At 35.3% G+C, this 144,179-nt stretch overlaps 5 protein-coding genes, 2 long non-coding RNA genes and 3 pseudogenes across 8 annotated transcripts; 6 read left to right on the top strand and 4 right to left on the bottom strand.

Moving 5' to 3' along the window:
- The first annotated feature begins 192 nt into the window (after positions 1–192).
- Positions 193–3,642, top strand: LOC120136295 (annotated as a pseudogene).
- Positions 3,643–19,549: 15,907 nt separating this feature from the next.
- On the top strand, positions 19,550–20,189 carry LOC120136291. Its single transcript, XR_005517328.1, has 3 exons — positions 19,550–19,876; positions 19,964–20,024; positions 20,112–20,189. It is a non-coding gene; the product is annotated as an uncharacterized LOC120136291 (long non-coding RNA).
- Positions 20,190–20,766: 577 nt separating this feature from the next.
- LOC120136323 lies at positions 20,767–21,774 on the bottom strand. The gene is made up of 2 exons (XR_005517331.1): positions 21,546–21,774; positions 20,767–21,044 (listed from the first exon to the last, which is right to left on the bottom strand). It is a non-coding gene; the product is annotated as an uncharacterized LOC120136323 (long non-coding RNA).
- Positions 20,871–28,121, top strand: LOC120136322 (hydroquinone glucosyltransferase-like). The gene is made up of 2 exons (XM_039152384.1): positions 20,871–20,886; positions 26,522–28,121. The coding sequence occupies exon 2, from the start codon at positions 26,548–26,550 to the stop codon at positions 27,958–27,960; it is 1,413 nt and encodes a 470-aa protein (XP_039008315.1). The 5' UTR covers positions 20,871–20,886; positions 26,522–26,547; the 3' UTR covers positions 27,961–28,121.
- Positions 28,122–31,315: 3,194 nt separating this feature from the next.
- LOC120136311 lies at positions 31,316–35,281 on the top strand (annotated as a pseudogene).
- Positions 35,282–36,985: 1,704 nt separating this feature from the next.
- LOC120136288 (probable WRKY transcription factor 46) lies at positions 36,986–38,390 on the bottom strand. The gene is made up of 2 exons (XM_039152363.1): positions 37,851–38,390; positions 36,986–37,586 (listed from the first exon to the last, which is right to left on the bottom strand). Exons 1-2 carry the CDS (start codon positions 38,258–38,260, stop codon positions 37,046–37,048), a joined length of 951 nt encoding a protein of 316 aa, XP_039008294.1. The 5' UTR covers positions 38,261–38,390; the 3' UTR covers positions 36,986–37,045.
- Positions 38,391–48,054: 9,664 nt separating this feature from the next.
- On the bottom strand, positions 48,055–49,157 carry LOC120136297 (abscisic acid receptor PYL3-like). The gene is made up of 3 exons (XM_039152368.1): positions 48,995–49,157; positions 48,546–48,761; positions 48,055–48,444 (listed from the first exon to the last, which is right to left on the bottom strand). The coding sequence occupies exons 1-3, from the start codon at positions 49,118–49,120 to the stop codon at positions 48,226–48,228; spliced, it is 561 nt and encodes a 186-aa protein (XP_039008299.1). The 5' UTR covers positions 49,121–49,157; the 3' UTR covers positions 48,055–48,225.
- A 33,529-nt stretch (positions 49,158–82,686) lies between these two features.
- LOC120136325 (phospholipase A1 PLIP1, chloroplastic-like) lies at positions 82,687–118,827 on the top strand. Of its 2 annotated transcripts, XM_039152386.1 has the most exons (7): positions 82,687–83,540; positions 83,680–84,210; positions 84,329–84,388; positions 84,522–84,938; positions 85,028–85,436; positions 118,435–118,537; positions 118,651–118,827. In XM_039152386.1, the coding sequence occupies exons 1-5, from the start codon at positions 82,890–82,892 to the stop codon at positions 85,346–85,348; spliced, it is 1,980 nt and encodes a 659-aa protein (XP_039008317.1). In that variant the 5' UTR covers positions 82,687–82,889; the 3' UTR covers positions 85,349–85,436; positions 118,435–118,537; positions 118,651–118,827. The 2 variants fall into 2 exon arrangements, with proteins under 2 accessions (XP_039008317.1, XP_039008318.1); XM_039152387.1 differs by lacking the exons at positions 118,435–118,537; positions 118,651–118,827 and having other exon boundaries at positions 84,522–84,942; positions 85,028–85,207.
- Positions 118,828–122,668: 3,841 nt separating this feature from the next.
- LOC120136292 lies at positions 122,669–127,446 on the bottom strand (annotated as a pseudogene).
- A 3,604-nt stretch (positions 127,447–131,050) lies between these two features.
- On the top strand, positions 131,051–143,978 carry LOC120136333. Its single transcript, XM_039152395.1, has 3 exons — positions 131,051–131,387; positions 131,672–131,761; positions 143,799–143,978. The coding sequence occupies exons 1-3, from the start codon at positions 131,066–131,068 to the stop codon at positions 143,930–143,932; spliced, it is 546 nt and encodes a 181-aa protein (XP_039008326.1). The 5' UTR covers positions 131,051–131,065; the 3' UTR covers positions 143,933–143,978.
- The last annotated feature ends 201 nt before the right edge of the window (positions 143,979–144,179 follow it).

The following is a 144,179-nucleotide window of genomic DNA, read 5'->3' as shown; positions in this document are numbered from 1 at the left end:
CTGACATAAATCTAATTTGATTAAATCCCCGAAAAAGGCAATAAATCCAACTACTAAACCCAAAAAAACAAAGAAATTATATTAACAAGGGGAAAAATGGACGGTATTTTGATTATTACAATGTATTTGATTATTATTTGCAGGGAAAATACCAAAAATAGAAAAATTGTAACCAAACCTCTACCCCTTTCATTTTCTTTCCCTCCCTCCGAGCTTCTTCAGGTAGCTGTCTTCTTCTTTGTTCACTGAACTTCAAGCTTCAGTTAATCCAAATACCCCGTTTTCGATTCACTTTCAGTGAAAAAAATCTTCTTTTTGTTGTTGTTGACTTCTTTAAAGGGTAATTCTATCAGCTAAGTTGAATTTTGTATTGATTCACATTTTCAACTTCCTTAATTTCTTACTGGTTTGATTTGATAAGTTTATGAGTTATGAATTGAATCTTTGTTACTCTACTTTTTGTAGTGGAATATTTAAGTTTCCTGTAATGGAAACTGCTTGATGGTTGAGTGTTGACCGTTCTCGTCAGTGGAAATGAAAGTTTTTTTTTCGAAAAGTTTTATAATAAATTATCTATCTTTTTCGATTTTTCAGATTACTCGTGATCATACGAGTTTGTTTTAACGATCCATTGTTTTTGGTCAATTTTCCTTTTCCTTTTGACTTTCTTTTTTCCCCATGCTCAGTTTCTTCGATAACAGTTGAATACTGATCATTTACTTTATTTCTGTTCCTCTTATTAATTTTAGTTATGGTTTCAGCAACGATGTTGGAAGAGATGACAATTATGGACGTTGAAAAGGTAGTAAGAGATTTCGAAGCAATGACCAAAGATGCCGAGAATGTTCAAAGAGAGAGTTTAAAGCTGATTTTGGAAGAAAATGGATGCTCCGAGTATTTGCAGAATCTGGGACTCAATGGAAGAACTGACCCTGAAAGCACTCAATGGAAGAACTGACCCTGAAAGCTTCAAGGCTTGTGTTCCTCTCGTCACACAAGGACTTGGAGCCTTATATCCAAAGAGTTGCTGATGGTGCCTCTCCCACATTCTCTGGAAAACCAATAACAACCATTTCTCTCAGGTAATTTTATCTTCTTCATTTTGTTTGCTATCAATTGAATTTTCAAAAACTGAGAGCCTTTTTCATTGAGATTGCAGCTCTGGCACTACTCAAGGAAAACCCAAATTTGTACCCTTCAATGATGAATTAATGGAAAACTACTTTGCAGATATACCGTACTTCTTTTGCTTCAGAAACAGGTAATCATTGATTGTTTAATGCTCCATTGGATTTATCTTCTTGTCCACACCTTATTTTCAACTGAAATAAATGTATTGTTGATCTTGAAATACATGTGTTATGCCTACTACTAAGCAATTTTGTTTGAGCCGTTTCCTTGCTATTATAATCAGTTTGTATTATTGGTAAACAGGGAATTTCCTATTGAGAATGGGAAGGCTTTGCAGTTCATTTACAGTAGCAACCAGACTAAAACCAAAGGGGTTTGTTGCTGGAACTGCAACCACCAATGTCTTCCGCAATTCGCAGTTTAAAACGCGATGAAAGCAATGCAATCGCAGATTTGCAGCCCCGACGAAGTGATATTCGGTCCTGATTTCACCATCTTTGTACTGTCATCTTTTATGTGGGTTGCTTTTCGGTGAGGAATTCAGTTGGTTTCCTCTACCTTTTCACATAGCATTGTGCTTGCGTTTCGAACTTTTGAACAAGTTTGGGAGGAGCTTTGTGCTGATATAAGAGAAGGGGTCCTCTCGAGCCGTGTCACTTGTCCTTCTGTCCGATCTGCTATGGCCAAGTTGCTGAAACCAAATCCTGAATTGGCTGATTTGGTTGAGAAGAAATGTTCAGGATTAAGTAACTGTATGGACTGATACCAGAGCTTTTCCCTAATGTGAAATATATCTATGGATCATGACTGGGTCAATGGAGCATTATCTGAAAAAATTAAGGCATTATGCTGCGGATGTGCCTCTTGTAACAGCTGATTATGGTGCTCCGAGGGGTGGATTGCGGCAATATCAATCCGACTCTGCCACCTGAGTCGGCTACTTATGCTGTGCTTCCTAATATTGGATATTTTGAATTCATTCCTCTGAAAGAAAATATTGAGGAGCATATGCAAGACAAAGTTAATGGCTCTTTCCTCTCCGCGGAGCCGAAGCCAGTCGGCCTGACTGAAGTTAAGGTCGGCGAAGAATACGAGGTTATCATCACCAACTTTGCAGGTACACATATCCTTATGATCATGCAATCACTATTTTAAACAGTCTTAAACATAAATGATATTTCTGTTCATACGTAGGAACTAGTTGGGTTAAGACAAGGCACACACCATCCTTATGATCATGCAATCACTATTTAAACAGTCAAAGGCTCATATAATTGGCCTTCTGATATGGCCTTCTGTACATACACATGTTTCTTCATTGTCATTTGTATTTGCTCAAAACTAGGAAACAAAAGTTAGCAAGAAGACTCATGCGTACTCTGCGATATTTTCTCGATGATCCAAAGTCGGAACTTCTGCATTGAGAACTGGACTATACTTTTGTTTCCTTGATGCAGATACAAAATTCATATAAATAAAGGGAACATGTCTGATGCATCATATCTTCATACACTTATTTATTTTATATGATTGTTTTCGAAGTAATACAGTATCCGGCATCCTAATTAGTTTTTGCTGGGAAAAGTTTGCTGTGTATTTTTATATTTCACATTTTTCAATAGTTGAAAGTATTATGGCGGTGCTTTTTGGTTCTTTATATGCATAGTTTATTGTGTAGCGTTATAATAAAAGTTTAGCTTAACACGCTCATCACACACACAAATATAATACACATTTTCTTGTATTTTAGTCATCGGCAATCGAATCCTGATGAGCAAGTTATTGCATTGAAATATTCTAATCTGGATTTTGACCCTGCCTACTCTTTTTCAGCATGCATTCAACCTATTTATGGTGAGTTGTTAGTTTTTTAAAGTAATCCAGTTCCTTAATTATTGTTTCAAACTGTAAATCCCAGTTTGTATAGGTATGCTAGGGGATGTGGTCAAGGTTATGGGCTTCCGTAACTCGACCCCAGAGCTGAAATTTGTCTGCCGGAGGAATCTCATGCTGACCATTAACATCGACAAGAACACGAGAAAGATTTACAACTTGCCGTGGAAGAAGCCGCCAAGTTGATCGCCGAGGAAAGCTGGAAGTGGTTGATTTCTCTAGTCATGTGGATGTATCGACCGACCCCGGTCATTATGTGATCTTTTGGGAAATTAGTGGGGAATTGAGCGATGAGATCCTGCAAGAATGCTGCAATTGTTTGGACCGTTCGTTTGTTGATGCAGGCTATGTTAGTTCCCGCAAGGTCATACCATCGGTCCCCTCGAGCTCCGATTCGTGCGGAAGGGAACATTCGAGAAGATTCTGGGTCATTACTTGGGGTTAGGAGCTGCTCTTAGTCAGTTCAAAACACCGCGATGCGTAGGACCTATGAACAGCAAAGTGTTGCAAATCTTGTGTGACAATGCTAAGAACTACTTCAGTACTGCTTTCTAGAAAGTAAAATAATTTGCTAATGTTCACAATTTCTCATTATATAATAAATGAAGGTGTTTATTGCCTTAATCCATCTAGTTTCTGTTGAATGCAATTGGTCTCTGTGGGGTTTATCTCATAAGGCCCCATGCCATCCCCATAGTTGACTTTTCGTAGTTGATATGTGGTCTCTGTGGGGTTTATCTCATAAGGCACCAAGGCTTTGGTGTTGATATGCCCCTTTTATCCGTCACCATAACTAGCTTTCTTCCTTTGGGACAAATCTTATGCGACCAAAGATGTGACAAAACTCAATCCCGAATCCAACCATATAAAGGATTGTGTGTAGTAGGTGAGATCAGGAATGGGTTAAGGGATTGATCTCTTAAAAATTTTAAATTCTCATAATTAAGTATTTTTTTATTAATAATCAATTTTTTACACTTTTTTACAATTTATAAGTCTATTCTCCTAATATAAAATTCCCTGTCCGTCTCCGTAGCGAGACCTCAGCTCAAAAAACACTTGCTTTGACTCCCTATATTTGTTTAATGCATGAGAAGTGGCCAACAAGAGAGTGGCTGAGTTCGATTCCACAATCTTGTGTTTTCTGCATCTGCTTAGCAAAATGCGTAATTGGTTCTTCATGCTCATGTAATGATCTAAAATTGATTCAAGCTTATCGTATGTCATGTAATGGTTAAAGTAATGACTGTTGGAACGTCTTGGTGACCTTCATTTGTCAATTCAGATTAACTTTATAAAGGGTTTTTTTTTGAAAGTGTGATTGGCGATTGCGGTGGATTTGCAGCTGCTTCTTCAAATTGTAAATCATTATTAGAAATTTAAGAACGCTTTAATTCTTCCGGAGAACTTCACAGCAGGTCATCGTCAGCGGAGCCCCAAACAAACTCGTATTTTTGTACACAGATTTTAAATCAACTACAATATATAATCAGAACATCCAAAAAATAAAATCTTAACAGATAAAGTTAATAATCCTATACAAAAATCTAGCTGTCAAACCTAATAATTATAGTAACTCTATACTTGACACGAAAAACAAAACTACTATAAATCTCTTTCAATTATGGATGGAGGGTTGGACCCCTTAGGCCTCTTCTTTCTTTTCTCTTTCTCCTTCTTCATTGGTTCTTTAACGCCTATTATATTCCTTTAGACGTTAATTAATGATCATTTCTCATCAACTGTGATTCTCTACTCGAATTAGAAATGAATTCTCATCAGTGGACGAATCCAACTTATTCCCATATGTTTTGGGGGGGTTGGTTTCGGTTGATATAAGTTGTGGGTTTGGGTTCTAGAGGTCGGGTTTCAAAGGAGAGGTCGTTCGTGGGGGGATGGTTGATCGGTTTAGTGGCCAGATTAGCGGTGGCAGGAGGCTTGGTCGCCTCCCATGGCGGTGAGCCGAGGGAGAGTTTCTCTCCACGGGTTGGGTCTGCGGCTGAGGGGATGAGAGGGAGAGGAAATGATTTTAGGGTTTCATAATAACCCTTAAAGGGTATATCTCAGACGTCAAACGACGTCTTCTGAGACAGGGGAGGGTCGATGCTGGGTTAAAAGGGGATAATGACAGTATGGGTCCTCATAACTTCTTCCGTGTTTTGTTATTTTCTTAGGATAACTACATTTTAAATCCCTTTAGCTTTGTAATGGTTGTAATATGATCCTAAATGAAATTTCATCTTTCTATTTTGAGCTTTATTTATTTCTGTTCCGTTTAATCCTATATGATTAGTATTATAGTTCTAAGTGTTTAGATTTTTGGTTGCTTGTTTCGTATATGAGCGTTTTAGTCTTATTGCATGTGTAGTGTAATTTTAGCTGATTTCGAATTGGCCCTCAGATTTATCTTCTGTTTAGTCACTGTTTTGGCATTTGGTTTACATATTCGTTGATCCTTCATGTTTTTGGGTAATTTCAGTTTAGTTCTTTAACTTATGTTCTTCGATTTTAGCCCTTTAAATTTCTGTATTTGTATTTTGGTCCTTAAATTTCTTTTTTTTTTTGTCGTTATTCTAGCCCCTTAAGCTTGGTTAAACGTCATTGGTCCCTGAAATTATCATATGTGCTTATTTGGTTTGTATTTTGGTTTGTAGTGTTAACTTAGTTTTATTTTAGTTATTTATGTATGAATGTATTTTACATATTTTATGGTTTTGTATTATGTAAATAATGTTGTTTGTTTCATTTATGTAAGATTCTACTTTGCATATTTTATTTTATTTATTTCCATGTATTTCTCTATTGTATATTATTCGAATAATTTCAAGAACACATATTTATAGAACGGGCGTGGAAAGTATCACTGGATCGAGTGGTACAATCGATACGACGTTCAAACTGAATAAATAAAATGCAAATGTTTCCTTTACAAGCTTATAGAAATTATTTTATTGTTTTTATTTTTGATTAATTTATTTGATGGTCATATTGTTTAATATTTAAATTTTAATCTTATTATTATTTCTTCATTGAATCTTAATATGAGTGATGTATGTTTTGGAAAAGTATAATATGATGTATTTTATGTCAATTTCGTCGTTATCTTTTAATTTAAAGAGAAATATTCTTTACAAGTAAGAAATAGACGGTAGCTTTCCCGGCGGAGGATTGCAAATCTCGAGATTTCTTATCGAGAAAAGGATTTTTTATTTTAACTAATATTCAATAAATAAATCACAATTTATTTATTCTATTTTCATAATTTTCATTGTATCAATGGTGTTATGTTATATTAACGATAATAAATTAAGCATATCGTATTTTACCTCATGACGATATTATTTAGTGGTAATTCAAAGATAGATATACTTTATAGATAAGAATAGATGAGATAGCTTTCCCGTTGGAGGATTGCAAATCTTGAGATTTCTTACCAAGTGAAGTATTTCTATTATTTTAATTTAACAAATATTCAATAAATAGATCAATTTTTTACTTCATATTCAAATTGTAATTTCCACCATTTATGACGATGTGTAAGCTACACAGTACCAATTTGGGCGTTGTGGGGTGTTTACCCTTCCCCACACGTAACCGACTCCCGATCCTTTTTAAATGAATCTTTGGTAACGTAGATCAAATTTTTGTCTTATAAAATTATTTTTCTTAAAAATTGTTTTAAAAGACGTTTTAGGTATTTGACCTACCTAACCCAAAGGTCGATGGCGACTCTATTCAATTTAATCCAAATTAATCCAAAATCACCAATTTTTCCAAATAAAAGTCGTAATCGTTTTAAAATAATATTTAATTGTTTTACAAAAAAATGGATATGACACCAGGAACTTGGGAAAAACTTTTTGCGACTAACCTAGCCTTGTATCTATGCACAGTACCATCAAGGTTGCGTTTCACCTTGAATAGCCACTTACATCCCACTGGACTACGACCTTCAGGTAGAGAGACTAAAGTCCAGGTGTTATTTTTCTAAAGCGCATTAAGCTCATCTTCAACAGCTGCTTTACATTCTAGAGATTGGACATTGGAGTGCTTCATGAACAAATGCGGGAACATCATCTTCCTCTAGTTGACCCACATAAATCTTCGGTTTGAAAATACCACACCTACTCCGTGTCATCATAGGATGAACACGTGAACCTGATAAGCTAGAAGCAGACAGCAATAGGAGCAGTAGGCCCGGAAACAGTTGCAGCAGGCCCAGGAGCTGTTGGTGTATCAAGTAACTCATCAACAGGCAAAACATCATTATCACCAGCCTCCTCCATGTCAGGAACAATAATTTAATACTCATTCATGCCAGAATTTAACGTGTCATCAACATGCTGCTGCTGAGGACACTGATTAAAACCACCCATGTCAGGCCCCGTATTAATTGTATCTGCCTCCCACGTAGTAGCACACCGTTCTCTATTTTGCAATGTTCTCGGATCAGCAACAAGACGCAGAGCGGAGACAATTGACTAGGTCGATCAGCAGATGGAGCAGTCTCGCCAGAATCAACCCCTGCAAACGGAAAACTTCTTCATTAAACACAACGTGCCTAGAGATACACTCAACCGTTTGGAGCAAGCATTGAAATTCTTTGTGCCGTGGACTAACAACCAAGTAGCTGCATGGCTGCGATCTGAAATCCAATTTTGATTTTGGAACAACCTCAAGCGAGGAAAGCATTGACAGCCAAAACCCTCATCATACCATAGTCAGGCTTCTTTCCAAGAAGTTTCTCAAACGGTGATACGCCATGAAGCATCTTAGTTGGCAATCTATTTATCAGGTACACGGCTGAAACCACAGCATAAGACCAAAACCTAATTGTCAAAGAAGCTTGTGCCAACAGAACCAGCGCCACTCGACCACGTGACGATGCTTCCTTTCAACGAAACCGTTTCTGTTCAGAGGTATATGGACACGACCCTGTGAACAATGCCTCCTTAGCCAAAACCGTAGATAGGCTCTTGAACTCACTACCCCAGTCACTCTGCATGGACTTAATCGAGGCACCAAACTGATTATGCACCATTTTCTGAAACAGTTTAAATGCCAACAACGCTTGATCTTTACTCTTCAACAGATATAACCACGTATGCCGCGAAAACGCATCAACAAAAGACACATAAAATCGAAAACCATTCGAAGAAACGTGTGGAGGTCCCTACAAATCAGTATAAACAAGTTCAAAAGGATTCTCAAACGTAATATTAGATTGAACAAATGGTAGTTTGTGGCTCTTGTCCATATGACAAGTACTATAGGTTTTATTAACACTAGAATGAAGTTTACACCAAACTCATTGTCGTAACGTCCCTTTCATTTTAAAAGTTTTTACATTTTTAAAGAAATTCAATTGCCACTGATTTTTGAAAATATTTTTGATTATTTCGATTCCTTAAGTTACTTTGGAGTCGCCATCGACCTTTAAATTAAATAGGTCAAATATCTAAACAATGACTTTTAAACAATTTTAAGAAAAACCATTTTTAAGACAAAAATTAAATTGCGTTTACTAAAAAATCATTTTAACGAGTTTGTGAGTCGATTACGTATATGAAAGACAAATTACCACCACAATGCCCAAAAATTAGTACCTAGTCGCTTATATATTGTCGTGGTAGTATAAATTATGAATTCGAATATAAAATTAGAATATGATCCATTTATTGAACTTTAATTTATTTGTTTCGAATTATTTATTAGAGAAATTCTTTAATTTGAAGAAATCTCATGATGTACACATCCTTCAATGGGAGACTATCCTACCTATTTCTCGTGTATAAAAGAATTCTCTCCTCATAATATCAAAGATCATGAATCGAATAAAATTTAATATAAAAAACTGCATAAAATAACACTATTTAAAGAAACATTGCATTGCCATAATTTAAATTAAATAAAAAGAACAAATTAATTACTATCAATTTTTAAAGATAAGCTCGATTTGTTTTCAAGTTCACACTAATTTCTATCATTTTTTAAAGATAATCTCGATTTGTTATCAAGTTCACAATTTGTTCGAATGTCATGAATCGCACAACTTCTATAAGTTGTGATTTTCACTCCTATTCTACAACGTGTTCAAAAATGAATTCGAGTATAACATTAAAAAAGTATCAAATATAAAAGGGTATTTAATAGAATGAGATATTTATATAAAATATATTAATATCTAAATTTACAAAATGTGTTGAAATATCATTTAAAATATAAAGTGTATGCATATATTAAAGTGTAGGGATGAGAACGAATAAATAATCAATACAGGGCTCAATGGTAAAATAATAAATTTAAACTAAGGATTAAAATATATTAAATATATATGCGCATAAGATAATAATCATATAAAACCCTAACAAATGCTTAATATGATTTTTATACATAAAAAAATAGGTACATGGATTATTAAGGACTAAAATGCAAACATAAAAAAGCAAACCTAAGTAAAAAATAAAGCAACCAATCATGCTTAATAAAAGAGGGCTAAATAATAAAACAGTAAACTAAGGGACAAAAGTATAACATGACAAAAGTTAAAAGCTGAATGTAAATCTCATACAACCAGACAACGAAAACAAAATAAAAGCATCATACTGGACTAAAATGAGAATATATTAAATCAGGCATTAAATGTATAAAAAAGTCAAAAATATAAACAAATGGACAAAAGGACTAAAATGAAATAAACTACAAATTAGCAATCAAGATCAACAAACTAACGAAAATGCAGCAATAAGCAAATAAGGGTAAAATATAACAAAAACTAAATCAGAGACTCGAAATATAAAAAGCAAAATTACATTTAGTGACCCAAAATGAATACTATGTAAATTAAGAGCAAAGATCAGAATATGTACATGAATATAATAAAAAGAAAAAAATGGACTAAATGATATGGAACACAAATAACAGGCTAGAATAGAAAGAATCTTAAAATTTCATTAGTGACCAAAATAGAGTATCACAAAGTGAGAAGGTCTATTTATAAGAATATCCCAAGCGCTAAAACGCGAGCCTCCCTGCCCTTGAAATGACGCCGTTTGGCGTGTCGTATATATGTGAAAACCCCACGGTCAAAATGGCCCTAAACCCATTCATTTGCTAATTTTCATTTTTGGTCTGAAAGATAGTATTGCAAATCCCACAAAGAAAACCCCCCAAAAGATTACTATTGCAACATCCGAAGCAGAGGAGGCTTTACCTTCGGTGGGGAAGGCTTTCTCTACTCCGGTGGTGCGAAGGCGGCGACGATCGAATAAAAGGATAGGCTTTTAGGTTTTTTCCCTCTTTGTGGTTTATTTATTTATTTTCGTTTTGGTTATTTGTTGCTAAAAAAATGGTGGCTTTTGTGTGATGATGATGATGGGTTCCTGATCTTGCTGAGGAGTGTTTTTTTTGCTCGAAATGCTCTCTGGCCCTGTTGATTTATTTGGTTTGGTTGTGTTTTTTGCTGCTGTTTTTATGTTCTCCTTCAATCCTTTTCGTTTTGTTTTTTTGTTGCTGCATGTCAGAGGAGAGGCCAAAAAGGAGGGACCTTGGCATGAATTTGGTCATCGTGGCTTCATCCGAGGGCTAGGAGGTATTTTTAACAGCATTTGCTGTCCTTTTGCGCGCGGAGAGGCCTCTGCCACGATCATTGTTGTGGCAGAGGGGATACGGCCGGGGCGTCCACACGAGCGTCCGTAAAAGGGGACCAGCTGGTGAGCACGTGCATCTCAGACGCGGGCAAATGAACGGTCAAGGCTCGATGACGGCGGCTAGATTCACCTAGAGTTCTAAAAACCCTAAATACCATCTTTGATCTAGACCGTTGATGAGGTCCAGATCTCACGGTCGTGAGTTGTGCGGCACCTGGAGGAAGTGTGGAAGTCGAAAAATCTTACGAGCGACAGTCTTAATATACGGTTAAAGAAATATGCTATCGGTTATTTTTTTAATAAAACCGGTAAAAAAATTACCGGAAATATTATTATTTCTATTGGTTTTGTTATTATTGGACGTTTTACAGGTTTTGTTAACATATTCGGTGAAGTACTACCTAAAATATAATTTTTTATATCAGGTTTGTTATTGTTGGGTATTTTATTGAAAATGTTAAAAATATTAATGTTTTAGTAGAATAATATTATTTTATGTAACTTTTTTATCGATTTTATTAAAAAAATAATAATAAAATCAGTAACGTCTTTTCTTAATCGTATATTAAAGTTACCGCAAGAGAAGGAAGTTTTAACTCCACCTGGGTCGTAACGCATGGGCTAATTCTTTTGGGCCAATTGATTGGTCATTTGAGTTGTTACCTTGTTTTAACGCTAGGCTTGTATTTGGGTCTGTCTTGTAATTGGTGAGTTTGGATTTAATCTGCATAACTTGAAAAATAAAATGTAAATAATATTAATATATATTATATTATATATATATATATTGAATTAATCACTTGTGTCCGATCTATTGATCGATTAATCTAGATCGGATACTGCAGAGGTGATGATGACCCTCTCAACCCAGTTTGCTCCATTCGCAAACGCCAAAATTCGAACTTCTGACTTGCTTAAGGGACCTAGTGTCTCATCCTACTAGATCAATTGGTTGTTAGTTATATTAGTATATATTTGATATACATCTAATATCTAAATATAATAATAAAAGAAGCTTTTATATATATATGAAAATTGTAACTAAACCTCAATACTTTAATTAAATATAACAATACCCATAAATGATATTAATAAGTAATAAATAATGAAACTATCAAATAACTAAAAATAATATTTAATACTAGTATAATAATAATAATGATAATTCTAGCACCTTATTTAATAACCATAACTAATATAATTATTTATATAATAATAATAATAAATAATAATAATATAATATAATAATAATAATATAGAGATAAGACTAATTAGAATCTGGACGAAAATGAGTGTCTACACGCATTAGTTAACTTGACTAGAGTATCATTAGCTGGATGACCAAGCCACATGTGCCACAACTCTTCCGAAGAAACCGCCATGGAACTAGTAGCATCAGTAAGATTGGCTTCGAATAAACTTCCATGCATCACAAAAGAGTAAAGACTTCCATGCTCCTCTCCTTGAAGCAACACTTTCCCTGTAACTTCATCACGAACATAGCAACAGTTTGCATGGAACTTAAGAAACATATCATTGTCTCTAGCAAACTTAGAGACCGAAAACAAATTTTTTGTTAGTTGAGGAACAAACAATAAATCACCCAACAAAAGAGCTCTCGAGGAAGAAGGAATGTGAGAACTACCAATCGAACTTACATCAAGAGGCATACCATTTCCAACAATTAATTTACCTAGACCATGAAAATCACTTTGCTTCATCACCTTGGTAGAGTCAGAAGTGACATGATGTGTTGCACTTGAGTCCACCACCCAATGATCAGAAGCTGCTGTGACAACATTAACTTGAGGCTGCCCAACACCACCAGAGTTAAATATCCTCTTAGTGATGCTCTAGAAAATACTATAGCACAGTGTACGCATACATTATCGTATCAAAGTAATAAAGTTGAAATCCTTTGGGGATTTCGGATGTGAACCCATAGGGAGCAAAAAGTTACAATTGAGTTAAAGAAACAAGTATTGATTGAATTGGCATGAAAATAAGACAAATAACAAAAGAATAAATATAATGGAATAGAGGCAGGGTCATGCTACAACACTGAGAACAACATAAATTCAGAAATCAAATAGAGTGAGAAGATAAAAGGGAATCCTTGTTTAATTCATACAATTAATTAAACTACATTGTATTTAACATTAATTACTATTAACGAATTAAATATTCAACATCCACAAGTATATAAAAAAAACAACTATCTTAACTTCCATATCTCAGACAAAGTCTAAGTAGCTGAGTGATCTTGTTGACTACTGATACTACTCGGCAAAGATTGATCCCAGATGCTGCAACACTCCCCCAGATGAGCGACTTAGGCAACCATGGAAAGACGAGATTTTGTAAGGAAGATGATAGGATGAAGAATTGATGATTAAATGAGGGAGGTCCTATTTATAGGTGGAGGAGGTCAAAATTGTCCCCAATGAAGTTTCTCCACGTATCAGCAACGGTTGGAGAGGATACAACTATTCCAGCTAGTTGTCCCTGTTGTAGAAGGTTCTGCCCAACCTGGTGAGTCATCAGTTGTTGTAGCATTTGCTTCTTCCTTGCAGTATTTGCACCATTTTTAGCATGAAAATCCAGAAATTAGCCCAATTCAACCAAACTTTAAATAATGCAAAAATATATAAAAATAAGACTAAACTAATACTAAAATTCTATTAAACATACTTAATTTCAAGCCTAGGTATAAAGTGCTAAAATGATAACTCTTTTGGTGAGGTTATTACTTAGCACAACAATCACAAACCAGATTATCAGTCGAAGTGTACGAACTACTTGAACTTGATGAGTCACTCTTATATTGACCATGACCATCTGAGCTACACAATTGAAATCCTCGTCATACCAATGCCAGCATCGATCAACAAGGTGTTCGATCTTCCACATAACTGACATTGCACACAGATCGTCCACGACCTCTGCCCTTACCACTAGAAGAATAAGCAGAACGTTGAACTGAGCGTTTGGACGAACCTGCTGCTCCACACAACTTCCCTTGAGCAACGTTGGCACTCATTGGCAATGTCTCAAGTTGTTCCTCAAAACCGGTTAATTGTGTTTCAGCATCAAGCAACATGGTGCAGATATTATCTAAAGAGAGTTTTTTTCATGGTAGTTATAACAACCATGAAAGGCTGATACTCGCGAGGGAGACCCTTCAGTATACTAGCAATATGCTCAACATGAAGAATATCACTACCACATGAAGCAAGAGCATCACATACCTCCTTTACCTTTGTGAGATATGCACGTATACTATCACCGCCTTTCTTCAACGACTGGAGCTTGTAATGGAGGCTCATTATCACCATTGTAGATCGGTTAGCAAAAAACTACAAAATCGTATTCCAAACCGCCGCTGCTATTTCAGCTCCTATGAACTGAGGGAGAAGATGAACATTGTTCGTGGACAACAACCATGAGGCAAGCGCACTATCTTGTGCAACAAAATCTTCATACGCCTCATTAACCCGAACAACACTATCGTCACCAAGAACAGTCTCTGACAGAGGTTCAACAGCACCAGTCAACAACCGCTCCAAGCAATGACTACGAATGGTAAGCAAGATTTGCTACTTCCAAAGTAGAAAATTCATCTCATCTAAGACAAAATTAACCTTTTTTACGAGAAGAACTCTTCGAAGCACCAGAGGAAAGATCCATCAGATCCACCGGGCACGACGGAGAACCACTCAAGTAACGAACGCCATGTAAGAAACAAATGCATCCTGTTATTTAAAAAATGATTGAATTTAATGAAATGTATAAAGTAAAAAATAAAAATAAATTGCATATTCATTATTTTAAAAAATATTAAAATTTTGAAACCTCATTTCTACAATTTTATATTTCAAACTTTTGGATTCGTCATTGTGTGTTCCAGTCTCGTCTTCTCTTTATTTGAGTGTCTAATCTCTTTATTACGTTTTTTTAGTTGAAAACGTGTGAATGGCGATATTGGTAGATTTGCTTCTTCTTCTAATTGTCTAAATCATTATTAGAAAACTTAAGACAACCTTTAAAGATATTTTATAAAAAGAATCTAAGGAAACCAAAATAAGTTAAAATTTGCAAAATTATAATTGTGGAAACAATGTATATGAAATATCTAATATTGAAGCAGCTAACATACAAAGGGGTTGGTGGATTGAGCTGTTGCACCTTAACGTGGTTGGTGTCTCGAATCCATAGCGCAAGAAACAAGCATTTGGAATTTTCACAGCGTAAAAAGATTGACATTAAATTTGGACAGGCCAACTTAAAGTTTTGGATACAAAATATTCTACATAATATCTGATTACAAATATGCATTGCAAAACAATCTGACAACCCACATTTATTTCTTTTTCAAAAACTCAAATGAACAGCATTAAGACCACGGGAAAAAATGAAGACGCAGCAGCATTTGCTATATGGGATTGTGGCAGCTCTTTATATGACTCATACGAATTGGCATCACTCAGTCATATAATCGACCGCCATCTAATGACACTGCCTATTCGATACGATCCGAAGACGCCGACCCCCTGCATTTCTAGCCCGTCCGATGTCACCACAACTACAATTGCAGATCCCACTAGCAAATCCATAGCCAAGGAGTCTTCTCTGATGAGAAGCTTCGAACAACTTCAACGCATTAAGTTTTTGAAGAGAAGGTGGTTTGGAAAAAGGAGGGATGAGGCTATAAAGTTAAGGTCTGGAATCAGTTGCTTGTGCAACAAGTAGATATACAAAATAATAATTGGAGACTATGTTTCTTTCTTGTCCATGCCTGTTTTTCTTATTTCTTGTTCAAACATGAAGCTTTAGACCAATAATATTTTCAGATTTGATATACCAACGATAAGTTTGCTCCCATTTTCTATGTTAATAACACGCAGGAACAGTTCTTTGTGGAGAAGGCAATGATTTTTTTCTTCTGGTGTTGGAGATTCTAACAAGTTTAAGGCACAGATGTCCCTTAAATCATCGTTGTGTTCTGTCTAGGTAGAGAGTTGAGACACTGTATCTTCAATGTGAAAGGAACCCAGTTACATTTCAATATGGGTGTTTTAAGTCAACCACTTTAAAGCAGTAGAACCAAAAAGGCCACTGTTGATTAAGTATTTCTAATATAAATCTGCTTCCGATAACTTCATAAAGTTGGGGGACATCAGTGGAGCTTATTTTGGCACACAAGAAGTTTACAAAGTCAATCTATTTCATATAGGGGTGGTAAAATTCGATTTTAATTTTGAGTTATTTGAGTTAGTATAACTTTTTTTGTTTGAAATTTTATTTTGAGCCGAATTTGAATTTATAAAGTTCGAATTGTTTTGATCTTTAGCTAAGTACAATTTCTTATTTATATAATTCCCGATTTTCTTATTTTTTCAATTCCTCCTATAATTTAAGTTCAATTTTGATCAAATTTGAACCTCACGCTCCTCCAACCACGGTAAAATACTTATAATTTCAATATCTTTTTACAATAAACTTTATATTTTTCAATTTAATTTCCCAACTTTATTTTATTCAGTTTGATCATCCGACTACAACTCTTTGCAAATTCTTTCCTTCAATCAATTCTTTGAATCATTTATATATATCAATACTTTTTTCTCAAAATCTATTTTTAAAAAAATATTAAATATAATATATATTTTTAGATATTATTTAATTTATTAAATAATATTATAAATTTTACTTACGTGCATGTGAAACAAAATATAAATATATATATTGTATTTGTTTACAGAGAGAGTCATTAAAAAATCAATCAATATCATAATATTGTAAATAAGTGTATTTAAATTTGAACAGAAATTCAAATAAATATATTTGATTTAAATTAAAAAATAAAATGAGATTCGAATAATAAAATCAAATATACTTATATCCTAAACAATTCACTCGTAAATTGTGACCCGATTATATTTATATCCTAAACAATTCACTCATAAAATAGTACTAAAAATGAAAAGAAGATAATCGGGTCAGAGAAAGATTTTAAAGGCAGATTGTGAGCCAGCCGTGTTGTGTGCAAATGGGGCCTGTCGTTGCCTAAATGCTTCTGGTCATGGGCCATGCAATTCACTCGTAAATTGAATCCTAAACCATACCTGTTTCTAGTTTTTCTTTCACATAAAAGTTGTATTTATATTATTATTTGTCACATTTTACTCTAAAAGTATTCACCATCAATTATTTGTCTCGTTCTTATTATTTAATTTCATTTTCTTAATTAATATGAAGTGATTGTATATGTTTATAATTTAACCTTTAACCTTAAGATAAAATATCAATTTAACCTCTGAATTCAATCAAAGTTCTCGTTGTCGATCGCCGCTCATCACCGTTATCGATCACTGTCAATTGTCGTAACTGGTTACCACTGACCGTCATTGTCGATAACCATTAGACCCCAAAATTTCCAATTCTCTCATTTTTCTACCTCCAAATGAGAATCTAATGTTTATTTTATCAAAAATGTCTTGAACTTCACGACCCTAATCTAGAACACTTCAACTTCTTTTTAAAATAAATTAAAATAATAATTTAGCATTATCTTTATTTATAAATAAGGATGTCAAAAATCTAAATCTATATCATAATATGTTTATATTATAATGATAATAATTTAATTTATATAAATTTTTACCATTTTTACTAAAGTATAACATTATTAAGCTAATAAGAGTTAACGATTTAATGACCAAAATGTAATGATCTGATAACGTAAATAATCAAAATGATATTTTTCAAATTAGTGACTAAAATAAGATAAGCATAAAATAAAAGGGATCACGAGTGAAATTTATCCAAAATTAAATTACTATATAGGATAAAAAAGAAGAAAAGAAACAGTAACGAGTAAAGTGGGAGGGTAGCAGATTCCATAATGGAGGCCATGCCAGAGCCTCATTATTTTCGAATATCAGAACCTGCTATGGTCATCACAGAACTCTCTGGATTAGTTTTTGTTGAAATCAAAATAGTGAAACCACTCGAGGGTTTTGACTTCGGTTTATTGTTGTTTTATCAAAGTTTTAATAGTCTCAGACGACGTCGGAAGAAGACAAGCTTGGTAGAGTTTCTGACAAATCCCAAACTTCCTCGGAGAAGGGAATAGTAGACTTTAATGAATCTAAGGTTGCTGGTGATAAATGGTCTGTTGAAAATGCCAATGTTGTTAGCTGGAACAAGGATGAAATAGTGAATTCTATTGTAAGACAACAGCAGGTGGATTCCAATATTGGATATACTGGTAGATCACATAGACTAGGTCAGATGTCTGGTTGGCAAACTGGGAAGCAAGAAGAGATGGAGCAGTTTCAGAGAGTTCCGATACCTGTTGTTGAAGGTGTGCGATCTTCTACCTCAAAACTTCCAGATGAAGGTCCATCAAACCTTAATTTGGATTCTTATTATGGTTATAGTGAATTGTTGCAGAATCGAACTGACCTGGGTGGTTCTGGTAGAATTCACCTCGAACAAGATCCAGCTGAGCTTTTGAGGAAGCTAGATGAGCTAAAGGAGCAACTTAACCGGTCTTGTGATGTAATTGATAAACCAAAAGAGAAAATTCCGCTTGATGGGAGGGTTGTTCCTCCAGAGTGTGGTGCTGATAGCTGGTTTCCCAATGGTTCTTCAGGATCACGGAAGCCCTCAATGCCTTTCTTTGGACCTGATAAACGTCCTGCAGAAGCAGGGCCCTCTTATTTTAGCTATTTTCCGGAACCATATGCTTGTTCCGTTTAGCAGGATATGACTCGGCACGAGATGTATCCTCCAATGCACAATCCGAATCATATTCCTGCATTTGGAGATCCTTTTGGATCTAAAATGCTTGGAAGAGCTCCGCACCAGTTCCCTGGGAGACTACCAACGTCCACATTATCCATACTTTTCTGGGCAGTACAATGAAAGTAGTCATGACCCAATTATGCCATCTCCACGAAGCCCAGTGTTGCACCAGACTTCCTGTTCTTGCTTTCATTGTTATGAGAAACATCAGCGAGTTCCAGCACCTATTCCTCCTGGTTCATTTGGCAAGAAAAGGTTACATGATGTTCCTGGTAACCCATTGTACCATATTGACAACCCTGGGTCTTTTAGTTCACGTTCCCATAGTTCTAGGACTGCAATGCCCCCATTGATGGATGCATGGTACACAAGCCCATGGTAGATGGCCGAGTGATATTAACTGAGAAATTGATGGTTTTTTTCGTTGTCATCCCCAGAGGGTAGTGTTAGCCGGTGATGGGCGCCATGTTCATCCTATAGCTGGCGGTGCTCCGTTTATAATGTGTTATAATTGCTTTGAATTGCTACAAGTGCCCACGAAAGTGCATCTCATGATGAACAATGAACATAAATTGCGGTGTGGAAGCCTGTTCAACTGTGATAAACTTCACTGTCATCAACAAGAAGATTTTTCTTTGTAATCAGGCAGAAACAAAAGGAATTTTTTGTAGATGTTGATGATAATTCTAATGAAGGCCGTGTCAACCGAATTGCTACTAACTTCTCCTCTCCTCTGATGACTATGATCATTCAGGTTATGATGATTTTCAGCCAATGGACAGAGAACCTGTGGCAGTATCAAGCGGCCAGGCTTCGATTGCAGTCAAACCTCAGGAAAGGCAAAAGCTTACATTCTTCATCTCCAAGTACCTCTGAGGATGAAAACAATCCAGATGTTTTGATTCCTTCACGAGAGGGAGTAAGTCCTGTTCAGCAGCCAACCAAGTCCACATTGTCTCCGCCTGCAGGCTTACCTCTTCAAGAGCACTTTGATTACTCTTCTACCAATCATGTACCCAACCGATTCGGGAAAGGAAATCATAATAGCCGCTCTGAATGGGAGAAAGTTATGTCAAACAAGGTTACCACACGACAAAATTCTTTAAAGGAGGCATTACCTACTGAGATGGAGGTGTCATTCAATAAGTACTCTAATACTGGGATTTCTCAAGATTCAGGGGATGCAATTAGAGAAGTTGATCAACCAAAAATGGCAAAAGAAGGTGAATCGTTTTTTGCAAAAATTATCTAGAAGAGTTTTAAGGATCTCTCAAGATTTAATCAAACCGAGGAACGTTGGAAAAGTAATGTTTCGGTTAACGGCATCGTATCCCTGATGGTGTGGTCAAAAAAGCTGAAAAGATGGCTGGAACAATTCTTCTTGGAAAGCATAGGTAAGCATTCGTCGATATTCTTTCTGTAGTTTCTTGTGTATTTAATTTAAACATTTGACATTATTGTGTTACACATGACTAAATCAGGTATGATTTCCGAGCAGGATTCTGGGGTGTTCTCGGCGGGCATTATCTTGGCATAATTCCTGTAAGATTGAATAATTTTTTTACCCAAGATACTATTAGTTAATCATTTTGTTGTTTGGTTTTTGCCAAAACAGAATTTCTACTGCAGCGTTTTATCGAAGAACTTAATTATCCAATGCCAGAAAATTGTGCCGGTGGAACCACCATATTTATGAAACGGGAGAGAAATCCGTCAGAAAGATTTTGATTTGCTCATTAGTCGAGGGAATCCGACCAACAGGGACAGATCTTACATCATTGAGATATCAGGCAGGGTTCTGGACGAGGAGACCGGTGAAGAGCTAGAGAGCCTTGGCAAACTTGCCCCGACGTGAGTACATCATTCCAACATTCCTTTTCATTAAGAATGGTACATGATTGGAACATGATTTTGTCATTGATGTAGTCTACTTGTCATGAATATTAAGTGTTAGGAAAGCATATAGACATTGTGCAGTTCTGTAGACTGTTTGAAAGCTCTCCTCTTGCTTCATTGTGTGCCCATTATAACCGTGTACACGTATCTCCGTTCATAATAGATTCTTTGTATTTTGAACAGTGGAGAAAGCAAAGCGCGGTTTTGGCTTGAAAGTTCCAAGAGCAGCTGCATAATGAATTTGTTGTTATCTGGTGGATGATTCATTATAAATCAAACTTACCATTTAAACCTCCTTTACTTTTCGCATAATTGTTACTCTGTAAACAAAACTGACTAAGCGAAAATCGTACAACATTAAAGGCCCAAAAGAAGGGGAGAGGGCTGGTTTTGGCAAAGCACTGAAATATTATTTATCTTCGTAAATGAAGTATAGTTATGAAACTTATTCTACATACCATTAATATTGAGAATCAATGCAAGTGGTTTTAAGAAAGAAAAAAGAGAAGCAACCACAACAATCAGATTTGATATTATTGAACAAACAACTCATGTTCCCAACAGCCACCTTTTGCTGAAGAAAAACAAGTCCTAAATGCCATCGACTTCTTTCTACTTGCTTGGTGGTGGTGAATCATTCTTCTTCTTTGGATTAAGATACGGATCCTGTGAATATTCAATTGTTAAGGAACATGAATTTGGACAATTTTAACATAATTAGCATGGAAAAACATCATGTGCTCATTTAAACTCACCCTTTTCAATCTCCAATGGAGATTCCATGTTTTCATTCTCTCAAGTTTAATTTTTCATTAAAGTCACTGTAAACCAAAGTTCAAACACGCAAAAGAAACGTATACTTCAATATGACGAATCGACTTGGAATAGTGAATCTAGATTATCTATAACCTATACAAAGAAAACTAAAAAAAAAATCATCTAAATCTTCATGTTCATCAAATTACGATGTTTGGCAAGTTGATCCTCCTAATTTTATATGTTTTCTAGCATCATAATCAGCAATTATTCTGATAGATCAAAGTTTAGACTTTATGTTTGGCAAACCCAAATGAAATTCCTAAAAGCGAGAAGTAGTATTACTAATCAACGATTTTACATGTGCAACTAGGTTTAAAACTGGAAAAATATAAGGGCAAATGAAATTACGTCAACAAAGAGGAGGTGGGCGAGAACGGTGACTCCCACGACGCCGCCGATGATGAATACTGGGCCAGTTAGCAAACTCCATTTCCGGTGTATCATGTTTCCGCTCCGATTTTAAGTTACAGTCTCCGTGTTTCCTCAGATCCCAAATCCCAATATTTGAATACGATTACTTGACTCGGGTGTATTTAAAGAAAGAGAGCAAGCCAGTCGGGGGCAGACGGGCAGTCCTTGCTTGGTCCAATCTAAGGATTTCTTGAGCTTTCGCCTTTTGGGACTTATTGGGTTAACTTGGCCAAACTCTGGGCCACAATTCATTTGCCCTTCAACTGTCGTTTCAAATAAAATCAAGCAAACTTGAGTAAAACGTTTTAAAATTATAAATTTATTATTCGTTTTTATTTTCCATTTTTATTTTTATAAAGTTTAAATTTTCACACATGATATCATGCGATAATGTTAAGTTTAAATTGTATGCAAAGCTCATAAATCATTTGATGAAGGAAGATAAAGGTAAGGGATGTAAATGAGTATAGCGTTTGATGAACTGTTTGTGAATAATTCATATAACATTCGTTTATTAAGTAATATAAATGAGTATTAACGAAATTTATATGTTCATTTAATAAACGAATGAATATGAATAAATGTGTGTTTGTTTCGTTTATGTTCACGAACAAACCGATTGTTGATAATCTCGTTTATGGACTTGTTTATTCGATTCTCGCTTTCTTTTATTTTTTTACATTTAAAATATTGGTGAAGATGTGGACTAAACTGAACATAGTGTGTACTTTGAAGTTCAAATTGTGAGGCCTAAAGAGCTTTAGGACCAGTGGCGCAATTTTACCATTTCTAAACATATAAATAAACATGTTCACTAGCATTAAACAAACATGTTCGCAAATAATAAATAAATGAACATGAATACCTTCAAAAATAAACAATTGAATACAAACATAACTTTATACATTCAATTTCGACTTATTTACATTCCTATACGGGTGATATTCGTTAGAAAACAAGCTCAAGGACGAAGCTGCCAAGGCTTTGAGTGAAAGTGGGTTGTCAACGAGTGCACTGTCCCAGTTCGTGCTCAAATGGAAGGAATAGAAGAGCATACAAACGGAGTCAAAGTTCTTTTCGGATCCTTATTTTCATTTCAATGATTTGAATATTGTGTGGACTTACGCAGCTTGATTGAACAAAAATATAAGCGAATAACAAGGTACCAAGGCAACTGATCTACCACCCTCTTTCTTTCTTTCTCACCGAATATCTATATTTGTGATTCAACAATTTTAACCTCTGAAATCTCAACTTTTCAAGTCTCCGTTTTTGGTAAAAGTACACTATCTTCGTGTAATTCAATCGTCCCTTAAAAATTTTAAATTATCATATATTATAGTTATAATTTTATATTTTTTACTTCTCTTAAAATTTTAAAAATCCGTTCCTAACATAAAATTTTATTTCCGTCTATTATAAAGAAGTATTGGTGGCAATGTTATCGTGCACGTTTGATATACCTTGTGCGCCACTATCACTCTTGAAAAGAAAAATGCTTGATAATGATATAATAAAGATAGTAGCTGCATAATCCAGTCTGGTTAATGGGGTGTGTGTGCCCCAATGGACACTATAAATCCTGTGAGTTACCTATCCAATCTCGAACATATTATTACTGGAATAACCTGTGGTGGATATCATTTAATCAAATTTAACTTTAATATTAATATATTCAGAAATTTAAGAATAAAATCTAAAATTTTAATATTATTTTAAAAAAATAATAGGTATGTAATTTTTTTTAACATATTTAATTTAATTATTTTTAAAAAAATAATAGGGATGCACTCAATCTCTGTCCGCCATTTATATGTCATCAGGATGCGTAAGGCTTTGGTCATACATTACATGGCACCATTTTAATATTTATAAACCAAAAGTCAATAGAGAAATAGGGAAATTCATAATTAGAACAACGAAGGAAAAAAAGTATAAGCATTATAGATTCCATGATTCCTTTTTTTTTTTCTGATATGCTCAACTGTTGCTGGGAGCTGATAAGAACATGTTACATGCCGCTGCAACACTACCAAAACAGCTTCAATGTAGATTCAAGTATTTTCATGCAGCTAAATTTTAAATAGTGTTTCAATTATTAATACTTTATAATTTTTAATATTTGGGTGACCAAAAAAAAAAATATTAATAATCATATAATTTAAAATATATTCATTGAATTAAGAGGATTATACATTTCGTCTTTATTTTATTTTTCGTAGAATATATTTCATCTTTATATGCATATATAAATGGAAAAATAAATGCTGGATATTGACTACCGACCATTATTTATTGGTTCAATATTGATTTCCATCTCCACGATTGACATTAAAAAAATGAGAAAAATCAAAGATGATAGAGTGTCCTGATCACACGTGCGTCAGTCCTCAAATCAGAACAATTTCGACATCCAAGCGTCCAAAATTGTTTAATTCTTTAAGGGTCAACGACGATAATAAATGAAATGAATATCAGATAATCGATACGTACTCTGGTTTCTTTCTCTTTGGTCTCCCAAATAATTAGACTTTTCAGCTAACTTAATTTATTAGTTAATCTTGTACTAATTTAATTAGGGTTCGTTGAAATTAGCAACATTGCGGATTTGTCCCATGTTTATTGGCAATAATTAACTGGTGGGGCAGATAATATATTTTTTTGCATCATCTTTTCATCACCGTGCCGTCATGTAGGTTTGTATGGTACTGCATGGATTTAACATTATTTAATTTAAATCATGAAACAATAACTATCTCAACAGTCCATTAGAAAATTGTTATTGGCAAAAAATTTAGTTATTGTAATAAAAAAAATGTTGGAAGAGCTAAATATAAACCGATGGAAATAGGTGAGACAATCGTTCATTTGAAAATATGAAAATTTTTATATATTTTAAATATTCGTTTGATAATGTGTTTTTATCTTTTAAAATTTTAAAATTTATTTTTTTAACATATACTCTTACTTTAGTCCATATGAAAGAGTATTTATAATTTTAAATTGTTGGATTAATCTTATACAATATAAAGAGTTTTGCACTTGTATTTTGCGAATCCTTAATTAATATCTTCAATCTTTGCGCTTGTGCATTAATAGCAAGATATCCTACCATCTAAATTCACCATAGCTTTTAGGGTGAACTACAAGTTTAGTACACCAACTATCACTTTTATTTTGTTTGATCATTTAACTATTTATTTTTTTAAATCATACTTAACGTTTAGATTTGACTTCATTTTGATCACTTATTATTAAAAAATAACAGTAATGCTGATGTGTATCATAATTATGATAATGCCACATCATCATTAAAAAACAAAAGATGTCATGCCAACAATTTTGTTAATCTTTTAACGGTTGATGGCTAAAATGAAACTGAAATTAAAACTAAACAATGTATATGATTTAAAAAAATAAATTGTTAAATGACTAAAATAAAAATGATACTGAAAATAATAAACATATAGGTTGGTGGCTTGATTGAAAGAATATGTGTTGAAGGGTGCTAATTTTTGGCATGTGGAGTACAAGGCTCATTTGAGTTGAGTTTTAAGGAAATTGTTAAAATTGATAGGTGATGTTGCTGCCTTGTTCAATTCTGGTTTGAATTGGGCTAAAGGTTGATTGTAGGTGGATCTGGGAAAATACTAGAGTGGTGAAGGAAAAATGAAGTGGCATAAGCTTCTTTGGTTCCCTTCCCATGCGCCTAAGTATTCTATTATAGCTTGGATGGCCATCTTGGACAGGATGTCTACAAATGATAGATTGACTCGGTTTGGAATAGCCACTGATGACTTGTGTGGTCTTTCTGATGTTGCTATAGAGTATAGGTGCCACTTATTCACTGAGTGCTCCTTCTCAAGGGAGGTTTAGAGGGGAGTTTTGTGTACTTGCCGACTGCATTTCAAAGGATTGAGTTGGGATGATAAGCTTTTGTGGGCAATGAAAAACTTGAAAGGTAGTTCTCTTCTTGTTCGTATCCCAAAGTTGGCTTGGGTGGGGTTCTATCGATAGAAGTGATAGGGTTAATGTGATTTTGTGTGCTGATTGGGGCATTTTTTAAGACCAATTTGTCTAGTTGTATTGGTTTAACTGTGATTCTGTTGAATCAGTTTTGTGGTTTGATTTATGTTGGTTTTGTAGGCTATTGTGGCTGACTGGTTGTTTGTAGCAGCTAGGTTACTTTCTTTGATAATATACGATACACGACTTATAAAAAAAAATTTATGGCCCCATACTTTTAATGTTGGGTCCGAAGACTTTGAAATAATTGACAAATCGATAATTTTTTTTTGTCATTCATGTTCAAATTCTAATTTTATACAAAATTTAAACATAAAAGTAGCTGTTTTCTTTCATATTTTTGAATTTAATTAATAATAATATTATTATGAATATAATAAAAATACTTTTAAAAGTTATAACATTTTTGGTAAAATTTGAAAATTATAATACCATTTTAGACTCAAATGCTGAAACCGAGCAATAATGATTGGAGTAAAAAGCTTCACTTTTTCACCATAAGAGCTGGAGAAGGGAACCAGAAAGAAAAAACGAAAAACAGAGAAAAAGGGTTTAATTATATATATCATAAGACATACGTTGGAAATGACATCAGCAGGTCCACAGTCCAATAATATCCAAATTGTAAAAAAATAGCTGTAAATCCATTTCCTCTAGAAATCCCTTTCACCATCAGCAATTCCACCCACATTCTTTGAAGAATCACGTAAAAATGATTATAAGTACATATTCTTTATTAATCTACCGTGTATTGTTATACAAATTAAATTCTACCATAAAAAACAAACAAATAACTCAACAATCTGACTCGACCCTCTATATAAACCACATCTTTCTCTCCATTTTCCTTCATACCAAACACACACACCCACAAGAAAGAAAAATAGTATAATTGGTTTTTGTTTTCACTGCCATGGAGAAAATGGAAACACCCCACATAGCCATTCTGCCCAGTCCTGGGATGGGTCACCTGATTCCACTCGTTGAGTTCGCTAAGCGATTTGTTCAACAACACAACTTCACTGTCACCTTTGTTATCCCCACCGGCGTTTCTCCAACTAAAGCTCAAAGATCAGCTCTGGATTCCCTTCCGAGCTCTATAGATTATGTTTTTCTTCCTCCTGTTAACTTGTGTGACCTGCCTGAAGACGCGAAAATCGAAACGGTGATTTCTTTGACGGTGGCTCGGTCTCTGTCTTTCCTTCGGGATACTTTGAAGTTACTGGTTGTAAAGACGAAAATCGTCGGCTTGGTGGTTGATCTTTTCGGGACCGACGCATTTGATGTTGCCAGAGAATTCAACCTCTTGCCGTACATCTTTTTCCCGTCTACAGCCATGGCTCTGTCTTTGTTTCTTCACCTGCCGAAGCTTGACCCGATGGTTTCGTGCGAGTACAGGGACCTACCAGAAGTAAGAATTCCGGGGTGTATACCCATTAAAGGCAAAGAATTGTTGGACCCGGTTCAAGATAGGAAAAATGATGCTTACAAATGGGTTCTTCATCATGCAAAGAGGTATAGATTGGCCGAAGGAATTATGGTGAACAGTTTCGTGGACTTGGAAGGAGGAGCTTTAAAGGCTTTGCAAGAGAAAGAGCCCGGTAAGCCTCCGGTTTACCCGGTTGGTCCACTTGTTAACGTTGATCCAAGTAATAAAGCTGACGGGTGTGATTGTTTAAAGTGGCTAGATGATCAGCCACATGGGTCGGTTTTGTACGTCTCGTTCGGAAGCGGTGGAACCTTGTCATCGGTCCAGCTAAACGAGTTGGCCATGGGGTTGGAAATGAGCGAGCAACGATTTTTGTGGGTTGTAAGAAGCCCGAATGATATAGTCGCTAATGCCACATTTTTCAGCGTGGAAAGCCAGAATGACCCTTTCGATTTTCTACCAAAGGGGTTCCTGGAGAGGACTAAAGGCAGGGGTCTACTGGTGCCATCGTGGGCACCACAGAGTCAAGTGCTGAGCCACGGCTCGACTGGTGGGTTCTTGACCCATTGCGGATGGAATTCAATTCTGGAAAGCGTTGTTTACGGCGTGCCTTTAATCGCATGGCCACTCTACGCCGAACAAAAAATGAACGCCGTGATGCTAACCGAAGACATCCGAGTGGCGTTGAGACCTAAATCCGACGAAAACAGCTTAATTTCCCGAGACGAGATCGCGAAGACCGTCAAGGGTCTAATGGAAGGCGAAGAAGGGAAAGGCGTTAGAAATAGAATGAAGGACCTGAAGGAAGCTGCCCTAAAGGCACTCTCCCAAAATGGGTCTTCCACAAACGCACTCTCTGAGGTCGCTACAAAGTGGAGGAATCAAACTCCCCTCTAAACCCAATCTTATCCTTTCTTTTTCCCTTTTTTTAATTTCAGCCTTTAAGTTAGTGCAATCTTAGCTTTTGTATGTTCTATATGGATTATTTTCCCATTCTCTTTGTAAATGGTGCAGGCAATATATGTTTAAATGCCAGAATTTCTTGGGAGTTTTTGTGCTCTAATGTTCTTCTTTAACTTTCTCCTGTATATTTTATGTAGTAGGTAGGACTGGTGTGGCCAATGTCCACTGTGTGGTATTGAATTGAAGTGGACCCAACGACCAAAGAAAAACTCACAGCACATTTTAGTGATGGCCTCTCTTAGCAATAGCATTCATAGAGAGTAGGTAGATGGTAAGTTTAATATTACAGTTACAAAAAATAATTTTTCTCTTATTTAGACTCGAATTAAAGATTAATTTTTGAAAATAATATCGAAAATTATAATATGTTTTAAATGAGTAGGTGAGTGGTATTGACATGCAAATGAATCCAGTCCGCTAATATGTACGGCAATTTCTACATAACCAAAACAAAGTAAGAAACGAACAAGTTATTGCGAAACAAGCACGAAAGAGAAGGCATGTATCACATAATACAGATCAATTATAGAGTTGATTCAAGGAATTTTCATATTTTCCGACTGCAATAAACATTCCCTTTATTTAGCATACCTATGGATCAACAGTGCCTCTTTTTATTACAACGTGATCAAAGTAGATATTTTTCCATTTCATCCAATCCAATTATGTCCTCTGTTTCCCACAACAAATTAATCCGTCTCAAACCACATCAATTTCTTTTGTCGAATGGATATTGATCTAATTTATTTATTTTTATTAAAAATAATGTATTCAAATGAACTTTTGGTACATACTATTGTGAATTTAATTAGATTGAAATTTGGAATTAAATGTAGATTATTGAACATCAAACTAATAAATATATATAATTGTGGTATAAGTTGATGTATCAATTGATTTCTTTTTTGACCAAGACAAAGTGATTATAATGTAATATGTTCATGACAACGTACATACCTTACAGATACGATTGCTCGAACTCAATACCTCTAAAAAGAACAATATTCCTTTTTATTACTGAGACCACTTTGATACATTAGGTATAAAATGTTTTTTCAAATAAAAAAATCATTATTAAGTAAATAATTTATTTGTTAAAAGAATATAACAGTAACAAATTCTTGGGGGCATTTGCATCCTTGGATTGGATATTGTTTTGTCTTCGTTTGAAATTGCAATACATGAGTTACTATTGTATAGTGGCAGATCACCTACCCTGCCTTTCCTATTCTACTAACTCCAACCATTAATCTATAATCTCAGGATTTTCTTTCCAATGTCCATTGTATAGTCATCCACACATTTTTTCCCCTTCCATTCCAAAATTTACTCTATTTATATTGAAAAGGGAAAAGTGAGGTCAGGTTACAAGTGTATTCATTATTGGGTCTGGTTAGGGGTATAAATGAATTGAACTTGAATGAATAAGAACATGTTTGTATTAGTTTCTTTATTTTTAAAAGTATTCATATTTATATTCAGTTCGTGTTCGTTTAATTTTTAAATTTCATGTTCGTCTATTTATTTTTGATTGTGTTTTTTTCGTTTATTTAATGTTCGTGAACATGTTCATTTAGTGTTCGTGAATATATTCACTCAACGTTCATGAACATGTTTATTTAATATTTATTTTACGTTCGCGAACATATTCATCTAGTGTTATCGAACATATTCATTCAAAAATATTACCAAACAAACAAGAAAATTAAAAATTAAACAGAATCCTTAATATATATTTCCAGCAAACTCAAAGCTCAAACCCAACGGCATATCAAAACTCATTCAACTTTTTTATGAATAATTTTAAAATTGGATCCTCCACAATGTCATAAAATACCAATATAAAATTTCTTCAAAATCCTCAAAAGTTAAAAAAAAAAAAAACTCTATATCACCAAATAAAACAAATCAGAATTATATCACAAAGTAAAATTCAGAATTCAACATACAAAGTAATATAATAGATAATGAGTTAAGAATAAAAACCCATAAATTTACATATTAGGGTTGGCAACCGGAAATTTTACAAAGTATTAAAACTCATTTAGTTAGTACAATTTAATCATGATTTATCTTGTTTTCGGAGAAAGTAATACCAAAGCCTCTTGTAAAGGTGTTGAAGGTGTGTATAAAATTTCATCATATATTCAATTTAGTATTACCTTCATTAATATTTAAAATATAAAAATACATAAGCTTCTAAACGAGCTTGTTCATGAATATAAACGAACGAGATAATAAACGAATTTGTTTACGAACATAAATGATCCAAACACACATTTGTTCATGTTCGTTCTTCTATTAAGAGAACATAAATTTTTTTTCATAATCGTTTATTTAATTTAACAAACTAACGTTATACGAAATATTCACCAAATGCTTTCTTCATTTACACTTGTATAGGTTTGATTATCCCATATATATATACATAGTAGAGTAAATAAGTTAAAATAAACACTACTCATACCTTTCCGAGTTGTACTCAATTACTCATAAAGCTAAAAAAAAACTGGGAAATAAAAGTTGCTGCAATCATCATTGATAGATGCGTCAAAAGGGAAATGATTGGAGGGCCAAAACAAAACTCAAAATCTCATCATTTTCTTTAACTAATTCATCGCCATTTTATATTTTAGACTAATTTTTCTTCTTCTTCTTCTTCTCATTTGTTAGGTACTAGAAGTCTAACACAATTGAGGGTGGAAAATTACCTGTTTAATTAATTTTAAAAATTATTTTACATGTAAATTTGTTTTTATTAAAATAAATAAAATATATATTGACTGTTTATACTTTTATAAAATAAATAAAAAGTATTGTGAGTGGGTCGAATTTTAATTTTGATAAAACCAACTTAAATAGATTTTACTTAATGGATCTAAACTTGAGTGGGCTCCTTTTCTGTTGGTTAGGTTTTGAATTAACTTAGTCTTAGTTTATTATTCCATTTTCTTATAATGTTTTGGAGTTATCGATATTTTAAGGGCATAAATATATATCACATGAACGATATTAAGTAAATTTTCGTACAAAATTTTTAGGTTTAAAATCCTGAAAATAAAACAATATGAAATATTTTATGGTCTATATGATTTTATTTGGTTTACCGAATTTAATTCTATTTAAATTATTAAACGAATCGGTAGAAGATATCCTTGATTCATAAAATCATGATATCCAAAAATTTTACGGAGTTTGTGGTTTTTTATGAAATATATTTGTGTTTAGGAGGATAAAAAGGAATGAATTAGAAATATTGGGATCTAATGGTCCTTGGCGACGACGAGCGATGGCAGCTGAAAGTGATCAACCGCCGAAAGTGAGAGATTTTGATTAAATCTATGGATTAAATTAATATTTTATTTAAATTTAAGGGATCAAAATTAATTTTTATCTAAAATTTAGAGGTTAAATTTTAAAAAATAACATATTTTACTAAAGTATCATGTTATCAAACTAAAGATATTTTAACTAAAATATTATAAACCGATAGTAATAATGCTAAAAAAATATAATTAAACAATGTAAATGATCGAAACTTTATTTTTTAGATTTAATGAATGAAAATGAACACTATAAAACCAAAGGCATCATTTCAGTGATTTAAAAGATAACTCAATAATTTTTTTCTTAATTTTGGGCATAAAAATACGGTTTTAAAATCACTAAAATGTTAGATATCCGATTCCCCAATGATTCCTAACGAATATTAGCAACAAAAACTTCAACAGAACAATGATTCATACACTTGTCATTCTCCATTTTTATATTTGCCAAATGTTACAATTATATAAACTCAGATTTTTTTTAACAATTCCTATAGAAAGAGGAAAAGATATTCCGTTCTTAATGAGTATTGAATCTACAACTTAGAAAAAAGGAAATGCGTCAACTAAGAACTTTTAATCACTTGCTCTAAAATTTATTGATATAAACTTATATTTTTTTTGGAATAATTTCTACTTGAGGAAGGGGACAGTGAAATTTTACTTATACAGGATATTGAACCAATGACCTAAGGGAGTGGAAATATATCAACTGAAAACTTTTAACCAATTGCTCTAGAGATTGTTGACTTTAAACTTAGTTTTTTTTTTTTTTTTGAAAACAAGATGATGATATATTCATTAGTCAAAGAAAATATCATCCACAACGTCTTGTCATATACATACTAAATAAACACATTCATGATTATCAAAAATAAAATATGATGATGAGCGACAAGTGATAGTCTAATGAGCAAGAATATAAACAGTTGAGACAACGGCATACAAAAACGGATCGAGTACCAAACATAAAGGAGAAATATCTAAAGAATAGCCACAATGGACTAATGAAAAACCAATCCCTCTTAACTGCAATCCCATCCGACATAGATATTCAACAACCAACGGAATATCATATATTAGCTAAGGAAGAAATCAAACATTGAGAAAACAAGCAAGCAACCAAAAAACATGTAGAACACCATGAAGAAGATCAATGGAAAGTGCATGCACCAGAAGTTTAAAAACATCGGTAGTTATGATATCTTTTACGGAAAAAAATAAAGAAAAACTATTATTAAAAATAAATTAAAATACAACTGAAAATTAATAAAAAAACATACAACAAACAACCGAAAAATAAATGATAGGGAAGTGGTCGAAGAAAGCTACCACCACTACCATGACGCAAAGAAATTATAATAATCGCTCAATGTAAACTCAGGTCTTTAATTTAAAGTAGATGGACGACTAATATACGTACATTTCCAAGCCATAAAAACATGATACCGTAATACAATAAAAGAGAATATCATATTTTAAATAAAAAAAATATTGTCGTCTTTTGAGTACTTAAAATACCTTACTACATAATATTTTGTACAATCAGTTATGCTAACCATCAAGAACTACCATCTTATAATTTTATGACTATAATAAGAGGTTATGTGCACATGGAAAGAGATAAGTTTACCTTCTTTTTTTCTTCAAATGGTCCTCACAATATGACCATGTCAAACAACGTGAGATGTTGCAATAGTTGAAGAGTTGTTATGAGAGATATATGTTAAGAGAGTTTAAAATTAGGGTAAACTACGGTGTTTAGTATTTAAACTATTAGTTTAGATCTATTTTAGTACATAATTTTTTTTTCAAAATCATACCTAACATTTAATTTTTGTTTCATATCATTCCGTTAAAAAATTAACGGACGGGCTAACGTGACATAGCTCTGGTGGACGAACGACCAATCTGAACATGGGCCATGAAGATTGAAAGATTAAGAAATCGAAGAGTTCATCGTCGATTTGGAGGAGATTGAGGCTTTACCGATGAAACAAAGGTCGAAATCGTGTTTAGGGGGTCGAAAAAGTATGAGCTAGAAAGTTTGGACTTCATAGACCGACAGATGCAACAACCGGCGACTGTAGACATTACGACCGATGAACCCGTCCGTTAAGTTTTTAACGGTTAGTATTAAAATAAAACAAAAACTAAATGTTAAGTATTAAAAGATCAATAATTAAAATAGAATCCGTCCATGACTAGACGGTGATGGTGTAGTTTACCAATGTTTCCCTTTAACCGAAAAAAAAATAGAATAAGATGATGAAGATTAGAATGAAATGGTTTTTGGTTTATCTCCATAGGAGGATAAAGGGAGCGTGAAGTTGGCCTTTGACAATGACAGCGGCTGCCTCCTGCTGGGTGTTGGGCATTCCCCTATTCAGAAGAAGGCTGAGACTTGCCGAAGCATTGTTCATTCGATGGAAATCAAGGTGTGCGTAACAGGTGCAGCAGGCGACCTAGGTTCTTCGCTTGTCAAAAGACTCCTGGAAATCGGATACATTGTTCATGCAACAACAAGGAATTTGGTTACTCTTTCCCCTTTCTCTTCTATCTCTTTCCTGTCAAATCGAATCTATCTGTTAGCATTGTAAAAATCTGATCTAAAAACTGAATAATCCGGATTAATCTGTTTTAAGTTGTATTTAAATGTTGTAGGAGATTCTGACAAGGTAGGGCATCTTAAAAGCCTCCCACATGCAGAAACCAGGCTAAGGTTGTTTGAAGCTGATATATATGATCCGTGTGAGTTCAAACCAGAAATTGAAGGTTGCCAGTTTGTAATTCATATGGCTACCCCATTGCAACACCAACCCCAAAATTCTCAGGTATCATTACTATTATTATATGTATATTTCAGATCTTAACAAGTGCTTCCCACGTGATTAAACGTTGTCGTACTTACTAATTTCTATGTTCTCTATATTGAATGCATTACTTTGGTTGGATCTAATTAAAAAATAACATGGAATACACAGTTCAAAGACACAACCGAGGCTGCAGTTGCAGGGGTGAAGAGTATTGTGGTGTCTTGCATTGCATCAGGGACAGTGAAGCGACTCATTTACGCTGCTTCCGTCGTTGCCTCATCGGCTTTAAAATAAGACGGGAAAGGCTACAAAGATCAGTTAGATGAATCCTCTTGGACTTCCCCCGGTGCTACTCCTCTAGTCTTCGGCACCGACTTGTTAAAGGTAACTAAAATCCTTCAACATTCATGGCGATAAACAGGATGCAAATGAATCTGGGATTTATATTGCTGCAGGCATATGCAAGCTCGAAAGTAGCTTCCGAAAAAGAACTGCTGAGGTACGGTAATGAGATCGAAATCGCGAGCCTCGTTCTCGGACTCGTGGGTGGAGCGACGCTTCTGTCGTGCATCCCTGGAAGCGTGAAGGTGCTGATTTCTCAAACCACAAAGAACGAATATTGGTACAACACCCTGAGGTTTTTGGAGGAATTGTTGGGAAAAGTTCCGATTTTGCACATCGAGGATGTCTGCGACGCTCACATTTTCTGCATGGAGAAACCATCGATGAATGGCAGATTCCTTTGCGCTAGCGCGTATTTGAGCTCTGCAGAGATCGCTAACCTTTATCTAATGATTTTCCATGATATAGGGATACTTTTTGAGTAAGTCATGATTATGACTGAATTGTTTTTACGTGAAATTTATAAAGCAGGCTAAATTTACAAATCTCGCATGCTTGGATTCAGGTTTGTGGAGAAATTGGAGAGAGAAATAGTTTGGGGTTCGACTAAGCTGAAGGAAGCTGGATTTGAGTACAAATATGATGTCAAAACAATACTTGAAGAAAGTATCAACTTGGGTCACAAGTTTGGGGAACTCAAAACTCCACCCTCTCCAGTATGAACTATGAAATGTATGTTTCCGCTACCCAGTGTCAAAGTTTTGCAGAATAAATGTTTAAAATTTTGTTACTATTGTTTGAAAAGACAAGATTTAGTTGACATACTCCTCTAATGGGTAGGATGGACGAGGGAGATTGGATTGTTAATTTTCATATTCTATTAATAATATATTTTTGTCTTTAAAATTTTATAAGTTGGTTGAACTCATCAAATAATATCAATGATTAAAGAGAAATGTTGTTTCCCTAGAGGCCATGAATCTGAGCAGTTGAATCTGATGGGTGTATGTGTGTTGTCAATAATTTATTAGTTACTAAAATATTTTTTAATTTTTGTCATCGAATTTATTTTTGGAAAAAATGTATTTGATATTATATTATTCCTTTCCAATTTTAGTTAGTGACAAAGTTTTCATTAAAATTTAATAGAGATGACGACATGACATGATATAATAATAGTTTTAGTTTTTAAAATTTATATGTTTTACCAATTTGGTCTTAATTCGAAATCATTCAAATAAATTCTCGATATTAAAAAATCATATCAATTTGGTCCTCTTCTTAGTTCAAAGTAATTAAGTAAATTTAATACTACAATAAGATGGTGACACTAACCATCATCTTATAGGTGAAAATTAAGAAAAATATAAAGTATTTTGAATTAAAATGAGGACCAAATTGATAGGATTTTTAAACATTAAAAAATATTAATTTTTTCGAATTTAGGATCAAATTGATAGAATGTATAAATTTTGGAGACTAAAATTATTATTAGCAGTCGATAATCAAATAAAGAAAACATAATATCAGTGACTCTTTTGTCTTTTACCAAAAGAAAAGTTCAGTGACCAAAGTAATAAAGTTGTAATAGCTTGATGATCAGTAGGATATTTTACCCTAAAATAAATTGAAAAAATAATAAGAACTTATTACTGTGCTATGGTAAAACTTACTGCATTAGAAACAATTTCATCTTGATCAATAAAATAAAATATAACATTGATGATGTTTTTGACCAAAAAAAATTAATTGTGACAAAAAAATTAAGTAAATAAAGTAAAAAAATAATAATAATTTGATGTCTAATGTGATAATTTACATTAAAAGTCAATAGATGAAAGAAGAAAATATTATTGTGATGTGGTAAAAATTATTATTTTAGAAGTGTTTTTTTTACGATTGGTACAATCGTAAAACATACGACGACCCAGTCCACTGATAACATTATTTTCTTACTTTTAAAGACCAAAATTAAGAAAATGAAATAATGGTTTTATTCTTTTCAAATGAGAAAAGAATGTTGTTTTCACATATAAATAAATAAATAAATAAAGCAGATAGAAAAAAACATATTATTGTCGGTATGTTTGACCGTATAAAACAATGAAGCAAACTCTTGTATTTATAGGAAAGATGAGAGAATAAAACATTAAAATGAACATATGAAACAGTGAAAAATGGACATAAATTCAGGCCAAAAAAAACAGTTGATTTATTTTTTTTTTTAACAAAAACCGTTATAGTTAGAAACTATTGAATCCTTATGTTGTTTTAAAATGTTGAATAAAATATTGTAATTTTAAATGTAAAAGACATGCTTGCTGGTTGCTACCATGAACTAAGCAAACAATGATAACGATATATATACGAGTAAAATTTGACTTCAATCACTAAATACAAATAAATTTAAAAATATCAAATAAACACTTCAAAAGATTTATATCTAATCATTGTGAAATATCATTACTGGAATTATTTACATGGATGGAAGGATACAAATTGCTCCTCTAATGGGGTGGAAATTTGAAAACAGGATTAAGAGAAGAATTCAGGGTTATCAAATGGAAAGCTTTGATCAAATTCCAACTTATCAAGTGATGAGATATCCAGATCTTCGATCGGTGAATTGGTAACCGAAGTCGGGCCGGAGATTATATCTGTAAGATCAGATTCAAAGCTGCCCATGTCGCATGATGACACCGAAAAATAGTTGGATTCGGATGTCTCCGGCGACATAAATGCCGGAGAAAGGTTTTCCATTATGGCTCCGATGAACGAGTCATTTTTAACTGTTTCCGGTTCAAAAGGGAACGAAAATGAAGGGAAAACATCCTTCCTATTGTCCAAGCCCTCTGCTTTCTCATCAAGCTGGTGCTGCCTTTTCCGGGAGTGATTCCCTTTCTCTCTAGACTCCACCGGCACCGGCATAAACGTACCGGCGAACTGAGAGGCTTGGTTACAAGTATGCCTCCCTCTATATTTAACTTCGAAATTCGTAGGGTCGCTGTCTGTTCTTTGAACTTGCTTAATGGCTAAGCAACCTTGTGAATGACGATGAGTGCATCGATAATATCCCCTGAGATAGAACGTGCAAAATTGAATGTAAGAAAACTAGGATTATTCTTGTACTAAACAAAGCTCCAACCAGATAAAAAAAAAACTGGGTAATGTATCTTTATCTATGCTTTAAGGTCATGTTTCAATATCATAAACTCAAGTGGGGAATAATTAAAACTAGCACCAGTGTTTTGTGGTTGTGGTCCTTTATGGTAACCCCAATCACAACAAAAAATTGATCTTCTATATGAAAAAAGGGTAAAAAAGAACTTTTTTTTCTCACCTTGGGAAATTTGATCCAAGAATAGCTTTCTGCCCATATTTTCGCCAGCAATATCCATCGTCAAGAGGATTGTCTAATGACGACCCGGAGCAAACCCGAACTTGCTCGGTCACCCCGGACGACGTTTTCCTCTTTTTGAACACATCTTTTTCACCTGATGCCTCGCTTCCGGGGCTGCTACGGTCGATGGAACGGCATGATTCGATGGCGGTAACTGAGGGATTAGTTCCGATCACGAAACCATTCCAATTCAGAATCGAAAGAGCTTTCTCGTAAGAACAAAGTATTTTCTCAAGTAAGAGTTGGCGTGTTTGGTGAGACGAAGAAGGATGGAGATGCTTCATGAGCTGATTAGTCACCTCTTTCCCCTCTTTTAGCTCATTCAAAAGAGTCCTTAGCTCCCGATCCATTGTAGCCAAAATCAAATTCAAAGTCCAAATGATGGTTAAGTACAAGAAGGGATGAAGGTATGCATGGAAGGGAGAGTTTAAAATAGGGTTTTTGTAAGACAAAAAAAGAAGGGCAGGAAAGGAGGATATTGGAAAGAAATGAGGTGGAAAGAGGTGGGAAAACCCAAACTTGTAGTGTCACCGTAGGGTTGGAGTGTGGATAAAAAGGGGGCTGACCAATTCAAGTGAACGTACAATATAAATTGGAGTGAGAAAGATCAGTTTTGAGAAAATATGAAGAGAGTTGAAAGTCAGAAATATACTTTAAAAGAATCTTCAAGTTCTTCTTCCGCGTTGTTGCTCATTCATTTCACTTATATTACTAGGGAAAATTACATGTTTAATCATACAACTTTCAACATGTTTATGTTTTGATCATTCAACTATAATGTATCTTTTTAATTTATTAATTAAACTTTCAAATTATGTTCGTTTACTTATTTTTGGATGTTAAGTCTTAAAGAAAATACCAAAAAATTGTGTTTGGAAACTTTTTATTCATGAAATTAACCTAGAATTTTAACCTTCTCCTTTCTCATAAATAATATTTTTCCCTGTCATCGTTCGATCTTCATTTATGATGTAATGATATCAAAACGTTACATTTTCTCTCCTATTTATTCTTCTTAGATTGATGCTCTTTGAAAATTGAAAAAAATAAAATAAAATCAAGTTGTCGACCTTATCTTGATAAAGTCTACAATGTTCATTGGCTGATCAACATTGAACTGATAAATGTCATTTTTCTTCTCTTTGTTGATCTCTCCTCTATTTGGATTTGAACGAAAATACTTTGTGCTAATAAATAAAAGGGAGTTGGAGAGTGAAGTTTAGAAAAAAAAATTCTTTTTTGCATAAATTTATTGAGAAATTTAGGTAATTAACAATCGTGTAACCTAAACGAACGAAATTAAAAATTTAGTCATCAAACCAATTTTTTTATAATGGGTAATCAAAATAGAAGCACGTTGAAAGTTAGATGATTAAACATGTAGTTTATCCATATTGTTAAAAGGGAAATTTATGGCTACATCACGTTTAACCCCTCGTTTACGAAAATGTTTGATGGATGGGTCCACCCATGTGAGGCTCATATATACTTTGGTTGATATTGTTCAATTTTTTATATAAATTTTTTTAATTTTAAAATTTTCATCTTAGCAATTTACATTCATCCAATATCCTAAATCAATATAAAACTAAAATATTTTACTATGTGTAATTAGACATATATATGAGTTATTATTTGGAATGTATAATATGAAAAATTTAATTTATATAACATATCTATTTTAATTTTAAAATCTAAAACCCTAAATTTAAGATAGAACACAGATTTTTTTAGAATACCAGAAAACTAGACAAAACTTTCGAGATAATGTTCTGGAAGAAATTAATTCACGAGATAATACACTCCCCAGATTAATTGCTCAAATAGGGTGAAATCCACAGTGTTGGCCGTAGGTCGCCATGCCTTCCGGGCGACCTACTACGTGGCCAGCTTCCCGGCGAACTCACAGAGAGAATGAACGTGTTGCATGGCACATGCACGTCCCAACACATAGATCGTCATGCCCTCCGGGTGACCTTGTAGGTCGCCATGCACTCCGGGCGACCTACCCTTACTCGCTCACTCGGATGCCCTTGCATAGCTCGCTCGACTGCCTTCGCATAGTTCAGTCAGATGGCCTCAGATGCTCTCACATAACTCGGTCGGATGGCCTTGGGATTAAATACTTTAACATTTTAAGTTAACACTTGTCCGTAAATTAAACTTCAAATGGTCTGTACCACGAGATAACTTCACGATTATAGTAATTAACAGTATCTTCAAGCCCATTTGTGTTTTCTCTCGAGGCCTGAAACTGTTGAAATGAATACCCCGTAAATATAATTGGACCCACCTCCATAGTAAAGCGAGCAAATTATTAAAAAAATCAATAATTTTTTAAAATTAACTGGTCCAGTGAAATAAAATATTAATTTTTTAAGTAAAATAAATATTTGAATATTAATATTTACCAATTAATTAAATTAAATTGAAATGATCATCCTTGTAATAAATCTCTGTAAAACTCGATATAGATTAATTGATAGATAAATGGAAAATAGTGATTAATTAAAAAAAACTATTTCTGTTCCGGTTTAAAAGCAATGGACATTAACACACTAATATTAATACTACGGATTAAAACTGCAACTACTACCTTCCTCCATTTTTCATCTCAACAAAAACGGGCAATCACAAGCCGTACAGTGAAGGAATAGAGAATCGAAACAGACATACCAGCTCATGAAGAACATGATAATTGAATAATATGAAATATAGATGTAAATCCATAATAATTTGACATGATAGAAAAGAAATCAAATTCAAACTACGATAACGAAAGCATAAAGGAACTAATTTGTTCTAACAAAAATAATCTAATTCTTAACCAAAAGCGCTATCATTAAATAAAATAAAATGTTCTTAACATTGAATGTAGTATTCTGATCCACTTAAATATTTATCCATAAAGGCAAAAAAATCATTTTCTGCCTCTTGAATAGCTTGTTCCTTCTTCAATATGAGAGTCTTTGCCTTGCTCGAGCTTGAATTGCTAGACATGGTCATTCTCTGATAAAAAAAAACAAAGTGAAACATTCAAACACAAAAGCCCCTTGGTCTTATAATCATACAAACAATAAGCTAAATAGTTACATAGTTGGTTGAGTATAATCCAACAATTACCTTTGCATTTTCAACTCTGGATTTAAGTCTTTGAGAAAGTAGAGATAGTATATCTTCGTATACTTGGAGTGATTCATCAACAGATCATTCAGTTATCATTGCAGTCAATCCTAAAAAGTATGTATCAAAACTGTGTAAGTCGAATATCAAATTTTAACGAATAAATAATCACATTATCATCAAAGATTAATCTCACCGATTATATGTATTGCATTTTCTATCTCTTTAACCCAACGACTTGTTTTAATACAATGGAAGCAATGGTAAACCAGTGTTGAAAAGCTGCAAATAAGATTGTCATTAATTTCAAGTTTTGGTATTAATTTTGTTCTTTTGTGAGTAAAATATTGCTTACTTTTCTTCCACGAAATCGCGCTCGATGTTGTAAACTAAAGCGTTTGAAATTTGTGATAGAGCTTCCTCTCTCACCGATTGCCTGCATTACGTTAAAACAAGTTAAACCAAATATATTTTACATAAAAACTAAAAGCAGTATATATATAACCTTTCTTCAGACAATTCATCAAAATAAACATGAATGGTTTTTTTTAATTGAATCCGAGAATCATCAAAATCTCCATTGTCATCGTTGTTGCGAAGAAAGTGTCTTCTACTTGATTGAAGAGAATTCCTATAACGGATGAAGTTAATATATATAAACAACGGGATGCTTAGACGAAGAAGAAAAGAAAAATGGCTGCTTTGATTACTTACTTTTTGAGTTGTTTACGCGACATGTCGAACGCCATAACAAAAACAATCATCAGAACAGGCTTTGAGCTTTTTATTTTTTATTAGAATTTTCGCTTCTTTGTTAAGATGAAAATTAATCATGTATTTATAGCAGATCACAGGTAGATTCCTATTACGATTTGGTTTATTCAAGTATCTTTCTATCAATCTCAACTTTTACTTTAATTAGAACTAGGGTGTTCATGGACAGTTAATCGTACCGTTTAGTCTAAAGGGTCAGTTAAACGTTATAAAGGTTATGAGATTTTTTTTAACCGTAACCTAACCGTTAAGAAACGGTTAACCGATAATGGTTAACCATTATTAACGGTTTGGTTACAAGTTAACCGTATGTTAACTGTAACACTCATATCCCGTATACCTTTCCGTACACGAGATACAGAGGTCACGTTACTTCATAAAAATGTTTGTCATTTTAAAACCCGTAAAAATTTGTTTCAATTCGTTCAACTACAAAATATGATATTTCCTGAAAGCAACATACAAAAACTTTTACTTAATTACATTCCAAAATATTTGCCATAGTTTAATTACATGCCAATTAAGTTCTTAAATTGAATAAGATTGTCATAATATTACTGACGAGTTAACCTTTAATTGATGAAAGCTGTTGATACTGCTAACTCCTTATGCACTAGTCCTTGCCTCTACCTACTCGTGAAATAAACACACGTTAAGTAATTACTTAGTGAGACATAATATTATAACGTAACCTTTGAATATACATAAATATGTCACGTTTATTTATTTCGTACTAAATCGTATATTCTTTAATTATCTCATGCTCCTTATTTAAACAATATTTCATTCACAATTTTCTTAACTCTTTTCGTATGCCTAGCATACCTATTTACCTTTACATTTTTCCTTTCCATTTATCTCTTTAGTCATTCTTCTTTATTTCATTGATAGCCTCCATTCATCATTACAATGCACTTATATACATTTCAATTATGTCATCCTTACCTGCCTTTTTATACATTATTATACCTTTCATTTATGACATCCTTTCATGCCTCTGATATTCTGTTTACTTTTCCTTTATAACATACATTCATACCATTATGCATTGTTGTACCATATATATATCATCCCTTCATATCACAATACGTTAATATTTCTTTATTCTCTTCCTCAACAGTGTTTAACGTTCGTCTAACTGGCATAATTGACACATTTCTGCCAATGCACAGTTAGGCTATTTTTTGTTTTACTCAACGATACTTAACTGTTCATCTAACTGGCGTAATTGACACCTTTCTGCCAATTGCACAACTAGGCCATTTTTCTTTTTCTCAACGGTACTTAAATGTTCATCTAACTGGCATAATTGACACCTTTCTGTCAATTGTACAGCTAGGCCATTTTTCTTTTACTCAACGGTACTTAACTGTTCATCTAACTGGCATAACTGACACCTTTCTGCTAATTGCATAGCTAGGCCATTTTTCTTTTACTCAACGGTAATTAACCGTTCATCTAACTGGCATAATTGACACCTTTCTGTCAATTGCACAGCTAGCCTCAAAGACACTTAGTCTTTCATCTAACTGGCATAAATGACACCTTTATGTCATATGCATTGTTAGGCCTCAAAGACACTTAGTCTTTCATCTAACTGGCATAAATGACACCTTTTTGTCATATGCACAGTTAGGCCTCTTGATCTTTTATTTTAGAGCAATATCTACTATAATAATCATTCATCATATCCATTAACCATTTCCATCATTATACATTCCATGGTTTATTCATACTGCCAGTGCACTAATTCCTAATTTTTACTATAATTTACATGGATTACTCATCCAATACAATTACGATAATTCATCTTCTATTATGAACTTCTGACAATATCATCTCTCACGGGATCTTTCAATTCAATTCATATTTTATAATTTACATCTCTAAGGCTAATATCATCATTTATAAACTATTTCCTTATTATGTAGTTCTTATGTTTATACCCATATATTTTTCATACGGAAATTCATACACTTAGTATGAATTTCTTATCCTTTAGAACACAATGTGCCCAATACAGAAAATCATACACTTGGTATGAATTTCTTATCATGTTAGCACATGAAGTGTCATTTGGTAATCATCATACTTACATTAATTATTTCTACAACTATAACTATTGTAGGATGTACATACATAATTAAATGCACTCACCTGATTTCCTCGCTATGTATCCCAAATATAAGGCTGATTACTTTGGTACTTTGCTTTTGCCCTTAGTTTTACTTTTTTCGGGAGCTTGGTTCTGATCTACTCAAGCATTCATAAAACATGTATCATACCTATGTTAGAATACTTTCTATACCAATATCGGCATATTTTTAACATTTCTTGCTCCATAGTATCGATACTATTACCCTGATACCGATACCTCTACATTATATTACCGATACCCCCTTCAGGTATCAATACCAAAAATAGGTTCCATGTTATCTGGTATCGATACCCTTACCATGGTATCGATACTACCTTACTATGGTACCGATACCCCCTACCGGTATTGATACCAAAATTAGATTCGATGTTTCTTGGTATTGATACCCCTTATCATGGTATCGATACCCCTTATCATGGTATCGATACTACCTCTTCGGTATCGATAGTGATTAATTAGTATCGGTATCACTCTTCTTATTTATCTCATTTTAGCCTATAGTATCGGTACTGCTAAGAACAGTACCGATACCCTCGCCCATATTATTTAGCTCGAAAATAACCCAAATGAGGTTAAATTTCGTTATATAAACACCATACAATACCATTAAACTCTTCCTTAGCTATTTATACTAACATTCCTTCATTTAGCCTATTAGAAACATCTAAAATCATTCAAGAACATTCAATTCTAAGGTGGCGTTTGGTTCGCTGGAATGTTTATGAGGGAATTGAAATCTGTGAAGGAATTGGAATCTGTCAGGAATTGCAATCCAATTCCATATTTTGTTTGGTTGACAGGAAATGGAATTGGAATCTAATTCCATATTCTGTTTGGTTTGCAGACATGTCAGATGAATTTGATTTCAGTAATGTAAAATGACAGAATTGCCCTTCTTATTTTTTTTGTTTTATTTTGTTTTGTTTTACAACTTACATGTAGTAATATATTATAAAAAATTAAAAAATATTAAATTTTCATTTTATTGATTGATTATTCATTTCAGTAAATTATAAAAATCATGCTAATAAACAACAATCACCGCAATCAAAATATGTTAATAAGTTACCAAAAGATAGAGCAATATTTCGATACATTCCAATCAGAGTATGTTAATTAGTTACCAAAAAATATACCAAAAACTATTTTTATTCAATATATGAATTAGAAACCCGACCCGACATGACACAAAATAATAAAAAATTTATTTTTATTCAATAAAAACATTGACTTAATTGAAAAAAATTATATATAGAGGGGTATTATTGTAATTATTCCTAAATATATAAGGTAAAATTATATATTTTTTCGGGTCGGTCCGATTTTTTTTACCCTAAACCCGACACCGACCGACCCGAATATCACACTTAAAAAAACCTGACCCGACCCGAACAAAATAAAGTTGCACCCGACCCGAATATATGAATTAGAAATCCGACCCGACCCGAAATAATAAAAAAATATTTTTATTCAATAAAAATAGTGACTTAATTGAAAAAAAAATATATAGAGGGGTATTATTGTAATTATTCCTAAATATATAAGGTAAAATTATATATATTTTCGGGTCGAGTATTTTTCACCCTAAACCCAAACTCGACCCGACCCGAATATCACACTTAAAAAATCCGACCCGACCAAAATAAAGTTTCACCCGACCCGACCCAAATATATGAATTAGAAACCCGACCGATCCAAAATAATAAAAAAATATTTGTATTCAATATATGAATAAGTTACCAAAAGATTTATGAGGGTAGTATGGTCAAATTTTAATTCCCTCCAACAAGGGAATTGAATTTCATCCATTATTGAATAGAATTCACTTTCCCTCATTTGATGAAAAGTTGAAGCCATAAAGGATTCCAATTCCCTTGGAAAACATGAACCAAACATGGGAAAGTAGTGTAATTGGATTCCAATTCCCCCAATTCCAAGGAATTTCATCCAACCAAACGCCACCTAAGAATCAAATCTCTTTTTCTAATATATTCATGATCTCATTAATACTTCTAATATCTCATTTGTCTCTATGACAAGTCAAATCTACCATAAAACCTTCATAAACACTATATTAACATATCATTTAAAAACCCATTTTATTAAATCTTTAATATTTTATCCATACCTTTGTTTTAATCCTATCTCCCTTTAGCTTACATATCACTTAAGATTGTAAAAACAACCTATAATCGAAAGGAAAAACTGATTAAATTAAAGTTTACCTTTGAGCTATGGAGGATGGTCCTTGCACGAGAAGAAGAAAAATAAGAGAAATAAGCTTTTCCCCTTTTCTCTTTTCTTAAATCCCTAAATTAAATAGGTTTTAAATTCATTTCACTTAAAAGACAAAAATGCCCTTTCAATAAATTATCTCTTGCAAATTGGTCTTACTTAAGTCATTTCTTATTCTTTACCAGTTACTCAATTTAATCCTCCAAACTTTAATTCCTTTTAAATTAGTCATTGGCCTATTATTTGGGGTATTACATTAACCTATTACAATTATTTATCAATTTTTTTATAATTCATACTACAAAAAATATATAACTTAACACACATTTACACCGATATAAGTAAATAAAATAAAAATTGTAGCACTTAATGTATACTTACATCATTATAATTATGTATATCTCCAAATATCTTAGTACTTAACAATAAACACATAATTATATTGGTATAAGAATATTTCTATATTTTCAAAGAAATAAAATTAAAAATGATAAAAATATATACATATTAAATTATTTGTATACAAATTTTATTATATATATATTATAAATAATAGAAAATTATATTAAGTTATTTGTGTAAAAATATAATAAATTAGAAATTTAATTTCTTAACGGTTAACAGTGGTTAACCATTTATCAAAACTAATAACCATAACCTTAACCATTAACCATCATTTTTAATAGTTCGATTAACCGAAATCATTTAATATTCACGGTTCGATTAATTAACCTGTTAAGTGTAATGGTTATATTGAATAACGATTACGGTTAACAATTAAGAAAAGAATGGAGAAATCAAAAGACTATATTTTATTAGTATTAATTATGCTATATGGCAAACTTTTATTGGAGGGGGCACACATAGGGTACATAAAAGCAGCAGACTATTTTTGTTCCAAAATTCGATGCCTGCTTTTTGATAATGCCTGCAGAAGGGCTTTTTTCTTGTTTGGCAAGTCGCAAGGGAGATTTTTTTTATCTATATAAATCACAAGGGGGAATTAATTGTTAGCCAATTGTAATATTTCGGAGTCAAAATTACATTGGACCATAACTGCTATCTGTATACATGGATGCAACTATACAGCACTGCATATGTAACGCATTGGAGACAATAAACTAGTTCCAATAAGGTATCTACCTGCATGCACCAGAGAAGAAGAGAAAGGGCTTACTACTCTGATGAAGCTGGCGGCAGGAATGAGTGGTTTCAAATCTCTCTTAAGATTGCGAGTTCTCGGTCTCAAACAAGGAGGCTTCTTCGTCCTTCTTTGAACCTTTTGACAATAATACAACAGAACATTCAGCCTTTGTTAATGGCTTCCAGTATCTACTCTCAGAAACCATCATGCGAAATCCTGTGTAAAGGTCAATGGTAGCTGCAAGGCCACCACTTCGGTCCAGAAAATTACGTTAACCTGAAACTCATTCTATTATACCGGCAATGGAAGCAGAATCATATTGGACAATTCGTTAACAAAAAACATCTAGAAGCTATGCTGTCTTTGATGGAAAAACGAAACATAGTTTAACTTGGGTGCGTGTTGGAAGTTCCACGTCAGCAAAGATTGAGTGATTGGTTAAACCCGAGAAACTTCTCTAGCGTGGTAGGTCTAAACTCTTTAAAAACTTAATAAGAAATCGTCACAAATGATCTTTGAGTTAGCGTACTGCTTTCTGTTTTATGACTCAAAATGCGACCTTTTTTACTTGGCACTCTCTGCACTCAAATTCAACGGCTGAGAACTCAACAATTATACACTTAAACTAAAAAAACATACCTTAATGGTTAACCCTAAGAAGAAGAAAAACACACAAATATGCATAAAACGAAGGCAAAAGGAGCAGAACTGTTATAAAACGATAAAAGCCTCCATCATTTTTTATATTACATAGATATTTACATATATAACACCATAATAACGAAACCCAGAACGCCATAAAACATTAACAGTGGAAAAAAAAGGAACCCCATATTGTTAAATATTGTCCATTGAAGCTAGTGGTCATCAAAATTTATGAATTAGTATCGGTTGATAGGCTCTGTTTGGTCCAAGACGGCCATCCTCTCCGAAACGTCGGCTAATGACTTGAGATTACATCGGATAAGAGCCTCCACGAAGTAACAAGTTTCGTCCTGGGTGTTCCCTTCTGGCACGTCGACCACGAATGATTCTATCACCATTGTCCCCGGCCTTCCTTCTATAACCTCTGGATGGACCGTTATGATTGAAGAATAATTCTGCCAGAACAAACAGTCAATAAAATCCGTAACCTTTCGAGTTGAAACAAAGGGGTAAAATGAAGTAAAAGGAGAAAGAATAATTGTTATATTGTTTTTACCCTGAGACGGTGGTCGCCGCCGACGATTTTGATGCCGAGAATGTGCTCTTTGTCATCAAGAAGCTCTAATCGTTCGGTGCTGGTGGTGGCCGGAAGGCCGGATTTAACGTTGACTTCTCTAACACTACCAATTCCGAGGTCCCCTTTCATTATGCACCTGCTCACAAACGGCTTGTACTTCTGCGGCTGATCAAACCGCCTTACCAATGACCATACCTTTCATAATATTAATCAAATAAATAACCACTATTATTAATTGCAATAAAATTATTAAAAAAAAAACTAAAACCAGTACTGAAGCAGTTGTTTTTTCTTACAAAAAATACTCCCAAATTATTTATTTTTCTGTAAAATATCAGACATGAACATAAATTTAGCAGATCCGGGAGCCAAAAAAAGAAAAGAAGGTATGAAAAGACATAGAGCGAGAAAGAGAGAGAAAAACATACGAGATTAACAGGAGCTTTGACATGTTTGACAAGAGCAGAGGAGCACTGGTCGTCTCTGATGTCGTGCCGGTGATGTCTCCTTATGTATTGCGCCTCCATGATACCGTAAGCATCACCACCGTTCATTCCTTTTTCTGATCTGATCAGTGAACAAATATACCTCGATTCTGCCTATATAAACTAGAAGGTGGAAAAAATTACAGAAAAAGGAAGAGGGAGGGGACTACACAAAAGGTCTCTGTTTTGAAAACCGAATCGGATCGGCCGGTTTAATCGGTTTAACTGAGAACGGTTGTTTAGTCTGGTTCAATTTAAACTGGTTGAATCGTTATTAGTGAACCGGCCAGAACCATTATTAGTGAACCGGCCAGAACTGCTGAATCGTTCGAACCGGACCGACTGAAAATCAAAAAACAAGAAAACCCGGGATTTTTTTTTTTTTTTTTAAATTAAATTAAACAACGTCGTTTGTTAAACAAGCCAAATCGAACTAGAGTATTGCTGAGCTCGACTCGAACTTGAAAACTTTAAAAGTAAACTCAACTCAACTCAAACTCACAAGCTAAAAATTATCAAGTTCAACTCAAACTCGAAATATAATATTGAAATTGAACTCAAAAAGGCTTGAACTCAAAAAAAAATTAGAAGCTCGATTGAAGCCTAAAATTCGAGCTTGATTGAAGTGAAATAATATTTCACTCAATGCTCACCAAAAGGCTCCATGATTTTGAATGTCAAATTACCTCTATTATTTATAGAAGTTAGTTGTGATGCGCTTCTTTGTTTCTTAGCAATGTGAGATTATTTTGTTCTCATATTTTTATTCTTTAGACTTTTGGAATGCTCTTCTATGTTTCTTAGCCATGTGAGATTATTTAAAAAAAAATAAACCAAACAATATCATTTTGTTATATTTTTTTATATTTATTATTTAATATGTTTTATCTTAAATATTATGTTTTAGTTAATTTGAATCATTTTGTTTCACTTGATTTTATGGTTTTTAACTTATATATGTTATGACTTGTTTTGAATATAACTTGTGATATAAAAAATTATTTTTTATTACATATTTTTAGTATTTTTATTTATTTTTTTAAATAATTATGACTTCGTCCGATTCTTCCGACCGATCAGACCAATTCAACCGGTTAAATTAATAAATCGGTAACATGACCGGTTCACTAACCGATCCGATTCTGAAAACCATGCAAAAGGTTTTAAGGTTATTTGGCTCATGACTTGGGTAGTTCTGCGGTGCGGCGCCTAAAAAACGGCTAATATACGGCGTGACCGGTTAAACAATTGACCGGTTAAAATTTATACCGGTTATGTTATATTATTTAACCAGAAATATTATAAAGTACAATAACATACTAGGTAACCCTTATATAATGTAATAGGTAGCGCTTATATTTACCTATTTTATAAGTAATCCGGTATATTTATACCGATAGTATTGCAAATTTACCTATTACATTATATTATATTAAAGTGTCCATACTTTTTATAAAAAGGATCGATACTTCTTTTAAAGTTATATAATTTATGTTTCAATTTTTTTTAATAGTGTTTCATGTTTTCCACCTACAATATTAATTTAATAATTTCATTTACACAAAAAATTATTTGATTATTTGATATTTTATAAAATATTATTTAGAATTTTTAATTTAATAATAATGTATATCGTAACGTAAAAAATAAATCATTAGACGCCTATAATTACTAAATTAATATCTTAAAACTCACTCAAAAGATAATCTTAAATTAATGTTTTCCACAGTGAAAAAAGTATAGACACTTTTATAAAAAGGATAGACACTTTACAATATAACCACTACCTATTACATTATATAAACGATACATATTACATTATATAAGCGCTACCTATTACATCATATGTTTACCTATTATATTGAAAGTGTCCATACTTTTTATAAAAAGGATCGATACTTTTTTTAAAATTTATGTAATTTATGTTTCAATTTTTTTAACACTGTTTCATATTTTCCACCTACAATATTAATTTAATAATTTCATTTACACAAAAAATTATTTGATTGTTTTGATATTTTATAAAATAATATTTATAATTTAAATTTAACAACATTAACCAAAGATAATAATAAATATGTAATATATATGTTTATTGTTTTTAATTTAATAATAATATATACAACATCAAACACATTCCAAGCTATAAATTACAAGCTAAGGACACTTGAAGAAGCAAGAGAACAACTATCCAAGCAATCAAAAACGAGAAAATCCTAACATGATAACAACTGAACATATCATATCAATGTTCAAACTCAAGTTGTAGATTTTGATTTCCTTTTGCTTGGCATCATATGAGATTTTTGATTTCCTTTTGCTTGGCACCATATGAGCTTTGGATTTTGATGAGCATCGGAAGTATTTCAGACTTATGATTTGGGTGGTACTCAGAAGCATTTCGGACTTATGATTTTAGTTGCTATTTGTTTACCACCCAGATCATACGCCCGAAACGTTTCTGACGCTTTAAAGTTGACCAAAAAATACAATGGTCGGGATTTCCCTCGCGTTTAAACGTTGGAAAAAAACAATGGAAATTAGGAATAATCAATGATAACATGCATATTGGCTTGGGCTAATATTTATAGTGGAGCCGAAATATATATTGAAATTCAAACTCAAATTGAAATTTAAATTCAAACTCCAATTACATATGAAATGAATTTGAAATGCAGTGTTAAATTGAACATGAAAATTGCATAATTGATTCATACTGTTCAAGTAACATGCTTTATGAACCATCAAGCTAAAAGACAATATTGATTGAGTTCAAAGCTGAGTTGTGAGTTGATGGAGTTGTCACACTTGTCACATGGTTGGAATAAAGTAATTTGATTTAATAATTTTATTTGCACAAAAAATTATTTGATTGTTTTGATATTTTATAAAATAATATTTAGAATTTGTAATTTAATAATATATATCGTAACGTAAAAAATAAATCATTAGACACCTATAATTACTAAATTAATATCTTAAAACTCACTCAAAAGATAACCTTAATGTTTTCCACAGTGTAAAAAGTATGGACACTTTTATAAAAAGGATAGATACTTTACAATATAACCACTACCTATTACATTATATAAACGATACCTATTACATTATATAAGCGCAACCTATTACATCATATGTTTACCTATTATATTGAAAGTGTCCATACTTTTTATAAAAATGATCGATACTTTTTTTAAAAGTTATGTAATTTATGTTTCAATTTTTTTAACAGTGTTTCATGTTTTCCACCTACAATATTAATTTAATAATTTCATTTACACAAAAATTATTTGATTGTTTTGATATTTTATAAAATAATATTTATAATTTAAATTTAACAACATTAACCAAAGATAATAATAAATATATATATATATGTTTATTGTTTTTAATTTTAATAATATATACCGTAACATAAAAAATAAATCATTAGACGCCTATAATACTAAAACTCACTAATATACCTAAATATGTAGTTAACAAACATACCTAAATATGTAGTTATTGTACATACCTAAATTTAATGATAATATATACTTGTAGTTATTGTACATACCTAAATATACTGCGAATTTAATGGTGTACCCACCCTTTAACTACCACTACCAATGCCACATCCTATTGAAAGCAGCACGACTGAAACATGTTCAAAATGAACCTTTGCTTACATCTCCATCAACTCCTGGAGCACTGAACTTGCACAACAAAATTTTTGCCATGGATAATACTGATGTAGACAATGTTAAGCCAACCGAGGAATGCCATGAAGTACATAATGTTGATGAATCTGACAGATTGGTTGGTCAGCTCTTCTGTTCACGTGATCAAGCTTGGCACTTTTACAAGGGATTCGCACGGGAACATGGGTTTAGTGCACGTAAGGGAACAACACGGCTTGACGTGGAAGGGAATTTGAAGACACATGAATTTTGTTGTTCCAAAGAAGGGTTTCGAGTATCAAAAGTCAATACTGTTGATCGTCAACGTGCTCATACGCCAGTCACAAGAACAGGATGTAAGGCTAGAGTCGTAGTTACAGCAACAAATACAAACGATCAGTGGGTTATAAGTAAGTCTGATCAGAAACATAATCATGCATTGTGCACATCTGATATGACACCATTTATGCGTTCTAATAGAGCTGTAAGTAAGGCTGATATCGATGAGGCAACAACATTGAAAGAGGTCGGTGTTGGCACGTCACAAGTAATGAACTATTTAACGCAGCAGGCAGGGGGCTATCAAAATGTTGGATTTACACATAAAGACCTCTACAATGCACTTCAAAGAGGTAAAGCAAAGGAAATCATCGATGGGGATGTGAATGCGCTTATTGCCTACTTTGATTATAAGAAACATGATGATCTCGAGTTTTTTATGACATACTCGGTAGACGAATCGGGGGCATTGTATAATCTTATTTGGTCGGATTCTACATCGAGATCGGATTACACATGTTTCGGTGATGTAATTGCGTTCGACACAACGTACAAAGATAATTTGTATGGTCGACCAATTATGCCTATTGTTGGTGTCAATCATCACCATAACACAATTGTGTTTGCCACTGCCATAATCGCTGACGAGACGTCTCAATCTTTCGAGTGGGTGCTACAGAATATTTTAGAAGCCATGATGAATTAATCACCTATTTCCGTTGTAACCGATGGGGATAGGGCAATGCAGAGGGCTATCAAATCTGTTATCCCTTATGCTAAGCACAGATTATGTTCTTTGCATCTTTCTCGCAATGCACAAGCTAACATTGGTGACCCAAAGTTTACAGCAGCATTCTCAAAATGCATGGCTTCCTGGTGGACAACCAAGGAATTTGATATTCAATGGCGTTCGATTGTTTCAGAATTCAACGTCCAAAAGCATCCATGGCTGATTGAGAAGGGAAATACACGACACTTATGGGCACAAGCATATCTAACCGGTCATTTCTTTGCCAATATTCGCTCAACACAAAGGTGCGAGTCTATGAATGCTTCACTAGCTATTGCACTGAAACACAAGAAGACATATTTAGATGTTGTTCGTGCAATTGAAGATGGAATTAGTAGAATGCGTATGAACGAGTTGAAAGCGGATTACTTAAGTTCCCATACGAAGCCCTTCCAGATCACAAAACTGGTCGACCTTGAAAGCCATGCCGCTGCGATTTTTACCCGCGAATCTTTTCGTGTGTTCCAAGATGAACTTATACGGGAGACATTGTACCGGATTGAGGCAGAGATTAAGTCCTTATCAGATGAATGTCAACATTATATTTTGTCAAAGTACGCAGAAAAAAATAGGAAATTTGAAATTAGTTTTGATTATCGTACGAAAACTCTAATTTGCTCCTGCAAAAAATTCGAGACCGTTGGACTTCCGTGTCGCCATCAACTTCACATTTTGAAGCAATTGGACTACACATATTTGCCCGGGACTTTGATTCAAAGTAGGTGGACTAATGATGCGAAGGCTTCTGCACCCAGCTATGTTGATTTGAATGTGTCTCCAGAAGTGATGCAAATGGCAAGGTTCACTGCTCTACGTTCAACGTCAAGTAGGTTATGCTACATTGCATCAAAGACAGACGAGTCTTTCAAAACCGCAAGAGATGAGATGAAAAAACTAATAGAAGAATTAGAAAACTCGTTTGGTTTGAATCATTCAGTCAACCAGAGCATTGTAGTAAACAATGTTCGTGACCCTCAACGAAAACAACGCAAGCGAAAAGAAGTGCCGAAGAACAAGGTCGAGAAGAAAATTAGGCGATGTGGGTACTGCAACGGTGAGGGGCATAACAAACTAACATGTCCTCAAGTCAAGCTCAGTTTGAGTACAAGCACACAGCCTACATCAACTGATTTTTTCGAAGACGGAATGGAATGACAATGATCTCCATATAATATATCATAAGTATCAACATGACTCCTATTGTATGTACATATAAATATTTTGAATGAAGGAAGAAAAACCGCGTTACTTAAAATTACCGACACTTTTTTAAATGGTATCGACACATTTTTCTTCCAATCTGGACATAAAGTACCGACACAATATTATAAAGTGTCGATATAGGTTGTAGACCTATTCGCTCATAAAACCGGTATATTTATACCGGTTATATTACAAAATTATCTATTACATTATAAATCTGGGTTCCGATGTGTAAATGTCGATACTTTTTTAAATCGTATCGACACATTTTTCTTCCAATATGGACATAAAGTACCGACACAATATTAAAAAGTGTCGATATAGGTTGTAGACCTATTCGCGCATAAAACCGGTATATTTATACCGGTTATATTACAAAATTATCTATTACATTATAATTATGGGTTCCGATGTGTAAATGTCGACACTTTTTAACAATGTGTCGACACATTTTTCTTCCAATCTGGACATAAAGTACCGACACAAGATTAAAAAGTGTCGATATAGGTTGTAGACCTATTCGCGCATAAAACCGGTATATTTATACCGGTTATATTACAAAATTATCTATTACATTATAATTATGGGTTCCGATGTGTAAATGTCGACACTTTTTAACAATGTATCGACACATTTTTCTTCCAATCTGGACATAAAGTACCGACACAAGATTAAAAAGTGTCGATATAGGTTGTAGACCTATTCGCGCAAAAAACCGGTATATTTATACCAGTTATATTACAAAATTATCTATTACATTATAATTATGGGTTCCGATGTGTAAATGTCAACATTTTTTAACAATGTATCGACACATTTTTCTTCCAATCTGGACATAAAGTACCGACACAAGATTAAAAAGTGTCGATATAGGTTGTAGACCTATTCGCGCAAAAAACCGATATATTTATAATATGTTGAAAGTGTCCATACTTTTTATAAAAATGATCGATACTTTTTTTAAAGATATGTAATTTATGTTTCAATTTTTTTTAAGTATGTTTAATGTTTTCCACCTACAATATTAATTTAATAATTTCATTTGCACAAAAAATTAGTTGATTGTTTTGATATTTTATAAAATAATATTAAGAATTTTTAATTTAATAATAATATATACCGTAACGTAAAAAATAAATCATTAGACACCTATAATTACTAAATTAATATCTTAAAACTCACTCAAAAGATAACCTTAAATTAATGTTTTCCACAGTGGAAAAGGTATAGACACTTTTATAAAAAGGATAGATACTTTACAATATATTAAAAAAGTATAGACACTGAAATGTATATGTACACATAGAAGCAAATATGGAATAATTAATAAAAATATACACATAATATTTAGACCAAAATATAAATACACAAGAATGTTCAAATAATGTACCGACAAACAAAATTAATCCGATGAAAAAGGGTTGTTTCTAACGAAGTCCGGAACATTAAAGGCCTTCAACAAATTTTCCAAATACTCTCGTATGTTTCCGCCTTTTTCTGAGGACATACATAAATAATTTTAATTATCAAACTAATGAGGTGCAATTTTACTAACAATAAATTAAATTCGCATAAGCATGAATAAATTTGTGTCATACCTAGAGCTTTGTCGTTCGAATGGGAAGCAGCGTCAAAGGTATGTGGACATATGTAATTGTATTTCTATATAAACACATAAGTTGTTAAAATAATCAATGTCTGAACACCTGTTCAACTGGAAAAACATATTGCATAAATGCAACTTACCGGATTATAAATCATTTTTTCCGCTGAATCATCGACCAAAAGTGTATTTAGCTCGTTAAAATCTGTTCCAAACATCATTGAGATCTTTACAGTAGGTAACAGAATCGTATGTTTTGCATTTTTTTTGATCCTGTTCACAAACAGTCGAACATAAATATGTAGGAATCATAGACAACGAAAAGTCAGCAAACTGTAATGACATTCATCTTACCCACACGAATAGAAAATGCTCGGAAAATACATGTAGTTTCTCAAGTACACGGTCGACGTTAGGCCTGAGATTGTAATCAAGTTTGAATGTTAACATTCAAATGTATATTAACGATTTTGACTACAGTAATTCAATTGCCTCAAACATGTTCTAACCTCATCTTTGAAGACCAAAGGGCAACAACAAAATTGTCGACACAAAATTGCATAAATTCAAATAATCCTCTTCTGAGGACAACATCTACAACATGAAGAAAAATTGCATAAAGTTCTACGCTTATATGTTAAAATAATGGATACAAAAGAATAGAATTAAAACCTGCCGAACTCCTTGACACGCTTCCAACCGAGTTTTTCAACAAAATCATATCCCGCTTTTTTAATAAATACCATGTCAATCTTGCGGGTTAATCGAACAGGAGCGTCATGCGAAAAATCAACTTCATTCTTCTTCAACAGATGGGTGATGACACATCCATATGGTAGTGTAGTTGAAATTGTTGCTCCCTTTGTGACCATATATACAATTGTATTAAATATGAGTTTTGCAATGTTTGGAGCCGTTTTGGATTTATACTTTGCTATCCACCAATAATCGCTGTCTCGAAGCGTTGAATGTTTTCCCCCACTAGGCCGGATATACCATGTGAGCATTTTGTGAAACACTCTCGACTCTACATCGAGGTGAATTGGGCTATTTCTAGTAACCCGTTTAATTGTAGACCAATCTACACCATTTTCATCTGAATCCCCTGTATTCGCTACACCTAAACCCTCCGCAATAGTTTCTGGAGATATATATATATCCTTCCCCATGACATGTGTATTAATTCCTATTATATTAGTCTTATTAGGCTCGTGCTGTAAGGAAGCATTGTTGTAGAAGACTCTAACTAGGTTGGGATAATATCTTGGTTCTACACCAAGGAATTCAAGCCAACCCCAAGATGTAAATGTGGATTTAAAACTAAATGCATATTTATCATCAAACAAGAAACCCAGGTCAATGACACGTTCGGGACAAATCTTTCTTACTTTAAAACTCGTCTGCCATCTTTGTTTCTCCATGTCGGATCTAAAGTTCAGAGTTTCGAAGGACCTGATTTCCTCAGAAGAATCGTTTGTTACAGAAGGAGGTGGTTGAGAAGAACTGGGTTGAGAAGAGCTTTGAGAAAGACCTCACTTCTGACGCTGACGTTTTGGAGCCATTTTGGTTGGATGCTACCCCTATTACAATGGAACACAAACACATTCAGGATAAAAACTCCAATATAGAAATCAATCAAACCCATAAAATATCGATAAATTTACCTGAATATCTGATCGTCACTTATGATAACGGTAGAAGAAAGAGGAAGATCTGCCTGCTTGCCTTTATGATTAGGGTTTCTCGATTAAGAGTACTATATATCGTAAACGGTGGAAAAACACTTGATATTTAAATTAGTATCGACACAAACTATATTAGTGTCGACACATTATTTATACATATTATCTCATAAAACCGGTATAATTGTACCGGTTAGATTGAAAAATTACATATTACATTATACTTTTGGGTTCGATGATTTTGGGATCGACACTTTTATATATGGATCGACACTTTATGGGTGCACCCTGTTTTCAATTCATTCTGGAAAAAAATATCGACACAAACTATATTAGTGTCGACACATTATTTATACATATTATCTCATAAAACCGGTATAATTGTACCGGTTAGATTGAAAAATTACATATTACATTATACTTTTGGGTTCGATGATTTTGGTATCGACACTTTTTATATATGGATCGACACTTTATGGGTGCACCCTGTTTTCCATTCATTCTGGAAAAAAATATCGACACAAACTATATTAGTGTCGACACATTATTTAGACATATTATCTCATAAAACCGGTATAATTGTACCGGTTAGATTGAAAAATTACATATTACATTATACTTTTGGGTTCGATGATTTTGGGATCGACACTTTTTATATATGGATCGACACTTTATGGGTGGACCCTGTTTTCCATTCATTCTGGAAAAGAAATATCGACACAAACTATATTAGTGTCGATACATTATTTATACATATTATCTCATAAAACAGGTATAATTGTACCGGTTAGATTGAAAAATTACATATTACATTATACTTTTGGGTTCGATGATTTTGGGATCGACACTTTTTATATATGGATCGACACTTCATGGGTGCACCCTGTTTTCCATTCATTCTGGAAAAAAAATATCGACACAAACTATATTAGTGTCGACACATTATTTAGACATATTTTTTCATAAAACCGGTAGACTTGTACCGGTTAGATTGAAAATTACATATTACATTATACTTTTGGTTTTCGATGTTTTTGGGATTGACACTTTATATGGATCGACACTTTATGGGTGCACCCTGTTGGCCATATTGTAAATTTGCCTTTTACTTCAAAGTATCAACATGACCCTTAATGTGTATAAGAAATATGTACAACAACATACTGCTAACTTTTCTCATCTCATTCATAATTATATTCACATACAAAAATATAAATCGTATACAAAATTATAAATCTTATACAAATTAACCCCACATTTACATCATTACATCCTTTTGTTATTCTATGTAATATTGCAGCTTTTGTTATCTCCTGTCTTCGTTCATTTGATTGTGGCTTACGAGATCGTTTAATATTCGCGATCGATCCCAGTCTCCAACAACCTGTTTTCAAATTGTCAGAACGTTAAGTATTGTCAACTACAGCATTCAATCTACGACTTTTAACAATTTTACCACAAACGATTTTTTCTATCCACTTACAAAATCACCAGTTGCCCCTGTAGAACCGATCGATTCCATCCACATCATCACACACATGCCGCAATCATATCTGTTACAAAATTTGAAAACCACACATGTCAATTATGATGAATACTGCATAAATTAAGCTTTCTATTTGTGATAACATCTCATACCCATTCAATTGCTTATTCTTCTTATGCTCCAAAAATTTGAAATTTTCAAGGGATACTTTCCTAGAGATCCACAGGACTCAACCCAATGCGTTTCTTATTATAAGAATCTAATATTTTAATCTGCATTAAAATAGAAGAAGTATGCACCAAAAAAATTATGCATTATAATTTACATAATGTCCTTTCATACATACATACATACCAATCTCTTAGCATCCTTCACTCTCTGTTTAGCTGCTTCAGTTGTAAACATACTATCATATTGTTACAACACGATCTACCATATCCAACACCAACAGATACCAATGTGAATTATGGTAGTTTATTGTGATCATGATCTGCAACAAATTTCACACCCAATTTGACAAAATTCAACATTCTATATCCGAAAACATCATTTGCAATTGGTATGGGTCTTACCTTCTCACAGTCGGTGAATTTCACATAGTTATCCAATATGACACCCCAGAAGGTAGAAATACTCTCAACACTTTCTTTGTTGTTGGCATCCAACGCCTGTTGCTGTAATTACACAACAAACATTATTAATTTACCGTCTATAACACTACTTTTCAATATTTATTAATTTAACTCACCACTAAGAGGTATGGAAGGTAGCCAATCCTCCGGAGTGACTTTTGAGAATCGTAGCATATGGTCCAGGCGAGCAAATCGATAACCTAACAAAATTAATTACACAATCAGAACATATTCAATAAGTTTTAACATTTTCTATTTCTACTTACCACACCGGCAACCCATTCCGTAGGCTTCAACGTTGCAACGTCGTATACAGTAGCGAATTGATTTCCCATTGAGATTACAGAATATTTGTATGAATCATTAGGATTAATATGTTGTCATGAAATATTTAAATATCACTCACAAAACAATATATTTCACTTACCCCGATTCTAACTCGCTATTCCATAAATAATCACAATTGCAGCTTCGATGTCATCAATTCCGCTTGGAATATCCGCTTTTTCAACCTACAATTTTGCATACAAATTTTTGTCACAACAACATAATAAAAATCAAATTAAGTATTCTTTTATTAAACTTACCTTCTGCTTCTTCTTCTGGGGTGCAGGACATTCCGAATCTAAAACTGATGCTATAACACTCTCCGGTGTATAAATGACATCGACTTCCTTCCGCCTCATTTCTTCCATCTCTTCTTCTTTCTCCTCCCTCTTTTCTTCTTCATATTTTTTCAGTTCATCGTACTTTTTTTCTACATAGCTCTTCATATCTTTTATTTCACCCTTCAATTGAGCTCCTTCATCCGAGTATTTATCAACCACCCCCTTCACCCCCGTAAGTTCACTCCTCAAATCCACAACCTCCTTCACCACTCCCTCTATTTTTTCTCCCGTCACCATCTTAATATCACCCCTTAACACCCCAACTTCTTTCACCACTTCACCCCTCAACACCTCTACTTCTTTCACCACTCCATCTATTTTTCCTTCCACTACCCCCTTATGCCTCTCAAGTGTATCTTCGACTCTCTCGAGTTTCTTTACGACTCAATCAAGTTTCTCTTCGACTCTTGATTGTCTTTGCATGATTTCAAATTGGTTTTTTTTATATCAGCCAATTCAGACATCAAAATGTCGAAGTTACTATGTTTTCCCTCACCGTCATCCCCCAATACAACCATCCCTCCTTTCTTCTCCTCTGCCTCCACTGCCTCCTCTACATCCTTGCCAATAACCTTCAAAATTAAATTACAGTATTAATACATTGATTATATTCTTAATATTATTTAATTACATTTATTACCATTTCTTGCTTCTTCCCTCTATCCAACTTCAACTTCACCATCACTCTAACCACCTCTTCCTTCCCCCATGCACGGATGCGTGCCACTCCGGTTCTTTCATAAGCCGGCACTGCTTCACAGCCCGACCAAAAATCGAACAGTGCAACCTGCATTTATAATAAAATTTATATTTTTATATAAAAACACAAAAAAGTGATTCAACTCATTTACCTCTAAGATTGCTATGCACCCTTTGAGGTATCTCTGGCTGCCCTTTTTAAAGGTGATTATTGATTCAATCAATCTCGAATGGATATATTCAGCCCAATTGAATTCACCCTTCAAGCATTCATCGCAAATGAGCTTCATATATTCCTTGTTCGTTGACGTATCACCCGTTGGACAAAGAAATATCCGACAAGGTACAATAGAACTCGGGCCTTCAGCTCATCCCCCCAGTAAGATCCACTTTTGATATCCTCTTCAACTTCAGCATATGTCACCTTATGATTCAAACCATATTTGGAGGCAAGTGCTTTCCAGTTCTTACTCCTACAGACTTCTATAACACTTTTGCCTTTGTTTTGTACCCCCAAGACGGCTGCAGCAGTCGATACCCCCAGAGGGAATGAATAATCACCATACTTAGCCATACATTGACTGACGTCAAATTGTGCCATCAAGGATCGACACAATTCCCTCCAAATAGGTCGATCCCTTACTCCGATCAACGATCCAAACCTATTTCTCCCAGCACATTCAACTGACCCTTCTCCTTAAGGTGTTTAATTAATAAATTCACCCTTTTAATGCTGCATCTTGTCGACACTTCCTACATTTTTTAACAATATATAATGTTATAGTTCTTATATATTTTGTATCAACGTATTTACAAGTTTAATGAATACCTTTTTCATGTGCTTTCCTCCGTTCTTTGTATTCTTTACTATCATTCCTTGACTGTGTGATGTAAGGTTCCTTTTCAGCATCACTCATTGAATTCCATTTGGACCTCACATCTTTTTTCACCTAATATTAAACATAAACGTTTCTTAATCAATACATTAACACTAAATACTAATACTACTCAATGTCAATTTCATTTTACATACCGAACCGCTCTGTGTGCCATCTCCCTTCATCCTTTTGCATTCGGCCATACTGTTAACATTTAAAATTTGTAATCAATTTAAAGTTTATCGATACTTTAATCCAATTACCATTTCAACAATAATAACAAAAGGACATTGATACTTACTAGAAGTACATATATCCACCCTTTGGTTGCTTTCGAGTCTCGGCCTCAATTTCAAAGTCATCTGCTCCACCAACATTTTCCAACCCATTGACTCCATTTTTCCTTCATATATCAGTTTACGCAAATCAAATTATTTTGTTACATACACTTTATTCAATATACAAATATAGATAACTACTCTTGTGGTAAAAACGGTTTTTCTTCAAAAGAATTTGAATGGCCACACCAAAATGTGTCGGCACATTTATACAACCTATAATATCATTTTCTACCTATAATATTTAATAAAGTATCGACATTTATATTTTTCCTTGAATATCTATTTCTACCTGCAATCGGTCCCAAATGCTTCCTTACTCCAAAATCCCAAACAACACATAAAAACCCTATCGCGATTACTGTAATAATAAAAAATTAGGGTTTCGACAACATACTTTTCGATTCGACTGCAGCAACAAACAAACAAACTTCGCTTTAGAAACGCCTTCTGAAATGCAGCAACAATTACGCTTCGATTTCAAAAACTCGTCCGTTCTATCTTTTTTTCAGAGGATATTTAGCTATGGTCTTTATATTTTCATCGGATATGTTATTTATATTTAATCGATACAAATACAAAAGTGTCGATACTTTTATGTCAGGTGTCGATACTTTCGAAAGGATAATTACCTATTTCTTTGAAAGTGTCGATAATTTATTACACGTACTTACGAAAGTATCGACACTTTCAATATATCCGGTATCATTTTACCGGTTTTATAATTTTGATACCGGTTTTATCATATTTTTACCTGTTATATCGTTGTGGATCGATATATTTTTTTAAAGTATCGACACATTATAGGCGCTATAACTGCTTCTCTTTTAAATTCACAAAGTGTCGATCCTTATATAAAGTATCGACACTTTTAATATATTCGGTAACGTTTTACCGGTTTTATCATTTTGTTACCGGTTTTATCATATTTTTACCTGGTATATCGTTTTGGATCGATACATTTTTTAAAAGTATCGACACTTTATAGGATTTAAAACTGCTTCTCTTTTAAATTCACGAAGTGTCGATCCTTATATTAAAGTACCGACACTTTAAATGTATCGGTAGCGCTTGACCGGTTTTATCATTTCTATACCGGTTTTGTCATAGTTTTACCTGTTATATCGTTTTGGATCGACACATTTTTAATTGGGATCGACACGAACCGGTAGCACAATTTTTAATATTTCTTCATGAATTAGACCTACTTTTATAAGTATGAACACTTTTATAAAAATGATATATACTTTTTTTAAAGTTATGTAATTTATGTTTCAATTTATTTAATAGTGTTTCATGTTTTCCACCTACAATATTAATTTAATAATTTAATTTACACAAAATATTATTTGATTGTTTTGATATTTTATAAAATATTATTTAGAATTTAAATTTAACAATATTAACCAAATATAATAATAAATATGTTTTCAACAGTGAAATAAGTATGGACACTTTTATAAAATGATATATACTTTTTTGAAAATTATGTAATTTATGTTTCAATTTTTTAATAGTGTTTCATGTTTTCCACCTACAATATTAATTTAATAATTTCATTTACACAAAAATTATTTGATTGTTTTGATATTTTAAAAATTATTTAGAATTTAAATTTAACAATATTAACCAAATATAATAATAAATATGTTTTCAACAGTGAAATAAGTATGAACACTTTTATAAAAATGATATATACTTTTTTGAAAGTTATGTAATTTATGTTTCAATTTTTTTAATAGTGTTTCATGTTTTCCACCTACAATATTAATTTAATAATTTCATTTACACAAAAAATTATTTGTTTGTTTTGATATTTTATAAAATATTATTTAGATTTTAAATTTAACAATATTAACGAAAGATAATAATAAATATATTTTCACAGTGAAATAAGTATGGACACTTTTATAAAAAGGATAGATAATTTACAATATAACAGGTAAAAATATGACAAAATCAGATTCATTATGACAAAACCGGTAAAATTTACTTGATATGTTAAAAGTATGGACACTTTTATAAAAAGGATAGATACTTACCGATAACCAAAGTTTACCGGTTACCAAATTTTTTAATAGTTTTTCATATTTTTTACCTAAAACATTATTAGTTGTCAATATAATAGGTACCGCTAAACCGAATTTATTAAATATATTTTAATATATTCGGTAATGCTATATATTAACCGTATATTAACCTGCCTTTCCTGAGACATTCTCTCATGACTTGGCTTGCCAGAGTATCAGTAAAATGAAAACGCTATAATCCACCGACAATTACTTGCTTTTTTTTATTTTACTAATTTTTTTGCTCCAAAGCATGATCTCAGCTTTCCCATATGGCCCCACTATCTCTTCAAATTGTACTTATCCTCTTCCATTATTTGTTTATTGGGGTGCTTTTCATTTTCTTCCTTTTATTATATGTGGGTGTGAACTAAGATAAAAAAATAGTAATATAAAAGGATATTAAAATTTATGTAAATATTTAATTATTAAATTTTGTTTTAAATTTAAAATAATTAATAATAGTATTAAATTCTTATAAAATGATTTATCATCTTCTAATTCAGCAATTGAAATTTTATATTTTATTTTTAGAAATTATTTTTTTTCAAAATTATAACAAATTCTTTAAAATTATAGTTATGCAAAAAACAGAAAAATGAATCTAACCGTATACTAGAAAATGATAAAAGTTATATCAAAAGTATAAAGCTTAAAAAAACAGAAAATTCCAAATTTTCAAAAGAAAAGCTAAAAAATATCAAATTTTCTTAAAATTTTTAGAAGAAATAATATTTGTGTGTAAAGGAATATACACACAAATGCACATCTAGTGTCATCTCGTCCGCCGCATCGTCACACATTTAATATATGAGATGAACTTGAGTGTACATTTGTCTAATTTAATTGTGGTTTACAATTTGATTTGAGTTTTGGACAAATATAGTTGGGTATTAGCTTCTTCCTAAAATTTTAAATAATTTAGAACTTTATGATACTTTTATACTTTTTTAATAATTCTTTTGGGTAGAAGTACCACAATGGTCCTTGCACCAGTGGTGGATTGTATTTTGGTCCCTCAATTAAAAAATAACAGCCTATTTCCTATACAAATTGTATTGAGTAAATTGATCTACCCACTTAAGTTTATGTCATCCCTACAATTAAATGTTAACTTGGAAAAATTCCAATGAAGACTTTGTTTGCTTATCGCAGGTTCATTGGCAATTTCCATTTGCTCGAAGTTGAGCTTTGGAGTATCCTTGAAGGTGAAGCAACTTGCATGGAAGAATGGGTTATCATGCAATCTGACAGCAATAAAGCTCTTCGTTTACTCTTTGTCGACAAAGCTTGGTTCATTGACTTCTAGAAGATTTATCGTCAAGATGTTTCTCCTCGATGGACGCTCCCCTTGATGGTTCTCCTTACTCAATATCCTTCATAGAGATGTTTATGGTCCTCCTTACTCTCGAGTGAAGTAATAATGTAATGGCTACTCTCGAGTGAAGCAATAATGTAATGGCTTTGGCCTTCTATCTATAAAAAAAATGGCAAAAAGTGCTTAATTACTAAAAGAGAAAATAAAATCAGTGACCAAAAATGTCTTATAATATACGATTTTAACTAACTTTTTTTGTATTTGCCAAAATGACCAACTAAATCGCAATGCGATCAATAATTCGCAACGCGATCTCCGGTATCGCAAATCAGTTTTCAGATTCGCAACGCGATTCTGACTATCGCATTGCGATTTTCCAAATTCGCGTTGCGATTTTCCAAATTCGCAATGCGAATACGTAAATCGCAATGCGAATACGTAAATCACAACGCGAATCTGACTATCGCAATGCGATTTATATAGCGTCATTCGTATCCAACGCTTATTTTTTTTCCAAATTCCAAACAAGAATATATTAATATATCGAAACACTGAACCGTCAACAGTATATCCCGTAATCGTAACTCATAACATAAAACCCTAAATCACAACTCAATCTCATCTCCATCTCTCACTCTCTAAGGCGACATCCGTCCCCATCTCCGACGAAATCAGTTCCCATCTCCGACGATATCAGTCTCCATCTCCGGCGAAATTATTCACGGTCAGAAATGGAAAATCAACCAAATCAACCACCGAGGGTTAGTTTTTTTAATTATTTTTATTTTAAAATTTTTGCATTATTATTAGGTTTTTCATATTGAAATTGATGATAAGTTTACTGGTGTTTTCAATAATAGATTAACCATTTCACTTAGATTGCTTATTATATTCATTCGATTGCTGCCAATACTGCTAAACTGTTTAGTCTTTAACCCTGTGAAATTAGTATTTTGTCTTTGTTTTGTCTTTTGGTTGAAGTAATGCAATTCATTCAAGTTTCTTTCAATTTTAGTATTTGAAACCGAGAATGACTATCGCAATGCGATTCTGTCGTTGCGATTTTCATTTCACGTTGCGATTCTTGTGTTGCGATAGTCATTTTCGTGTTGCGATTTTCATTTTTGTGTTGCGATTTAAAGTTTCAGAAACTATTCTTCTTCTGCAAATTGAAACTTGAATGAATTGCATTACTTCAACCAAAAAAACAAAAATAAATACTAAATTCACAGTGTTGCAAATTTAAGTTTGAAGAATAAACTACTACTCTTTATGTTTATTGTTCTTGTTATATCCTCACAGTGTAGTTTTTGGTATATCTAAATTGGTATGTTTATTGTTTTTGCAGAACTTTTATTCAGCTCAATTGACCTTAAGAAATAAAGTAAGCCTGGCCAAAACAATTGCGTCGAAGCTTTCACCTGCACAAAGAAAAATATTTGAGGATACTTGCTTCGGGCCATGGCTGAAAGTACAACATCCGGGTGGAGATGCTATGTTGACCCATCTGTTTCTTCAAACCATGACTAGCGATCTACCAGAGACTATACAACGTCGTGATGAAGAAATATGGTTTGATTTTCCACCGGCGTATACGTGTTTTGAGCGGGAGGAGTTTTGCTTAATCACCTGTCTACGCGTCGGACACGATGATGTAGATCGGTACACTAGACATATTACCCGCCTATCATGGTTTTCTCGGGTTTTTCCTGAGCTGTTAACGGAGAAGTCGAATTTACACGTGGAAGACTTGACGAGATTATTGAATAAGAAAGATGGTTTTACTCGGATGGATGACGTCGATGTTGTCCGAGTATGCCTTCTAATACTTTTGCAAGCCGGCTTTTTAGGCAGAGAGGCCCGACAACCTATTCCTAATGATCTAATTAAATTGGTAGAGGACCTAAATGCATGGAACCTGTTTCCGTTGGGTTCGTATCTATGGAGAGCTACATGGAATAAGTTGTCGTCTGCCTTTGATGATCGAAAAAGTTTGCGTGGCGATGGTTCCAAAAACACTTTGTCAGGCTTTATTTGGGCCTTTAAGGTAATAATTTTTATATAATGTTTCCAAAATTATAATTAATTCTTTAACAATTACTAATGTTTGTTATTATATTGTTTGTAGATTTGGATATTTGAGGCCTTTCCCGCCATGCAGACATATGCATTAAAAACTTATAATGATATTCCTAGGGCTATTTCTTAGAAGAGGAAACGGTCCTTGCAGCAATGGGAAGATTTACTACCGTATACTACAATAAATAATGTAAGTTAATACAAATACTACCATATGGTTATAAACAAGTTATTACTAGTACACGTTTAACTTTGTTTGAGCTTTTATATTGTTAGGAGGCCAACACTCCATTATAGAGGCTGACACCCACGGAAGCTGAGCTTGCCACTGATTGGTAGCAAGCTAGTAAGCGTTTTTTTGATGGCACGGATGATGAGTAGCCACCACTTCGAGAGTCATCACCTCACCCAGAGCGATCACCTGATCGACCCGAATATACACCTCCACAACGAAAGTCATCACCTATTCTGTCACATCATCGAGCCTCTTCTCCACCATCACCTCATGATATGCGACCGGAAAAGATGTCGCGACGTTTATCTCCATGTTCTCCACCTCCACCTCTACCTACACGGGATGAGTTAGGGGAGTTACGTAATGAGGTCAATGCCTTGCGTGAGGAGGTTGGTACTTTACGCGATGACAATGGTGCATGGCGTGTTGAGGTGTCTACTTTACGTGGTGAGGTAGCAGCTCTACGTGAGATTGTAGCATCGTTACAGAACGAGGTTCATACTCTACGCAACGAGGTAAGTTTAATATTTTTCATATTTAACTTGATGATAAATTTACTCGTAATTTCACTTAGATTGCTTAGTAAATTCATTCGGTTGCTACCAATATTGTTTAACTGTTTATTCTTTAACCCTGTGAAGTTAGAATTTGTTTTTGGTTGTCTTTTGGTTGAAGTAATGCAATCCATTCAAGTTTTAATTTGGAGAAGAAGAATATTTTACTATCGCAACGTGAAAATGACTATCGCAACAAGAGAATAACAATGCGAAATGAAAATCGCAACAACAAAATCGCAACGCGAAAATGACTATCGCAATGCGAAAATGAATATCGCAATGCGAAAATGACTTTCGCAATTCGAAAATGACTATCGCAATGCGAATTTGACTATCGCAACGAAAGAATCGCAATGCGAAATGAAAATCGCATTGCGATTCTCTCGTTGCAATAGTCAAATTCGCATTGCGATAGTCAAATTCGCATTGCGATAGTCATTTTCGCGTTGCGATTTTAAGTTTCAGATTCTATTCTTCTTCTGCAAATTGAAACTTGAATGAATTGCATTACTTCAACCAAAAGACAAATACTAACTTCACAGTGTTGAAAATTTAAGTTTCAAGAATAAACTACTACTCTTTATGTTGTCATTGAATCTGCACTAAACCTATATGTTGTCCTTTTAAATGTTTATATAAGTGCTTACTTCTGGAATGTTATCTGATGCATTTTGTGAACAATGATATAATAATGACTTAGGTGAATACCGTGCAAGTTTGAAATATATTTGTCTTTGTTTTCACTGTTTAATATCATGTCTGTTTATTTACTGATTTATGTATTAATTTATTTTTAGCGGCCCGCTAAGGTGGATGCTCTACGTCGAGTTTTTCTTGCAAGATGGAGTTCACGCATCAGACGGCGTGCACGTGCCATTACGTCTCCGTTCACCCCAATAGTGCGAAGAATCCGTAAGAAAAAGTCTGACTCACTTGTCATCGTTCAAGAGGCCTCCCCTATCGTTCAAGAGGCTCCTATCATCCCTCAAGAGTCCCCTCCCACCGTTCAAGAGGCCACTGTCATCGTTGAAGAGGTCCCTCCCAACATTCTAGAGCCCGATTCACACGGCGTAATATATCGAATTATTGAGAAGCCCCCTCACGTGCCGTACATGATGGATAACTGTTGGCTTTCGTATAAGTTACTGGCCAGTACCATTCCGGCAAATGAAGTGGAGAGGAAACAACTACCGGAAAAAATTCTGGATAATACCCTTTGGGCTAAGGCTGCAGTTGATTTTTATCTACATGACTGGAGCCAAGGGTGTTACGCTGACATATACAAACTCAACGATGATATGCATTTGTTGATTGAACGGTCTTGATGGGGTGTATTATTAGGGGTTGAAGACAACGGCTATTTCGATGGGGGGGTAAGTCTTATATTTCTTCTTATATTTCAGTTTGATTAATTTTTTTTAAAATTTATGTAATTCACTAATATATATCTTTTTTGTAAAACATCATATTGATGCATGGGTGACACGTCTTCTAATTGTAAGGAAATTGAAGAAAAATATAAAAAAAACGCGATATACAATTATGCCGACGTATTTTCACGTAGTTCACTTGAAGAATCAACGACATGAATCATATGTGTTGGCTAATAGACAAGCTAAACTTTATCCTGTATGGTGGGAGGTCGATAAGGTTAGTATTTATTTGTTTAAATATTTTAAAGGTGTTCATAAATATGTGCGCAATTTGAATTATTACATTTCAATGCAGGTGTTTATCCCTGTTTTGGAACGTACTCATTGGCTTCTCGTCGAGCTTCAGCTCCCATCCCTAAAGACAATAGTATATGATAGCATGATAAATTACATATCATTGTCTGATTTGAGAGATATTATTAAGGGATGGAGCTCTCATTTGGTTAAATTATTGGATGCAATTAATTATTGGACTAATTCTGGAAACAAGAAGCCAAAGAAGTTCAATGTTACAGTTATCAGAGACGAGACCGCGCCACAACAAACGAAGAAAGCCAGAGGGGATTGTGGTCCTCTCATATGTATGTGCTTGGAGCGTTTGACGACAGGAAGTACACAATTTCTACCTCCCACCGATAGAGATAGAGGTGCAGTAGGCTTGTGGTTTCAGCATTTTATGGCTAGAACGATATATGCGAGATGCTGCCTACATGCATCCGCGTTATGAAAGTGTCCATAAACAATTTGTAAGTCAAATGCAAGTGTTGTTAAACATATATACTCTTTTTGGTTTGAAAATGTTTGGTTAAGTAGCTAGAATTCAATAATTTGTTGTCTGTAGGTTTTAGATGTGTAGAAAGTGTTGTTGATTCAATGTTTGGTTTTTGCAGGTTAATCCTGAAGTGGGCTGCGTGAAATGGATGTATGGGTGCAAAAGTTGATTCAATAATTGATGAGGAAATAATTCTTATTATTATTTTTTGATTGTTTAATTGATTTGTAAAAGATGATTTGTAAATGTTGATTTGTTTAATTGATGTGTACATAATTATTATTTGTGCTTGTTTAATTGATTGAAATGTAATAGTTAATTTGTCGATTTCAATCTGCATTATGTTGAATGCAAAACAGACTATCGCAACGCGGAAATGACTATCGCAACGAGAGAATCGCAATGCGAAATGAAAATCGCAACGAGAGAATCGCAATGCGAAAATGAAAATCGCAACGCGAAACTAAATTCGCGTTGCGATTTTCATTTTCGCATTGCGATTCTCTCGTTACGATTTTCATTTCGCATTGCGATTCTCTCGTTGCGATAGTCATTTCCGCGTTGCGATAGTCAATTACGCGTTGCGATAGTCATTTCCGTGTTGCGATAGTCATATTCGCGTTGCGATTTCCGCGTTACGATAGTCAAATGAATGTCTAATAAGTGATAACAACTGAACATATCATAGCAATGTTCAAACTCAAGTTACTAATACATGCCTAACTGAAAATGTTAAAAGTTCATACATAATATACACATATTACAACGTTTGCATTTAAAAATCACCTAAGTTAACAGTCCCAAAAGGTGAAGACAGTTGTGATTGGGATTTTGATGAGGATCCATATTTTGGTAGAGGAAAAGATGATTGTGATGGCACTGGTGATCCATATGTCAACCTTGTATGACCACTTTCCTTGCACCGACTACATGTCGATCTCTTCTTCTCTTCACCCTTAGATGGTATACGATCGTGACTTTTAGGTCGGCCAGGTAGCCTTCTGTCCATGGCTGGTGGCAAAACTGTTTGTAAGTCATCTGGTATGTCCCACTCATAAGGATGTGGAATAGGGTAGACAATCTCGACATAAGTCTGTCGATATACTTCTGTAGTGTAGCAATCCATAGCGTATGCGCTTGAATCATCTTGGTTTAGATGAAGAGCAACTTTTATAACATGGCCACACGGATAACCAGATGTTTGCCATTTCATACAACTACACGTCTTTGCATTTAGATCGACAAGCCCATTTAAGTTATTATCCAATACTTCAAACAAAGTGTTTGAACATGGTTCAACTCTCCATGACGTTGACTTCACAACACGTTTCGTTATCTTTTTTTCAGTCCATGGTATAACACGATGTTCCAATGTTCATGTAAATTTAAATAAATAATACTTAGTAAAATATATGATAAGTTACGAATTTAAAGAAATAATACTTGCATGGTTTCTTTTCTTGTAGTACCACTGTTTAATAGAGGCTCGAAAAAACTCCATTAACATAGTAATGGGTAATTTCCGGGAATGACGACTTAGAGTGTTGATTGATTCTGCACTATTAGACGTCATGAAACCATATCTTGCTCCAAGTTGATGTACTCTTGACCATATTTCAAACCCGAAATCTTCTAGTGTTTGAGCACACTGAGGCAAAACATGTCTTAAACAGTTTATATGCTTATTAAAATCCACTTCCCGATAAGCTTTTACAGCCTTCCAGTATGTCCATTTGTGATTTTTTATACCAGCAGGCCTTGATTTTATATTTCTATACAAATGAACACCACAAAGTCCATGAAAAGAATCTGGGAAACACCTTCTAACAGTGTTGTCAATTGAGTTTGCCCTATCGGATATGATTGTCAGATTGCTAATAGGACCTATACAATCCCTAAGATGCCCCATAAACCATGTCCATGAATCAGAGGTTTCAGATTTGCCAACCCCGTAAGCCATTGGCAGTATCCCATTGTTAGCATCCATGGTTACTGCTAATAAGTTTACTCCAAGGTATCGACCTTTTAAATGTGCTCCGTCAACTATAATAATTGGGCGCATGCAAGTAATAAACGAATGAATCTACAAAATCATATACACAAGAAATATAATCATTTAAATGTGAAATGCATGTAACTAACAAAAATGAGTCAACAAAATTATATTGATTTACTAACTGCAGCACCAATGGCGATAAACAGCAACTCAAAGCGTCCATCTCTATCTGTTTTGATATGAGTTATCGACCCAGGATTTTTCAACTTTAAATTATGACAATAAGCCGGCAGTTGGGCAAACGATGCTTCTGGCGACCCCCTCAACAATTCCAAGGCATTACATTTGGCTCTCCAAGCTTGAGAATATGAGATACTAATCTTGAACCGAGCATTCATGTCAGTCATAATTTCATGTCCCCGATATACCCTGCCATTAAAAAACATTAACTCAACCAGAAAACCACCCAACACCTTTTTGTTTGCCTGTCTATGGTGAGGAAAAACTTGGGTTCTTGAACATGTATGTTTATCAATAAAAGTCCTAACTTGAAACATTTCGCAATCTTTTATCCTCTTTGCAATCATACGCCACGTACAGTTTTTGTCAATTATACACCTTGTTTCGAAACGATCTTTGCTTGATTTGTTAACTTTTAGTTGATAGCCATCTTCCACACATTTCGTATACAAAGCTATCTTCAAGTCTTCCTTTGTATCAAAACAATCATCTTTCTTGATATGAATAATTTTTGTGTAACAATCAACTGCTATCTTTACCAACTCTTCTTCCGGTATCTGAAGTAATTCTGGCATATTCCAGTTATACTCCCGTGGCATTTTCTTCGGGGACTTTTCTTTGGGGATTTCTTCTTCTTCTTTTTCTTCTTCAAGGTTATATGAATTATAGAATGGATGTTCAACATGTTCATTTACAGTCGTAACTTCCTCCTCATTATCATCAACAACATCTTCCTCGGCAACGGTTGTTTCATCATCAAAATTCAGGTATTGACCAATATCAAATTCATTACACGCAGTGTCTGTTTCTTCTTCTGAAAAATCATCAAAATCCGAGTATTGACCAAGATCAAAGTCCGGTTATTGACCAAGATCAAATTTCGAATACTGACTAGTACTCACAATTTTTTCTGTTGGCTCATCATCGTCTAACTGGTCAATACGAAAACCGAAATTTGGTGTTGAAAGTTGATTAGTATTTGGATTAGGGAAAGGTTGTAGGTTTTGAGATTATGTTTGGTATTGGAAATGTGGTGAAACAATATTTGCTTGGTAATGAAATTGTGGTGGAACCATTAAATTTTGAGCACCATAAACTGGGGTTGAAAAACTTAGTTGATTACTACCCGCTACTGACCAAACTTCACTACTTCTAGGTTCAACAACATACAATGTAACATCATCACTTGAAACACTAATGTAAGCAATGAATCGTTCAACATCTTCACTGTCAGTTAACAAATAAACTTTACCATTTCTCTGATAAGATAGCCTAAATCCACTTAGGGGCTCTAAATTCAATTTATTTGCAACACGTAACATTAGAGTTTCATAAGTTAACTTTTTTAATGACAGTTTTAGTTGAAGATTCATGGGTAAAGGCATATATTGTAAAACACCATGAACATTCTCCCTTGACCCTCCAAAACACAAATCTATCCAAACATGATCAACATTAGATGATTTCATTATTATAAATTAATTTACTAAACAAACGATCTGCGAAACTAAAACTTGTTGCCGGATGGGGAAGGATGTTGTTGGATATAGGAACGGATGTCGCCGGAGAGAGTGATAGATGGAGATGGAATGAGTTGCGATTTAGGGATTTAGGTTATGAGTTCCTGCTGTTGCGTAGTTATATACCCAAAACATTTGTGTTGCGAAACTAAAACCTGTTGCGAATTCAGAAATCGAGTTGCGAATTTGAAATTCAGTATTGCGATAGTCAGAATCTCATTGCAATAGTCAGAATCTCGTTGCGATAGTCAGATTCGCGTTGCGATTTACGTATTCGCATTACGATTTACGTATTCGCATTGCGATTTACGTATTCGCATTACGATTTACGTATTCGCATTGCGATTTATGTATTCGCATTGCGATTTACGTATTCGCATTGCGATTTACGTATTCGCATTGCGATTTATGTATTCGCATTACGATTTACGTTTTCGCATTGCGAATTAGGAAAATCGCAACGCGAATTTGGAAAATCGCAATGCGATAGTCAGAATCGCGTTGCGAATCTGGAAACTGATTTGCGATACCGGAGATCGCGTTGCGAATTATCGATCGCATTGCGATTTAGTTGGTCATTTTGGCAAATCCAAAAAAAGTTGGTTAAAATCGTATATTATAAGGCATTTTTGGTCACTGAGATTATTTTTTCTTACTAAAATGGTTCTTGTACTTAACACTCCCAATGCGATGCTTTTACTTTTTCTTTGTTTCAAATTGGTACTTAAACTTTAGTTATATCAATTATTCTAGAAATTTTTATAGTATCATAAGAAAATAATATAACAACGTCAAATTTTGAAACATGGCAATCCATTTTTTAAAAAATTGAATAAATATCAAATAATATACAACAATAACCTTTCTTCCAACTCTCTGGCAAGTCATTTTTTTAGCAATGTTACAAAAAACATCAAAATAATTGATTACATTAAAGTTTAAACACTAATTTGAGACTCAAATCCAACCGACCACCTAATGCAAGGACTTCTATGGTACTTTTATCAATTCCTTATTGTATTTTTTTTTATAATTTTAAAATTAATAGTTTCAAAAAGAATATAAAAACCAAAAGTTGCCTAATGCACTTTTGGTAATGATGGTTTCCCTACACAGTTCCACTCTATTGTCTCTGATTCGCTAATCCCATGTTTCAGACATTTCCTTTTCTTCTATTTTTTCCAAACTCAAAATTCAAAAGGTATTAAGAGCAAAAGTACAAGTTTATCCCAAACAATATCTAAAATCACACAAAATTCATTTAAGTAAAAATATTCCAATTGAATGTGATATATTTATTAGTCGTATATTTGATGAAGGCCGGTCATGACGAAACGGTCATTCATAGATAAATATACAACAGACCTTCATCAAATACGTGACTAACCAAGTACTTTGAACCAATTCGTCAACAATACTAATTGAGGGTTGAATTTATTGTTTATGAGATTCATAGTCACAATCTTGCTATTAAGAAAATCAAAATTTGAATTTTCATCAAACCAAAATGGAAAATTTTTAATATCAGCTGGCCGCAATTAGCGCAAGCACACACAATTCCAAATTTAATTTCCTTCCAGTCTAATTTATACTTTTTTCTCAACTTTTCAGTCTATTGCATCTATGGTTTCTTTTTCTTTCACACTAATAAATTAAATAAATAGACTTGTAGAGGGCAACATTTAAGTTCTTTTAACTTAAAAAAAGAACAAGTGGGACGACGTCGTTATGCATATTTTGGCAGTATCCGGAGGGGCAGAGATGAGGTTAGGTCAAGAAGTGGGTGGCAGGGAAGTGTTTGGAAGGACCCACCAGTAACCAATGGGGTTTCAACAAGTCAGTGTTTTTTAGTATTTTCATGGAAAATTCAGGAAGGCCTCCCCCCAGTGTTTTACTTTTTGCGCCATGTTCAATGTCTCTCTGCTCCAATAGAATCCATTCAAATTCCTTAACTTTGAGTGGAAGATAATTGCATCTGCTCCCCACTTGCTAGTGCTGGGACCTCCATTTCTTTTTTCTTCTTTTTCCAAGTTATAATATCTCATTTTGTGGTAGTTCGATTCGAATTCCATTAATATATAAATATTCCAACTAGACTTAGCCTTCTAATAAATTGAATAAATAAATGCCTAGCCTTGGAATATGTTTATTTTTTCCCCCAGGCAATCTCGACACTTGCTCATACTAGATTCTTTAACCTCGTTTTATATGTAAATTTTAAATCCTTTAACCTCGTTTTCTCATAAAAGTTATGAATATTTTATGCATTTTGTTTGTAAAATTTGTTTAAAGTTGGATTTAACTGATTAAAGAAAACACTCCCAACTGAAGTAAAAGAGATTGGTCGAGTGGTCCAACTATCAGCATCCATCGACTTCGTGTAAGTAATAGATTTGTACTCATCGGTTGGACAGTACTTTTCAATTACTGCATGCATACCCCCAATTCCCCTTTTTTTTCTTCTTATAATTTACCCTTTCCCGCAATTGGACACGAACAAGTTAAATGAATAGTACTGACAATAGAATTGTGGTTGTGGAGTTTAATTTTACAACATTTAGTAATATTCATTAATAATGATTAAAAGTATCTACAGTTTTATTGGATAGCTAACAGGTGAAAGACACGTTTCAAGACGACCGAAAGAGTGACAACCTTTTTTTTGGTTGAAATTTTCCATATGAACCATTGATGGTTTAATAGTCCCTCGACTTTGTTGTTTTATTTTCTCGTGCCGATGAGTGATGAGTGTAAGCCAGGCGTTCATCTTTCATTTCACCCTTCGTCTGAAAGGACAGTCCAAAAATAAGGTGAAAATTGTGTTTTGTTTTGTTAGGTAGAGGTGAAAACAAAACAAAAAAATGATTCAAAGAGTGGGAGATATGATAATAAAAGTAAAAAGATAAAATTGTAAATCAACTCTCTTATGTTGTCTCTTTTGGGGGAAGCATGCAATCGCTTGAATTAATAAAGATTAAACTCTCTTATGTTGTCTCTTTAATTTTCCCGAGTTTGAGACAAAGCAAAATGAAGATAAAATCCCATTTGGACGTGATGAAGCAATTTCATTTCCCATTGGAAAAAGAAACGCAATCACTTTCTTTGCAAGACACTTGAAGGCAATTTCAGGACCACCAATGTTCATCAAAATTGAAAGGTAACATCCAACGAAGTAACTAACTAACCTCAATAAATGAAATAGCCAAATGCTTCCAATTTGCTTCCAAATTCACTATATGGCGATAGGAATGAAAATGAAGCATATCATCCGACCAAAAACCACTAATCATAACGAGTCCAAAACATTTTAATTTTATCTTTAAAACAATTTATATCACATTGATTGAGTTTTTTCACAAGACTCGATTTAACATTAAATAGCAACTTAAATATGACGTTAATTACATTAAAAAATAAGTGTATCAAACTTTCAATAATCATGCATCTATTACTTAAATAATTTAAATTAAGGTAAACTACTTAAAATGACCACTTAATTATGAGATTGGTGTCGATATGATCATCATACTTTCAATTTTATCAACATGACCACATAAATATTTAAGTGATTTCAATCAAATCACGTGCCGTTAAAATTGAATGGAGCAGCTGATGTGACAGTTTATAAATTTGGTATAATTATATATTTAATCCTCATAATTTATACATGCTATCAATTTGATATTAATTTTAAATTAAATAAATAAATTTAATCCTCTAGATAGTTGTTTGAAATACTCTAGGAATATCATGATTCTCATCAAGCAAAACTCCGACTCTTCTAGGTGTAGCCACAACCACATGCGGCCTCGAGACCAAAGCTTTCGCCTACGTAATCATATCCATTCCACCTACCACCATTGAACACCGCATATGTAAACAAGACCCTAACGCTCTAAACTGCTCTGCCAACTGAAAGCGAGTTCCCTCGTCGGAGTAATCTCCAACGCAAAACCACCCATACGGATCCTCCGCTAAGCGATTCAATATCGATAAAGCAAAGGTCGTCGTTTTGCCACTTCCCGTTTGAGCTATCCCTAGCATGTCGCAACCAACAAGTATTTTAGGTATACAGTGAGTCTGAATCGACGCTGGCTCTCTCATCCTGAGTTCTTTGTATGTCCAGATGGCCCATTCGACTAGGCCCAGGTCGGAGAAAGCGGAAATTGAGGCAATGATGTTGGTGGATGAAGAGGAAAACTTTTCTAGTTGGAAAGTGTGTGGATCATTGTTCAGATAGGGTTTAGGGCTTTTATTGCCTTTGGATCTTCGGGGTTTGGAGAGAAGAAGAAAGCTTTTGTTAACTAAAGTGGGGGGGGGGGATTTTCTTGTTCCTGTCCTCATTGCTCCATCATGAATTTACTGCTTGGAGAAAGTGAAACCCTGAGGAGGAAGGAAGGAAAGAAAGAATACAATAAATTATTATTCAAATTTGCAATATCCCTCATTGTGAATTAAACAAGCAAGATGAAGGAAAAGCCTAAAAAGCCCAGTGATAAGGACCAAATTGATTAAATTTATTAATTGGAGTTATATGAGGATTTAATCTATTGATTTAATTCAAAATTAGGACCAAATTGAGATAATGTATAAGTTATACCAAATTTATTAACTTTCATAATAGATGCTCTATTAAATTTTGATGACATGTGCTTTGATTGAAACCACTTAAATACTTATATGGTCACATTATCAAAATTGAAAGTATGATTTTCGTATCGACACCAACTCATAGTTAAGTTAAGTGGCCATCTAAGCAGTTTTCCCTTTAAATTATTATATTAAAAAGGTCAACTAATTTTTAATGACATTCCTTTTTTTAAAAAAAAAAACACCTTTAACCTTTTTTTAATAAATTCTAAATCTAATACTAAATCCCATTTAGAGAGGAGGGAAAAGAAAGAGGAGTGTTCCTTAAGGTCTAGAACTCTTTACTTAAGAAACTACGAGGGAAAAAAATTATCAACTTAAATAACCGACAAAATGTACTCACTCACCTTAAACTTAAATAGTCTATACAATAGACATAAACATGTTTAATCCCCGTTTATTTTGTGCCTCTGGATCGTAGTGTTGCCGGAATTATTTGTTCTAAGAATGTTAATCTTAAGTTTATTCCAAGAGTGTGTAATATTGAGTCGGATGCATTAACTAAGCAGGGTATTGTATGATGTTGTAAAGGTCGGGTTGTTTGTTTTGTTGTTTTGAGGGGTTTGGTGCGTTGTTTGTGCACTTGATTGTTTGGATGTTCTTAATAATATTTTTTTGGGTACTCTTCTACATCTGTTATTAGGCCTGTCTTCTTATAAATAAAAATATACACTTATTATTTTTATATGAGAAAAATGAGATTATTTAAGATTAATATTTTTTAATAAATTCTATTTAAGATTATTTAACATTAATGTCATGTCTTCATCAGTACACCGCATGTTTCGCTAAATGAAAGAATATTGAAATCTTTTACTTTATGTAACTTTTCAATATCCACGCGTAACGCTTTGACGGTTAATTTTGTCTTCAAAAATATTGTCGTAACCTTTAATTTTTATCGATAATTTTATATCTGGTTTGGTTTTTTTCAATTTATTGAACTTAAAATTTTATTTTATTTTTGTAAATGAATATATCATTATTAGTTAATAAATATATTTTTAAAATGAAAAATTAATATGTGATAAAGTTATATTTTAGAATCTCTGAAATTTTAAAATTGTGATATAATTATTTTAAAATTTATTTTTGAACTATATAACTCGTAAGACCAAAAGCTTAGCTATGAAGGCAGAAGTTAGGATTCTGAGCTAATTTTGAAGGTCAAAGGCGAGTGGATAAGATCCAAATTCCCAAGTCTGCTCATTTGGCTCTTCTTTTTCTCGTCTTTTAACGGACCGTTGAATGTTAACACTTTAGTTCAAGTCACAGTGTATATATAAATATAAATATAAATATAATTATAAATTATTTATATAAACACAAATCTAATCATATTTTAAATAATTTTGAAGCACGTTCTATATATTAATTTATTGTACTATGTAAAACAAGTTACAAATAACCCTAAGAAATGTTGTATTTTTTTTTCTCCCAAGAATTAATCTCACCTCCACAACACGATACCCAAAGGGTGACAGCTCTTATTCTGATGAGGCGTGGCTGTCCTACATTTTGGGTGGAAGAGCAAGGGGAGAATTTTTTTTTGGTACACTTGAACAAAGCAGTAAACTAGTGTAGTGTCTCAACTGGCGCTCCTCATTCTTATCCGTTCCCAACAACGCCTGAATTTCAGATAGAGGCAACTTTAGAATAGATGAATCATTTTCTTGTAGAAGTGTCAGATTCGCAAGTTTATCAGCGCATTTGTTTCCTTCACGCCAGATGTGCCGAACTTCAATCACTCATCCTTCCCTAAGGGGAGAATCTTTGTCTGGAGGTAATACGTGACGAGTAATGTGGCTGCCAAGAAAGATGATTTCCCATTCGAAGTACTAAATTATGGAGTTTCGTGCCTCCGCCGCAACGAACTATTGTGAACGGGGCGGGAAAAAAGAGCAGAACAAAAGGCAGGCAACTAGACAGAGGAAATATGCCGGCTACTGCCAATAGTTGTTTCATGCAACCGCACATTTGGCCCTCCGCTTTACTGCCCACCGCCAAACCATCATGATTCTCTCACTTCCCCACTAATATTCCAGTTTTATATACGTATTATTTATAATTTATATTTGAAGTAAATAACGTCTTTCAATAACATTGTCTGAATGGAACTTTTTCTCATTACTTGTTATAATTTTGCTTTTATTACGTTTCTGAGGCTCACATCCAGGTGAATAGATTACCCAGAATCTGAACAGGACTCTTCTTCCTCTCTGCTTCCTTTTACGTATTTATAGCATTGCACTTTCAATCGCAGCAAACCAGATCTCAGCTCTCCCGAAAATATTTAGTTTCCCTCTCAACACATATATAAATCGATCTTTGAGAACAAAATGTTCTCAAATTTCAGTTTTTTGTACGAATTCAGCTACAAACACATATAGACATCCATTTTTCAATCCATTCTAACAGCCTCTAATGCTTTCACTTTCTCCTTTACTTACCTCGCATCGGTACGATTTCTCACCTTGCGTTGTTTTTAAATTAATTAGCTACATTATATTATCTTCATCTTTGTTATTGATCGAATAAAAAAAATTGCAGAGTAATTAAGAGTTTTAGATTCTCTGGCTTCTTTCTCCATTAAAGAAAGAATAGTTTAACGCCAGTATTTAATGAGGACGGAGATTTTCAAGGATGGCGGATACTTGTAATTAAGGGCATTTTGTTTGCAGTAATAAGTAGTCAAAATGTCGGAGATTCAAACTAAATTAATACATAGATTTCATCGAACACTTGTCTCATGATGTGGGGTTCCTACAAAAGGGGCACCATCTCGTGTATAACTAGGCATATAGTTCCAATACCCAAAAACACACCCGTTTCGTAAAGTCCAACACCGATCGAACCTTGTAATAATTTGGTCACCGTCCTTTATAATGTTTTCCACTCCTTTCCCAGAATTCTACCGACACCCCTAGTTTTCAGCTCACAATCTTCTCATGGCATAGATTTCTTCTCTAACACACAGGTTGGTTATCGTTTCTGGCCAGTCTAGGTATATTGTTTAGTCCTGCTGCATCAACGATCTTATACGAAGCTACCTATGGCATGCACATCGATGGCATGGGCTGCCTCAATGGCCAAAAACGACGGATGCAAAGAAGAGATTGATGGGATTCATCGATCCAGTTCGGGTGTTAATCTTAATAAGAGAGTCGGCATTCGACGGTCTTATTTGGAGAACCACCTTTGTTACTCTGCCAATAGGATACTTGCTGCATCAACTAGACCAACCCTCAAGAATAGCAGGTCTTTCGGGATTTTCCCGCCGCTACCGTTTCAAATATCCGGCTCCATGATTCCGAAATCTGTTAGATCATTTTTGTTTGATCCGGAGACAAGTAAGGATTTGAATATGGCGGACAAGGATGCGGATGTTATCGGTGAAGAGAAGGAAATGAAGAGTGCTGATTGGTTGAAGAGGTTGATGGAGATCCGTAGAAGCTTTAAACATAAACAACTCAGAGAGAGTTTCGAAGTAAACAGAGAAAATGATGAGAATGATTCTCGAAATGGTGATGGAGACGAAGGCGAATGTGAAGTGAACTACGACTCAGAGGAAGAGGGAGGTGAAGTGAAATACGACCGTGATTCTTTCTCGAAGTTATTGGTTCAGGTTCCATGGTCTGATACAAAGCTGATTTCTCAGCTGGCCTTCTTATGCAACATGGCTTATGTGATACCAGAGATTAAGGTATGCATCTTCCATTTTTCTTTTAATTGTCAAGTTTCCGTTGTATAGAACTATTCTTAATTATGTCTTATGATCTAGATTTGTAGTCTTAAATCAAATCAAATCAAATCAGTTGATTATTCTAGTGAAATACATGCAGGAAAAGGATCTAAGAAAATATTATGGTCTAAGGTTTGTAACATCATCCCTTGAAAAGAAAGCTGAAGCTGAAGTGGGAACAATCAAAGCAAAATTAGATCAGGACTCTACTCGTGTACCTGTTGCTGCCCCAGAAACTTCCGAGTCCAGACCAGAGAAAGTCGAGGGTAAAGAGCGGAAGTGTCCAATCCGATTATCTGTTGTTTATGAGATTGCTGCTTCAGCTGCATGCCGCATCCAGTCACAGGCAAAGGGCCTTTTGTCCACTCGCTCAAAGACAGAGGAGGGGGAGGATCAAATGGATAAATGCAGATTTTCAGACCAGCCAGAAATGGAGAACGAGAATTCGCCTCGAGTATATAACTCAGAGGTGGCTGCTTTTATGGCAGCAGAAGCAATGACTGCTGTAGTTAGAGCTGGAGAGAAGGAAAAGCAAGAGACAGCAAAAGACCTACAGTCACTGCACTCATCACCTTGCGAATGGTTCGTCTGCGATGACTTAAGCACATACACTCGTTGTTTCGTAATTCAGGTATAGTAGTTCAAATCTTTTGTCATCCATATAACCAGATTATCGAATCTTGATATGTATGTAGATTAATGTTCATGTATATTTGCATCTATATGATATAACTGAAGTTGAATTGCAGGGGTCAGACTCTCTAGCGTCATGGCAGGCCAACCTTTTCTTTGAGCCTACTGAATTTGAGGTGAGCTTAATTGTTTGAGTACCAAGTCCAAGAACTCTGAATGAGAACTCTTTAAACTAGTGTAATTGTATCTGTGATAAACGGAAGAATTAGAAGAGTTACTGAAAAATCTAATACTTTGGTTCTCTCTTAGGAAACTGATGTGCTAGTTCATAGAGGAATTTATGAAGCTGCAAAGGGCATATATGAACGATTCTTCCCAGAAATTATGGACCATCTGAACAGGCATGGAGACCGTGCGAAGCTCCAGTTTACCGGTCACTCCCTTGGGGGCAGTCTTTCTCTTTTGATTAACCTGATGTTGTTGACTAGGAAGGTCGTAAAACCATCTACTCTTCGACCCATTGTCACTTTCGGCTCACCTTTTGTGTTTTGCGGGGGCCAAAAGATACTAGATGCATTGGGGGTAGATGAGAACCATGTTCATTGCGTGATGATGCATCGAGACATCGTCCCTAGAGCCTTCTCCTGCAAATATCCGAACCATGTTGCCGTTGTCCTCAAGCGTTTGCCCGGTTCCCTCCGGTCTCACCCCTGTTTGCTTAAAAACGTAAGTAGAAGATTGACCTAGCCTATCTCATTCATTTACAGCATGTAGTAAATCTAGCCTATCTCGCTCATTTGTTTGTTTCAATGCAGAAACTTCTGTACACTCCACTTGGAAAACTATTCATCCTCCAGCCGAGCGAGAAGTCGTCTCCACCGCACCAGCTAATCCCACCGGGAAACGCTCTTTATACTTTGGATAAAACACATCCCGGATACTCGATGCAAGCTCTTAAGGCCTTTCTTAATTGTCCCCATCCATTAGACACCCTCAGCGATCTCACGGCCTATGGCTCGGACGGTGCGATTTTAAGAGACCATGACTCCAGCAACTACTTGAAAGCGGTCAATGGGGTTCTAAGGCTACAAAAGACTGCCGTGCGCCATGCGGGGATCGAGAAAAGCTTGTTATGATCACTGCTTACTTCGCCGTCTCCACACTCATGGAGCCATGATAGAAGTTTAGAGAACGTCATTTTATCAAATAAAGAGATAATGACCGGTGTGTGAATACTCTGAAGCCTTCTTCTCTATGGTTTCTCCATGGATATAGCTAGCAAAGTTAGCTTCTTTTTACCATAATTGTAATATTGAAGAAAAAAAGAACGTAGAAAAAGGAACAAAACAAGACAATCCTTGTACATTCCCGAACCCAGTGTCTTTTGCTGTGTCTAATGTCAATAATCTGCATATATTGTTCAGTCATAAATTTTTTTTTGAAGGAATAAAAGCTTATATTTCAATAGCATCATCAATTACAAGTTGTTTAATACAATCAGGTTCATCCAGGAAGAATCAAACTAGATTGTGGTTTGATAAAGCTCATTAATCTAAGGAATGAGCAACTCTATTAGCTTCCCTACATATATAATGCACTTTAAAGGAAGGGTGGTCAGTTAAAATCAGTCTAGCCTCATTGAGCAACAATCCAATTGTAGAGATATCCTGGGTCTTGTTAGAGTTCTGTTGAGTTAATCGAATGACGAAATTGGCCAAGAGGGGGGTGAATTGGCAATAAAAATTTTGTGGAAGCTTTTGCAGAAAATTGAAAGTAATTGCACAACGATTTACAGTGGTTCGACTTTCTCAAACAAAGTCTACGTCCACTACCTTAGCTATCCACACTAAGGATTTTCCAACAAATTCACTAATTTGTTCTTTCTTTTGAGGCCAAAGAGATAACCTTACAATTCCCTCAAGAGTATACCCCAACTCTTGATAACACTCTTTTCTCAAAGAAGATTACAAATTTGCAAACTTACAAGAAAACCTCACAAGGTAAGATGTTTGCACAATTCTAGAACAAAGAAAAGAACACTCAAAGATGAATACAATTGAGCACAAAAAGTGTTCTTGAAAGCAAAATGAATATTGAATGAAAATAGGCTTGAAATGCTCAAACTTGAGGTTTGATGCTTTCTCCTTGATTCTCTCTTGATTCTAGTTGCTTGATGTTTCTTGTTGTTGATCAATGGCTTCTAAGCTTGCTTAAATATACCTTGGATCACTTCTGAACGTTGGGGATGATTAGAGAATATATTATAGCCGTTTTAGTGTGAAAACATTTAATAAAACAGCTTGGAGCGTGGGGGGAATCGGTTCCCCCTCATAGGGAATCGGTTCCCTAAGTGTAAAATTCAAATATTTCGACCGTTGAACAGGGGGAATCGGTACCCCCTTGGGGGGGATCGGTTCCCTCCGAGCATACTGGAATTCTCGGAACAAAACTGTTTAGGGGGGAATCGGTTCCCTCCGAGCATTCTGGAAATCTCGGAGCCAAACTATTCAGGGGGGAATCGGTTCCTCCTATGGGAGGGAATCGGTACCCTCTGAGCAATCTGGAATTTTTGGCTTTGAATTGGTTCGAAATACTTTGTAAAATTATTTTGAAATTGTTTTATGATTAAAACTTAATTTTACACTTAAGTAAGGATTAAAATGATTTTTGAAATATTTGGAGTAATGTTTTGATATTCGAATAGTTATATCGAATATACTTAGAAAATCATTTGGAAAATCTTAAAATCCATTTAACTTAATTTGTTATATCGAAATATCAAAATGTTTCAACAATCTCCCCCTTTTTGATATAACAAAACATTTTAATAATTTTAAGATTTTTGAAATCAAGTTCAAGTTTTGAAATTACTCCCCCTTACTTTAACACTTCCTTCAATTTATCATGTAAAACATTTAACACTTATTCTTCTCCCCCTTTTTGTTAAATCAAAAGACATTGTAAACAAGGTTTTGAAATCATTTAGCCAATTGATTTATTAATTATAAGCTTAAGCTGCTAAGATCACAATCAAAAGAGAGGTTAGCCATTAGTTTCACAAATCAATATTCATAAATAATGTGATATGGCAAAATTGGTCATATTGCTAATGATGATGTAAATGATGCAAAAATGAATAAAACACCAAACATATAAGTTCACACCATTCATAAATCCAAAATCCAACAATCCACAAAATCAAACAATCCAAAATATCCAAAATGTTGAAACAATATTCTTTTTGTTCAAAGTTTTAAACTAAACACATAATCAAACATCCGGATCGGTAGGAGGAAAACGGGCTCGCATAGCGGCCATCTCGTGTGTGAGTTCATTGATACGAGCGTTGGTTGATTCATTGTTTGCACGCATCTCCCGAAGAATCTCTAATTGTTGAGCTCCCATTGTGGATAAATGAGACTCTATAGAGGAAAAGCGCGAGTCCATTGTAGCGTATCGGAAATCGAATGTCTCCATAAAGGATTGAAAATATGGAGGCATTTGATGCGTTTGTTATGCTTGCTCCTCGGGCTGCTCTTCGGGTTGTTCAGGTTCTTCTTCAGCTTCATCAATATCCCTCATTAATTGTTCAAACTCGGGATCTTCGTCAGCCTCGGGTGGAGCTTGTGAAGAACTAGCTCCCGGAGTAGAAGAACGAACCCATTCACCGGTTTCTTTGTTCTTTACCCATCCCGCTCTCGTTAAGGAAAGAAGATTGATTTGTTTCTTAAGAGGAAAAACGGCATCTAGACCGACTCTAAGCCCAGCTTTGGAAAACAGATTACTCAAAAAGCAACCGTAAACTAGAGATGAACAGAGTTTCTTGTTAGGAACAAGATTTACGGTTTCAACAATTTCAGCAAAAATAATCTGAGGTAGGTTAATTTTAATACGGTTTTCGAAACAATGTAACCACCAAAGATCCAAAGCTCTAAGAGTAGAATAACGACCTCCGGATGGTCGAAACCACCAAGAAATCATTAGATGAAGAAAACGCTCATGTAGGTCTAAGACACTCGCACTATCTCTTCTTTTATAACGAGAACCTAAAATTTGTTTTCATTCGAAATACCATCATTATCTAATCCAAATGTATTGGCTATATATGCCGGGTCAATATATAAGAATTGTCCTAGAAGGTAGGAACGAATTCCTATGGTTTCGGTTTCATCTTGATTTTTAACACAAACGGCATTAGAGTAGAATATGCGAACAAGTTGATGGTAAACGATGGGTTCAAGATCAAATAGTTTATCAAATTTCCATTCTTGTAAAATAGGAAGATATTTAAAATCGTTAGCTAACATAGCTTGACGAGAAGGAATACGTTCTTCCCGGATTTTGTAAGAATCGAAATATTGATAATACCAATATCGGTGATTTCTAGACCCAGGATGATTGAAACACGAATTTTGGATAGTCAAGTTAGGATCAGTGGGATTGGGATTAGAAATTGGAATAGAAGGAGGATTTGGAGGTGGATTTGGTTGACGACTAGAACGACTAGATGAAGACCTAGGACGTTTAGGATTTGACATGGTGAAGGAAATCGGAATAGATAGAATAACCTGCAATTTTAAAACAAATGTATGCAATTCAATTAATCCCAAAACTCAAATGAGTCCTCAATATTTCAAGATTCTCTAAATCAATCCTAATGGGCAAAGTTTTTGAAAAACTTTTGAAAAATATGGTTTTGAGAAACAATATATGTATAGTTTTTTATAACAACAACATAATTGAATCAAAACACAATAATTTGAAAAATAACATTTTTTTTATTATTTAGAAAATTTAAAAAAAATTGAAAAATTCTTGTGTTTTTGATGAAATTAGTTGTAACATCTAGTTTCTAATCACTAAATAATCAATGCCCGATCACTATTTCAACCTAGAACTAATTGAAACTAATCCTATGTTCAAAAATAATGAAATAAAGAGTTTAGAAAAAATTTACCTTGAAAGATGAAGATTGAGGGGATTTAGATGTTGTTTGCACGATTTTAATGATTCCAACAGGTTTAGAAGATGATATTTGAAGCAAATTCCGATTAATATTGTTGATTTGAGGCAAAAATGGAGATTTGAGAGATTTAGAGGGGAGAAACGGCGAAGAGAGAGGAAGAGGGTTTTTGAGATTTTGGGGTTGTTCTGCCCGATTTTAGCAGAACCCCAGGGGGGTATCGATTCCCCTGTGGGGGGAATCGGTTCCCCTTCAAAGGAGGAATCGGTTCCCTCAGGGGGGATCGATTCCCTCTGCACCAAAATGCTAAAATCTGATTTTTTTAAGCACAAAATGCTAATAATCTGGATTTTTGAACATAAAATTAATTTTCACTAAGAATCACAAACTCCCCCTAACTAATAGCAAGAATGCAATCAAAAATTATTATTATAAGCATTTTTCAAGATTTATTAAAAGTGCTAAAATTATTTTAAACATTTAGTGAAGATAGGTTGGTCAAACCTAATTCTCTCCTAAGTGTCCAAAATCTTTCCTTGTCTAAGGGTTTTGTAAAGATATCCGCTAATTGGTGCAAAGTATCAACAAATTCTAGAACTACATCTTCCTTAGTGACATGGTCTCTAATGAAGTGATGTCTTATTTCAATGTGCTTAGTTCTAGAGTGTTGGATGGGATTTTTAGTGAGACAAATAGCACTAGTATTGTCACACTTGATAGGAATGGTACCTACTTCAATTCCATAATCAAAAAGTTGTTGTTTCATCCATAAAACTTGTGCACAGCAACTACCAGCTGAAATGTATTCGGCTTCAGTGGTAGATAATGCAACACAATTTTGTTTCTTTGAAAACCAAGAAATCAACATATTTCCAAGGAATTGGCAAGTACCGGAGGTGCTTTTCCTATCTAATTTGCATCCTCCATAATCCGCATCAGAAAAAGCATGCAAGCTAAAGCTAGAGTCTCTAGGATACCAAAGTCCTAAACTAGGAGTGTCCTTAAGGTATCTAAAGATTCTCTTAACAGCTAGTAAATGTGATTCCTTAGGACATGATTGAAATCTAGCACATAAGCAAACACTAAACATAATGTCCGGTCTACTTGCAGTTAGATAAAGCAAAGAGCCAATCATTGACCTATATAATTTAACATCTACACATTTACCTCCTTCATCTAAGTCAAGCTTTGTTGAAGAGCTCATTGGAGTGTTATGAGGTTTCCCATTTTCCAGTCCAAACTTCTTGAGCATATCTTTGACGTACTTAGCTTGATTAATGAAGATGCCATATTTTCTTTGCTTGATTTGGAGTCCCAAGAAAAATGAGAGCTCCCCCATCATGCTCATCTCAAACTCACTTTGCATTAGCTTAGAAAATTCTTGGCAAAGAACATCATTAGTAGAACCAAATATTATATCATCAACATAAATTTGAACTACTAATAAATCTTTACCTTTTCTCTTTAAAAACAATGTAGTGTCAACATTTCCTTTTAAAAAATCTTTTTCAATTAAAAAATTTGACAATCTTTCATACCAAGCTCTAGGAGCTTGTTTTAAACCATAAAGAGTTTTTGTCAATTTTAAAACATGATCCGGAAAATTTGAATCTTCAAAACCTGGAGGTTGTTCCACGTACACTTCTTCTTTTATAAAACCATTTAAAAATGCACTTTTAACATCCATTTGATATAATTTAAATTCATTGAAACATGCAAATGCTAATAACATTCTAATTGCTTCCATCCTAGCTACGGGAGCGTATGTTTCATCATAGTCTATGCCTTCTTCTTGAGTATAGCCTTGAGCAACAAGTCTAGCCTTGTTCCTCACTATATTACCACTTTCATCAAGTTTATTTCTAAAAACCCATCTAGTACCTACAGTAGATTTATTACTAGGCCTTTCAACTAATGTCCATACTTTACTTCTCTCAAATTGATTTAATTCTTCTTGCATATCCATAATCCAATGTTCATCTTTAATGCTTCTTTGATGTTCTTAGGCTCTATGCATGAAATAAATGCAACATAATTACAGATATTTCTAAGAGAAGATCGAGTAGTTACCCCTTTTGATGGATCACCTATAATTTCACCATCTTTGACATAGTTGTACTCTCTTGGAAAAGATACTTCCCTTTCTTCAATGGTTGGATTCTCGAGGGGATCATGAGTTTCCTCATCTTTTGTTTCTTCCTTTGATGATGATTCTCCAACGTCATGTCTAACGTCATTTTCTTGTACAATACCTACATCATCATTAACAGAAGAATCCTTCCTCGGAAGGGGATTATCATCGAAAACAACATGTATAGACTCTTCTACAACTAAAGTTCTTTTATTAAATACACGATAAGCTTTAGAATTTAAGGAATAACCCAAAAAAATTCCTTCATCACTTTTAGCATCAAATTTACCAAGATTTTCTTTACCGTTGTTTAAAACAAAACATTTACATCCAAAAGGATGAAAATAGCTAATGTTAGGCTTTTTATTTTTGAGAATTTCATATGGAGTTTTCTTTAAAATTGGCCTAATCATTACTCGATTTATAACATAACAAGCGGTATTTGTGGCTTCCGCCCAAAAATATTTTGGCAAATTATTTTCACAAAGCATGGTTCTAGCCATTTCTTCTAAAGTTCGATTTTTCCTCTCAACAACTCCATTTTGTTGAGGGGTTCTAGGTGCTGAAAATTGTGGCTAATACCATTAGAATTACAAAACTCAATAAATCCAAGATTTTCAAATTCAGTTCCATGATCACTTCTAACACTAGTGATAGAGTAACCTTTTTCATTTTGGATTATTTTTGAAAATGTGATGAAATTTTCTAATGCTTCATCTTTAGTACTTAAGAATAGAACCCAAGTGTATCTAGAATAGTCATCTACCAAGACAAATGCATATTGTTTTCCTCCCAAGCTAGTAGTTCTAGTTGGCCCAAAAAGATCTAAATGGATCAATTGTAATACTCTACTAGTTGATACATCATTAATATATTTAAAAGAAACTCGTTTTTGTTTTCCTTTAGCACAAGCATCACAGATTTATCATTATCAAATTTAAGCTTAGGCAACCCTCTTACTAAGTCTCCTTGAATTAACCGTTGCAAAACACTCATACTAGCATGACCTAGTCTCCTATGCCATAACCAACTATCATGCTCACCCTTAGCAACTAGGCATAAATTAGTCATATCAATAGAATCTAAATGCACCATGTAAATGTTTCCTATTCTATGACCAACAAGCATAATCCGATTAGATGCAATGTCAATGACTTTACAACCATTAATTTCAAATAAGACATTGAATCCCTTATCGCATAATTGACTAATACTCAATAGATTATGCTTTAATCCATTCACATATAAAACATTTTTAATTTGTATGGAAGAGGTATTACCTATTGTACCAATACCTTCAATGTGACCTTTTGAATTATCACCAAAAGTCACTTCTCCTCCATTTTTGACGTTAAGCTCTATGAACCGGCTTTTGTCTCCGGTCATGTGTCTTGAGCATCCACTATCAAGGTACCATGAATTTGAATTTGTTTCTCGTGCCTTGTAGCAATGCTCATTTCCCTACAAACATAGATTAATTTTTGATTTTTGGTACCCAAATTCTTTTGGGTCCATATTCATTAGTTTCCAAAATCCTAGTCCCCTTAGGTATCCATTTGTGTAGGATATATTTATCTTTAGTAGTAATGAGTCCTTTAGGAACCCATATATTTCTAAAGATTTTACTATTTAAGGTTCGTTGAGGATTTCTATGATTGTAGTTTCTAAAATCTTTTCTAACAAAGTTGGATTTTGAATTTTATCCTTTTTCAAAACGTTTTGTTCCAACTTTATCAAAAGAAGCTTTAAGATCATCAATTTTCTTTTGATGATCATCATTGACCTTTGAAAGTAAATTTTGCAAATCTAATTTTTTCTTTTCAAACTCTTCTAGTTTGATTTGCAAATCTTTGATTTTACTTTCAAGATCATTGTTGATTTTGGATATGAGTTTATTTTCATTTTTCAACTTTGAAACATCATTTTTATATTTTAAAAATAATTTCTCATAATCTGAAGCCAACCCATTATATTCCTCTAATAACTCATCATAAGATAAATCATCAAAATCAGATGAGTTAGAGGTTACCTTAGAATCTTCCCCAAATGCCATTAAGCACAAGTTTGCTACTTCTTGTTCTTCTTCATCGGAACCTTCTTCATCGCTCCATGTAGCCACATGAGCCTTGTGCTTATTCTTTGATTGACCCTTCTTCTTCAATTGTGGGCAATCATATTTGACATGCCCTGGCTTTTGCATTCATAGCAAATGATCGGGTCCTTCTCTTTTGGTTCATCTTTGAGGCCTTCATTTCGTTTGAATTTTCTTCCTCGGTAAGGTCTCATCATTTTTCTGAACCGTTTGGCAAACAATGCCATTTCCTCGTCATCATCATCATCATTAGAATCACTCTCATCTTTTGTGGATTTGAGAGCAACTCCAATGTTTTTCTTCTCTCCTTCTCCTTTGGTGTCTCTTCAACTTTATCAAGGTCCACCTCATCTTCAAGCATCATCTCATGAGTGAGGAGTGAACCGATAAGTTCTTCAAGAGTTAAGGACGATAGGTCCTTAGACTCGATGATTGCCGTCTTCTTTGATTGCCATGATTTTGGGAGGGAGTAGACTAACTTCCTCACAAGCTTTTCATTTGAGATGATCTCTCCATATGATTTGAGACCATTGACAATCGTTGAAAATCTATCCGTCATAGCTTTGATGTCTTCATTTGGTTTCATCCTGAAATTTTCATAGCTATGCGTTAGAATACTAATTTTTGATTTCTTTACCTCATCTGTACCTTCATGTGTGACTTGAAGTTTGTCCCATATTTCTTTGGCGGTTGTACACGATGAAACTCTTCCGTATTCATCTGGTCCAAGAGCACAAAAAATAATATGGATGGCTTTGGAGTTGAGCTGGAACATTCTTGTCTCTCCTTCACTCCACAACCTTGGATGAGTGAGAGGTTTGATGTATCCTTCTTCTACAGCATTCCATGCTCCCATGTCACTTGCTTGAATGAAGTACATCATTCTATTCTTCCAATAGGCATAGTTAGCTCCATTGAAGAAAGGAGGCTTGTTGACGGGCATCGAATCGAGACCGGAGTCGAAGTTTGAAGTGGAGGCTATTGATGACTTTGTAATCGATGTAACTCTTCCCGGATCGACTCAAGAGGCGATTAAACCTTCAAATGAGTTAGGCTCTGATGCCAATTGTTGAGTTAATCAAATGACGAAATTGGCCAAGAGGGGGGTGAATTGGCAATAAAAAATTTGTGGAAGCTTTTGCAGAAAATTGAAAGTAATTGCACAGCGATTTACAGTGGTTCGACTTTCTCAAACAAAGTCTACGTCCACTACCTTAGCTATCCACACTAAGGATTTTCCAACAAATTCACTAATTTGTTCTTTCTTTTGAGGCCAAAGAGATAACCTTACAATTCCCTCAAGAGTATACCCCAACTCTTAAGAACACTCTTTTCTCAAAGAGAAGATTACAAATTTGCAAACTTACAAGAAAACCTCACAAGGTAAGATGTTTGCACAATTCTAGAACAAAGAAAAGAACACTCAAAGATGAATACAATTGAGCACAAAAAGTGTTCTTGAAAGCAAAATGAATATTGAATGAAAATAGGTTTGAAATGCTCAAACTTGAGGTTTGATGCTTTCTCTTTGATTTTCTCTTGATTCTAGTTGCTTGATGTTTCTTGTTGTTGATCAATGGCTTCTAAGCTTGCTTAAATATACCTTGGATCACTTCTGAACGTTGGGGATGATTAGAGAAGATATTATAGCCGTTTTAGTGTGAAAACATTTAATAAAACATCTTGGAGCGTGGGGGGAATCGGTTCCCTAAGTGTAAAATTCAAATATTTCGACCGTTGAACAGGGGGGAATCGGTACCCCCTTGGGGGGGGATCGGTTCCCTCCGAGCATACTGGAATTCTCGGAACAAAACTGTTTAGGGGGAATCGGTTCCTCCTATGGGGGAATCGGTTCCCTCCGAGCATTCTGGAAATCTCGGAGCCAAACCATTCAGGGGGAATCGGTTCCTCCTATGGGAGGGAATCGGTTCCCTCTGAGCAATCTGGAATTTTTGGCTTTGAATTGGTTCGAAATACTTTGTAAAATTATTTTGAAATTGTTTTATGATTAAAACTTAATTTTACACTTAAGTATGGATTAAAATGATTTTTGAAATATTTGGAGTAATGTTTTGATATTCGAATAGTTATATCGAATATACTTAGAAAATCATTTGGAAAATCTTAAAATCCATTTAACTTAATTTGTTATATCGAAATATCAAAATGTTTCAACAAGTTCTGATTAGACAACCTGTACACAATCGAAATGGCATCTCCTTCAATAACAACATTGTTCCATCCAGTCTCAGAAGCAAAACGAATACCCTGAGTGAAAGCTTACAATACGCCATTTTGTGCGCATCCCGAGCCACAATACCAACCGTCGCTAGACGTGAATCCTTACAATACGCTCCATTAACATTAATCTTAATCGTATCCTATATCGGTTTGCTCCATTTACGAAGTCTGCGAGGAAGCTGATCAGCACTTGTACAACCTAAGGGATTCGATGCCTGCTTAAACTCCCCAATCAGGTTCCAAGCTTTAAAAATAATGTCTCTGTCCGATTGAAGCTCCGCATCATGCAACCATTTGTTTCGACGGTTCCAAATATTCCCAAGTAAGGCAAGAAACAAATCAAAACCTTCACGGTTCAATTTGGACTGAACACGCGTCAACCATTGGATTCAGGAATTACTATCCCAATCAACAAGTTCTTGGGGGAGACACGACATCTCAAGGACCGTCTTCGAGTTGGGACAGTCCTTAATCGCGTGCAACGTCGATTCCAACTTCGAATTACAAAGGAGGCAGGTGCCTTCTCCAAGGTTGGCTTGTTTGACTTTTGTCCCCGAAGGAATAGCTTCATGGCAAAGGCGCCATCCAAAAATTCTGATTTTTGGGAGAATATTCGCCTTAGCCGCTACATTTCATATTCCTTCCGCAATCAAGTTTGGACTATTCTGGATCTTTAGCCAGTTGTATCCCGACTTAGCAGAGTAAGATCCTGAACTGTGATGACTCCACAGAATTTTATCATCATGAACGGGAGCAACCAGAGTGTTGAGAACCTGTGACGCATCCTCACTGAGAAGCACCCTTTTAACTTTGTTCTCATCCCATCTCGCACAACCTGTAATAAAAAAATCTGCCACTTTTACCGACTGGTCAGCACAACCTTTCCTTTCATCGAATAGGACCATAGTCCCCCCACTAATCCGGGAACATTCTGACCTTGCTATCAACACCTACCCTCCAGAAAAAACCATCATTAAGAGCGTTTTTTGCCTTCATGAGACTCGCCTACGCATAAGAATGTTTATCCCCAAGTCTTGCCTCAAAAAACGATGTGGTTGGAATGTATTTAGCTTTAAGTACCTTGAATGCCAAAGAGTTCTCATCTTGGATGAGTCTCCAAATCTGATTGCCAAGGAGGGCAACATTAAAAAGCTTAAGAACCCTAAAATCCATCCCACCAAACTTTTTGGAGCGGCATACCTTGTCCCAAGCAACCATCGCCCATCCTCTAGAATCTTATTTCCCAAACCACTAATAAGACCTTGCTTGAGACTTAATATCTTCAACAACTCCTTCCGGTAAAAAATAACAAGACATTGCATAAGCTGGGAGGGCTTGAACCACTGACTTAATGAAGACCTCTCTACCTCCAAAAGAGAGGAGTCGCTTAGTCCACCCTTGAATCCTCTTTGCCGTCTTGTCTTTGATAAAGTTAAACGCAACTCGTTTGTCTTTCCCTACTGCAAGAGGTAAACCGAGATAATTCCCAGGGTCAAGAGCCTCTACAACTCCCAACTCGCTCAAAAAGGTCAACCTATCCACAGCTGGTGTATTAGGGCTGAAAAAGATGCTTGACTTATCAAAGTTCACCTTTTATCCTGAAGCCCTTTCATATTGAGTCAAAATGTTCTTTATTCTGCGCAACTCCATAGTCGAATTCTTCACAAACAATAAACTATCATCAGTATAAAACAAATGAGAAATCCTCGGACCTCTCATACTTGCTCGAATGCCCTTAATCTCATTCCTCATTTGAGCCTTCAGAAGTAATGCAAAAAGTTCGTGAGCACAAAAAAGAAACAAGTATGAAGATAAGGGGTCCCCTTTCCAGAGTCCCCTTTGCAGATTGAAAGGGTTAGACAACACACCATTAATATGCACTTGGAAAGAAACCGTGCTTATACACTTCCGAATAAGATTAACAAAAGAATCATTAAAACCCATGCGAAGCATAACACCAAGAAGGAATTCGCATTCCACTCTATCATATGCTTTATCCATATCTAACTTAATAGCAGCTCCCTTATTAGGTCCATTTTTTTACCCCTTAAGATAATGAATTAGCTCGTGGGCTACTAAAAGATTATCAGAAATACGTCTATCAAAGAAAAAAGCACATTGGTTTTTTGCAATGCATACATGCATCAAGGGCTTTAAACGATTAATAATAGCTTTAGACACAACCTTATAAATGACCGAGCAAAGACTAATCGGCCTAAAATTTTTCATTAACTTTGGACTGGTGACTTTGGGAACTAACACAATTATAGTACGATTGACAAAATGAAAGTTTGACGAACCATTCAAAAGACTTAAACAAAGTTATACAAAATCACATCCAATAACATCCCAAAAGGAGCGAAAAAATTGACTAGAAAGGCCATCAAAACATGGGGCTTTCGAAGGGTTTACTTGTGAAAAGGCAATGGTGATTTCCTCGACGGTAAACTCTCGACAGAGTATAACATTATCATTAGGCATAACACAACAATCAATGGCATGCAAGATCTCCTCATCGGGTGCCGCACCAGAAGATCGAAAAAGAGAGGAGAAGTAACTGGTGGCAACATCAAAAATGTCCTCCAATCGGTCACACCAAACCCCTTCTTCACTCTCCAACCCCTCAACCCAGTTCTTTTTCCTATGATCATTCGCTCTTGCATGGAAGAAGATTGAGTTTCCGTCCCCGTCTTTCAGCCACGCTACTCGAGATCTCTGAAGCCAATACGCCTCATCCTTATCCATAATATCCTTTAGCTCCACTGATGCTCTCCTACGCTGTTTGCAACCCTCATCCGAAATCGGAAGCGAATCAAGATGGAGGATGCGATTTCTGAGACTCTTCTCTTCCCACTTAGCTTGCCCTCTTCTCACCCGTTGATATCTACCAAGTTTGTCCCCTACTTTCAACACTTTAGCCGAGAAGGAATCTTCATTGTTCTCCCAAATATCTTTAACAATAAGACGACACTGTTCTTTCTTTATCCAGCACACATCGAATTTAAAGTAGTCATCCTGGGAGATCGATTCTGGTTCGCACTCTCCACAGAACAATCTGGGAATATGAGCCTCCAATTATTCTTCGCCACAAACCTGTCTAAACGTTCGTGCACAAACGATTTCGCCTGAGTTCCACTAGCCCAAGAGAACCAACCACTCCTAGGTCGAATGTCCCACAAGTCCACTCCTCGAAGACATCTCTGGAAATCCACCATATGTACCCTCACCCGTTTTCGACCTCCTTTCTTCTCATCAAGATGAAGAATCTCATTAAAATCTCCTCCCATACACTATGGGAGCGAGGAGGTATAAGACAAATGAGAAATCATATCCCAATTATGCTTCTTGTCCAACCATGCACTTCGCCCATAAAATCCAGTGAATCTGAATTGGTGCTCTTTTCATAGGACCTCCACATCAATATGGAGATTCGAAAAGCTCTACAGAGTAACATTAATCCCTTCCTTCCAAAGCATCAATAACCTCACGCAATCATCTGCTCTTTCAACTGCAAAACACCCGAGCATCCTCATAGCAAGTCTTATAGACTCTACTTTATTTTTTCGTAACTTAGTTTCTGAGATAAATACCAACAGCGGGTCCTTTTCAGAGATGATCCTCCGTAACTCCCTAACTGTCCCAGGGTTCCTAAGCCCTAGAAAATTCTAACACAAGATCGTCACGATGACTGGCGGGGCTGAATCTCAGCTACCGCCGTTAACAGAACATCTCCTGATTGTTCATCTGGAATCTCACTTGGATCATTCTCCGCACTAGTACCAACTTTAGAATTCATGGTAGAATCTGTGATATTCACCACCTACCGGTTCACACGCTTAACCTTCCTCTTTCCTTTACTTGGCTCTCCATTTTTCCTCTTCCCTGAACTAGAAGAATCGACCTCATCCATCACGCTTGGATCCCAGATCGGCTGTTGCTCCTCTTCCCTTAGATAATCACGAACCAAAAATACATTCGGAAAACAGCGTGTAAGAGATCTATCTGGCCCGGTAGGATCAGAGTCATCCTCTTGATTCAAGTTGGAGGAGTGCAGCAGGTCCCTCCCCGGCATCCACGATCTGCCCCGGGGTGTTGTAGCGCCTCGATCCGATAAAGGACTGTTACCCGAACTTGTCATGGAACGATCATTAAGCTCATTCTCAACGTACAATATGCTTTCCCTTCTTCTTCTGTTACCATCTTCTGCCCATTTGATAGGCAACACTCAGATCCACTCCCCAAACTGAAGAGGTTACTGCAAGTGTTCTGGGAAACCTGGGCATTCAGTGAGCATGTGCCCGATAATTCCACACCTATGACATATTGAAGGCAACCTCTCATATTTCAGCAGACATTTCCTTGGTTGCCTATTAGCAAGCTGGCCCATCTTTGCGCATATATGAAATGGCTTTATACAATCGATCTCCGCTCTAACACGTAGATAGTCTCCCATCCTTCATTCCCCGGCCTTTGTGTTCGTTGCAATGGTATTTCCTATTTTGTTTCCAATCTTTTCCGTCGTCTCGATCCTCATAAGCCCCAAAGGAAGCTCATATATTCTCACCCACACTGCTAGCAGCCTAAAATCAAATTCTTCAAGACTTAGTGTAGGATCGAAATGAGCTAATGCCAGAAGAGTTCTTTCGAAACTCCATGACGTACGTTTGAGAATTGTTTACTTATCAGAAAGCGTCTTGAACTTGAACAAACACATGTTATCTTTCAAAATACTTGAGTCCACGAGTCTACCATAACCCCATATAGAACGGAAAACCCGAAGGACCACCTCACAATCCACTCGCTTATAGTCGATGATCCTAGCAATAATCCACTTGTCCATTTCCAACAAATCATCTTCAGCAATAACCCTTGGTGGAGAAATATCCTCCGACTCTTCCTCTGTGAACCTCAAGTGTTTCATTAGATTCACAACCTCCTCTGACATAGTTAAAACAAGTAGAAGTTTGGGAGAATTTTAGCAAATGCACTCTTACTCACTTTTTTGGCAACCAACACTTTGAAAGAACTGCACCCACTATTGACGACAAAGACACTAAACTCTCTTTTGATTGTGTGAGACCCACGTAACAGCTTCCCCCTTAGACTCCTTATCATTCCTCGACTAGCACTCCAAATAACCTGACACAAAGATTTTCCCTTTGTCTTTTCCATAAACCACTCTTTACCTACCCTTAATAGACTTTTAAAATTTATAAAACAAATCTTCATATAGCCCACAATAACTATTATAAGCAGTTTATTAATTCCCCCACAGGCACACATACACCCGCTGATGTTCCAGTCCGTACAGCAGCGATAGATTTGATGAAACTGCTCTGTCAGTCGGGAGTGGCGCATCCTCATCCTCTCCTGGTCCCAGATAGTATCACCTACTGTCAGAATTGAACAGTAGAATACCTTACTGATATGATGATACGCACCCTGTTGGATTTTCTTCTTACATCGAAAAGATGTTAGAGATTGTTCTTCCTTTTGACAAGACCAAAGGCCATACTTAACCTTACTCTGAATCTTCCAAAAAGATCCAACAACTAGCCAATAAAATTGTCTAAAAATATTTTCCCTTATATGATATTTCCATCCTAAAATTATCTCCCCATAATAGTTATATCTAGCTCTTTCCCACATTAAGGTCTGCCTTACTTTTCTGTACGGAACCAGTAACCACTCTCTCTTCCGCACATCAACATATTTTGTCGTGTTCCAACCTATGAACTCATCTGCTTCTCTCCGTTTTCCCTCAGTAAGAAAACTCCGGTCATCTTCTTCCTTTTCCTTATCGAAACCTCCTATCTTTCCCGGCCCCAACCTCCAACGATCTCCTTGGCCAGTATCGATATCTTTCTGATCATTTAAACTCTGGTATCCTACTATTTTCTTTTTCCAAAACTCTTTTCCTCTCTTATAGAACCCATAATCATTAATACACTTCTGAATGTTCCCACAAGCTACATTCCCTCTCGTTAACGATTTCCACTGCCGTCGACCCTTAAGGAAATCCTGCAAAACACATATAACAATTAAGTGATGATAATGATAATAAAACCATCTCATACCTTCAAGTTCCACCACTACGGAAGAACACCAAGATTGACTCTGGACAATTAATTTTCAATCCAATCCTAATATCTGAGGAAAACCGTGTAAAGACAACTGATTTGAGGTCCAAAGAATGACCTCAATAACCTGGGATCCATGAATATACATGGAAGAAACCACAAAGAAACAATCGAAGACACCCAACTCCAAAGAGAAACTTAGAGAGAAGGGAGAGGAAAATCACTCACTAGAAACGCTACACTGCTCACTCTACCAGTAAACATTGAAATATCTAAAACCCTTTTTGTACCACATAAGGTAAATGCGTTTTTCGTATCAAGCGCTTTTTAGAAGGCGTTTTTTTATAGGATGCCAGTCAATCATAATAAATTTGTTAATGTTTGTAACGAACATGAACCTCATCTGAAGACGAAAGCTTCTCTATTGAAACAACTGCCCGACATCTGATAGACGAAGCTTCACTATTGTATCAAGAGAGCCAATGGTTTAAACTTTAAAGTATCTTAGAAGGATTTTTACCCGCTAAAATTGAAAGGCCGAATGGTTTCTTAAATCGCCCGTCTAATTAAAGAAAATACTAAAATAATCTTCTTTTAAATCGTATCATTCTTCTTCTTTGCTTTCTATCATCTTCTTCCTCTCGATTAAATTTCCATTTAAAGAAAGGTACACGAGAAACCTCAAATGCACCAGCTTCCTTCCTCTATAAAGCTTCCGCAATCTATTTTTGTTGTAACCAAACGCCTCCGTTTTTTTTCATTTCTCCTGCACTTCACCACAATGACATAAAGAAGTTCTTTCTTGCTTCTCTGTACAGTTATCTCTTTTCTTTTAACTATTTCACCCCCATCCCATTCTTTTTGTTTTCTTTTCTTTTTTTGCCTTCGCATTCCTTATATTTCCTCTTTGTTGTTCACCTTTCTTTTATATATATATATATAGAGAAAATCGCCTCAGTGACCAAAAATGCCTTATAATATACGATTTTAACCAACTTTTTTTGGATTTGCCAAAATGACCAACAAAATCGCAACGCGAAATAAAAATCGCAACGCGATCCCCAGAATCGCAAATCAGTTTCCAAAATCGCAACGCGATTCTTGAAAATCGCAATGCGATAGTACAAATTCGCATTGCGATTTTCCAAAATCGCAACGCGAATATGAAAATCGCAACGCGAACACATAAATCGCAACGCGTATCCGTAAATCGCAACGTGTATCCGTAAATCGCAACGCGTATGGGTAAATCGCAATGCGTATCCGTATATCGCAACGCGTATCCGTAAATCGCAACGATAATACATAAAATCGCAACACGTATCCGTAAATCGCAACGCGATATTTAAAGCGCCATTATAATCGCTACGCGTATTTTATTTTCAAATTACAAAAACGAATATTAAGACAAAATCCCGTAATCGCAACTCATAACCTAAAACCTAAAATCACAACTCAGTCCCATCTCCATCTCTCACTCTCTACGGCGAAGAAATCCGTCCCCATCTCCGAAGATTTTCGTCCCCATCTCCGGCGAAATCCCTCACAACCATTCACGGTCAGAAATCCCTCACAATATTCAGAAATGGAAAATCAACCTCCGAGGGTTAGTTTTTTTAATTATTTTTATTTTGAAATGTTTGCATTATTGTAGGTTTTTCATATTGAAACTGATGATAAGTTTACTGGTCATTTCAATAATAGATTAACCATTTCACTTAGATTTCATTTCGCGTTACGATTCTGTCATTGCGATTTTCATTTCGCGTTGCTATTCTCTCGTTGCGATTTTCAAGTTAGTATTTGTCTTTGTCTTTGTTCTGTCTTTTGGTTGAAGTAATGCAATCCATTCAAGTTTCAATTTGCAGAAGAGTCGCAACGAGATAAATGAAAATCGCAACGAGAGAATGACTGTCGCAACGAGAGAAATGAAAATCGCAACGAGAGAATCGCAACGCGAAATGAAAATCGCAACGAGAGAATCGCAACGCGAAACCAAAATCGCATTGCGATTTTCATTTCGCGTTGCGATTCTCTCGTTGCGATTTTCATTTCGCGTTGCGATTCTCTCGTTGCGATTTTCATTTCTCTCGTTGCGACAGTCATTCTCTCGTTGCGATTTTCATTTCAACCAAAAGACAAAACAGTGTTACAAATTTTAGTTTCAAGAATAAACTACTACTTTTTATGTTTATTGTTTTTGGTATATCTTCACAGTGTAGTTTTTGGTATATCTAACTTGGTATGTTTATTGTTTTTGTAGAAATTTTTTTCGGCTTCATTGACATTAAGGAATAAAGTTAGCCTAGCCACTACAATTGCTTCGAAGCTTTCACCTGCTCAAAGACAATTGTTTGAGGAAACCTGCTTCGGGCCATGGCTGAGAGTACAGCATCCGGGTGGAGATGCTAATTTGACCCATTTGTGGCTTCAGACCATGACATCAAATCTACCCGACAGTATACAACGTGGTGAGGAAGAGATATGGTTTCATTTTCCACCAGCGTATACTTGTTTTGGGCGGAAGGAGTTCTGCTTAATCACTGGTCTACGATTCGGACACGATGATGTAGGCCGGTACACTCGTCATATCGCCCGCCCATCATGGTTATCCCGGGTTTTTCCGGATGAGTCAATGGAGAAGCCGAACCTACACGGTGAGGTTGCCGCTCTACGTGAGATGATAGTATCGTTGCAGAATGAGGTTCATACTCTACGCAACGAGGTAAGTTTAAGATTTTCCATATTTAACTTAATGATAAATTTACTCGTAATTTCACTTAGATTAGCCATTTCACTTAGATTGCTTAGTAAATATATTCGGTTGCTGCCAATTCTGCTAAACTGTGTATTCTTTAACACTGTGAAATAGTATTTGTCTTTGTTTTGTCTTTTGGTTGAAAGTAAATTTGTTCGGTTGCTGCCAATTCTGCTAAACTGTGTATTCTTTAACACTATGAAATAGTATTTATCTTTGTTTTGTCTTTTGGTTGAAAGTAAATTTGTTCGGTTGCTGCCAATTCTGCTAAACTGTGTATTCTTTAACACTGTGAAATAGTATTTGTCTTTGTTTGTCTTTTGGTTGAAAGTAAATTTGTTCGGTTGCTGCCAATTCTGCTAAACTGTGTATTCTTTAACACTGTGAAATAGTATTTGTCTTTTTTTTGTCTTTTGGTTGAAGTAATGCAATCCATTCAAGTTTCAATTTGCAGAAGAAGAAATAGTTTACTTTCGCAACACGAAACTTAAAATCGCAACACGAAACCAAAATCGCAACGCGAAATGAAAATCGCAACGACAGAATCGCAACGCGAAACCAAAATCGCAACGACAAGATCGCAACGCGAAACCAAAATCGCATTGCGATTTTCATTTCGCGTTGCGATTCTTTCGTTGCGATTTTCATTTCGCATTGCGATTCTGTCGTTGCGATTTTCATTTTGCGTTGCGATTTTGGTTTCGCGTTGCGATTTTGGTTTCTCGTTGCGATTATCATTTCGCGTTGCGATTTTAAGTTTCGTGTTGCGAAAGTAAACTATTTCTTCTTCTGCAAATTGAAACTTGAATGGATTGCATTACTTCAACCAATAGACAAAACAAAGACAAATACTAACTTCAGGGTATTAGTTTGAAACATATTTTTCTTTGTTATCTGATGCATTTTGTGAACTATGATAGAATAATGACTTGGGTGAATACAATGCAAGTTTGAAACATATTTGTTTTTTTTTTCACTGTTTAAATATCATGTCTGTTTATTTACTGATTTTTGTATTTAATTATTTAGCGGCCCGATAGAGTGGATGCTTTACGTCGGGTTATGCTTGCACGACGGAGTTCACGCATCAGACAGCGTGCACGTGCTATTAAGTCTCCGTACACCCCAATAGTGCGAAGACACCGCAAGAAGAAGCCCGACTCGCCTGTCATCCCTCAAGAGTCCACTCCTATCGTTGAAGAGGCCCCCCCTATCATTCCTCGAGATTCCCCTCCCACCGTTCAAGAGGCCACTGTCATCATTGAAGAGGTCCCTCCCACCATTCAAGAGCCCGATTCACATGGCGTCATATGTAGGCTTCTTGAGAAACCCTCTGACGTGCCGGACATGATGGATTCAAGTTGGCTCTCGTATGAGTTACCGGCCAGTACCATACCGGTATCTGAAGAGGAGAGGGAACAACTACCGGACACAATTCTGGATAACACCCTTTGGGCTAAGACCGCTGTTGATTTTTATCTACATGAGCGGAGCCAGGGGTGTTTCACTGACATATGCAAGCTCACCGATGATATCTATTTGTTGCTTGATCGGTCTTGGTGGGGCGTATTATTAGGGGTCGAAGACAATGGCTATTTCGATGGGGGGGGTAAGTCTTATATTTTTCTTATATTTCAATTTGATTAATTTTTTTTTTTAAATTTATGTAAGTCACTAATATATGTCTTTTTTGTAAAACAGCATATCGATGCGTGGGTGACACGTCTTCTAATAATAAGAAAACTTAAGAAAAATAAAAATATACGATATACAATTATGCCGACGTCTTTTAACGCCGTTCACTTGAAGAATGCACGAGATGAATCATTTGATTTGGGCAATGGACAAGCTAAACTTTATCCTGCATGGTGGGAGGTCGATAAGGTTAGTATTTATTTTAGATTGAGTTTAAAGGTTTTATGAAATAAGTGCGCAAATGAATGAATTATTACTTATGATTGCAGGTGTTTATCCCTATTTTGGAACGTAAACATTGGATTCTCGTCGAGCTTCAGCTCCCATCCCTTAAGACAATAGTGTATGACAGCATGATAAATTACATATCATTGGCTAATTTAAGAGATGTTATTAAGGGATGGAGCTCTCATTTGGCTAAATTCTTTGATGCGATCAATTATTGGACTCGTTCTGGAAACAAGAAGCCAAAGAAGCTCAATATTACAGTTATTAGAGACGAGACCGCGCCACAACAAACGAGCGGAGCCAGAGGAGATTGTGGTCCTCTCGTATGCTTGGCGTTGGAGCGTTGACGACGGGAAGCATCAAGTATCTACCTCCCACCGATAGAGATAGAGCTGCAGTAGGCTTGTGGTTTCGGCATTATATGGCTAAATCGATATACGAGACGCTGCCTACCTGCATCCGCGTTATAAAAATGTCCATAAACAATTGGTAAGTTTATATACTTTTGGTTTGAAAATGTTGGTTAAGTACCTAGAATTCAATAATTTGCTGTTTGTAGGTTTTAGATGTGTAGAAAGTGTTGTTTGAGCAAATGTTTGGTTTCTGCAGGTTAATCTCAGAAGTGAACTGCGTGAAAATGATGTATGGCTGCAAAAGTTGATTCAATAGTTTAATTGATTGTTTTTTGATTGTTTAATTGATTTGTAAAAGTTGATTCAATAGTAGATGATCGGAAATAAGAATTATTGCTTATTTTTGATTGTTAATTGATTTGTAAAAGATGATTTGTAAAAGTTGATTTGTGTAATTGATGCGAACATAATTCTTATTTGTGCTTGTTTAATTGATTGAAATGTAATGGTTGATTTGTTGATTTCAATCTGCATTATGTTGAAGGCAAAAATGACTATCGCAATGCGAAATGAAAATCGCAATGCGAAATGAAAATCGCAACGAGAGAATCGCAATGCGAAATGAAAATCGCAATGCGGAAATGAAAATCGCAACGAGAGAATCGCAATGCGATTTTAATTTCGCATTGTGATTCTCTCGTTGCGATTTTCATTTCGCATTGCGATTCTCTCGTTGCGATTTCATTTCCGCATTGCGATTTTCATGTTGGGATTTCATTTCGCATTGCGATTCTCTCGTTGCGATTGTAATTTCCGTGTTGCGATAGTCAAATGCATGCCTAATAGTGATAACAACTGAATAACAAGAGTTGGTTAAGTCAAAATGGTTGGCCTGAGTCATTAATTCAACTGAAAATGTTAAAAGTTCACACATAAAATCCACATAATACAACGTTTGCATTTAAAAATCACCTAAGTTAACAGTCCCAAAAGGTGAAGCCAATTGTGATTGGGATTTTAAAGATGATTGCCTTTTGCTTGACACCATATGAGCTTTGGATTTTGATGAGGATCCATATTTTGGTAGAGGAAAAGATGATTTTGATGGCACTGGTGATCCACATGTCAACCTTGTATGACCACTTTCCTTGCACCGACTACATGTCGATCTCTTCTTCTCTTCACCCTTAGACGGTATACGATCGTGACTTTTTGGTCGGCCAGGTAGCCTTCTGTCCATGGCTGATGGCAAAACTGTTTGTAAGTCATCTGGTATGTCCCACTCAGAAGGATGTGGAATAGGGTAGACAATCTCGACATAAGTCTGTCGATAAACTTCTGTAGTGTAGCAATCCATAGCGTATGCGCTTGAATCATCTTGGTTTAAATGAAGAGCAACTTTTATAACATGGCCACACGGATAACCAGATGTTTGCCATTTCATACAACTACACGTCTTTGCATTTAGATCGACTAGCCCATTTAAGTTATTATCCAGTACTTGAAACAAAGTGTTTGAACATGGTTCAACTCTCCATGACGTTGACTTCACAACACGTTTCGTTATCTTTTTTCAGTCCATGGTGTAACACGATGTTCCAATGTTCCTGTAAATTTAAATAAACAATACTTAGTAAAATATATAAATATGATAAGTTACGAATTCAAAGAAATAATACCTGCATGGTTTCTTTTCTTGTAGTACCACTGTTGAATAGAGGCTCGAAAAAACTCCATTAACATAGTAATGGGTAATTTCCGGGAATGACGACTTAGAGCGTTGATTGATTCTGCACTATTAGACGTCATGAAACCATATCTTGCTCCAAGTTGATGTACTCTTGACCATCTTTCAAACCCTACATCTTCTACTGTTTGAGCACACTGAGGCAAAACACGTCTTAAACAATTTATATGCTTATTGAAATCCACTTCCCGATAAGCTTTTACAGCCTTCCAGTATGTCCATTTGTGCTTTTTTATACCAGCAGACCTTGATTTTAGATTTCTATACAAATGAACACCACAAAGTCCATGAAAAACATCTGGGAAACACCTTCTAACAGCGTTGTCAATTGAGTTTGCCCTATCGGATATGATTGTCAGATTGCTAATAGGACCTATGCAATCCCTAAGATGCCCCATAAACCATGTCCATGAATCAGAGGTTTCAGATTTGCCAACCTCGTAAGCTATTGGCAATATCCCATTGTTAGCATCCATGGCTACTGCTAATAAGTTTACTCCAAGGTATCGACCTTTCAAATGTGCTCCGTCAACTATAATAACTGGGCGCATGCAAGTAATAAACGAACGAATCTACAAAATAATATACACAAGAAATATAATCATTTAAATGTGAAATGCATGTAACTAACAAAAATGAGTCAACAAAATTATATTGATTTACTAACCGTAGCACCAATGGCGATAAACAGCAACTCAAAGCGTCCATCTCTATCTGTTTTGATATTAGTTACCGACCCAGGATTTTTCAGCTTTAAATTGTGACAATAAGCCGGCAGTTGGGCAAACGATGCTTCTGGCGACCCCCTCAACAATTCCAAGGCATAACATTTGGCTCTCCAAGCTTGAGAATATGATATACTAATCTTGAACCGAGCATTCATGTCAGTCATAATTTCATGTCCCCGATATACCCTGCCATTAAAAAACATTAACTCAGCCAGAAAACCACCCAACACCTTTTTGTTTGCCTGTCTATGGTGAGGAAAAACTTGGGTTCTTGAACATGTATGTTTATCAATAAAAGTCCTAACTTGAAACATTTTGCAATCTTTTATTCTCTTTGCAATCATACGCCACGTACAGTTTTTGTCAATCATACACCTTGTTTCGAAACGATCTTTGCTTGATTTGTTAACTTTTAGTTGATAGCCATCTTCCACACATTTCGTATACAAAGCTATCTTCAAGTCTTCATTTGTATCAAAACAATCATCTTTCTTGATACGAATAACTTTTGTGTAACAATCAACTGCTTTCTTTATCAACTCTTCTTCCGGTATCTGAAGTAATTCTGGCATATTCCAGTTATACGCCCGTGGCATTTTCTTTTCTTCGGGGACTTTTTTTCTTCTTTTTCTTCTTCAGGATTATATGAATTACAGAATGGATGTTCAACATGTTCATTCACAGTCGTAACTTCCTCCTCATTATCATCAACAATACATTCTTCGGCAACGGCTGTTTCATCATCAAAATTCGGGTATTGACCAATATCAATATCATTACACGCATGGTCTGTTTCTTCTTCTGAAACATCATCAAAATCCGTGTATTGACCAATATCAAAGTCCGGATATTGACCAAGACCAAATTTCGAATACTGACTAGTACTCACAATTTTTTCTGTTGGCTCATCATCGTCTAACTGGTCAATACGAAAACCGGAATTTGGTGCTGAAAGTTGATTGGGATTTGGATTAGAGAAAGGTTGTGGGTTTTGAGAAAAACTTAGTTGATTACTACCCGCTACTGACCCAACAATACTACTTCTAGGTTCAACAACATACAATGTAACATCATCTTGTGAAACACTAATGTAAGCAATGAATCGTTCAACATCTTCATTGTCGGTTAACAAATAAACTTTACCATTTCTCTGATAAGATAGCCTAAATCCACTTAGGGGCTCTAAATTCAATTTATTTGAAACACGTAGCATTAGAGTTTCATAAGTTAACTTTTGTAAAGACAATTTTAGTTGAAGATTCATGGGTAAAGGCATATATTGTAAAACACCATGAACATTATCCCATGACCCTCCAAAACACAAATCTATCCAAACATGATCAACATTAGATGATTTCATGGTTGTAAATTAATTTACTAAACAGACGAGCTGCGAAACTAAAACCTGTTGCCGGATTGGGAAGGATGTCGTTGGATATAGGAACGGATGTCGCCGGAGAGAGTGATAGATGGAGATGGAATGAGTTACGATTTAGGGATTTAGTTTATGATTTCAGTGTTATATACCCAAAATTTCAGTGTTGTGATTTACAGATTCTCGTTGCGATTTACGGATTATCGTTGCGATTTACAGATTCTCGTTGCGATTTATGGATTATCGTTGCGATTTACGGATACGCGTTGCGATATACGGATACGCATTGCGATTTACCCATACGCGTTGCGATTTACGGATACACGTTGCGATTTACGGATACGCGTTGCGATTTATGTGTTCGCGTTGCGATTTTCATATTCGCGTTGCGATTTTGGAAAATCGCAATGCGAATTTGTACTATCGCATTGCGATTTTCAAGAATCGCGTTGCGATTTTGGAAACTGATTTGCGATTCTGGGGATCGCGTTGCGATTTTTATTTCGCGTTGCGATTTTGTTGGTCATTTTGGCAAATCCAAAAAAAATTGGTTAAAATCGTATATTATAAGGCATTTTTGGTCACTGAGGCGATTTTCTCATATATATATATATATATATATATATATTTGCCAACACTTACCAATTTACAGGATTGGGGCAGTTTCAATTAAGGTTCTTGATCATTTCACTTCTCCCAATTGTTTCCCTTTTGGTACTCTCTCTTTCTTTAATTTTGGGGCATTTTATGAAGTTTTGTAGATGTCCTTAATAGACTAGTGAAGAAAAAAAAAAGAAACTTGCGTCTTCTTGTCATTTTACCTTGGAAACCCATTGGAATGCCCCCTTCTTTTTGGCAATCTTAGTGAACTTTCCATTTTATTACTTCAGAAAGGTTAATGCAATCCAGTGTTATTTCTTGATTAATTAAAAGAACAAAGAAAAACTAAAAGTAATTTTAAAGTTGATTTCTTTGTTTTTAGGTCGCATTGTGGCGTTGCAGTGGGAGGGTTCAGAAAGTTGTTTAGGGAGGAAAAGTAGTTTAAGGAATGCATGGGAGAACATGGAGGGTGGCCGGCGCTGGGACCACAGGGCGGGCTATTGCCAAACGGTTTGATACCGAAGGAAAACACCTCCGTGTTTAGGATGCTTGACTCGGAACGGTGGATGAAGGCTGAAGAAAGAACCGCCGACCTCATTGCTTGCATTCAGCCCGATGCACCCTCTGAAGGTCGCCGTAATGCCGTCACAGATTATGTGCAGGGCCTCATTGCCAAATGCTTCCTTGCCAGATCCAATCAAATGCCATTTCATTTATAATTCCTGTACTTCATCAATGCCATTATATGGAATTTTACAGTATGTCTAATTCTCTAGTTTTTACTTCTATCCATTTGGTTTAAAAAGTTAAGGATTGATAAGTGGAATTCGTATGAAGGATAAAAAGGTTACAATCGTTACATTTCATGTTCTGGTCGTTGAGTGGCGGGGGTGAATGTAGATTAAACTGTATGTAGTTTTAACTTTTTCTGGTATAGCTTAGTATGTTCATGGATCATTTTTACTGAGCAGTTGCATGCTTGTTGCTCACAGGTGTTTACTTTTGGGTCTGTGCCCCTCAAGACATATTTACTTGATGGGGATATTGACTTAATGGTGTTTAGTAAGAATCCAAATTTGAAGGACATGTGGGCTCACAAGGTGCTCGGTATGCTGGAAAATGAAGAGAAAAATGAGAATGCCGAATTCCGAGTAAAAGAAGTTAAATACATTCATGCCGAGGTTGTTGGTGTATGAATTGGAACTGAGTTGGTTTTAACCAATCTGTCATGTGTTAATTAGTCTGTTGAGTGTTAGTTAAAGATGGTTATGAGCAGTTAACCTTCTTGGGTTGTTCTAGTCAATTGTATAAATACATCTCTTTATGATTGAGAGAAATATGTGATGAAGAAAATGAAGTTTTCCTTTCTAGGTGTTCTCCCTTGATCTTGTTTCTTTTACGTTGTTTATCGTTCTTCAGAACGACACTATAACATGGTATCAGTCGCCAAATCCTGGAGTCTTTTCTTCGCTGTTCGCTGCTTACTGTGTTTCGCCTCTCTTCACGATGCCTGAAGTTAGTTCCTTCGCCGTGACAGTTAGGTGCTGAAGGTGGCTGTGCGTCTTGAAGGTCAGGTACAAAGATCATTCTTGTTTCTTGATTGGTGTGTTTGCTCAACTGGTTTCCATGGCGTCCTCTCCGGTTAGTTTGAGTGTTCAACATATTCCTAAACATGACATTGTTAAATTGTCTGAAAGCACTTACCTCTTGTGGAAGCATCAAGTGATGTTGATCATTGATGGATACGGTCTGTTGAGATATATGTCTACTGATATTTCTGCTCCTAGTGAGTTTGTCACGAATGATTCAGGGCAAGAAGAAGAGAACCCAGCTTTTGTGGTATATAGGCAGCAAGACAAACTCTTGGCATCTTGGCTCCTAACCACTGTGAGTACAGAAGTTCTTCCTCATCTCACTGGTCTCACAACAACTCTCGCTATTTGGAGTGCTATCTCACGTCTTTTTGGTGCAAGGTCTAGTGCAAAGATATCAGCCCTCAGACATAGCCTTCACTCGCAAAGGAAGGCTGGCTTAACAGTAAATGAATATCTGGCAAAAGTTAAGTCTATTTGTGACATGTTAAATGCAGCAGGAAGCTTAGTGACTGAACAAGAACATGTCAGTGTTCTTTTGGCTGGTTTGTCCATGGAATTTGAGTCTGTAATCTCTATAGCCTCTCGTGATTCTTTGTCATTGGATGCCCTAACTGAGATGCTTCTTGACTGTGAAGCTCGACAGAAGCTTTTCTTGTATGAAAGTGCTTCAGTTAATATGGCAGTTAGTTCTAGTGATAAAGATGAGTTGAAGTCAACTAGTAGTTTTGAACCTCAGTCACAGCCGAATTCACAAAGATTGCAACAAAGTGACAATTCTCGAGGAAGAGGTCGTCGTCGTTTCAATGGTTCTAATCGACCTCAATGTCAACTGTGTGGAAAGGTTGGCCACACAGTACAGAAGTGTTATCATAGATTTGATCGAGATTATTCTGGAATGCCTGATTCTACTGCATCGACCACTGAAGGATGGAGACAGTCGCGTGCTTTCTCGGGTGATAAACAACAATCTGCTGTTAGCATGCAAGCTTATAATCACTTGGTGAATCCCGGTTTTACCCAGACTCCTATGTTCCTCTGTCATCCAGGTGTTAACTCAGTCTCTCCTGGCATGCAATCGTTTGGTTCAGAGCCATACTATCAAAATGGTTACTTATTCACTCCTCAGGTTGCGTGTCCAGTGTCAGTGCCCTATATGAATGTAGCCTCGAGTGATTCATTGTTTGGCTCTACTATTGGAAAGAACCCCTTTGGTTCCTCGGTCTCATCTTCACCAGCTGCCTTTGTTTCCACAGTACCTTCAGTTAGTGCCTCGACCAACCCAACTGGTGTTGTCTGGTACCCAAATACAGGAGCTACATATCACATTACCAATGATTTGTCTGTCTTCAACTCTGGTACGGTTTATACAGGTAATAACACTCTACTCATGGGTAATGGCGAAGGTGTTAAGATCGCACATGTAGGACAGTCTTGTCTGGCCAGTAACTCGAAGTCTTTGTTGCTACAAAATATGCTTCATGTGCCAAACATAAAGAAGAATCTTCTATCTGTGTCTCAATTCACTAGTGACAATAAGGTTTTTATCGAGTTTTACCCTTTTGACTGCTTTGTGAAGGACAAACAGACTCAGGAGATTTTGTTGAAAGGGAGACTCACGCATGATGGGTTGTATCAGTTGCTGCCATGCACTGTGAAGGACTCGAGCTGGTAGTTGAACAATGTGTCTAAAGCATCGAATTCAATAAACTTGTGGCACAAACGACTCGGCCACTCCTCGATGGCTTCTGTTCGAGCAGTAATGAAGACTTATAATATCAGCTTTAGTGAAAATAAGCTATCTCATTTATGTACAGCATGTTTACAAAGCAAGGCTCATAAATTGCCGTTTTGTAATTCCGTTACTGAATACAAGGAACCTTTTCAGTTAATTGTTTCAGATGTTTGGGGTCCAGCACCTGTTGTTTCTACTGATGGTTATTTGTATTATTTATCGTTCATAGACGTGCACAGTAGGCACACTTGGGTCTATCTACTAAAAAGGAAATCTGAAGTTATGCAATGCTTTTTAAATTTCTACAAGATGGTAGAGGTCCAGTTTGGTTTCAAAATCAAAGCTGTTCAGACTGATAGAGGAGGAGAGTATCAAGCTCTCAAAGGCTGGTTCCTTGCTAATGGTGTACAACAACGGGTTTCCTGCCCAAGTACGTCTGAACAAAATGGGAAAGCCGAAAGGAAACACATGCATATCGTTGAAATGGGATTAACACTGCTAGCTGAGGCTGAACTTCCCTTAAATTTCTGGAGTCATGCGTTTGTTTCGGCTGTTTATTTAATAAATCGCTTACCAACTGAAGTCTTAGGTGGCAAGTCTCCTTTTGAAATTCTCTATAAGCAGACTCCTGATTATTCCATGCTCAGGATTTTTGGGTGTGCTTGCTTTCCCTTTCTAAGGCCGTTCAACCAGCATAAGTTGGACTTCAGGTCCAAGCGGTGCACGTTTCTTGGTTATAGTCCTCTACATAAAGGATACAAATGTTTAGATGATAATGGGAGAGTCTTAATTTCCAGACATGTTGTGTTTGATGAAGGAGTCTTCCCTTATGCTGATAAGAAAGGAAGAGGTCGGTCAGATTCTGACACTATTACCTCGACTGTTACCTCGACTAATTTTCTACTTGTAGTTCAGTCTTCTGAAGAGTTACACAGTGTTCAACCTAGAAGGTGTGTGGAGGTTGTGCCTGATCCAGTGCATAGCCATAATCGTGACTCTGACTTGCGCCTGCCTGGCACGTCGCATCCAACCGACACTGAGGAGTATGTGTGTGCAGGTAATGATTCAGTAGTGCCTGCTATGGCTTGTGCTGAAGAGATGACTAATGGTGTACATGAGTTGTGTGTTCCAACCACTTTGAACGATGATAATGATGCGGTTATAAATGAGTCAATTCCTAGTGCTGTCACATGTGCATAATCTCAGGCTGAGGTTGAACAGTCCAATGCTCACCCCATGGTGACTCGAAGCAAAAGTGGGATTAGGAAGCCCAAAGTATTTCAGGTGGCTTGCTTAGATAGAGAACCGAGGACTATTCGAGAAGCCATGAGGAGTCCTGAGTGGAGAGCTGCTGCTCAAACGGAATTTGATGCACTGGTGAAGAACAACACCTGGACGCTTGTTCCTCTCCTGAGTGGAAAGAAAGTAGTGAACTGTAAGTGGATCTTTAAAGTCAAACGAAATGTTGACGGATCCATAGCGAGGTACAAAGCTCGACTTGTAGCTAAGGGTTTTTTGCAACAACCAGGTATCGATTATCATGAAGTCTTCAGTCCTGTGGTCAAGCCAGTAATAGTTCGGGTTGTGATTTCACTTGCACTGGCTAAGGGGTGGCAGTTAAGGCAAATCGATATAAACAACGCCTTCCTCAATAGAGTTCTAACTGAGGAGGTATATATTGCACAACCACCTGGCTATGAAAAAGGTGATGGAAGCTTGGTTTGCAAGCTTAACAAAGCCATTTATGGGCTAAAGCAGGCGCCTCGAGCGTGGTTTGAGAGGTTAAAGCAGTTTTTAGTGACTCAGAATTTTGTGTTAGCAAAATCTGATGCTTCACTGTTTGTTAGGGAAACTACTAACAGCGTCATGTATCTACTAGTGTATGTAGATGATATCATCATCACGGGTAGCTGTGAGGAAGAAGTGCAAGGTATGATTGACGATCTTAACAAGCAGTTTGCGCTAAAGGATCTTGGGGTATTGAGTTTTTTTCTGGGAATTGAAGTGTGTCGAGAAGCTGATGAGATTATCTTGAGTCAGCAGAAGTATATACGTGATTTGTTGTTTAAAAGTGTGCTGGAAGATGCTAAGGGTCTTCCTACTCCAATGGTCACTAATTGCAAGCTGGCGGTTGACACTGGAATACCAATTGAAGATGCAACTCATTATAGAAGTATTGTCGGTGCTTTGCAGTACATCGTTATCACGCGACCAGACATTGCCTTTGCTGTGAATAAGGTCTGTCAGTTCATGCAAGCATCGTGTGATGATCATCTTCAGGCAGTGAAACGGATACTGAGGTATCTGCAAGCTACTGCTGATTTTGGTCTTCGTTTTTCAGCTCCATCACGATTGTCTTTAACAGGCTTTGCCGATGCGAACTGGGGGTCAGATGCAGATAGACGATCGACCTCGGGTTATTGTATCTATTTTGGTGACAATTTGGTTTCCTGGAGCTCTCGTAAACAGCAGGTAGTCGCTCGGTCTACGGCAGAGGCTGAGTATCGCAGTGTTGCCGATGCTGCTGCGGAGATTGTATGGCTTGAATCGTTACTGGGTGAGCTGCGGGTGTCGGTTCATGGGAAACCTGTCTTGTGGTGTGATAATTCCAGTGCCGTAGCTGTCTGTGCAAATCCAATCTTGCATTCCAAGTTCAAACATGTTGAACTTGACCTGTTTTTTGTTAGGGAAATGGTAGCTGCTGGCAAGCTATCTGTTCAGGAGGTACCTGCTTTTGAATAGGTTGCTGATGTTCTAACCAAGCCGTTGTCTGCTCCAACGTTCCTTAAACATAGGCAACGATTGCTTATCTCACAAATTCAAGGCAAATTTGTGGCCTCAACGGTTGAGGAGTGTAATGAGTGAGTTTTTGGTGTTCTTAGTGATGTGAGAGTTTGTTGTAGGGGGAATGTTGGTGCATGCTCTTGCGCGTATTGTTTTGTCCAGTTGGAAAGTAGGGGGAATGTTGGTGTATGAATTGGAACTGAGTTGGTTTTAACCAATCTGTCATGTGTTAGTTAGGCTGTTGAGTGTTAGTTAAAGATGGTTATGAGCAGTTAAGCTTCTTGGGTTGTTCTAGTCAATTGTATAAATACATCTCTTCATGATTGAGAGAAATATGTGATGAAGAAAATGAAGTTTTCCTTTCTAGGTGTTCTCCCTTGATCTTGTTTCTTTTACGTTGTTTATCGTTCTTCAGAACGACACTATAACAGAGGTACCATTCTAATGAAATGCCTCTTCTTCACAATTCCTATTGAATCTTACATTATGTCGTTCATACAATCTGACGTTTACCATTCTTTGATTAAAATTTGCACATTTGTAATACTTGGTACTTTGCTGGGGAGTTCGTTGTTCCTCATTTTTATTCTTCCACACATTTACTAAATCTCAATACAATTGTTCATTTTGATTTTTTTAATTCCTTCTCATATACTTTCAGGTGAAGATTATTAAGTGTCTTGTAGAAAATATTGTGGTAGACATTTCATTTAATCAGCTTGGCCTTTGTTTCCTTGAAGAGGTTAGTACTGCAAAGTCCGACTCTAAAACTTGACAGATTTTTCTTTGGAATGATAAACTCTGCTTATGAAGTGTGTAAAGTTTAATCTAACTTATGTCCATCTTCATAGATTGATATTTTGATAAATCAGAACCATTTGTTCAAGCGCAGCATCATACTGATAAAAGCTTGATGCTATTGTGAGAACCGTATTTTGGGTGCTCATCATGGACTCATCTCAACGTATGCCCTGGAAATCTTGGTCCTCTACATATTCCATGTTTTCAATAACACCTTTTCTGGACCACTTGAGGTAGCTATGCTTACCTTTCTGCTTTAAATGTCTTTTTTTTCTTTCTCCTGTACATCTGTATGATTTTGTTTTCTTTACATGTATAGGTCCTGTATCGTTTTCTGGAGTTCTTTAGCAAGTTTGATTGGGAAAAATTTTGCGTTAGCCTCTGGGGTCCTGTTCCAATTAGCTCACTGCCAGATATAACAGGTATTACAATTTCTGGGACATCCAATGCCGAGCTTTGAACAAGAAACATCTATTTGCAAAAAAAAAATTGCTAGTTCTCGTCTTAATTACTTGTTTCAAAATACTTTTTGCAGCAGAACCTCCTCGAAAAGATGGTGGAGAGTTGTTACTTAGCAAATATTTTCTCAATACTTGTAGTTCGAGATATGCTGCTTGCCAAGGAAATCAGGGCCAACCCTTTGTTTCTAAACATTTCAATGTGATCGATCCTTTGCGTATCAATAACAACCTTGGACGTAGTGTTAGTAAAGGTAATTACATCTATATTTAGTGATTATTCCTCGTACAATTTTGTGGTTTCTCTCTATTCTATGACATGTTTCTCCCTTTTTTGGCAACCTATGCTTCAAGTACTATGCTGCTTGCTTTTGTTGGTCATAAGTTCCTATCCTTGGCTAACTATCTGATATATTAGAAATGTCCTTTTTCCTCATCTTATTCCTCTATGGACCTATGGAAAGTCCTTGATGATAGATTGTAATGAAGTAAATCAATCCTTCATGAATACATGGGAAAGGAATGGCAGTGGCCATCGCCCTGACGCACCAAGGCATAATCTGTGGTGCTTGAGATTGTTAAAGTCAGACCAAACTCATGGATCTAAGAATGTCAACAGTTCAATCAGCAAAGAAAACGATATTTCATCAGGGCTTGATACTCAAGCTGAAGGAGCTCAATGCCCATGTGGTGTTTCCTTACAGCAAGTTAATCATGCATCTGAAAACACAACTAAGATTAGTGATATATCAGCTGTTTCTTGCACTCAGAGCCAAAAGAGTTATGGTAGCATTAGCAACTCAAAGACCTCTGATCAGTGTAGACATGTTTCTTATTACGATCAAAACGTGCATGGTGGTACAGGTCAGAATATTTCTAAAGCAGACACCGTGGTGAATGATGTTCAAGGAAGATATATTTTTGCAAGGACAAGATCTAGTCCTGAGCTTACTGAAACATATGGGGAATATACTTTTCAAGGAAGACAGAACAGAGTGCCCGAAAGTGGGAAAACCCAGATTGCTTCCAGGAAGAACATGGATTCTGATATGGTGGAAAGAAATAAAGATAAAAGTTCAAGTGATGATTCTTTATCTGTTAGGTGCTCTTCCGCCCACCAAAGCATTGATGCTGTTTCCGTTCCAAAAAGTCTTCTAACTAGTTGTCAGGAGGATTCGGGCTTGGGAACCATGGGTCAGGACTTTTCTTCAATTCCAGGTGCACAAGGAATGCATCAAGAAGAGCAAGATCTAGTGAACATGATAGCATCATCTGAAGCTTATGGTTTTAATGGTCAGATTCTTTTTCCATTAAATTTAGTTGCAGGTCACTTACGTTTCCATATCCAGTCTCATCAATGGGATACAATCAGAGAAATTTGGGTGGATTTATTCCTAAAGAAATTCAAATGTTTCCCCAAGGATTGGTCCCGTCTCCTTTGGCCCATTTTTTTCTGGCATTGGATTAGCCTCAAATGCTGATCTAGTTGAGCCTGGCAGTGAAAATTTTGGTTTTTCGGAAATGTACCTAAGGGAAGCAGAACATGAGTTATGGCATGAACATGATAGGGGATCTAGTGGTGGTTTTGATCTTGACAATGGAAGTTTTGAAATGCTTCAGTCAGATGATAAGCAACAGTCTACTTCAGCTAGAAATAGTTTTGTTTCTTCATCTAGGGTAGGCAGCTCTGATAATTCTACTAAATTACAACACAAGTTCTCTGAAGAAATTCAAGGATCAACTTGGGGAGATCATATAGATGTTTACCAATATCAATATAACAGAGGCATTGACGTTAATTTCAATGAAAGAATTTCAAGTTCTAGACCCTTAGTTGCTTCACATACTAGTTCTTACAGAAGTACAACCTCATCAGAAAATTCTTGGGAAGGGCCATCAGCTAAGGTCTCTAAGCCATCTAGGGAGAAACGGGGTAGGAAAACAGCTGCGTCTGTGCTTCCTTCTGCTGCAGGTAGGAACGGTAAGATCGTATCTGAACATTCCTCTCTGGCAGATGATGGCAGAGACTGGAATCCACAGTCATTAGTGAGCACTGAAATGGCTGAAAGAACTATTGCACCTCAACCGGCTGGTTCTTTACCCGTTACAAGGCATCAAATGCCTGGATCTGAGGCAGCTCAGACAGATTGCTCAGATCCATTGATACATGTGGCTGCATTGCTCTTAGGTTCAGATTCAGGGGAAAGAACTATGGATAAATCTGGACTTTCTCCCTTGTTCTTCACAATAACCGGACCACCAGTTCCATTTTTGTTTTGCCCTATGTACAACATTTCAGCAGAAAGAGGAACTCCAGATGCATCCACAAGCCATTTTAGTTGTGATGAAGGTTCGGACGACAATGATTCTGGTCAAAATTCCGAGTCATCTGAAAGACTTGATCAGTCTGAGGTGTTAAGCACTTCTAATTCTTTGAGAATGGTTACATCTCTCAAGCCAGCAGAGCATAAATCTGGTATTCTTAATGGTGATACTGCTAACCATTGGCAAAACTTGCAGTACGGACAGTCATGCCAAAATTCACGATTTCCTCCCCCTCTAGCTTATCCTTCACCTGTTGTGGTGCCACCCGTTTATTCACAGGGTCATTTTCCATTAGATGAACCTGGGAGACCTCTTCCATCTAATTTGAGTCTCTTTTCTCCACCAAGGAATTATGGAACTTATACTTTTCCTGTTGCTCCTACTCAAACTGTCTCAAGCAGACCTGCTAGTGTATACCAACAGTATGCTGATGAAATGCAAAAGAGACCGCAGTGGTACCGGGACATACCTGCCAAATCCTGTAAGTCATGACAATCTGTAATGAGTTTTATTACCTTAAATTGATACCCTTGATAATTGCATTCCTTGGAGAACGTTGGTCACATGACCATCATTTGAGGTGCAATCTTCATAATATGCTAACTACTTTACTCTGGTTTATCAGATATTTGAAAAGATCTTAATGTCTCTTATCTCCCGTTTCTGTAACTTTTTAACCTTGAGAATTACAACCTTCAATAATTTTTATACAGTCTTTTCTATTTCAGAAAGCTTCAATGAGAGAACGTCATTCTGCAAATTCAAGGAGGGGAAAACATAATTACGATCAAAATGGCCATCATGGTGATAGAGAAGGAAACTGGAATACCCATTCAAAGTCGCGAGCTGCTGGGGGCAGCCATAGTCGCAATCAGAATGGAAAATCAATGTTCACGTTTGACCAATTTGGAGCTGTTGCTGGTGAAAGTAAAGCTGAGAGGCCTTGTTGCTCACATAGGCACGATTCATTTACGTCATACCAGTCTCATAATGGATCAACCCGCTCAAACTCTTCCCTGAGTAGTTGTGCTAGCATGCCATACGGTGTGTGCCCACTGCCAGCCATGAACACCAGTTGGGTGTCATATAGTGGACCTTACATTCCATCTGCTGTCATGCTGTATCCTTATGATCATAATTCTGGCCATGCTTCCCTTGCTGAACTGCTCGAAATTGGATCACTTGGACCTCGGTGGGTTTATCAGGCAAGAATGAAGTTTCTCCATCGCAGCCAAGTGATGTGAGCAAGCTCAGGCGGGATAATACTTAATGAGCCAATATTTCATGGTACCTATGGTCAACGGTCTTCACTGGAACCAGTCTCCTTCACCGCCACTCTGAAGGTAAATTGTCTTCTTGTTTGTCTGAGGTAGTTTGTTATTGAAAGCTGCCTGCCTGAAAAGTACGCTGCATCTAGGGTGTTGTTGTACCGTCTTTCCGATCTTGCTATAGAATTTTGATGTAGTAATTTTTATGGCCAACTTGAATAGAATTTAAATCGATTCGTTTTGACCAGATTGTTTTATGATGCTATCATTTATTTTTCATGGCTGGTGGATTTAATTTTACTGCCAGATCAGTGGCCCATAATAATTACAATCGAAGATGAGGATTCCCAACCCCCTTTACAGTAGTGGTTTTCTCCAAAGATGGATCAACCGTGCTTCTTGGCTTTATGCATCTATGTATACTATGAACTGATGGGAATTTAAGAAAAATTCATTTTCTGGAATTGCCCTGTTTTTTTGAAGATGTAACAGATACAAGATGACGAAAGAATGCAGGATTCGGAAGTTAGTTTTTTGTTCATTGGAGATTCGATAAGAGTTAGGGTTTTACACATTGTAACTCAAATAGGAGCTCCTTAGGATTACAACCGAGTTTATATCATTTTGTAACTCAAATTGTTTAGGATTTTCCTTCAAAATAGGGGTTTCCATTGGTGTTGCATGCCATTGGCCATGTTGTGGTGTTGACTACCATTTCAAGATCTCTCTTTAGTTAAATTGAAGATCCTGCAGGATGAAAGATGGTAATGATTACTTAAATACATGTTGATATGCAAAAAGAATATTTAAATATTCAAGGGTGAGGTCTGATAATTGAGATGCCTGAATTACTGGTTCAGCTTCGGCAGTCTATCGGGCACGCAGACCAGGGATATTCCTGAGCCCCATCTTCGAAAGTACGAGCTTTGGAATCGCAGAAGGGTTGTCAAGACCCATGCTTCTCCTAAACTCGTTTGCAAGCTCCACAAGTCTGTACTTATCCTTGCCTACTTTCTTATCAGAATTGTAATAACCAAGCCATGCCTGATAAGCTGATTCTTTGGCCTTCATCTCTACATGAGAAAGTGCCCTTACCACCTGTTCAACCATAGTTTAAAAAATTCAGAGTAATCACTCACCAATTTGTAGAAACTAATGGAACATCAAGAGTTCCTCGTTGTAGTTAAACGACAAGGAATAAAATGCCTGAAGAGGTACATTCAACTAAGCTTACCTTTTTTGTTGTTTCAGGATCTAAAGATGGCAAAGGAGCCTTTGTTATAGGCAAATCCTTGATGCTAGATAGAAAATGTTCCTCCCATGGTGCTAGTAAGAGTATTCCCTGTCCTTCTTTACCCTTACGCCCAGTTCTACCTAGCCGATGTATATACTGTTGTCTATCAGATGGGATGCCCACCTATGATGGTAAAAGAAAAAGAAAAATGCAAAATGTGACCATCAACGGTAAAGAAAACTTCGCAAAGTAAACAGAGTGTACATATACGTATAAGAAAAGTTTGAGATGAAGAAAGAATTTATTCTTCCTCTGAAAATTGAATAGGATATAAAGAATTTATTCTTCCTCTGAAAATTGAACAGGATATAGAAAGTCCACCGGAATTTAAAAGAAAAATGCACTTGTGTACAGAGTAGGGGTTCTGACTTAGAAGCGAAATACCTCATTTTGGTGCAGATTTTAATCATATCAGTTTTTTACCGGTAGTAGAACCATTAAACAACAGGGGACCTTAATTCTAATTAGAAAAATAATCCCTTACCTGGATGACAAGTGTAACATCAGGATAATCAACCCCACGAGCAGATACATCTGATGTCACAAGAATAGACCTTTTGACTTTCGGAATACATCAGATACCTTTGTTCTGTAACTCTGATTTTCTTGAATGAATCTCTCTAACATTCAGGTTCAGCTCACGAAGAACGTCTGCTACCAACTTTGTTACCATAGCAGTAGTCCAGAATACGAGAACCTACAGAAATAGTTGATACATTAGATATCTTGTTTTAAGGACAAGAAAATGAAAAGGCATAGGCAACATTTTGGAAAACAACACATTTCCTTGTTTCAATATTAAACAGTTAACAATTGGGGTGAACCAGAACCACACTTTTATGGTAGCAAAAGCTTTCGAGACAAGAAGAGTAAATGTCTTCTAACTGAAAGCTAATAATCAAAAGTAAAGAAATGTGAAGTAAAATTACACCTTGTAGTCAAGGTCATCTACAATATGTTCTTTCAGAAGAACATACAGTAGGGAAAAATGGTTATCTAGTGGAGAAATCATGTGCACTTGTCTGACCTGAAACATCCAGAATTTAACGAATAAGAAGAAATTCCATTTTTAGGGGGAAAAAAAGCATCACGGAAAAAATCTACCTGTGAATGTGTATCACCGGTGCCTTCTTGAACTGCATTGATAAATTCATGATCTCTTCTCAATGCAATGTGGCAGATTTGATGGACCTTCACACCATTTACTTTAGAACTTTAGTTTTTCTTCAAATATGTGAAACATCTATATGCAATGCACAACACAGGATAAAGAAAGAAACCTCATCAGGAACTGTTGCAGAAAATAGAAGTGTCTGTCTTTGTTTCGGAACAGCAGCAATTATCCTTTCTATGTCTTTACGAAAACCCATGTCTAATAAACGATCTGCTTCATCGAGTACAAGGACCTTCACACCCATCAGCTTTGTTGCAAACCCTGCAGTATTCTCAAGATGGTCTCTGAGCCTTCCAGGTGTAGCAACAAGAACCTGCCAGTTAAAATGGGGGTAAAATGTAACATCCTATTATGCCATGGCCTTGATGGTAAATGCAGTATTAACCCACGGCGAAGACCTAGAGTCCATTTGACCCTGTGATATTCCCTTGAATTGATAGATTAATACAATCTAAAGTTTTATTCATGTTAACTATACTATCTCATTCCAGTTCATGACACCACAACAGTTTAACAACTTAAATACGGATCAAGATATATGTCTAACTCTAACCATTCCGTTCATGATAACAAACTAACCTGGCAAGGGTTTGCTTGCAGGTTTTTTTGCTCTAAAGCAAGTCTTGTACCTCCGATCACAACCTGAACACCAATCGATGGGTGATACTTCAGCAAGGTCTTAGCTTCTGAAGCAGCTTGACTTGCAAGCTCATATCACAAGAACATGAATTGGTGGCCGCTTAACATCACGATCAACAGGAAGCAATTTTGAAACAATTTCAATTGATGGAAGCTGAAAATAAAGAACAAAGAGTAAGCAAAGTGAACAACTCTAGCACATTCTCATTTCTCAACAGCAATTGCTGCTCATAATTATTAGATTCTACAATGTTTGTAAAGGAACTAGTTATCATGACGCCTATGATTAATCTCTCTGCCTAGAAGAGGCACAAAGCTAAGAACAGGAGATTGCAAAAAGAGTAAAAGAAACATGCTTATTTTCCTGGGTACTTATACCTAATGAAAAGAAGAAGAAGAAAGAAACCCTTTGATAGTGCAAAACATACAGAGCGCACTAAAAAAAAGGGGGGTTATGCAGCAGATATTAACCCCAAGGTAAACAGACGAAGTGCACTCAAACATACAAAAGCAGTGTCTTACCAAAAAAGCTACCGTCTTTCCCGTGCCTGTTTTGGCCTTGGCCAGTACATCCTTACCTGAATCAAAAAAATTGTGATTAGCTGTTGGGATCTAAAAATATGCATCTGCATCGCCCGAAAAACAATGTGCAGAGATCAAAATAAAGGCAATATCATTTCAGAATCTCAGAACATCAACTGATTAGCAACCTAAAGGTACAGCTCAAAAGTCAAAACAGCATCGTTGTTAGGCAAATATCAAGCTGAAGAGATGTATAAACCAGAGAGATTAATCATTTCAGGCTACCTTTTAACGATTCCATATATTATTCTTTGGAAGCTACTTAAATAAAGGAAATTCTAGAACTGCCACACGGTTGCAGCTTGTTTTACAGCACTTTAGCTTCCTCGCAATTAATAATGAAAAAGTGGTCAATGGTAAAAAAAAAAACAAGAAATAGTTTCTACAAAGATCCCATCACTGATTCTGGTATAAATTATAATAATGCAGGAAAGGAAAGGAACCTTTGAGTATTGCCGGAAGAGTTGCCTCCTGTACCACGGCCATCTTCTCATAACCGGCATCCTTAATTCCCTTCAAGGACAAGGGAGATATTGAAATTTGATCAAATCTGCAAGCAAAACAAAAGATCAAACATTTACAAAAACCTAATAAACATAAAATATCTCCAATAAGTTGATAAAAAACAGACCTTGTTTCACTCAAATAAGAATCAGAATTCCCTTGTGAATTTATAGGACTCCCTGTTTGGTTAACATCCTTCTCTAACCCCAGTGCAGAACCCGCATTCTTTCTTAAAGTTCCATAATCATCATCATTAATATCATTATCTTCCTCACTAAGAAAATTTTCAGCTCCTTTCATTTTCCAACTTCTTTTCTCTTCATTAACATCACTATCTTCCTCTACATACAAGTTTGATTTTCTTCCCAAATTATTTCTTCTTCCATTTCTTTTTCCTTTCTGTGAATCCATTTTTATAGCTTCTCTTTTCGCGCCGCGAGTCTTTCTACTCGAGTACGATTCTTCATCCTCCTCATCATTGTCATCACTGTCTTCGTCTACTAATTCACTGTCGAACCGTTTACCGAACCGGGAATTCCTTGAAAACGAATCACCCAACCGACCCCGAGGCTCCCTCTTGCTAGACTCACTAAAATTGTCGAACTCACTCTCTCTTCTCCTCTTCACAGGAACCGCATTCCTCTTCCCATCTCTACTCATAACCCTATTGCGTTCCCTATCTGCATCCAATTCCTCGTCTTCGCTAGTGAGTCGACCACGGAACGAAACGGTTCTTAACTCGCCGACCCAGTCACTGAGCTCGGCCTCGTCCTCAATCAGACTCTTCGAGGCACGGACATCTCCTCTGATTTTAGGTGTGAACTTGGAGCTTGCCCCGGACCCCGGTCGAGACTGCCTGGTGGAAAGGCTCCGCACACTGAGTTTCCCATTCGAACCAGGTGATAAGCCAAATAACTTTAGCTTAAAAGGGAACACCCGATTTAATTAAAGCAAACGGTCGAGCCGGGCTTCACGGTCGTAAAACCGGTGGCCGGTAGAGAATGGCCGAGAAGACGAACCTGAGGAATAAACTTAATAATCATTTGTTTACACGAAAATTCAGTGCAAAATGAAAGAAAGAATGGCCAGAGGGGATAAAGGTTTTGAAAGAAACGGGGATAGGATTTTAGCCTTCAGAAAAGGAAGGGTAAAAAGAGTGCTTCAAACGATGTCGTTCGCTTATTTTCTGACTGAACCTGGGCCATAGACCCAACATCTGACCAATGAATAGAAGTTGGTTAAATTTTAATTGGCGGCCCAATATTCATCCATTCATTTAGAAAATTTATCTTATGGTGCAAATTACAAATAAATTATACTTTTAAACGTATTTATATATCAAAAATTGCTATTGGACATCAAATAGTTTTTTATATTTTTTAAAATTATTTATATGTATGCTCAACATACGGTTGTTGGTGAAAAAACATTATTACAAAATAAAATATTTATAATGACTATAACATAAATCAAAAGAAATAATTTAGTCTACCGTGCTATGATAAAAAAAATAATTTTTTTTAGAGTGATTTCATTTTAATCGATATAATCATAAATTGAATGCCGTTCGTTGAGATTAATAGAGTGTTTTACATCCAAATAAAACAAATTAAATTTAAATTGTAGATTCATTCAAATGTGCATCAAGATTACATCGTTTTTTATACGTTCATGTTCTTCAAGAGAAAATAAAAAAAGATTGGTTCTCGACCAGGACCAATGAGCAAGAGTGTGTGCAACCCGGTTTGTCACGCGAGTGACGTATTGAGCTTACATGTTTGGTGCCCTTACAAGAAGCTAGCGTGCCTCGTTGAGTAAAAAATCAATAATCGAAATGTCTTCAGGTTAGTTAGTGTTGAATATCTAGTGAAGAAACACATAATACTAGTATATTGAACAGAGAATGAATATCATATCTGGTTTACAACTCCTCTGCTATTTATAAACAGCTCTTCATAGTTGTTATAGTCTTAACAGACTTTGTAACTAAACATTAACAACCTCAACTAAACATTAACAGCCTTAACTGCTAACAAACTTCTAGAATCACTAAACAACATGCACTAACTCATTATGCTAACATTCTCTCTACTTCTTCTTATGTTCTTCTAACCTTGAACACACTATTATAGTAAGCTCTAAAACTAATTACAACTCATTTCTGACATTCAATCTTCTTGATAAAAAGATGAACAATTGAATCGAAAGTGCTGATGCTTCCTTCCGTTCACTTTGAATCGAAAGTGCCGATACTTCCTTTCGTTCTTCTTTCTCACCTTCATTTCTTTCTTCTTTATTGTTCTTTCAATTATACAAGACCAAAAAAAAATACTACGCTACACCATTTACCGAAAAATTCCATTGCTCTTTCAAGGATTTGTTATTTCCATGAAGATGCTGGTGCGATGATCCATGAGCCATAAACTCATAAAGCAGAAGCCGTTCTCCACCCTCTTCGCAGTATCCGAGCAGATTCAAAAGATGGCATGGTTCAATCTTGACAATAAATCTAACTCTGTGCGGAACTCTTTTGAATTCTTTTGTTTATCTGAAGACATTATAGCCTTTATAACTGCAACAACAATCCCATCTTTCAATACCCCTTTATAAACGCATGAGAAACTTCCTTTTCCAACCACGGATTCTTCTTTAAATCCACAGTGGCCCTCTCAAGTTCTTCGTAATTGAACATCCGAGTTCTCCTGATCTTAAGCTCATCGAAGTCGGAACGGATTTTTATGTTTTCTTTTCGGCAAGAAGCAACCTTATTAGCTTTCATGGATTTTGACTCTTTTGCTTTGCAGCGACAGTTATGCAACCTCTCGTTTTTACTTCCATTAGCAGCATCAGAATTCGAAGACAAAGAACAATTGGAGAAGCATTCCACTGAATTGCAACTAGAACAATTGTAATCACAAACACGATCGACCTTCAAAGTACATCCTGATTTTTGGTACATTTCAGCAGGGCAACTAATGCCGAGGTGGTAGTGAAGGAAACGGGCAATCAACAACTTGCCCTTCGTTTGTCTGACAGCATGAACCGGTTTAGTCTCCGTACGCCGGTGGCCTTCCATTTTAAGCGGCGCTGGAAACGGAAGCCGGCGGCAACGGAGGAGAAGGAGATTGCAGCGGACGAACACCAAGGTCAGGACCGTTTGGCGAATGATACCATGTTGAATATCTAGTGAAGAAACACAAAATACTAGTATATTGAACAGAGAATGAATATCATATCTGGTTTACAACTCCTCTGCTATTTATAAACAGCTCTTCATAGTTGTTATAGTCTTAACAGACTTTGTAACTAAACATTAACAACCTCAACTAAACATTAACAGCCTTAACTGCTAACAAACTTCTAGAATCACTAAACAACATGCACTAACTCATTATGCTAACATTCTCTCTACTTCTTCTTCTTCCGTTCTTCTAACCTTGAACACACTATAATAGTAAGCTCTAAAACTAATTACAACTCATTTCTGACATTTAATCTTCTTGATGAAAAGATGAACAATTGAATCGAAAGTGCCGATGCTTCCTTCCGTTCACTTTAAATCGAAAGTGTCGATGCTTCCTTCCGTTCACTTTGAATCGAAAGTGTCGATGCTTCCTTTCGTTCTTCTTGAATCGAAAGTGCTGATGCTTCCTTTCGTTCTTCTTTCTGTTAGCCAAGCGATTTAAAATGGAGATTGTATCCCCTTCGACTATTGCTTGGTCCCATCTGTTCTCCATCGTCATGCGGATGTCTTCCGTAAAAGTCAGGGCCTCAGTCAATTCTATCGTAAGTGCAGTATCCAACTTTCACGCCACCTTGCCAATAACCATGCCATGGTGATCGCGGGCCACAATGTCAGCAGCCGCTTCACTGGTGCTAGCAAAGAAGGCACCTTTATAATCGATGTCGACCACCCATGTCGCATTAACTACCTCAAAAGCCCCCTGAAAATCATTATTGTGGATTCATTTGTTTTGGTGATTCCAAATGTTCCAAGGACCCTTACAAACCGCGAGAGACCATCTCTATCCAACTTGGAAGCAGAATCCTCGAGCCATTCCTTGCAACTCGAGGTCCTAGATTCGATGACAGTCCCTAAGCGCATGCATCACATTCTCCTCCTCTTACTGGCACATCGGACACAACCTATTACCCAGTTCTGCAGCCGCTAACTTAATCCTCGTGGGCAGCACTTCATGGCAGGCCCTCCAACCAGATATCTTGATCTTCGAGAGAGTGAGAAACTTCAACATAACAATCTTTGTTTCGATCTACTATTAATTGGCTACTAAACATACAAATATTTACGTAGCGGTAATTCTGAAGGTGCTTTTCTTTATTTTCATGATCTCATATTATAAGTTACGCAACTTCTTTCAGTTAACTTTCCTTATTTATGATTTGATTATTATGTGCTGCTTTCTCTTGCCTTCTTCTGGTTGAGATGTTCAGTAACTACTTGATCAGATTTGCTAAAAATGTATGACAGGCTATTATACTACACTATCATAAACCAACTCTATTCTATTCAACTCTAATCCCAAACTGTCCTAGGTTTGCTACATGAATAACTTTTGCTACCACATTCTTCATTAATGTTTAGATATTAAGTCCTTATCACATTATCTCTGGATTTTTTTTAATTTCATAAACCAAATTTGTTTTTTCGTGATTATGCTAATGATAACTGTTTTTCTTATTCTAGCATGGTGAAGGACAACAATGTCAGTGTAACACCTGCAATTCCTCCACCCACTGCCATATCATCTATATCAGAGATGCCTGTGAGCTGTACATCAGTGGAATCCAATGGGAGTTTTCCCTTCACTGCATCAGACATGTCAGGGATGAGAGTAGACACATCAGCACTTGATTCAGCCTTCACAACAGATGTGGCAAGTTCTGTAGGATTGCAGCTTGGACATGATAATGGAGCTGGGAATTCAAGAGATTCCTTTAGATCACTTGATCAGATTCAATGGGACTTCAGTCTCACAGATCTGACTGCAGACTTGTCAAATCTGGGAGGTAAGCTGTGGCTATGACACTCACTCTAAAGATATCCAGTTAAAATTTTATCTTTAAGTTTGGCATCTCTCTGTGTCTCTCTCTCACACACGCACATTGTTTTGTAACTGTTTTTCAACATTTTGTTCTTAATAATTTGTGCATTGCTTTATTATTGGCCTTGGAAACCATCACTCCAGGAACCTAGCATCATTTTAAAAAAAAAAAAACTTTTTATTGTTCAATTTGTTGTTTTTCTTTATTGGGCTTGTACTCACGATGTGTGGCCCTTGGAATTATCACAGATCTAGGTGCTCTTATAAACTACCCTGGTTCTCCTTTTCTTCATTCTGATTCAGAAATTTTGCTTGATTCTTCAGAGCACGATAATATAGGTAATGAGGTTGCATACTGATGTTTACTAAGTGATATGCTTTGACTGACATAGAATAGGATTTTCCAGGACCTTTCATTTTCTTGGTTATGATTGAATTTTGTGTTAAGTCTAAAACTTATGCATGATAAGGTAATGTGGATGGTTTGGTTTGGTGTAATTGTATTTTTTTAAAATAAAAATAATGGAATTTAGTTATTTATTATACATGTAGGTTTCGTTTTAGGTTAAAATTTATATAATAATGATTTCTTATATCTTTGTTTAATAATTCTTTTATCTTGCTCATTGTCATAACCATTTTTTTTAAAACAATTAAATATTATTTTAAAAGTAGTTATGACTTTAATTTGGAAAATTTGAGGAATTTGGATTAAAGGAATATGAGTCGCCATCGACCTTTGGGTTAGGTAGGTCGAATACCTAAAAACGTCTTTTTAAAACAATCTTAAAAAAATCATTTTTAGGACGAAAACTGGTCTGCGTTTACCAAAGATTCGATTTAAACGGGTTCGGGAGTCGGTTACGCGTGGGGAAGGATTAACACCCACACAACGCCCAAAATTAGTACTGCGTCGCTTACACGTTGTCGTAAATGGTGAAAATAATGAATTCACATTGACAATTAAAATATGATTCATTTATCGAAATTAATTAATTTGCTTTGAATTATTTAATTAGGAAAAATTCTTTAACTTGAAAAGAAACTTCGAGATTAACAATCCTCCATCGAGAAAGTTGTCTCGTCTATTTCTTATCCGTAAAAAATATTTCCTCATCTATTAAAAAGTACAAATTGAATATAAATTAAATACGGATAATTTGTATGAAATAAAATAAATTGTTATTTACAACAATACTCATTGCATCATTTGAATTACAATAGAAACAAATTAATTAGTAAAACAGAAATTGATTTATTTCAAATTTTCCTTTCGTTTGAATGTTGTATTGAATCACACCTCCTCCATAAGGTGGTACTTTTCACACCCATTTTACGACGAATGTTCTTGAAAATAATAGAAGGGCATATTGACTGAAATTTAATTAATAAATAAGCATATCGTAATAAACAACATATACATATATAAATATGTAAAGTAAAATTAACATAATACACATACATGTATACACATACATAATGGACTAAATTGAAAACAAATAAATATTACAAACCGAAATAAAATGAGCAAAAATAAGTATTTGAAATTACAAGGATCAAAATAATAATTTAACCAAATTAAAAGGGCTAAAAAACTAAAATAGAAGTTTAAAGGACTAAAATCACAAAAACATAAAATTAAAGTATCCAAATGACAAAAACATAAAATTAAAGGATCCAAATAACAAAAATAGAAAACCTAGGGGCTAAAATAAAAAATAGAAACTTTAGGGACTAATAAACAAATATAAACAACTCAAAGCCTCAAATTGCAAGTATTAAATAACTTAGGTATTAGAAACGAAAATAACCCATAAATTATATTTATAGACTAAAATAAACAATAAACATGGAGGACTAAACAATAATTAAACCAAAATGTTAAACAATGACTAAAATAAAAGATTTATAAATATCATAACCAAATTCGAACACCCAGGAAAATATACAAAATATTAAATCAGGGATTAAAATGAAGGATTTACAAATATTATGGCCAACTTCAAACATCAAAGGAAATATCAGAACTTATGAAAACAATGACTAAAATAATAAAGTTACAAATATTATGGCCAAATTCCAACATCCACAAAATTACACAAAACACCATATCAGTGACAAAAATGAAATAATTAAAAATATAGTTCCCAAAGTCAAACATTAACAAAAATAATATAACACATAATAATAGGACTAAAAAATAAATATAGAAAAATAAGTGCTTAAAATAGAATAAAGATTACAAAACCAAAAGATTACAAAGCACGGGGAATTAAACGTGTAATTAACCCACACATTGAAATTACAAACTGGTCCCCCTCGAAACTACGTCGTTTCGTAGGGGATACTTAAGCCTAAAACCAGGCCTTCCTCTCATCTCCCATCCATTTCTCTCGTTTCAGAAGAAAATCAAGAGAGATAGAGAGTTTAAAACTCTCTCAAAATCCCCTCATCGGGGATGAAAAGTCAGCCGCCGGTGGCGGTGCTCACGGCGGCTCACGACTGTCGGAGAAAGCCAAAAGACCCCCAAACTATTCTTTCTCTCCCCACAACCCGAATCCCAAGTCCACTTAACCTAAAAAGCCCTTTAAATCCCTAGATCTATGGATTACCTTTCGAATCAAATCTAAAACACGTCGACCTTTGGGTTTCCACAGCCCCGAACCAAGGTATGTTTCTATTTCTCCCTTGTAGCTTTATGATTTTCTGTTTCTCTGTGTTGTGTACTAGGGTTCGAGCGGATTCCCTTTGGTTTTTTTGTTTTCGGTTTTTTTCTCTCTTGAGTTCTTTTTTTTTCTTCTGGTTATCACCTTCCCCTCAACCCGAATGCTTTCCCTTCAAATCTCTTTGCTTTCTTTTTATCTTCTCTATTCTCTCATCTTTCTCTGTTATTTGATGGATTTGAGAGATACTTCAGTTCGTAGGGAATGATATCCCTATATTAATACTGATAACTCTTGGATTTGATGAGATTTGTTCTCTGTATTGATTGATTGAGTCATTGTTGGTGCAGATGGGAGTAGTCGGCGGCAGCAGAGGATACAGGCGGCGGCAGAAGCTAGGGCTCAGAACTAGGGTTAGGGTTTAGTTGGGCCGATTCAAGTCTGAACCGGGTCGGGCTCCAATGGGTTTGAACTTGTTAGGCTGTTGAGTTGTATTGGGCTCCGGGATTAGGCCTCATTGGTGGCCTGCAACAAAATGTAACATGTAAATTAATAATAATAATATTACTAATAATAATAATACTAATACTAATAAAATAAAATAATAATTAAAAAAAAGATCCGGACAAAAATGGGTGTCTACAGCTGCCCCTCTTTGCACATTCTTGTGTTAACAAGAATATGGCAAAGACGATAAGACAACACGTTTTTGTCTGGTTCTCTTTCTTTTGCCTAGAAATTGGATAATGTTGGTTGCTGGGGACGACACTACTCATACGTGATGAAAAGGTCTGGTCGACTAAAGGAGACACGACTCCTACTTGATGAGGAGATCTGGTCGGGGATGACACTGCTCATACGTGATGAAGAGTTCGTGGCCATCTTTAGGTAGGGTGATAACTCAGTTCCTACGTGATGAGGAAAACTGGTTATCTAAGGGTGATACGGCTCCTACGTGATGAGGAGACCTGGTCGGGGATGACACGATTCCTACGTGATGAGGACAGCTGGCCATCTTTAGGAGTGGTGATAACTCGGTTCCTACGTGATGAGGATGACTAGTTATCTATGGTTGACACGACTCCTACGTGATGAAGAGGTCTAGTCAGGGGATGACACGGTTCCTACATGATGAGGATGGCTGGCCATCTTTAAGGATGATGGTTTCAAGGGAAACCAACTCAAAAATGTGTTTCAATAGAAACAGACTCAAAGATTGGACTTTGATAGAAATTGTATCAAGGGAGACAATTCGTTTCAAGGGAAACGATCTCAAAGATATTTGCTTTATTTCAAGTGAAACAGACTCAAAGATAAGTGTTTCAAAAACAACTGTCTCGAAAGAGACAAAATTCGTTTCAAGGGAAACGATCTCAAAGATGTTTGTTTTGTTTCAAGGGAAACAGACTTAAAGATGGTAAATTTTGTTACCAAAGACTCAAAGATTTTTCTCAAAAGAAATTGTCTCAAGAGAAACAAAATTTTGTTTCCAAAGAAACAGACTCAAAGATTTTTTTTTCCAAAAGAAACAACTCAAAGATTTTTTCACAAAATTGTCTCAAGAGAGACAAAATTTTGTTTCAAAAGAAATAGACTCAAAGATTTTTACGAAATTGTCTCAAGAAAGACAAAATTTTGTTTCAAAAGTAACAGACTCAATGATTTTCTTCTCAAAGTAAACAACTCAAATATTTTTATTCAAAAGGAACATACTCAAAGATTTGTTTCAAGAGAAACTGTCTCAAGAGACAAAAATTGTTTCAATAGAAAGAAATTCAAAGATTGTCAATTTTGTTTACATGGAAATAATCTCAAAGGTGTTTGTTTTGTTTCAAAAGAAACAATTTTAGGATTTGTGTTTAAAGGGGAAACTGTCTCACGCGAGATGAACCAGTTTTTGAAAATCTCAAGTGAGGTTAGTTTCGTTTCAAGTACCACAGATTTAAATTTGTATCTCAGAGAAGAAAAAAATGTCTCAAGCGAGACGAAATTTGTCTTGAGAAAAATTATCTCAAACGAGACAAAAATTTGTTTTAAAATTCTCAAAATTTGCTGAAAAATGTATCAAGCGAGATAGAATTTGTTTTTTTAGAGAAATTGTCTCAAGCGAGACAACATTTGTTTTTTTAGAAAATTGTCTCAAGCGAGACAAAATTTGTTTTTCAAACGAAACTGTCTCTAGCGAGACGACATTTTGTTTCGATAGAAACAACATCAAAGGATACTGATAGTCTGTTTGTTCCTGCTGATGAAGGAAATGTCTTAATTGTTGACTTCAGGAAGTCACACCTGTGAATGTCATTGTTCTTTTATGTTGAGGACATATGGTCATTTCCGAGCTTTGATTTCCTGAGAGATCAAAATGATTCATTTTTGACTGACTATCTTGGATGTTATGATGGATGCCAAGATGAAATTTATTTGATGTTTTATTGAATTTGTCCTCAAGAGAGGAAAAAATGTCTTTAATGCACCTGATGATAAATGTTTGATGCAACGATGCAAACTCATTTAACGTACGTGTGTGTGTGTGTGTGTGTGTGTGTGTGTGTGTGTGTGTGTGTGTGTGTGTGTGTGTGTGTGTGTGTGTGTGTGTGTGTGTGTGTGTGTGTGTGTGCTTATCTTAATCTGTAAAAAGAATGGTTGCGAGAGCAATCTTCACTCTATCATTGATTTAGTTTGTCTACATTTTCACCAGTGTGTACTCTTGCAAACCTTGACCTGAGACACTTTATTTTCTTTTCCCTATCAAATTTTGCCACAAAAATTTGGCTTCTCTTGCCCCGGCTTCGATCTAGAGCTTCAGAGAGATCTTCGTTGAATTCCAAGATATGCCTCCAGAGATATTATCTTGTTTGAAAATGTTTTTCTTCTTCTTTTATTTTCAAAAGTCTGAAAATATCAATTAAAAGAGTTTTGAAAAATGTTTAATCAAAAGTTTGAAAATATTGCCCCTTTCGAGGTTTCACAATTGACAACTCATAAAACAAGATTTCATTGGATATCAAAGAATTAATTACACTGTTAATCCTTCAATAAATTATAGCTATTTGACAAGTGTCAAGATCAATGCTATATTTGAGAAATGGTTAATTAAGGAAGGTTAAAAAAGTCTCAAGTGGTTATTTTTGGTCAAAGGTTTGGTATTCTCATTTATTTGTTGTTCACTGATCTGATGGAGTAGTTTATGTACTCAGTTATTGGAAGTGTTCTCCGACTCCCAGCTCTCATGATCTTATTCGGGTTGTGTGATGCCTCATCAAGGAATTTGTATGATCGCCTCCTATGCAATAATTGTACATTCTTTATATTCGAGCCACCTTTTCAGGTTTTCAACTTGAATCCTCATTTGGTTTCAAGACGTTACTCAGAATTTACGTCTTGAACCCCCCCTTTTGTTATTTTTTTATCTATCATGCATTAAATATTTTAGAAAACCTTTTGAAAATAAAATATTAATCCTGATGGGCGGGATGAAATCTGAAGATAGTCTCTTCTGTTTAGAAATCCATCTATGATTAGAATGGACTTTTAAGGCACGTAATGTAGGCTGGGGTTCATGGTTATGAAAGAAATGGATAAAAGGCCCAAACAAGTTTTTAAGGGTAATTGAACCAAGGATCAATTCAATCTGATGCCTTCAATCTGGTTTTGCTCAATTTGGATCTGCTCGTATATGTCTTTCTCTTAATGTTCTATGATCTTCGAGTGAAGTGATTCTGAAGTGATTGTGCTTGATCAATCTCGCGGTTTGAAGCTCGATGCGTCATTTGAGTCGAGAGACTCTTTGTCTATGCTCTTTGTCCTCTTTTTTCTTTGTTTTTTTTCTTTTTTCTTTTTCTTTCTGCTTGTTTTTCTCTTTGTTTCTTTCTCTTTGATTTTCTTTATTCTTCGCTTTTATTTTATCTTTGCACTCTGCATCTGGTTCACATTTCGGTATCTTATATAGATCAATGGTCTTCACTCATGTGAGCAGATTTCCTCCAACTTGCCCCCCAGTGTGGAGGGTGATCCTTGGTTAGGGTTGAATCAGAAGAAAATATCATTTAGGCTCAAATAGGGTACGCAAGGGATATATATTTTCTCCTGTTGTGAAGGGATAAAGAAAGAAAGCCGTTCATCATCTCATACATAGAAATCCTTGCAACAGAGGTATCCCCAGGGGATAGATTTTCAGGATTAATTTTTATTCACATGAAAAAAATGTAATTAATACATGATAAAATTATTTTGAAATAATTTCTTTTTCTGCTTGCTCTCAGCATGCCTTAATTGTTCGAGCTTATCTTTAGAAAATTGATGCAAGATACCCCACGTTGTGTCTTCTTGTAGAAATGATCATGTACAAGCGAACATCTTGTACTCAATGTCTGTAGGTTTTATTGGTAGAAAAATGTCGGTTTGACGTCTAAGAAGACGATGGTGTGACTTTATTGGTTGAAAGAAAGGTATGGGTATGGCTTTTGTGTATCAAAAGGATAAATGCAATGTTTCAAGGCCGTAAAGAATGTTTCAAGGTCTCAAAGAATGTTTCAAGGTCTCAAAGAGAGGGAATGTCAAAAATTGGTTCTTTGGTATTGACTAGGAATTATTCTGGGTAAAAAAATCAAGATATTTATTTTGGGTTTTAGACGGGATAAGAAAGGTTTAATCTTGCCATATGTCAAAAATCCATAATTCTTGAAGAATTAAGAGAATACGTAATTTATTCGATATTCAAATAACTAAAAATTAAAATTTGTTCAATTATTCCACCTTAGAAGGTAGCATAAATTCAAACATTAATATTAAAAATATTTAAAAAATATTAAAGGTAGAACAAAAACGATTTCAAGCAACACAATCTCTTTGGATGCAAATGGTAGATGACATGCCCTCGTCCTTATTAGATTGCACATACCCCTGAATCCATCAGGTTCTGGATCTTGCGCTTCAGTGCCTTACAATTTTTAGCGGACTGTATGGAGCTTCCTATGTGATATCAACATTATGGACCTCAAGAAATGGAGACTCTTTTCTCAGAACGTCCTGGTATGCTTAGTCCTACATCCAGCTGAACATGCTCTCATCGTAATGATTTTAGCTTCTTCTTTTAATTGTAAATGTGGTTAGGACCACTTCATCAAATACTCTATGGATTAATTCCCTGTTTTTATGAATGATGCATGTGAAAATGCTTAAAAATGAAATACATATGCAAAATGCAAAGATGCAAATGGAGATGCAAATATGTTGATCCCAACGATGAATATCATAGAATAATTTTCACCAGAAATAAAAGCTTTCACATTACAAGACAATCCACTTTACAAACATTCTTTGGCTTAGATGTTTGATTCTGAAGTAGATCGTTGCTTCGTCTCAGATCTTCGTCCTTGAAAACGATGCCCCTCAAGCGTTCTATAATCTGACACCATTAATGCCCCGGCGGTGTTGAAGTCAGTGCGTCACTCCTTGATGGATAGCGATGAAATAATTGTAGATGAGGCTCTACTGCTGGATTACTCAGTGGATCAGGGGATCATCTCTTCAGTCTCAAATGTTGCACGATCTTTGAGCAAGTCTCATTCTTGTGTTCTGAACTTTTTTAACCTTCGGTGCATGTTTGTGTATGCGACTGCTTGATTGAAAACTTTTATCTCTTCTTGTGAAGATTTTCTCATGGATATCCCCTTGCGGATCAACACTTTTGCATTATGTTATGTCGATGCAATGCAATGCAAAGAATGATGAAAAATGACACAAACAAAAATAAATAAGTTAGTGTGTAAAAACAAAAGAGAAAAACGAGTTAGTACATGTAAAATAATTGATATGGATAAAAATGTTATTCCAAGATGAATATAACACCTACCCCGTCATGATATCTACCCAAACATGCTTTCAATAGATAACAATCCTACCCGGACATGATTTCTACCCAAAATTATCTATTTTCAAGAAATTGGTCCTAACCGCATGATATCTAGTTCGCATGCTTTTATTCAACAGAATTTAAAGTAAAAAGGAAAGGTTCAGAAACACTCATCCTTTGTGTACACCTAAGTTAGGTACTTACTGAAAGACAGAGGTTCGATATGACTATACTTATGGTGACCGTTCTAAGGTTCACTATATATATGGTTTCAGCTCTAACGGAAAAATGGTACCCGAATTGTCCTTGATGTCGGTGCCCCCTTGGGCTGCCAGACCCTCGATCCTCACCCATTACAGGTTTCGAACGGAACGAGTTCAATTCGAGGGGATTCACTGCCTTATACCCATACGAGGAATAAATCTCTACGAAGGTATAAGGTATGTATCCCATGGGTTATTTACTAAAACTCATACGAAGAATAAATTCTTACGAGAGTAAAGCATTCACCCGACTAATTTGGATCAAAGCTCGTGTCTAGAGCTTATGTCATGCAAATGCACGTGATGTGTGTGAAGAGGAGCGTACCTACCTTTGACTCAAAAATGAAAGAGAGATAAAACTTGACAAAAACTTGGATCGATCTGAAAGCAAAAATTCAAGTGTTAGTATGACAGTTAAAAATGAAGCAATTAAAAACCTCAATAAACGGATCATAAGTTAACTAAATACTCGAATTCATAATTTCCACCAAGACGACAAAGTGTAAGCGACTTAGCCTGACTCTCTAAAAAAAAATTCCCCAGCGGAGTCGCCAAGCTGTCATAACCATTTTTTTAAAACAATTAAATATTATTTTAAAAGTAGTTATGACTTTAAATTGGAAAATTTGAGGAATTTGGATTAAAGGAATAGGAGTCTCCATCGGCCTTTGGGTTAGGTAGGTCGAATACCTAAAAACGTCTTTTTAAAATAATCTTAAGAAAAATCATTTTTAGGACGAAAACTGGTCTGCGTTTACCAAAGATTTGATTTAAACGGGTTCGGGAGTCGGTTACGCGTGGGGAAGGATTAACACTCCTACAACGCCCAAAATTGGTACTGCGTCGCTTACACGTTGTCGTAAATGGTGAAAATAATGAATTCACATTGACAATTAAAATATGATTCATTTATCGAAATTAATTAATTTGCTTTGAATTATTTAATTAGGAAAAATTCTTTAACTTGAAAAGAAACTTCGAGATTAACAATCCTCCATCGAGAAAGTTGTCTCGTCTATTTCTTATCCGTAAAAAATATTTCCTCATCTATTAAAAAATACAAATTGAATATAAATTAAATACGGACAATTTGTATGAAATAAAATAAATTGTTATTTACAACAATACTCATTGCATCATTTGAATTACAATAGAAACAAATTAATTAGTAAAACAAAAATTGATTTATTTCAAATTTTCCTTCCGTTTGAATGTTGTATTGAATCGCACCTCCTCCATAAGGTGGTACTTTTCACACCCATTTTACGACGAATGTTCTTGAAAATAATAGAAGGGCATATTGACTGAAATTTAATTAATAAATAAGCATATCGTAATAAACAACATATACATATATAAATATGTAAAGTAAAATTAACATAATACACATACATGTATACACATACATAATGGACTAAACTGAAAACAAATAAATATTGCAAACCGAAATAAAATGAGCAAAAATAAGTATTTGAAATTACAAGGATCAAAATAATAATTTAACCAAATTAAAAGGGCTAAAAAAACTAAAACAGAAGTTTAAAGGACTAAAATGACAAAAACATAAAATTAAAGGATCCAAATAACAAAAACAGAAAACCTAGGGGATAAAATAAAAAATAGAAACTTTAGGGACTAATAAACAAATATAAACAACTCAGAGCCTCAAATTGCAAGTATTAAATAACTTAGGTATTAGAAACGAAAATAACCCATAAATTATATTTATAGACTAAAATAAAATAAACAATAAACATGGAGGACTAAACAATAATTAAACCAAAATGTTAAACAATGACTAAAATAAAAGATTTATAAATATCATAACCAAATTCGAACACCCAGGAAAATATACAAAATATTAAATCAGGGATTAAAATGAAGGATTTACAAATGTTATGGCCAATTTCAAACATCAAAGGAAATATCAGAACTTATGAAAACAATGACTAAAATAATAAAGTTACAAATATTGTAGCCAAATTCCAATATCCACAAAATTACACAAAACACCAGATCAGTGACAAAAATGAAATAATTACAAATATAGTTCCCAAAGTCAAACATTAACAAAAATAATATAACACATAATAATAGGACTAAAAAATAAATATAGAAAAATAAGTGCTTAAAATAGAATAAAGCAAAAATATTCATTATGACTAAACCAAAATATTACAAAGCACGGGGAATTAAACGTGTAATTAACACACACGTTGAAATTACAAACTGGTCCCCCTCGAAACTACGTCGTTTTGTGGGGGATACTTAAGCCTAAAATCAGGCATTCCTCTCATCTCCCATTCATTTCTCTCGTTTCAGAAGAAAAGCAAGAGAGAGAGAGTTTAAAACTCTCTCAAAATCCCCTCATCGGGGAAGAAAAGTCAGCCGTCGGTGGTGGTGCTCACGGCAGCGCACGGCGGCGCACGACTGTCGGAGAAAGCCAAAAGACCCCCAAACTGTTCTTTTTCTCCCCCACAACCCGAATCCCAAGTCCACTTAACCTAAAAAGCCCTTTAAATCCCTAGATCTATGGATTACCTTTCGAATCAAATCGAAAACACGTCGACCTTTGGGTTTCCACAGCCCCGAACCAAGGTATGTTTCTATTTCTCCCTTGTAGCTTTATGATTTTCTGTTTCTCTGTGTTGTGTGCTAGGGTTTGAACGGATTCCCTTTGATTTTTTTGTTTTCGGTTTTTTTCTCTCTTGAGTTTTTTTTTCCTGGTTATCACCTTCCCCTCAACCCGAATGCTTCCCCTTCGAATCTCTTTGCTTTCTTTTTATCTTCTCTCTTCTCTCATCTTTCTCTGTTGTTTGATGGATTTGAGAGATACTTCAGTTCGTAAGGAATGATATCCCTATATTAATGCTGATAACTCTTGGATTTGATGAGATTTGTTCTCTGTATTAATTGATTGAGTCATTGTTGGTGCAGATGGGAGTAGTCGGCGGTAGCAGAGGATACAAGCGGCGACAGAAGCTAGGGCTCAGAACTAGGGTTAGGGTTTAGTTGGGCCGGTTCAAGTCTGAACCGGGTCGGGCTCCAATGGGTTTGAACTTGTTAGGCTATTGGGTTGTATTGGGCTCTGGGATTGGGCCTTATTGGTGGCCTGCAACAAAATGTAACATGTAAATTAATAATAATAATATTACTAATAATAATAATAATAATACTAATAAAATAAAATAATAAATTAAAAAAAAAGATCCGGACAAAAACGGGTGTCTACACTCATCATGAAAAATTTAGTTTTAAAAAAATACAAAAAGAATATTGAGACCTTCATTTCATAAATAAGTATTTGAAGTCTTCCCCTTTCAGTTTCCTGAGTATAACTGGATCAAAATAGAAGTTTAAAATCGCGCCTATCATATTACAAATTGAATTAAAGCGTGTTTAACTTTCGGATTTATCCCTTGAATTGACGTCCATGTGCATTAAAATCTCTGTAAGGCATCGGAATTCTTTGTATTAAGGGACTAAATCCACAAATGGCATCAATTTTACATTTTTGAAGACTTGAGTTGTTGACATTCTCCCATTCAATGTACTGGGTATATTTGACAATACACTGATAATCTAACTTGTTTCAGTGGAGGAATTTTTTGTTGATTCTGTCCCTGAGCAGCCGTGCTCTCCGTCCGATGAAGATAAGAAATCATATCCCCAGGTGAGTCTTGTAGCCTTCATCTTCTTGAAGTTGTTGGGAATAAGAACAAAGATTTGACATCCTATTCAGTAGGCATTTTCAAATTTAAGTTGTTAACAAATTTGAACATCTAAGCGGTGTGACTTTAGCTTGTGATCAAGTCAATAGCAGCCAGCCCACAAGCTTATTTCTGTAAATTGTTAGCTTAGCTTTCATTTTTATGTAGCAGTAATGAACATGGTATACAAAATGGATCGAACTAGGCCTCGGTATTTTATGTTTCTCGTTTGTTTCAGCTAATAGCGGTTTATTAATCGTCTTCACC

The sequence above is a fragment of the Hibiscus syriacus genome, unplaced genomic scaffold (genome assembly GCF_006381635.1).
Source record: "Hibiscus syriacus cultivar Baekdansim isolate YM2019G1 unplaced genomic scaffold, ASM638163v2 tig00110622_pilon, whole genome shotgun sequence".
NCBI classification, from domain to species: domain Eukaryota; kingdom Viridiplantae; phylum Streptophyta; class Magnoliopsida; order Malvales; family Malvaceae; genus Hibiscus; species Hibiscus syriacus.
The sequence above is the reverse complement of the archived record's forward strand: the minus strand, read 5'-3'. Positions and strand labels throughout refer to the sequence as shown.

Bases quoted from the DNA above. Each gene is read 5' to 3' on its own strand.
- LOC120136322 (XM_039152384.1), top strand. From the start codon at position 26,548: ATGGAGAAAATGGAAACACCCCACATAGCCATTCTGCCCAGTCCTGGG.
- LOC120136288 (XM_039152363.1), bottom strand. From the start codon at position 38,260: ATGGATCGGGAGCTAAGGACTCTTTTGAATGAGCTAAAAGAGGGGAAA. The intron at 37,587-37,850 runs GTGAGAAAAAAA...GTTCTATCTCAG, and splicing joins CTTGGATCAAATTTCCCAAG to GGGATATTATCGATGCACTC.
- LOC120136297 (XM_039152368.1), bottom strand. From the start codon at position 49,120: ATGAACGGTGGTGATGCTTACGGTATCATGGAGGCGCAATACATAAGG. The intron at 48,762-48,994 runs GTATGTTTTTCT...ATATTATGAAAG, and splicing joins TCAAAGCTCCTGTTAATCTC to GTATGGTCATTGGTAAGGCG. The intron at 48,445-48,545 runs GTAAAAACAATA...TTGTTCTGGCAG, and splicing joins GCGGCGACCACCGTCTCAGG to AATTATTCTTCAATCATAAC.
- LOC120136325 (XM_039152386.1), top strand. From the start codon at position 82,890: ATGGCATGCACATCGATGGCATGGGCTGCCTCAATGGCCAAAAACGAC. The intron at 83,541-83,679 runs GTATGCATCTTC...AAATACATGCAG, and splicing joins ATGTGATACCAGAGATTAAG to GAAAAGGATCTAAGAAAATA. The intron at 84,389-84,521 runs GTGAGCTTAATT...GTTCTCTCTTAG, and splicing joins TTGAGCCTACTGAATTTGAG to GAAACTGATGTGCTAGTTCA.
- LOC120136333 (XM_039152395.1), top strand. From the start codon at position 131,066: ATGGTGAAGGACAACAATGTCAGTGTAACACCTGCAATTCCTCCACCC. The intron at 131,388-131,671 runs GTAAGCTGTGGC...GAATTATCACAG, and splicing joins AGACTTGTCAAATCTGGGAG to ATCTAGGTGCTCTTATAAAC. The intron at 131,762-143,798 runs GTAATGAGGTTG...AACTTGTTTCAG, and splicing joins TTCAGAGCACGATAATATAG to TGGAGGAATTTTTTGTTGAT.